The sequence below is a fragment of the Adiantum capillus-veneris genome, chromosome 8 (assembly GCF_014529385.1).
Source record: "Adiantum capillus-veneris isolate H3 chromosome 8, ASM1452938v2, whole genome shotgun sequence".
Classification (NCBI taxonomy): Eukaryota; Viridiplantae; Streptophyta; class Polypodiopsida; order Polypodiales; family Pteridaceae; genus Adiantum; species Adiantum capillus-veneris.
The window spans coordinates 139,289,743-139,433,921 of record NC_140938.1 but is presented as its reverse complement, the minus strand read 5'-3'; the positions used below and the strand labels follow the sequence as shown (position 1 = coordinate 139,433,921).

Here is a 144,179-nt window from a genome sequence, read left to right as displayed (position 1 = left end):
ACCAAAGATGGACTGATGGACTATGTGAAGTCATCAAATTGGGTCGAGTCCATTTCCCTTTGTGGCTTGATTAAACACTTTGAAGGCTTCCAACACGAGAGGCCAAGCTATGGGAAGGTAACCTCTAGCAATCTAGGTTAGTTTTTGACATTGTAGCTTAACCTCTAAACATGGTTTCTATATATGCAGAGTATGAGCATGATTTGGTAGTGCATGAGCAACAAGAACATGGTGAGGTCCGTACTTCATTAGCCTCACCATTATGGTGAGTGCCAAAACCCTCCATTTCAGAGTCATAGAGGACTCCTCCTCTAAACATTCCACTAGAAGAGGTTGGTTGAGCCAATAGGAGCAGCCATAGGGCAACCTCTTTATAGCAAGAGCTTTGAACAAAACACACTTTCGACAAGCAAGGTAAGACATAGAATCAACAAAGAGAAAAGGAGTCTGCTTTTGTAGAGAGTAATATTTTATATGATTTTTCTTGTTTGTAGAGCAAGTTGCATGTCAATGCAAAATTATTTTTGAGGACATAGTTGCACTATTATCTATTGCTAATGTGTAACTGTGTGTCCCTACGTATTTTTTGAGGCTCATTGCATTGCCTTTTCATATGTGATTGATTTTTCTTCTATTGGTGGGGTCAGGTTGGACAATGTTTTTAGCAAGGTCCCTAGCTCCTTATCCTATCTTGGAGAGAGGCATGCAATCATGGTGGCAAGGCTTGTTTGGGTCGACTACCCATCCAACATTGGCATCGATCGAGTTAGTAGAGAGTGTCCTTCATGGAACTAAATTTTGGCAAAGCTTCTTTTGAGTCTTTTGATGCCCCCTTGTGCAACCATCCTCACATGGGGACCATGTTGGAAATGTCACAAGAAATTTCCACCCTACATGAGGCCTCACAGATAGATTGCTACACACTTGGAGCCAAAATAGCAACGTAAGAATGTAGAGCAAGTTTGAACAAAACAAATGCAAAATCCAATGCATCAACTCTCTGCATCAATTACCTTTCCTCCATCAAGTTAACTCAAAGGCCATTTTTAGCAGAGGAAACCTTTGGATATGTATCCAGAATAGGGTCGAGTTATTTAGATCTCTTTTATGCAAAAAGTGTATAAAGAGTGCTAACAACATGCCTATAGAGTAGCATGCACTCAATATTTGTATGTGTTGCAATAGAAAATTTGTGGCATGTGTATAGCATAGGGGACCCAAAAATATTATGCATACTTTTCCTGAATTTAAAAGCTCCCCCCCTTTGTAGTTAAATGTTGTATCTTAAATCATGACAATCATATTCTATGGACCACGACCTCTTGTAGACCTTTTTTATTGTTAAGTAATCAAAGAGGTGCAATATCTATTGCCTCAAAGAACTTGTTATCCTTGTGCTAGATGACCATTACAATGAACAAGGACTTTTTTGACAGCTTGTCTATCCATTGAGTGAATTTTGAAACCAAAGGCAAGGAAAAAGTAAAGAACTGTCTACTATAAGAAATTTTTTGACAACTTGTCTATCCATTGAGTGAAATTGTGAAACCAAAGGCAAGGAAAAAGTAAAGAACTTACTATTTAAAGATTGCTTCAATGCTACTCTTGACCTTATCTACATACTCTATTTGTTGGATGGGTTGAAAAACGATAAGGTCAAGTTATCAAGATGATATGAAGACATGGACCTCTATCGTATATATAAATTTGTGTAGTAGAGGTAGGAAGAGGTAAGATCTAACCTACTATACACACACACTTAGTGTATAGAAGAGCTTTCAAATACAAATACTTTGGATAGAGACATGGACCTCTATCGTATATATAAATTTGTGTGTAGAGGTAGGAAGAGGTAAGATCTAACCTACTATACATACACACTTAGTGTATAGAAGAGCTTTCAAATACAAATACTTTGGATAGAGACCTTGATGCTTCTACTAAAAAACATGGGTTTGGTTTAGGATTACAAGAAAATTAGCTTTGGCCTTGTAGGCCAGCCTAGTAGAAGCATGGTGAAGGCTTTTTGATGTTTCTCTGATATTTGATATCCGCACAAATATTTGGGTGTGCATACATTAGCCATATGATGTAGGTCTTTGTCAAATTAATGGGATAGCTATGTTTGCATACTTTTTATGTAATTAGAGAAATATACTTGTTATGGTTTGCATTGGTCATGTAAATGGTTTGGAACTTACATAAGGTTAGTGAGAGCTTGAAATATTAAAACCAAACAAGCATATTGATTTTGGAAGACCTATAGCAAGGTAGGATATGTACAACATACAGAAGATACATTCATATCGTATAGCTATATGTTGGGATCCCTAAGCATGGATACAACACATGGCTGCATTTAAAAAATTACAATGGAGAAACATACATGTAATTACTCTTGAAAGTTTACGCAAGCTGAAGATTTTACCAACTATGAGTCACTCCATCCTCACAAAATCATAATAATGACTAATTAGGGAAGGTCTTTTAGAATAGATACAAGAGATTTATACACATACTAAGAGACTTCTCTCATTTGAGTCTTGAGTAATAACTTGATAGTTTGCGATCTTGTATGTTTTTGAACATTTTACAAATATCCTAAACTATTTTTTAGTTTTTTACCCCCAAAAATTTGGTACGAATTTTTACTTGCCTTAAAATTCATACAGTTCAATACCATGTACCTTATGTTCCAAAAATGTATTGAACACTACATATCTTTCCACCTTGACCTATTGAGAGGGTTGTTCCTAGCCTCTTATTTCTTGCATCTTATGTCATTTCTACCAGGTCCTTATAATTCTCATGTCTACTTGTGATGCTTGAATCTTTTAAAGCCGTGTAGTTCGATACTCTTGACAAGTCCACAAGTATCCACATACTTTTGAGCATCATAAATGCATTGACTAAATGTAGTTTTCCCCTTTTTCAAGAGGTGTACATGCAATTTCTTGTCTCTTAACTCCATAAATGCATTGACACCCACATCCTTATCATTTTTTTCCTCTTGATCAAAAAATAAAATTTCCATGAGGGTGTGTGTGATACCCATTGTGGAATGAGGTCCTATAAAGGCTTGAACTAAGGCTTAAAAAGCAAATAGAAGTTCTGGTTAGAGGAACCATGATAGATCCATGCAAAGTCAATCCAAATTTTTGGGTTTTGTATGGGTTGTCTTCTCCTTTGGCAAATAATTTTTTCTATATCAGGGTGCATGATCATAGGGGTCACCAATCCCAAAAAACTATCTCCCCCGTTTTTAACAAAAGGGATGAACGCATCTCCTTTGGTCTCAATCTATGTAGATGAGGCTCTACATAAAGGTTGTAAGTGTCTGTAGCTCCACCGTTTTTGCTACCCAATAGAATTTTTTCTCATGAAACCTCTTGGACACTACCTTTCCTAGCATAGAAAGTGGAATAACCATGGGATACTTCAGAGTTCCATTAAATCACTGAGGGGAATTTGGGTTGGATCTTGGGCCATAGCCCAAAACAAAAACTACCAATTCCCAAACTATACATGCAGCACCATCTTTGTAGAATCTTAAAACTAAATTCATTCCAACATTATGGTGTGTGTGTGTGTGTGTGTGTGTGTGTGTGTGTGTGTGTGTGTGTGTGTGTGTGTGTGTGTGTGTGTGTGTGAGAGAGAGAGAGAGAGAGAGAGAACCAAGTGTGTCAATCTTCCAAATAAAGGCCATGTTTTTTTGTGTTTTTCACATCCTTAACAAAAGAAAAGTGTTAACCCTCACGCACATTCCTATCACCTACGATGGATGTTGTATTATTTATTTGGTAGAGTCAACTACCGGGCTTGTCGGTCCAATAGGAAAAGGGTAAGAGTGATTGCTGATGAGAGGCGCACTCTAACAAGAACACTTAAGGGTTAGTTGGCTAAGTATGGGCGCCCAAGCGTGAATGGGACGAGTTCATATAAAAGCCATCTAAACCTAAAAATATCTCATTCTTTCATTTGTGCAATTGAAGAGTGCTCTTGCTCCTCATCTCCATCTTCTTCTTCTTCATCTCCTTGTGTGTGTGTGTGTGTGTGTGTGTGTGTGTGTGTGTGTGTGTGTGTGTGTGTGTATATGCGTGAGAGAGAGAGAGAGTGTGTGATCGAGCAATTCGACGGCGGCACGACGACGGCGAAGCGGTTGAGCGCGGCATAGCGGCATCTCCCTCTTCTTCGTGGCGAGGAATCCTCCAGGACAGCAAGCGTAGAGCGGTGAGTGACACACCATCATAATCTTTGAGCTTTACTAGTTTAGGCTAGTTGCGTGCTTGGAGCCATTTGTGGCTTGCACACAATGTATCGGCAAGTCCCTTGCATTGACACGTGCGACAGACGCGCACATTTTTGGCACCGCTGCCGGGGAAATGCCATACACTAAGCTTGAATGGCACTTTGTGCTTCTTTGTGGTGTAATTTCAATTGTAGGAAAGGTAGAGAAGGAAGGTGTGTGTGTTGAGAAGGAGTTTGTTTTGCTGCTGTGTATTGTTTTGTTAATAAGGAATTGAAAGGTAGTGTGTTTTTTTCGTGATAAGGTGTTAGGATTAAGGTAGTAGATCCATAATACTAATTCTGTGTCAAGTACAGTAAGTAGTAAGTAGATCTGTTAGAGCTAATGAGTTACTGTAGTAGTGTATAATAGTAGATGTATTAGTTGTAAGTAGGTAGGTTAGGTGTGTGTGCACGTGCTCCCATGCACATCACGGCCGCAGTCGCCCTTTAAAATTACGTATTTTAGCCTCACACGTAGGTAAAAATTGACAATTTTGAGGACCAATGGAGCTCCATGTGACCGAACGTTGTGCTGTAAAGCACACCATGACCCTCTGAGCGATACGCTTGTTTCGAGCTATAACACGCTCTAATCCAAAAACTGATCATTAAAAAAATATTAAAAAACATCAAAAATGAGTAAAAACAGGGTGCAAAACGCCTAAAAAAGCAAGCGGTTAACCTTCGAGGTTATTCGCCGACGCTTGTAGGGTGCCAAAGGTACATGCATCTATGCTCTGGTCGTGTGCTCGAGATAGAGCAACTAGAGAGAATTTCGACTTACACGAGTTCTCACTATCCACCTACCTTAGGTTTCGGGCCCTCGGCGAGGACCCAAGGTAGTACAAACCAAGACCCAAACATAGCGGCTAGTGACTCTTCCTCTGACTACGACGTCATGGAGGGTTTCCCAATGCCTACTCTTGATAGCTCAAGCCAAGACATGCATGCCATGGGCCGACGGTCCGGACCGAGCGTGCTTAGCCGCTTGAAGGAAACCTTTAGTAGAGCCACTCACTTCGAACATGGAGATAATGATGTAATGAGGGGGGTGGGGAAGTAAATTCTCCATTCATGACCAACGTAGACCCTATGCCCTTAGAGAATGTGCACGTGAATACTCCATTCACTGCACCCCCTGACTCTTTAGAACTATTCCCTTCTGAGGTTATATTACATGATGGTAGAAGCCTTGAGGAAGTGCAAGAGGTTAAACGATATATCATTGCGGCTAGGGAAAAGGAAATCGAGAGCTTACGCAAGGCGGAGCAACGAAGAGAGTTAAAATCAAAAGCTCCCATGTCAATATCTTTGCTAGGAGAGCAATCAAGTGCTCTTGAATTAGCGACCACTAAGGGTCAACCCATAGAGAGCCACATTACATCTAGTTCAAAGGACACCCCTAGCATCTCAAGCCTAGATGGAGCGTTCTTAAATGAGAACTGGGAGTACAAACTACAATCCGAAACTCTAACCGACCTATACCCAGGTCACACCTATCAGGTGGATTGGTTAGATGTCCTACAATCCACAACGGGTGCTACTAGTGTGGAGGATCAACAAAAAAGAGTTTGTGAGGTCATCCATAGGGTTATTGAGCTAGAGAGACAGAACAAGGGGATCCACATGCCTTCAACGGGTCTCATGAGATTCTTGGATACAGGGAAGGCTAAACCACCAACCTTATCGCAAATGGAGACTCCCTCAGTAACTCCGATGGATCCTCCATATGTTGTTTCACCAGGGGTCTCAGTGTAATCTGAGCCCACAAGTAATAGCTTTACCTTTCCAAGTCTAGCTCATCTTTCCCTTAATGACACCACGGCTACCATGCCTATCCCAATGATGGGCATGCCGAGAGAAACACGCCATGGACCTCATTTGTTAGTAAAGCACCTCTACATGGTAGTTCAATGCCTGCAACAGTACCAACAAGTGTGTACCAATTGTATACACCCATGGATCGTCGTACTCATGTAGTTCCTACCCCTTACATTGTTTCAACTACCTATGCTCCACAACCACAACACCCAAGCTCTTATTTCCATGGGACCATACCGGCTAGCATTAGCATGTCACATCCGACATTTGCTATGCCCAGGGCCACCTATATGAGCTCCGGGCCGCCACATGACACAACAACATACCAAACATGGAACCCAAGGGCTTCCTATGTGCCAAGCCCAATGCCAATACCTACTCCACATGTAGTCTCTGGAACGCCTTCACCCACGGTGCCTGCTCACTTAGGTGACTTGGCAACATTTGCTCAAGCTATCGGTCGATCTATCGCTGACAATATGCATACCACACTTGATAGACATCCTAGAAGTAAGGCAGTACAAATATCCAAGCTCACAAAAAAATTTAGTGGAGACGGGGATGTGAGAAAGCATATTAAAGTGTTTGAACAAATATGCGATTCTCTAGGATAACACAATGACTTGCATAATAGTAATGCTTTAAGCCCAACTTTAAGTGGAAAGGCTGGGGATTGGTATAGAACCCTAAGGGTGGAAGAAGAAACGATTTACCCTACTCTTAGGAGATTATTCTTGAAAGAAAACCTACGAGAGGGAGTGCTTTGGGGTGTAGCCTCTCAGCTCCAGAAACCCAACGAGAGGAAGGGGAGTCGATGAGAGACTTTATTAGTCGCTTAAAGCATTTGAATTCTCGTTGTAATCCAAATGAGTGCATCAATAATAATCAATTTCTTGATAGATTCATTAGGGGATTACGACATGAGGATATCTACAATGGCCTAGTCATTAGAGGTATCACCACTTGGGAAGCTGTTACCACCAATACGATCCAATTGGAGGATAATTTAATGATTCAAGAAGCATCAGCCAATGACCCTAAAGCCTATTGCTATGGAGCCAAAGATATCTAAGATGACTTTAGCAGATCTCACCAAGGCCATTCAAGAGAGTCTTAGAGACAATTGTGCTCCGCAAAACAATCATATGTATCCAAGAAGGGAGCAACAACGGTGCTTAGTATGCTATGGACCGCATAGTACCAGTGAATACCCTACTTTTAGAGTAAAATTCAATGGGAACTGCAATGCCTATGGGAGGTATGGTCATCAAGCTAAGGATTGCATAGTATTTAAGCACGCGATGGCCAATAGACCAACCTTAGCATGGACAGACACACCTCGAGTGCCTGCATTGATGTCGACCCCACCTCTTGAACAAACAACACAACACATGGTCCCTAGGGCCCAAAATGTTTTTCAAACAATACCCTTACCACCTCTAGTGCTAGGACCGCAACCACCACATCCAAGAATCACTTTTGTGAATCAAGTGGGTTGTGAGTCATCCATTGCTTGTTTGGAAGGCTGTGAGGAAGATATAGACCCTAATATTGCCTATGGGATGGATGTGCTTGAAGAAAGTCCACAATACTACATGGAGGACTATTTGGGACAAGTAAAACCTGTCTATCAAGTAGGTGCTCTTGCTGCAACAGGCCAAAATATCAATTACACTGCTAAGAGACCACCTCTTCAATGTTATGAGTGTGGAGGTCCACATCGTGTGGCCGAGAGTCCTATTAGGCTACAAAAAAATGCAACACTAATGCAAACCAATCAAGCGAGCACGTCTAAATGCCGATACTCATGTGTAATCGATGTGGCATAGATCATTTGATTGCCCAATGTCCAAATAATCCAAATGCACCGAAGATCACGCCATTAAATTTGATTGAGGTTACCGAGGAGCCATCACAAAGTACACCCGTGGTACCAGTAAACGTACTCACATGATCGATGCTCAAAAAATATATATATATTCTTGAGGAAAGAGACACGGCATCAATTGCCCAATCTCAAAAAAAGAAGAAAACACGAAGAAAGAGATCGCAAAAAGCAGCGAAGTCAGACCCCAGTTCAAAGACCAACATAGGGACTGGTGACGACCCTGTATATATGAACGATGCTAAAGAGGATTCTGATTCAGGTGAAACCACAGAGACCAAAATGACCACTAAGATAGAAACCAACAAGGAAGCATGAGACACAATGTCCAAGATCCAAGAAGAAGATAGGAACTTATCCAAACCCTACAGAGGAGATCGAGCGAGTCAAGCAATTAAAGAGTTTGGTTGAAGATACCCAAAGGGATCTAGAATCAGCACCTAGGTAGATCCAGATTATAGACACCGTGTTCCCTATGAAACAACAACCTCACCAAGTCCATAGACTCACCCTTAGCCATACCTAGTGTCATCCAAGAAGAAAGTGACTTAAAGTCATGGGAAAGTGGGCGTACTCACTTCTTGATAGAAAGAATGTTTATAGAGAGACTACCTGATCCTATCAAAGAAATGGAGATCCCATCTTCCCCACCTCAATGGATTGAAACCCAAAAGGTGTCGTTAAACATTGCCAAATTGATGGATTTCATGTCTTCAGAAGTTAGAACCGCCATCATGTCCAAACTATATAAAGACCCTGAGCTAGTCTCAGCTCTTCAAGCTTTCCTCAATGGAGAACTAAAGTTTGGGCTACCCCAATTTGCACAGATGGATGGAGCTGGGGAGATGCCAATAGAGGAGGAACACTTAGATCCACAACCCAACCTAGATGAGAGGCGTACTCTAACAGGAACATTCAAGGGTTAGTTGGCTAAATATGGGCGCCCGAGTGTGAATGGGGCGAGTTCATAGAAAAGTCACCTAAACCTAAAAATCTTTCATTCTTTCATTTGTGCAATTGAAGAGTGATCTTGCTTTATCTCCATCTTCTTCTTCTTCATCTCCTTGTGTGTGTGTATGCGTGAGAGAGAGAGAGAGAGTGATCGAGCATTGCGACGGCGGCAAGGCGGTTGAGTGCGGCGTAGCGCGTCTCTCTCTTCTTCGCAGCGAGGAATCCTCCACGACAGTAAGCGTAGAGTGGTGAGTGACACACCATCGTCATCTTTGAGCTTACTAGTTTAGGCTAGTTGCATGCTATGAGCCATTTGTGGCTCGCACACAGTGTATCGGCAAGTCCCTTGCATTGACATGTGCGACAGACATGCACAAAAAGCCTAGGCATTGCCATCTTGTATGATACCCTCATGGGAGACCAAATGCCTTGGCATAAGACTGAATTAAAAAAACATGTTGTTTTTGTAACTAAATCAAGAATCAAAAAACACGTTGTTTTTGTAACTAAATTAAAAACCCTCACATTTCTTTATGACAAGCAATTATTTAAACAGTGCAAATTATTGTATATTCTAGCCAATATAAATTTTTCAATAAGAAGTATTATCGTGCTACATGAGTTACAAAATAATCACTTGATAAACATTAAATTCAAATGAAAAGAACCTTGAAAAAAAAGCAGTGCATAAGTTGAACAATAGATTTAAGAGTCCTTATCACCTTTATGTGTATGTATGTATTTTCCGTGGTCTTTAGTTACACTTTACCCAACTCATGCACTACCAAGAGAGAATGATCTACTAACCACATTCAATATGAGGAGTACATGATAAAGATTCATCACACATATTGACTTCCTACTAGAATGAAGATCCATCTGTAGATTGCATAATGATCTTCAAGGTCTTTAAGCATTCTTATGTGCCTAAACATCAACCATCATTCTTATGTGCCTACATGTACATATTGATGTGTCTACATGTGGGTGCGCTTTGTGAACTTTAAGAAAGCCTTTGATATGATTCCACATAACAATTTGTGGAGAAGGATGGAAGAACTCCAAGTGCCAAGTGATTTTATGCTTGCGATTTCTCGAATATATGAGAAGGTGATGTATCAATTGCGCATGGGAAGAGGAATTTCAAAAAAAAATTGCAAGCACTATTAGGGTTAAACAAGGATGTTTGTCGTCGCCATCTCTCTTTGGTCTATGAATTGATCAATCGAAACAAATGTTACTTGACTTTATGCAGCAAGAAGGCATTGAAGAGCTCACTATTTGCAATGCGGTAATTATGCTTTTGTTATATGCAGATGATGTAGAGCTTCTAGAACACACTTTGGAGGATGCAAAAAAAGCTTATGGTTGTCCTTGAGAACTTTTGCTTGCATAGTGGGCTGATTATGAATGAATTCAAAACAAAGGTAATGCTTCTTGGTCTTCAAGGGTAAGGTTCAAATTTTGAGTAAGGAAAAATGCAAAGGCAAGCTTGACAAGGGCGGAAGCAATAGTACTCAGTTAGTTGTCTCGACATAGTTGGAGTCCTCAAAGGAGATGAAGGTAAAGCTTGTGAAAACCAACCATAAGGAGAAGCCATGCATTCTGTATAACAATGAGACACTTGAAGTTGTTGAGAGCTTTAAGTACCTTGACCTTGAGGTTCCGAATAATCACAAGTGGCATGAATGTGCTATGCATAGTTTAGAAGACAAGAAGAGAGTGTACTCTGCATTTGAGAACATGTATAATGCAAAAAACATTAAATGTTGGGTTCTCAAGCAGTACCTTTTTGACATATTGGTGACACCGGTTCTTCTTTATGGAGTTGAAGTGTGGGGAGAAGCATCTCAAAGTCTACTTAGAAAGCATTTTAGAATGTCCAAAAGCATTTTCTTAAAAAAATTCTCCAAGTTAAAATAGAAACACCAAATATGCTCCTACTTCTTGAGTCGAGGATCTCTTCCGCTTGAGGCTATGGGCATGGAAAGGGTTGTGGAGTACATGATAAAGATTCATCAAAACCCCTCATATTGACTTCCTACAACTGCATGGGAAGCAAGCAAAAAAGCTCCAAAGATGCATAAAAGCAAGATCTTGAGCACGGGATGGATGCAAGACGTAAAGCAGTGGTTTGAGAGATGGGATGCATTGCATTTTCTACATGATGCCTTAATAGACTCCCAATTGAATGAAGCTTTTCTACAACGCTTATGTATTATGGCTTGGGAGGAATCCGGTGGATCACACTTCATACATTACACAACCCATATTGCCCCCAACTACAAAACCATGTTCTTTGTTGAAAGAGGAAACCGTACTCACCCTTATACAATTGAACCTATCCCCTTGTCAACAATACACACTATCACAACCATTTGGCTTAGCTCCCAATCCCTTCGTTGTGAGATAGGGTGGGGGGGGCAATCGAGAAGAGTCAAATCAATTGTGCACATTATGCTCACTACAAGTTTGAGAGTTTGAGCACCACACACTACTAGAGTACTCAGGTTTTGGTCACATCCAAACTTGCTTCCCTCACATTTCTAGCCATGACTTAGACCTACACACTTTCCTCTCACAGTCACACTATGGGCTCTTGATTGCGACTGCAATCACCACAATTTTGGAGCATTGAGAATCATTCATCAGACGTACACATACTACATCACATGTAACTTTGGTCCCATAGGGCGTATTTAACCTCTAAGGACGATAATAAAATCTATCAATCTATCGATCTATCTCACTATGCCCACTAAATAAGAGAGAGAGAGAGAGAGAGAGAGAGAGAGAGAGAGAGAGAGAGAGAGAGAGAGAGAGAGAGAGAGATTGAGATGGAGAAAAAGAAAGAGAGAGGGGGAGTGTGTGTGTGTGTGTGTGTGTGTGTGTGTGTGTGTGTGTGTGTGTGAGAGTGAGCGAGAGAGAGAGAGAGAGAGAGAGAGAGAGAGAGAAGGGGGGATAGAGAGAAAAACTCCACACACACACACACAGCCATACAATATTGATTACTTTGCTAGCATATATCTCCATTCAAAATTTTGGCAGCACCTTACTCCACTTGGCGATGATTTTGAACGGCTCCATTGATATTCTTATTGCATGCAACTTGTGAAATCATCATCTACAACAACAGTACACAACTCCACTTATCCAATGAGAATTGAGTAGACCATGTGCAAACTTAATTTCTATTGGCCAGTTGACTATGAGAGCCAATAAGAATTTAGCTTCATTTAAATCACAATTTTAGCTCTCTCTCAAAGGGGGAAATAAGGACACTTGTCACAATGCTACACCCCTTGCTTAAAATGATATGGGACTCCCATTAGCTAGCTCCAGGCTTGAGCCAATGAGCTTCAAGCTTGTGTATTCAAGCTAGGTCGATTTCTCTCTCTCTCTCTCTCTCTCTCTCTCTCTCTCTCTCTCTCTCTCTCTCTCTCTCTCTCTCTCACTCACTCATTTGTAGCTCACAGATCCACACACACACATACACTCTCATATGGTGTGTTAATAAAAAATTCATCTCCTTCTCGAAGCTTGAGAAGTAGAGAGCCTACACCAACTTCTCTTGGCTATGGAATTCAAATCCAAGCAAGAGTCAAGATTCAAAGCATGCTCATCATCTCCTCGATCTCCATTACTATGCTAACTATGCTCTAAGAGTGATAATATGTGAGGAGATTACTTCTTTCTTGTATATTACATCTTCTTCCTCTTCAATTCCCTCACTCCCTGTCAGCTCTCTTCACCTTTGAAGGTGTTTGAGGTCTTGGGATTGAGGCCGGGGAAAAGTTCTTGTCTTTTGCAAGTAAGTATAATTTTTTTTTTGGGCATAATATGAGTGCATGAAGCTTTCCATATTCATGGCATCAGCAAGGTCTCAAGGAACACAAAGAATGTATTGTACCAAGTCTCTCTTTATGGGAGGACGTATAATACAAAAGCCTTTTGGAGGGGGGACCGGCTCGAAGTAAATCCAGTCCTCAACTATTGTCAATTTTTCTATTTCTCTCTCTTTTACTAATATTGTTCATGCCAAGCTAATTAGGTGTAATGTTTATATTGTTTTCAATCAAGCACTTCCTCTCTATCTTCATTAGGAATTCTCTCAATGAAATGCTCTCTACTTTGATTTTAATTCCGCAACAATCAAAGTTAATAGCCTAATTCTGCTACATTGGTATCAGAGCTATTGGTTTCTCTTTTCTTGATTAAGAGGAGAGGTCATTAAGATTTCTACGAGAGGTTTTTAAGTTACCAAAACTAAGTTAGCATACACCTAAATTTTGTTACCATGGCCGACAATAATAAAGAGAGTAGAATGAGTATTGATGACTTTGATTTTGCACATGAAGGTGCTACTAATGATGTCCCCATGTTTGTGAATCATCTTATACACCCCTTATAAATATGCGTGCTTTAATAAGTCAATGAAAAGCTCAGTTTTGCGTACACAATTTTTGTTGAAGAGTCCATAAATGATCCTAATGTTTTACTGAATAAGAATGGTAGGAATAAAGAGGAATTAGAGTTGTCTAATCTTGTAAATGAATTCCAAGATTTTTTTATAAATGATTTCCCTAGAGAGTTACCCCCAAAATGAGGGAATGATGATCATACCATAGAGTTTCTACCCGAGAGCTCACCACCTAATAAGCCTCCTTATTGAGTTTCACAAGCTCAACAAGAGGAGATGATGAGGCAAGTACATGAACTGGTAGAGAAAGGGATGGTGAGGCCTAAATCTTCTCCATTCTGTTCACTGGCCCTTCTAGTACAAAAAAAGACGACACATATCGCACGTGTTGCGGGTAGAAGATCTATTTGATAAGTTACAAGGGTCTACCTACTTCAATAGGATTGACGTTAAAAGTGGATATCATCAAATAAGGATAGTCAATGAAGATATTGTAAAGACCGCTTAACATTTGGTCTTTATGAATATCTTGTCATGCCTTTTGGCTTGAAAAATGTTCCGGCCATATTCAATCGCTTAATGGAAAAATAAATTAGGTCCCACCACAAAGTTTATTGGGGTATACTTCGATGATATTATTATCTACTCCAATTCTCTTGAGGAGCATAAGCAACATCTCCAGGTAATCTTTCAAGTTTTGAAAGAGAATAAGCTTGTCATTAATTAAAAAAAGAGTGAATTTTTCCTATCAAGAGATTCAATACTTAGGTCATATTATCTCTCGAGATGACATCGTAAGGATCCAGCAATCTTAGAGGTAATAAAAGGATGGCCTAATCCAAGGAATTTACATGAGCTACGAAGCTTTATTGGTATGTGTGCATACTATAGACACTTCATAGAAAAATTCTCGCTAATAGCAGGGCCATTGCATGACTTAACAAAAAAGAACGTTAAGTACATGTGCTTACACTATTGGATCTCTCAAAGCCATTTGAGGTCCAATGTGATGCTTGTGGTGATTGCCTTGGAGCAGTTTTGCTTCACGAAGGGCATGACATTGCATACAAGAGTCGAAGACTCAACTCCAATGAGAGAGTATTGTGCACATATGAAAAAGAGCTACTAGTTGTTCTACACGCTCTAGACTCATGGAAGCACTATCTTTTGGGAACTCCATTCATCCTCTGAACGGATCACCAAAGCCTCGAGTACTTCATGATGAAAACCAAGCTCTCCAACAAACAAATGAGGTGGGCAAATTTTCTTTCGCAATTTAATTTTCACATTGCTCACATTTCCAAAGAGCACAATCAAGTGGCCGATGCACTATCACGATGGCCAAGAGGAAATGCAGTATCTATAGCAACTCACAATTATCTATCTTCTATGATCAATTAGTATGCTATTGGTCCCAATTTCAAGGATATAATTTCAGTCCTTGCCTTAGGAAAGAAAGAAGAACCATTCACCTTGCAGGATGGTTATCTTGTTTATGGAAATAGGCAATATGTTATTAACTCACTTTGTGAGAAAGTAATGTATGAATCCCATGCTCCTCCTTATGCAGGACATGGAGGGATTCAACCTACTCGTAGAGGAGTAGAGACGTACTTCTATTGGCCTACCATGAAAGTAGACATACAAGAGTACGTTTCGAAATGCATCGTATGCCCAAAGACAAAGTATGATAGAGGGAAGCAACTTGGATCCCTCCATCCATTGCCAACTCCTGATTCACCATGGGAGACCATATCCATGGATTTTATCTTTGGATTGTCCAAGTCTATCCATAAGAGTATAGGAATATGGACAATAGTTGATAGGTTTAGAAAACAAGTATACTTTATATCTGTCAAAAAGACTATTAAGGAACATAAAATGGAAACCCTCTTCATACCTTAGATTTTCAAATATCATGGCTTGCCAACATCCATACTATTGGATAGAGATCCTAGAATGACCAATAATTTCTAGAAGGGTCTCTTTGAGAATCTAGGTAGTACAAGGTTAAATTTCTCCTCAACCTATCACCCCCAAACGGATGGCCAAAGTGAGATAGCTAACCTTACGATTCTAGATCTACTAAAAGCCTATGTTACGGACATAGATTAATTCTCACAATGAAAGAAGTACTTACCCCTTGTAGAGTATGCATACAATAACACTCTACATACTTCTATAGGAAATGCACCTTTCAAGGTCATAAAGGGAAGATCTAAAGTCCCTTGCTACTTAAGCTACATGGGAAGATCTTCACTGCTGCTAATGAGTATAGCCGTGATCTACAACAATCTTTTCAAAAGATTAAAGAGGCTATATCCCTCTCACAGCAAAGGCAAAAAGTTGTTGCTAACAAGCACAAAAGAGCCTTAGCCTTTAAGGAAAATGATTGGGTCTTGCTAAAGTTCCCAAGGCACAACTAAGGCAAACTACGGGCAAAAATCCTACGGGCCACCAAAAGTATTATGCTAAACTAGCAAAAAGATACTATGGTCCTTTTCAAATTCTTAATCCAATCAACAAGATGGCTTATCAATTAAATTTTCCCAATCATTGGCTCATACACTATGCTTTCCATGTGAGCCTACTTGCCACCAAGAGAATCAATAATTCAGGACCTCCTAAGATCGAGGATCAAGAAGAGGTGCTCCAACCCAAATCCATCTTTTGACATGAAGACAAGGTCCTAAGACATGGTAAGATTATCCGACGGTATCTTATTAGATTGAAGAATTATTCTTTTGAAGTTGCTAGATGGATGCAAGGAACACAGCTTAAGGATCATAGGAACCTTGTCAATGCTTACAATGCTACAATAGAGCAAACAATGTAAATTCCCTTTTAAATAAACAATGTTTTTATCTTATAAGACTTTCTCTCTTCCTTTTATTGTGCACAAATTTAAGTAGTATGCATGCTTATAATCATGTTTGTGGCGAACGTCCCCAAACACCAAGTAGAATTTGTCACTCTACTTTGCAAGTATGATATGGACTAAAGAGAAGACATGCTTGTGGCAGCTAAGTCTCTCAAGCACCAATGGATTAGTCATCCATTTTGGAATGATGTCGTAGGGTAGAAAGGGATCCTTTACCTTCTAGGAAACCATGAACTAATGACTAGGCTTAACCTTCTCTACCTCATAGTCAATGACAACTATGATTTCAAGAGAGAGGTAATGTCATAAAATCTAATATCTACCTATCCCAAATTTTTCCCATACTAAATTGATCATTTAATATGGGAAGATAAAAGAGAACAAGAGTTAGGATACGGATAGGTGTTGCTATATCTACTCTCAGCAAGGGACCAAAAGGAGAGACAAGCTTATCTCATTAAGGGTCCAAATGGAGAGAGATCTACCAAAGAGAAATGTACACTTAATGAAGATTTAAAAGACCTTAGGTTAAGCTTCATTAAAGCCTCCAAAGGTTCGTGTTAAAAGTACTCAGGGCCAAGACCAATGGGCTAGTCTATTGCCAATGCTAGGTAATTTTCACCTTTGAAATTGTGGTCTGAGGTCTTTTAGTGGGTGCGAGTGGCCAAGTGGATCTCCCACTTGCAAGGGGTGAGCCCTCCTTGTAGGGAGTCCAAATGGAGAGAGGTATACCGAAGAGAAATGTACACTTAATGGAACTTTAAAAGACCTTAGGTTAAGCTTCATCAAAGCCTCAAAAGGTTAGTGCTAAAAGTCCTTAGGGCCAAGACCAATGGGCTAGTCTATTGCCAATGATAGGTAATTTTCACCTTTGAATTTGTGGTCTAAGGTCTCCTAGTGGATGCAAGTGGCCAAGTGGATCTCCCACTTGCAAGGGGTAATCCGTCCTTGTAGGGGGATGAGAGAAAACACATACACACACATTCAACCAAGAGTCATCTTTTCACATAAGGCATATACAACACATGCTCATCTCCTAGCCATGTTTCCCCCAATGAAGCTTAATTCCTACTGGATGATAGACTATGTGAAAGACCAATGATAATTAAGCTTTCTAAAAACAAGATTAAACCTTATTAAATGGGCCATTAAATGAACCAATAAGAATTAGGACCTCCTTTAATCCTATTGGACAATGCACCAAGGGGTCCAGTGAGAATTGAGCCGACCATGTGCAAGCTTAATTTCTATTGGTTATTTGACCATGAGAGCCATATAAGAATTTAGCTTCATTTAATTATATATTTTAGATCTCTCTCAAAGGGGGAAAGAAGGACACTTGTCACAATGCTACACCCCTTGCTTAAAATGATATGGGACTCCCATTGGCTTGAGAAGTTGAGTGCCTACTACCACAAGCTCTTGGCTATGGATGCAAATCCACACAAGAGAATGCTTATGCTTGCTTATCAATCTCTCTAATCTCCATTATCACTATCCTAAGCTATGCTACAAGAGCTATGAGTGATTATGTGCAAGAGGTTATTGCTTTCTCGTAGAGCTACTTCTACTTCTCTCTTCTTCCTCACTCCCTATCAGCTCTCCTCACCTTTCATGGTGTTTGAGGTCTTGGGATTGAGGCTGGGCATTTTCCAAGTTCATGCTAATCGTGTTTATTGTTGTTACCATGCTAATCCTTGGTGAGTGAAGCTTGCCATCTTCATCTCATCAAGAAGGTCTCAAGGAACACAAATAGTTGTATTGTAAACAAGTCTTCCGTCAATGGAAGAATCTATAATACAAAGGCCTATTGGAGGGGGGACCGGGTCCAACTAATCTGGTCCTCTATTGGTGTCAATTTCTCTAAACTCTCACTCTCTTTTACAAGTATTGTTCATGCCATGTTAATGAAGTAATGTGTTAGTATTGCTCTCTCCATCCAAGCACTTTCTTTCTCAAGCCACATCTACACACAAAGGAATGCTCAAGGAAATGCTCAATATGTTATTCACTTTCCGCTCCAACTCAAGTTAAAAGGCTAATTCCATTACATTGGTATCAGACGCTTTGGTTTCTCTTTTCTTACTTAAGAAGAGAGGTCCTTAAGTAGCCTATAAATGGTTGATGTTGTTAATTATATTAGGGTAAGTGGAACTGGGATCTATTATAAGTTTTGTTGAGCCCACTATGTGGGGTATGGTGCACACCTCGGGAGCTTTGGACTTAATAATGAGCCTTTTTAGACTTGCCTACGGCTTTGCCATTATTGAACCATAAGAAGTCCAAAAAGAGCTAGCCCTCGGCAACTTTGCTATGTTAGACCTACTCCTCTAATCTCTATAATTAACCACTTCGAGCCGTGGGTATAGATACTTAAGAGCCGAGTTTCAAAGGCTAAAAGGAGTGGCAACTAAGGTTTTGAATTACCAAAGCATACATTAAGTACATACATAAATTTTGTTAACATGGCTGACAATAATCAAGAGAGTAGAATGAACAATGATAGCTTTGATTTTGCACATGAAGGTGCTAATGATGATGCTCCCATGTTTGTGAATTATCTCGTCACTAGGTTGCAGCAAGTTATGGGCAACCCTGCTTTGCAAGCCGAAGTTACTCAACAACTTCGTGCTTATGGAATTTCCCTTCCTCTTCAAGAGGAGAGAGAGCTTAGGAGGCCTCTTGAAAAGACCCCCAAAAGAAGACTCTCTCCCATACGAGAGGAGGAATCCAAAGAGCAAGAAAGCAATGAAAATTTAAGTTCCTCTGAAGATGTGGCTCCACGAAGGCAGCGGTCTTGACGATCGCCTACTCCTCCCAAGAGGAAAATATCAACACACAGACCTTCTCCTCGTGATTTCAAAAGAGAAGAGAGGAAACAAAGGAAGAAAAGGTCTAGGAAGAGGTCACCCTCTTCTCCTTCATCTTCACCTTCCTCCTCTTTCGATGAAAGCTATGGATATTCTCCTAGAGAATACAAGAGGGGAGGACATCGCAAATCATTCCCTGCATGGAGAAGGTCCCAAAAGTTAAAGAAGTTCAAGGAGGGAGGAAAGAGTACCTTTTTTCTCACTTATGATGGCACCTTTGGTGCTACTGACAAAGTGTTGGCTTTCATCCAGCAATTGGATGCGGCTTTTGAAGACGAGGGCTTTACAGAGTCCTCCAAGCTACACCATGTAGCCATGCACTTTTAAAAATTAGCTCGCCAATGGTGGGCTAGCCTTCGTCCCTCATGAGTCTATCCACAAGTAAGTAGACAAGTTTGGGAATTTACATCTCAAGGCTATTGTCTTTCAAAAGATAGACTTTGCCAAGCAAAGGCAACAATTCTGTGTGGGATTACCTGAAGATATGGCCGTATACATCAACTCTCAACGGCCTGGAACTATCAGCGAAGTAATCCATCACACCATGGTTGCTTCATGTATCAATTTCTATCAAGGGGCTGGACGTAATGTCAAACCCATGGACAACAAAGGCAAAAATGACGCAAAGGGGAAGACCAATGCTCAAAATTCTTCCCAAGGCACTTCCAACAACAACAATCGGTCCAAGGAGAAGGGAGTTTACAAAGGTAAAAACAAACTCTCTCCTGAAGAGCTTGAAGCTTTTTGAAAGGACCATAAGTGTTTCAAGTGTGGGGAGCAAGGGCACGGTTATCGTTCTTGCCCCAAGAAGAATACTCGCAATGAGACTCCTAGAGCTTCCACCATCGAAGCTCCAAAAGAGAATGCTCATTGCAAAGGCTCATCACTCTCCTATGCTTGGGGAAAGGTAAGAGAGCATGATGCATTCATCTTGTTTGACCCTGGCTCTGCTCACAATTTCATATCGACGGAGTTGGCCACCAAGTTGGGCATTCAAGCTTTCGAGATGGGAGATATGGTAACGGCTGACACAACTTTCAAGGGATAAACAAGCCTCTATTACTCCCTTGATTGGGAAGTTGAGGCTTCCTGTCCAAAGCTATGTTGACAAAGAAGACTTCTTCATCTCTCCCCCATCTCTCCTCTCCAACATGAGGATGTTATCTTAGGGGCACCATGGTTTGATCACATGGCTGCCAATATGAAGTTCCCTGAAAGAGAATTTACTTCACTTACAGGGGAAAGATTATGTATATAGATGCTAGTGAGCATGGTCGCACTATTCCACTTGTAAATTCTCCTGCTTTTGATAAATCAATGAAGAGCTCAGTTCCTGCGTATATGATTTTTGTCAAAGAGTCTCCAAAAGATCCTAATGTATCATCAAAAGTAAATGGTAGGAATCAAGAAGAGTTAGACTTGTCTAATTTTCTAAAAGGATTCCAAGATGTATTCATCGATGATATCCCTATGGACTTACCTCCAAAACGAGGGGATGATGATCATCGCATTGAGCTCCTTCCTGGAAGCTCACCACCTAACAAGCCTCCTTATCGAGTCTCACAAGCTCAACAAGAGGAGATCATGAGGCAAGTATAGGAGCTAGTAGACAAAGGGATGGTGAGGCCTAGTTCCTCTCCCTTTTGTTCTCCAATCCTTTTAGTGCAAAAGAAAGATGGTACATACAGCATGTGTGTAGACTATCGAGCATTAAACCATATCACTATCAAAAATGGATTTCTCGTGCCTCGGGTAGAAGATCTGTTTGATAAGCTACAAGGCTCTACCTACTTCATTAGGATTGACCTTAAGAGTGGCTATCATAAATAAGGATAGTAGATGAAGATATCTTAAAGACCGTGTTTCGCACAACGTTTGGTCTTTATGAATTTCTAGTCATGCCTTTTCATTTGACTAATGCACCAACTACACTCAATCGTCTAATGGAGAAATTTTTTAGACCGTACCGCAAATTCATTGGAGTGTTCTTTGATGATATCATCATCTCTCAGAAGCAACATCTCCAAGTGATTTTTCAAGCATTGAGGGAGAATAAACTTTTTCTCGACCAAAAGAAAAGTGAATTTTTCCTTCAAGAGATTCAATACTTAGGTTATCTTATCTCTCAAGATGGTATCCGTATGGATCCATCAAAGTTAGAGGTAATAAAAGCATGGCCTAAACCCAAGGAATCTACATGAGCTAAGAAGTTTTATTGGTATGTGCGCATACTATAGACTCTTCATAGCAAACTTCTCCCAAGTAGCAGGACCATTACATGACTTAACTAAGAAGAATGTTAAGTATGTATTGACTGCTAAGGAGCAAAATGCTTTTGACAAGCTCAAGGAGAAGCTTACCTCTCAACCAGTCCTCATGCTTCCTGATCTCTCAAAGCCATTTGAGGTCCAATGTGATGCTTGTGGTGATTGCCATAGAGCAGTTTTGCTTCAAGAAGGGCATGCCATAGCATATGAGAGCCGACGACTCAATATAGATGAACCAATCTTGGGTATTTATGAGAAAGAGCTTTTAGCTATTCTACATGCCCTAGACACATGGAAGCACTACCTATAGGGGACTCCATTTATTATGCGAACCGACAACCAAAGTCTCAAGTATTTCATGACGCAAATTTTCTTTCACAATTTAATTTTCATATTCCTTACATTGTTGGTAAGCACAATCAAGTGGCTGATGCACTTTCAAGACGACCAAAAGTTAATGCAGTGTCTATAGCTACTCACAATGACCTATCTTCTATGATAGACGAGTATGGTAATGACCCTGACTTTAGAGACATGATGTCAGCCCTTGCTTTGGGGAAGAAAGAGGAACCATTCACCTTGCAGGATGGTTATCTTCTCCACGGAAATAGGCTATGTGTTACCCATTCCCTTCGTGAGAAAGTTATGTATGAATCCCATGCTCCTCCCTATGCGGAGCATAGAGGTATTCAACCTACTCTTCGAGGAGTAGAGACGTATTTCTATTAGCCTACCATGAAAGTGGACATACAAGAGTATGTTTCAAAATGCGTAGTATGCCAAAAGACCAAATATGATAGGGGGAAGCAACCTGGATTACTCCAACCATTGCCTATCCCAAATCCACCATGGGAGAGTATATGCATGGAATTCATCTTTGGATTACCCAAGTCTATCCATGGGAATACGGGAATATGGACAATAGTCAACAGGTTTAGCAAGCAAGCACATTTTATTCTTGTCAAAAGGACTATTAAGACACACCAAATGGAAACTCTCTTCATATCACGGATTTTCAAACACCATGGATTACCCACATCCATTGTGTCAGATAGAGATCCTAAAATGACCAGTAATTTCTGGAAAGGTCTCTTTGAAAATCTAGGAACAAGATTGAACTTCTCTTCGGTCTATCACCCACAAACAGATGGCCAAAGTGAGGTAGCCAATCTTATGATACTCAATCTACTAAAGACTTATGTTACAGAAGTAGATCAACACTCACAATGGGAAAAGTACTTACCACTTGTAGAATATGCTTACAATAATACTATACATACTTCTACGGGAAAGGCACATTTTGAGATCATTGAGGGAAGACCTAAAAGTCCCTTGCTACTCAAAGTACATGGGAAGATCTTCGTCGCCGATGAGTATAGCCGTGACCTACAAGAATCTTTTCAAAAGATTAAGGACGCTATATCCATCTCTCAACAAGGGCAAAAAGTTGATGTTGAGCAACACAGAAGGGCCTTAATGTTCAAAAGAAATGATTGGGTCTTACTCAAGTTTCTTAAGGCTCGATTAAGGCAAACGACGGGCAAAAATCCTACGGGCCATCAAAAGTATTATGCTAAACTAGCAAAAAGATACTATGGTCCTTTCCAAATCTTGAAGCCCATCAATGAGACGGCTTATCAACTCAAGTTGCCCAACCATTGGCTCATACACAATGCCTTTCATGTAAGCCTACTTAAGCCCTACAAAGGAGAGCCACCAAGTGAACCAATTATTGAAGACCCTCCCGAAGTTGGAGACCAAGAAGAGGTACTACAACCTGAAGCTATCCTTTGGCATGAAGACAAGGTACTAAGACATGGTAAGATTATCCGACCGTATCTTATTAAGTTCAAAAATTATCCTTTTGAAGATGCTAGATGGATGCAAGGAAGGATAGTACGAACCTTGTCAATGCTTACAATGCTACATTAGAAATGTACAAATTTCTTTTAAATGATTCATGTTTTTGTCTTATAAGACAAATTCTCTTTTTATTGTGCACAAATTGAAATAGTATGCATGCTTAGAGTCATGTTTGTGAGGACAACGTCTCTCAAACACCAAGTATAATTTGTCACTCTACTTTGGGAGAATGAAATGGACTAAAGAGCATACATGCTTGCAGCAGCTATGTCTTCCAAGCACCAAATGGATTAGTCATCCATCTTGGAAAGATGTCGTAGGGTAAAAAGGGATCCTCTACCCGCTAAGTAAAATTGCCTAATGACTACTACTTTATCTCTTCTACCTCATAGTCGAGGACGACTATGATTTCAAGAGAGAGGTAATGTCATAAAATCTAATATCTGACCAACCCAAATGATTTTCTCATATTAAACTGATCACTTAATGTGGGAGAATTAACGAGAACAAGGGTTAAGATTTAGATGTTCTTATAAATCTATTTCAGCACCCGACCAATGGTAAAGCGGTCCAAATGAGAAAAGGTCTATCAAAGAGCAAGGTTAACCAATGGAGCAAAATACCTTAGGGTTGTCTTCATTAAAGCCTCCAAAGGTAAGTGTTAAAAGCCTTAAAACATAGTCTTTAATTTTTACTCTTTATTCACTAAGGTCCAAGCAGGCAAGAGGGCAGCTTTCTTAAGCTAGGGTTGTGCTTAAGCAGGGGGCCTGCCTGCTTACCAAGATCAAATATCTTGCTACAAAGAGGGGGGCAAGCCCTACAAAGGAGGGATGTGTGTAGTAAGTATGCACCTCACCAAGGACCCATACTCTTATGAAACGTAAGGGGCCACATGTCAAGTGTAGAGGCACATTACTCAAACAGGCAAGGGGGCAGCTTGCTTAAGCAAGGGCTGTGCCACTCTCTTTTACAAGTATTGCTCATGCCATGTTAATGAAGTAATGTGTTAGTGTTGCTCTCTCCATCCAAGCACTTTCTTTCTCAAGCCACATCTACACACAAAGGAATGCTCAAGGAAATGCTCAATATGTTATTCACTTTCCGCTCCAACTCAAGTTAAAAGGCTAATTCCATTACACTACTTGCTCTTCTGAATGTCCTACCCTAAGAGAAACACATATATTACCACTATTTAATAATTTTTAATTGTGGCACAAAGAAACAACTAAGAAAAGAGGCTACTCAACTGGTGGCCCTAGGTTGACTGAGTAAATTACAATACATATATGTTACAGTAGCCATCAACCTCAAACACCAGCAAGTTGCATTTGGAACTTTCTCTTCTCCAATATGTATGATAAACCAATGTTAGTGGTAAGCTAGATAGTGTGAAGAGAAACCAATAAAGCAAGGTCTTTGTTTAGCTCAACATTTAGAAATAGAAGGGTTAAACTGTTGAAAAACAATGAATATAAATAGTGCAACAAAAACATTCTAATTCCAAGATTTTAGCAACAACTCCATCCCATTCTCAACATATGGTCGAGGAATCCCAACACAATTACAATAATTGATAAAGTAATATTTGCAAAAATAGTGATCTCTCCTAGGGAGTCCGACTAAAGGACATGAATTTCTTGCAACCTAGAAGGTGCGATGTGCATTGAACACGCGTGCAAGGTTCTCATTTGTGAGCTTACATCGATAGATGAACATCTTATGGTTTACATCTAACCCAAAGATACACAAAAATATATAGTAGATGTGTTTGCATGCTAGGTACAACCATCCTTGTGTTGTTTGATCTGCAAAGTCTTTACATCTACACAATGGGTTTGTGGCTATGTGCACTTTGTACACTCATCGCGCACAAGCAAGCTAGAAGTCCGCACCATAAATCTATCATGCTGCTTTTCTTTTATCACAACATGTTCCTCAACCTTAGCTTCCAAAGATATTACGGAGTCTATTCATTTGGATGTAGTGGCTGAGATACTTGAATGATAGCGCATGTTTGCCGGCTCATTTACCAATCACTTTTGAACCTTAAATCCTCCTTCCTCTAGCATCTTTATTTTGATTGGGGTCAAAATTTCCCTTTTTCCATAGGCCATGTGTTTGGCACTCGCCCTAGACATTGGGTTATTGTGTTGCAAATTTGCCACGTGTGATCCACATTGTCATTGCAAAACCACATATATTGGGCTTTTGACCCTTTCCCCTACCCTCCCTCATTTCAAGTTCTAATGCCCCAAATGATAGTATTACAGTACCAATTCTAGTATTTCTATTATTTTTTTGCATTTTCCAACTTGACCACCCAACCATCCTTGATATTGTACTCTGCTACCTCTAGGGACTATTCAAATAGCCCACATTGTTTTGAGATTGTTTTGTGAATCTCAAATTATATAGAAACCATCGCTTCATTTTTGTCTTCTTGAAGGATCGATGGTGTTGCTTGAGACGTATTTCTTCCACTCCTTGATTAATTGTGAGTGATATATTTTGGCATGTGGGAAGCATTTTCCTCCTCTTGTGTCAAGAAACCCATTGCTCTTTTTTTTGCGTGATTGTGATATTATCGCCTTCCACATTAGGATGTTGGTAAATTGGGGTTTCTCCAATGGAATCATCTACTTCTCTAGAAAGAGTTGTAACAGCAGGAGCACACCCTTGTGACATTCATCCTGCTAGTTTTTTTGCAGTAGGTCTAGCCCCATGGTATCTACCTTCCACAAATGCAAGCATCTTCCATCTTGAAAGAAGCATTTAAAGCAGCCTTAAATTCAGCAATATGTGCCTCATTGGGACCAGTAACCAGCAAATCATCCACATAAAGAACAACAATGAGAAGTACATCGCCCTCACGCTTGACATACAATGTGATTTTTGTTGGGTTGTACGAAAGCCTCGTTTGACCAAATGAGTGTCAGCCTTCTCGTACTAAGCACGAGGAATTTGCAGCAACTGACATGCATGCATCATGGACAACAGGATTATAGATACACTCTGCACTAAAAGTCCATTCTGCATCAACATCAACATCATAGTCTCCTTTCACAGAAGACTCAACAATCACTGCATTTGTAGTGGAACCATCATTTGCAGTGGAACCACCCTCTTGCTTCTTAGCCTCTTTGGCCTTCAACTTAGGACATTGCTTGATCAAGTGATCATTAGCTTTACAATAATGGCAACACATCTTCTTTTTTCCCTTATCACCAAAATTTCCAAACAATGGCTACCAGAAGAAGCATTAGGAACAGGTGATTTTCCACTCGCAGAAGAACCATAAGAAGTGGTTGCATTGCTGTTACCACCCTTTCTTTGAGTAGCAATAAAAGCTTGTTCAACTGCACACTGTCTAGTCAAGTTTTTTCTGCAAAGTGACTCCCGCAATAACAATGTGCACAATGCATCAAACTTGACAACTTCAGGATTTCCTTGGGTCATGAGTCTCCAAGTACTAGCAAAAGTTTAGTAAGAGTCTGGCAAGGCATCAAGGACAATCTGCACAAGGGAATTGTCAATGACTTCACCTGCAAAAATAAGTTGCTCATTATAATATCCTTGACACCAGTAAGGAAAGTGTCCATATCATCTTCCTCATGCATAATCTTTGATTCCAGCTCTTTACGCAACAATGCAATTTTGCCTCATTAAGGCTTGCATAAAGACCAACCAGAATATCCCAAGCCTGTTTTGCAGATTCCGTTGAACGAATGTGAGGAGTAATGGTGCGCTTCACAGACAACGCAATCAATGCATGAGCCTGCGCATCTTTTACATCCCAACGAGCTTGTTCTGCCATAGGCAAAACATCTCTAACAACATCAATCCTTGCAGCAAGACCTGCCACATCCTCAACCTCGCGTACATCCTCACAACTAGGACGTACATCCATGACCTGCACAATATTCTAGACGCCCTTTGACACAATAACATGTTGCATCATTAAGCCCACATAGGGTAATTGTCCCCATCCAATCTGTCCTCAGCAGCAAACATCTGAACACATCTGTGTTGTTGTTAGCCATGGTAAATGTTACACTTGATGTGAAAATTGCTTGAAAAAAGGAGAAATGAAGTGAGAACAACACGTGCTATATAGCATAAACCGTAGAAGACTGTAAGGGACCTGTTATGCAGAAAATGATACTGACAGAAATTTTGCACAAAATGACGAAATAGCCTGTGTAGTAATGCCTGTATTGGAAACAGAGGCCAAAATGAGCCCAAATCAAAAATCTAAGGAGACAATGCTATATGAGCTTACTTGGAATTTTTGTTGACCTGCGAATGCTCACCAAAGCTCACTGAAATCGGGGAAAAGTGAGCAAGCGTGTGCTGGAGCTGCTAGCAACTAAGCCCGGGAGGATGCAACCTGCTCTGATACCAATTGTTGGAATTAGGGTTGCAGAGAAACACACACAGCTTGGAAGGAAGCTCAAGGCACACAACAGAGAGTGTATTACTTAGTGTGCAATAGAAAGATAGATAACCCTAGAATGATGGGCGTATATATAATGCACGGGGGGAAAAACCTCTTAGTGAGGAAAAAAATGCCCTGGCGGTCCTAAGTGTGTTCGCATACATCACTACCACATGTATATGGTAACATAGACAACGTTAGTGTAGATTGGTTGATTTAGGTAGCACGTCCATTGGTGTAGATCCATAGTTTAGGCAATTGCTTCTTATGTTCAAGCCAAACAAATTGTGAGCTTAACAGTTCAACTCAAGACGAGGTTTGAATAATTAAATCCCACCCTCTTGACTCGAAGCCGTGTGCAAAGGCGCTTACCCACACAATTACCTTGCATCATTCGACTTAGGGTAAATTGTGCAAAGGTTACATTGACAGGGCCCCTTGTGACTTGCTATCAACTTCTTCTTCGTGCTCTCTACATGAAAAGCCTCCTAGTCGTCACCATCTCTTCTACTACCCTTCGGTGCTGTCTTTTCTATTGCACGCTGCTACATTACTTCTATGGCCATGCATTCACACCTTTAAACCAAAGGTGGTTATTGAAGCTTTTTGCCACCCAATAAATTCCTTTTGGTCGCCCAATCTCAAAATCCCTTGGCCACCAATTACCAAATCCTTTTGGCCCCCCCACTTAACCCTCTTTTAGGTTGCCCACCAAGCTTAAAACCCTTCCATTTGACGCCTTTCTTGACAAAACTTGTCCACATCAAACCCTCAACCTTGGGGTTACAGTTATTTTGTGCCAAGTCACTCTACCGAGATGAGTTAGCCCCCAAAACCCTTACAATTGAATGGTAAAACTTTTGTATTTATCACTTGCCTCACTCAGTAGTGGCCATTTGAATGCCATCCGAGGAAAGGAAGAAGAAAATTATATATTTATACATATATAGAGCTTCTACATCAGTTCTTTAAAACCTTGAATCTCCCAAGATTCATCAAAAAAATCTACAAAACTTGATTTCCCGCTTAGATGCTTTCAACGATTCTTCCCTACCATCTTAACTACGCGGCACTGTTACTGGCACAACAATTGGAACACCATAGGTTGAGCTAAACCCAATCCTCTCGTACTAGGGCAAGCTTCTCGCAATTCTCTAAAACCAATGGTAGATAGGAACCGAATTGTCTCACAACGTTCTAAATCCAACTCACGTAGGAAGTGCCTCTTTATTTTGTGGATTCCTTTGTTGATTGCCATTTACTACTAGGGCAAGGGAGTTTGGATGCAAAAAAAGATTCTTGAAAGTTCCTCACATACCTACTTGCTCAACAAATCACTAATCTTCACCTTGTTCTCGTACTATACACGTGGATTGGACATCATTGGTGATCTTATAGCTAAGTAACCTCTCTTTCATTTTTTTTAATATTCTTATTGCTTGCATACCAACCTTATCCATACATAATAGCAATTTATTTATTGATTTTAAGAAAAAAAAGGGAAAAGAAAAAGAGAAAAGTACGCCATCATGGCTCATCTTCCACAACCACCAACAATCATTGAGCAACACAAAAATTTGTAATATTTTTTTTTTATATGAGTGCATGCAACGACAAGAATGAGAAGACGGGTCATTACGTGCAACACATTTTGAAACTACACTTGCTCCAAAGCAAAATAAAATTAGCAGAAAGGCTTTCACTTTCAAAGATTTTGACAGTACTAAAGATACTAGCATTGTTCAACGAGATGATTACTTTCATGATGAAGACTTTCTTGAACGTGAAATGGTTAAATGTGTATCAAATCAACTCACCATTAGCCCTGCATTATGGTGGAATGCCACCAAACAACATGGTAAATGACCACATACTTGGCATGCATGTAAAAAAGTTATTTGTACCCCAATTTTTATCCACACAATACAAACTAAAGCATGTAGTGAGTGGGATTTAATTTATCAAGGTAGAAATGAAGGTGGTAGGCCTATATTGATCGTTTATAGAATTGTCTTAATCACTTACAAGCAATTGAACATTAAAGTGTAAATACATATCGAGTTTAGCACTTTAGATTGGTGTTTATGTAGATATGTTTGAGCTAGATTCATTATCTAAAGCTATTAACTTGGATCTTAATGCAAAAAAGAAGAAAGTTGGATAGTAGTCCCATACTGATTAGACTACTAACATTAACCGTAACAAGAAAGTTCTAAACTTTGACAGGATTCATCAAAGCTGAACCTTCTTTTTTAAATTTTCTACACCTTCTTAACCCTATGGCAATAGTAACAGCAACATGCAACAATGGGTCAACCAAAATCATCCAACAAATCAACATCCTACTCAACTTCCCAACAATAATAAAAAGGTAAAATGCTTTAAACGTTTTCACTTTGGTCACGATGCAGATAAGTGCCCAAACAATACTGCTAAGAACTATGAACAATGACCAACCCAATGGAGTAACATATAATCCCAACTAGAGACCCTCAACAAAAACCGCCCCAATGGTGCAACCATTAATCTTATTGAAGAAGCTTTTCATGACAAGAATGAAGTTGAAGCCAATTACGGTGAGGGCTATGATTCCGAATCTGATGCCAATGGCAACCCTTCTTTAGGTATTCCTATATTTCCACACACCTTGCTTAAAGTAAAGAGCACGGCCAAGAATGAAGATATCACATTTTTTTAGATGGTGGCAATATCATGATTTCATTTCTGCACAATTGGCACAACAGCTCTCTCGTTCTGAATTCTCTTCTCCCCACAAAGTCAAGACTGTTTTTAATAATTAACATTTCAATTGTAAGACTCAAGCAACCATTGAAGTTTGCATTGGTGAATTTTCACAAATGCGTACATTTTTGGTAGCATCATTGCGTGACATTGATCTGATTTTGGGAATTCCTTTTTGTTGACATGTTTTTATCCACCGATTAACTATAAAACACACACATTGACTCTCACACATGGCAATAAAACGTTCTCCATCCAAGCAACACTTGAACATCCACATTTTTCTCACTCACAAGCCAAACAAACCATTAGAAAGCAAGGAAAAACATACCTAGTGCTTGTAAATGAACTCTCTACTATAACTGAAACTCCACATCATTCTTCACATGATGTCTTTCTCTCACAATTTAAAGTCTGTTTTATGTAGATTTGCCTTTTGGAATTCCACCTTCATGCCTTGAAGACCATAAAATTGGCATTACCCCGGGTAGTGAACCTCTTTGTAGAGCACCTTATCGCATAAAACCAACTATACATAGGGATATACAAAACCAAATCACTGATTTACTTGATTGAAGACTTATAATCCCTAGTAGTTAATCATACAGACCTCCAATACTTCTTGTTAAGAAGAAAAATGGAACCTTTTGTATGTGTATCTACTATAGGGCTTTAAAACAAATCACTATTAAGAATAGATTTCCTATTCCCAAAGTCGATGATCTATTGGAAAAAATGAAAGAGGCAAACATTTTTAACAAAAGTGTTATTAAATATGGGTACCATTAAGTCAAAATGTTTGGAGAAGATGTTTCAAAACTGCATTTCTGACAAAATTTGAAAATTATGAGTTTCTTGTCATGCGGTTTGGTCTAACAAATGCCATTTGATATGAAAACTATACCATCTACTTGTACATGTATGATGAACATGCTTTTTATTGACCATCAAGATTTTGTCATTGTCTTTTTTAAAGATATTTTGGTGTTAAGTAAGCATGAACAAGAGCATATAGAACATTCAACATGTGTATTTGATACGCTTACACAAAACCACTTGTATTTGAACCCCGATAAAAGTTCAATTTACCAATTTAAAATTGACTATTCGGGACACATTGTTTCAGAAAAGGGAATTCATGTTGACCCGAAGAAAAATAAAGCTATCCAATCATGGCGTAGACACAAAATTCAGCATGAGCTACATTTTTCATTGTTTATTCATATTTTTGTTTATAAATATTATTATTTGTCTCTCTAGTTGAAGAAAAACACTCCTTATGCATGGATTGATTTCAAGAAAGCTCATTCATTGTACTCAAGAATGCTTTAACTAATGTACTTTTTTACAATTGCTTGATTTTGATAGACCATTCTTATCGTCATCACTCACTTATGCTAGTGGAAAAGGTATTGGTACAATTTTTATGCAAGATAACCATCCACTCGCATTTGAGAGCTGTAAATTTAAACCTTTTGAATCAAAATTCACTATATATGACAAAAAATTAATTGTTGTAGTGCATGCTTTAAAGATTTGAAAACATTATTTAATGGGTGTCGATTTGATAATCAAACCTGATCAACCAAGTATCGAGTATTTATTATCTCATGTGCATATTAAGTGGGCTGCCTTCATCAAAGTTTTTAACCCAATATTCAATACCAACACGGTAAAGAAAATGTTGATGCTTTGAGTTGAAGACCCTCTTTTAAATATCTATCCACCATTATGGGTACCTCATCTGACTCTTTGAATCAAAGTTGATGCTTTGAGTCAAAGCTGAGCTTTAAGTCGAAGACCCTCTCTTAAGAATAATCTATTCACCATTACAGGTACCTCATTTGACTATATGCTTGATACTTATACACAAGATAATGATTTTAAAATCATATGGTTGCATATGCTTGACAATTTTGTGCATACATATTTGAATTACACTATACAAGAAAGATGTGACGTAGGAGTAGGAAGAGATGACCACACACAATTTTATCTAAAATTGTGTGTGTTCATTCTCTTCCTACTCCCGTGCCACGTCTTTCTAATGTTGTGCCTGCTATTAATAGTTTTACTGCAAATTTTCATGACATTTATGCAAGTGTTCATTGTGCTATCAAGCATTCATAAGAGCTTTATACTAAGCATCCTAAACATTGCAAGGCACATGAGTTTAAGGAAGGTGATGATGTTATGCTTCGAATTGAAAAACAAAGAATTGAAAGTGTTAACACCAATGTTTTTATAAAGCTTGCTCCACATTTTTATGGTCCTTTCAAGATTTTTGTCGTTATTAATGATATTTCATTTCGTTTAGAATTACCATCACATTAGCACATTCACAATGCCTTTCACATTAGTCGTTTACGATGGTTTTGAGGACCCCTACCTACACGTTACATATATGAGGATCCACCTTCACTTGTAGATCAAGAAGAAGAACTCATTTTTGCACAGATAATAGATTATGAGACCACCACCACACGCACTTGAATGGTTTACCACCGCTATCTTCTGAAGTTTAAGGGCTATCCTAGAGAAAATGCTGAACCGATGCTTGAAAATTTCTTCTGAAACTTTCCAGATCTTCTCCATACTTTCACTCATGGTCTAGTTGATTCTCTATTGAGTATCTGCAGACAGTTGCTATCTTGGTGGGAGGGATGTTACGATATTGGGCACCCTTCTATTTTTTGTGGTTACCATTATAATTGGGATAGCTATCATGCAACGGTTAATTACTGTGTTGTCTTTATTTTTCACTAATAATGAGTTGATGTTGTGTAGAGTGGAACTCTAGAAATTGAGGAGAAGGCGCCAACAATAGAATCAATAATACTTTTTGGCCAAATTTTTTTTGACATAAGTGTTGCAATTATGTTTTTCCAATAGGCCCGTATGACTCCCTTGTACAAAGTTAGTGAGAACATACTCTATGAAAGGTCATGCAATAAGTGATAAGTACCACCCATGAACTCAAGTGTAAAGAGGGGCACCAACAACTTAGTCGATAAAGAAATTAAATACCCAAATCCACAAGAGGTGCCGTGGAGTTTGGGGCTACAACTTTAGGCCATACTACACAAATCCATCAAAGGTTGAGCAAAGTGGTAGCTAATGTTTCGTCTGTACTCTTCTCCTCCCACGGAGAGAAAAGACATACCTCGAGACATATAGCCAAATGTGTTTGGATGTCATTCCAACATAAAGGTTTTGCAATGTGGTATTTAATTAATTCTCCTTAATCTTCTCTCTACTTGAAGGAAGAAAAGATGTATGCTTGGGTGAAGATCGCACCATATGGTAAGACCCACATACACAATGGTGAGGCACTAGGATTTGGAAGTACAAAGAATAAGTAGACTAGTGATGCGTAGCCAGGCAGATTAGAAAAAGATGTCACAACATTCTCAAGAAGCTCCCTGTCTATGCTACTAAAGGCATGGAAACCATAGCCCAAGCTTGCGGCATTATGTAGGGTAGCAATGAGCGATAAGCAGTGGCAATGATGGTGGTGCATCCTGAATTGTATACATTATATTGGATTCTCCAAGATTTGCTTGGATGACAATGTGTTCATTGAGTCTAACTGAATGCTGCACACAACCCCCCCCCCCCCCCCCCCCCCCCCCCCCTCCCTTTGTCTTCATGAAAAATTCATGCTGGAAATGGTTTGCCATGACTAGTAATTGCCATTGCTTGGCTTTTGTGACTTACAATCACATTGTTCAACGTGTTAAAGCCTACCACAATGGCAACTTTTCTTGCTTGTTTTTTTGTTGTCTCAATAGAAGGTGCTTCACCACTCTTCCATGCACATTTGGAACATCTTGGCAATCAACTCTTGCTATGTCTATATGTCACCATAGGTGGCATCGCCGTCGGAGGCGACAAGAATCTCACTCATCTTAACAAAAGTAATTGGATTGTTGTTTAATCTAACCTCATCATATGCAAGTGCTATATGCTAAGCTCATATTTTGCTTGTAATAAAGTATATCGTTACAACATAACATTATTTACTTAAAGCCACCCCTCCCAAGGTTACCTCACACCCTTGTCCACATCTACTCACAACTTACAATACCCCTAATCTATTGTGTACTTTATTGCCAGTGATGCTACCTTACCCCCTCCGGCTTCACTTACGGTTTGATTATCTCACTAGTTTGATCTCTTACTTGTTCAATGTGTGTGTGTGTGTGTGTGTGAGAGAGAGAGAGAGAGAGAGAGAGAGAGAGAGAGAGAGAGAGAGAGAGAGAACAAGAAGAAGAAGAAGAGGATTTTAACGTCGTAGGAAACTATCCCAAGAGACCTCAAAGATCTATCCGACAAGAGTTGAACTCAAGACCTGTTATTAGGGAAATGGCATAACCTCTACCACACTTGGGTGATAGAAAGGTTATACCGTTTTCCTCTTTTTATAAATATTCTTGAGTTCAACTCTCGTCGGATAGATCTTTGAGGTCTCTTGGGATAGTTTCCTATGACGTTAAAATCCTCTTCTTCTTCTTCTTCTTGTTCTCAATGACGAATTTTTAAAATTCAATAATTCTTTAGTAGAAGAGATGTTGGATTGTTTTTCAAAAGCGACTATTTTTAGTACTGCGGTGTCTAGGGATGCCTTGCTCTCGAGTGTGCCTATAACATGCTCTAGCTTTGGGGGAGAAGCACATGGACACACCAAATGAGGGCCCTTTCAAAATTTTTACCTTTCAAAACACGAAATAAGCCCATTGTGTAAGAGCATGGGGTCCGGTTCTAGTCCAATCATCATACAAATGCTCTATGGTGCGGTGTTTACTTATTTTGTGGGAGCGTTCGATATACATATCTATATACTTTAATGTGTATGTATGTCTGACCGTGCGACTGCTACTGCTGTTGTGACCTCCTGCCAGTGTGGGTGCTCTCTCTCTCTCTCTCTCTCTCTCTCTCTCTCTCGTCAGCTAATTTCCTCCTTGCTTTCCCCTTTGTCTTTCCCCTGTTCCGTGCACTACGACAACGTCGCCCCTTTGCTCGCCGATTCGCAGATCAGAAGCTCCTACCTCAGAGCAGCGATTCCGTCTCCAGGTGTGCCCCTGCAGAAGGGATCTGGGATCTGCAACGCATTTTCGAGTGGGCGATTTTTTTTCCTTTTTTCGCAGAAGAGGAAACTTCACCCGACCCTTTCATTCGGCGCCTGCATCGTAAGCTGGAGGTTCTCAGCGAGCGTTTGGACGGTGCTTGACAGGGATGATAGCTTGAAATTTTGGTGCTTCTCTCGGCCCACAGAGATTGGACACAGCGTTGAGGGTGCTGCTAGCTTGAGTATCGAACAGGAATTGATTGAGCCGCAGGATTACTTGCATGTTTTTGGTGCTGGAAGGATCGCAGAATTGGGTTTAACAGGTTCCCACCTATAGTTTGTGTTGAACCACGATGTGTTGGCTGTTCAGGAATAGCTCTGGTATGCTGCTCGGACATCGTCTTCCTTAATGCATGGCTTTACAGGCACACTGTGCCTGTGACATACTCTCGCATCACGCCTAGAAGGCAGTATGCCGGTAATACTAGGAAGAAATGCACAGGTATCCTGCAGTGAGTGGTGGTAGTGGAGTCGGAAGCAACACATCTGGTGGGCTTCCTAGAGAGATTGTGCACCCAGACTTGGGTTATCCAGCTTCTTCATCGTTTCCCTTAACATCCAGGCAAGTCCTCTTTTCTCATGGTCAAGTAATTTCACTGTGTGTTTTGACAGGGCATCCTATTGTGGTCTCAGCTATTTGTGTCCTTGACGTAATAATAATAGAAGCCGCCTTTTAGAAAAGTCTTGCCCGCTCCTTATGTTAGTACTGATGTCAAGGTGCTTGCATGTCAATGGACAGTTTGAGTTCAAGTGGACCTGGCAGCTGCAATTCATCATTTGTCAGGTCTAGAGTAAGTTAATCTTGTTTTGTATGTCACAAATACTGGCAATTTGTCCTCATTGGGTGCCCTCCACACACAGTTAACTTGCAAAGATCAGCGAGATTAAAGAGAAGCTCCAATATTATTGTTAAAAAGAGCCCATTAGTCATGCCTCTTAGATTTAGGGCTAGGTATGGTCTTTCCTGACTAGTCGATACTTGAGCCATGGCAGATGGTTAAGTACAATTATTTATATGAACAATGAAAGTGGCTAGTCCTCATCTTTGGTGAGGTGGTTAAGTCCTACACAATATAATTCCTTTTAGTTCTTAAGGGTTGCCAACTTGCCATGAGAAATACTTTGGCTTCAAGCGCAATCAGCTCTATACTTTTGAGGCCAATATGCTATGGTGCTTCTAGCTCTATGCTATCCTTATGGCCTTACAATTTATGTGACAAGAGAGTCTTTTACTTCAAGCTTGTTAGATTTTCATTATTCCATGCTACATATTACTGTCCCATTCATCAACTGTAAACAGAGAGACAAGGCTATGATGTTTGCAAGGCGAGCATATTCCTCCCACCCAGCTTGTCGGTGGACATTATTTTTCCTTGTGTATGCTTGTGGGTGTCATGTGTATGTGGACATGCTAATACTACATATTCAGAGCCAAGGTAGATTTTGTGCTGATAATTTTGTGTGTTCACAAGACGTGCATACCTGGACGAGTCTACAAGATTAGGTTTATGTTATTCCTACCCTCTTTGCATAAATGGTTTGTACAAGGTGTTTGGCGAGTGTTATTACACCACAATGGGTACCCGACATGTCTAGCATGTAGGCTAGGAGGATTGAGTTATGGTTGAAATCTTGCGTCAATCAAGCGAGCCATTCCGGAGATAGTGGCCATTCATTAGCGTGTAACTATGTGTGCACATGGCTCATTTTTGACTCATTTTGGGGTTAGTTCGAAATTCAAGGTCGTGGGGTTGATTTACACCAGTATCTACGTTGCCCTATTGGCTGCCCTAGCACCTCACTTGGGGGACTTTCTCTAGCACTTTTGCCTCCTAGCAGCTGGGCTCAGCTAGCCCCATCGATAATATCAACCTCCTCCTTTGGCATTTTGCTTTTAGCCATCGCCCTTCCCAAGCCCGACGTTTTGCAATAGTATCCATAGCCTCAATCTCGAGGCTATTGTGGTGCTACCCTTGCTGCCATTCCTGGCCACAATCTACCCCCTCTCTCTCTCTCTCTCTCTCTCTCTCTCTCTGTCTAATTACCCGTTGTTCGCATGATCCATTGCAATAGAAATATGGAAAGTGAATAAAATAATCACACTTGCACTTCAAGTACGACCTAGTAGAGCTGTAGTCCCCTCCTCTTTTAGTGGAGAAGATTGACCCTCAAGTCAAGCGTCCCCGGCGGCACTTCTTTATTGATTAAATTCCATAGGTTACAACTATTTGTAAGATCATGCACTATTGGGCCTTGGCCTGATTTTACAACTGAGCCCTTCCCTCGTTTTTATAGGTGATTGGCCCTTAAAAGCAACATAAAAGTCTTTACTTTTTTTAAAAGTCATCTGTTTCCAATGACTAGTCATGAATGCCCAAAAGTTCTCTAGTGTAGAAGATTTGTAACCGTAGAGGGCACCACGTGCCAATTGAAAAGAATAGAACTGGAATAGACTTTAGTAGTTCAAAGACAACTAAAGAGAGTGAGAGAGAGATGGACACATCAATCTCGACATGGAAACCTAAATATTTGCAAGTCTGCCCTCTAGGTAGCCAAGTGAAATTATCCTTTGCACCCCAGTGACAATCTTCATCTACTCCTACCAGAAAGCCAAAAGACTCGTGCCAATTTATGAGAGCACCAATGGCCATGCAGAAGGTAGCAAGAGCATCCTATAGACTGTCCAAGGTGGGTGTGTCATATCGAACAAAGAGCATAGTGTCATCAGCATATTCCTGATCAAACAAATTTGACGAGTCAGCCAACGGCATAGAAGGCCTCTCAATTGTGGGGTTCCGTGGCGCAAGAAGTAGACATGACCTCCGCAAAAAAACAGAGAGAAGTAGGCAGCCAGGGGACAGTCTTGGCGAACATAAGTGTGACCTACAGGACCGCTTGAGCTGCATTCGGCGACAACTTGAGGAGTTTCCACCAGAGAGACTTAGTCACATTTCGATTGAGAAATCCGAATTCGCCTATCATGCTTCAGTCTCGACATGGATATCCAAAGCAGATAGGATGAATAAGGATTTCTTTGCCCACTTCCAAGAGCATCCCAAGGGGACTTCCATCAGAGCCTTGTGTGACTCTGCAGACAAATTACCTACAGATCCTGTCGAGGTCCTTGTAAGTTGTCATAGCTTCAGATTATTTTGAGCATTTGTTTACTGCTGATCAACTTACAGATGATATTCTGCATGCTAGAGAAGAGGTTTGGTCTCATGTACAGCCCGTGCTAGAGAAGAGGCTTTATACCATCCGTTACTAGCCCCTTTCTCTATGCAACAGATGCATGATGCAGTTGGCTTGGATAGTGCCTTCTGTTCGGGAGAGGACGGGTTGATTAGACAATTTGTTATACCTATTCCATGTAAAGTGAGTGTATAAAATCTCGTCTTCCCCAAAGACTGTTCCTGCAATGTAGATGAACAAATAGACGGAGTGCCAAACCGTTCACCACACACACGCAAACAATGAGTTCGAATCTTGTCTTTCTGATCTAAATCAATCAACTGTGGCAAGTCACAACGGAAATGCCCATGCTTGGTGCTCATACTTTCTTGTGCTCTTTCTACGAATGTGTCATGCCAAGGAAGAGACATGGAATGTGACATCCTTGAATGCAAGCATTTCATCTTTTCATGAGAAATCCGCATACATCCGTGCTCATCCATGAGTGAATCGTGCGCAACGTACAATATGTCATGCTTAGGAAAAGGGATCATATAAAGACACTGACTAAAATATAGGAAACGATTACGAATGAAACACTTGTACAATGAAACACCTGTGAGGGTTCGTTGGATGTAATAGACGTGGACACTCCAAGTCAAGAATCTACCATGACGACACAAATAACCACTTCAAAACAGTTCATAGTTCACAATTGATTCGACACTGGCCCGACGGAGTTCCGTGCCTAGAGATATTGGCCCCAATGATTGGCGCCCCTTTCAGTATTTCTTTTTGTATTAATCTAAGTTCAAAGTACAAGAGTGCGGGCAGGCGCTCACACTCGGACTCTACATCCTGATGCTCTGAGTTGTGAGAGGCGTGCTCATATATTTAAAGATTACAAGGGATGCCAAAAGCAGAGCCCCAAAAGCTGAAAATCAAAAGCTATGTGGAAAATAAAGCAAAGGCTCTTTCTCTCTCTTTCTCTTTTATGCTTAAATAAAATAAAGCAAAAGCTTCTCTTTTTCTTTCCAATTTGCTTAGAGCAAATAAAGCAAAAGCTTTTTAGCTCTCTCTCTCTCTCTCTCTCTCTCTCTCTCTCTCTCTCTCTCTCTCTCTCTCTGTGCCTAGGAAAGCAGCAAAAAGCAATGCCAAAATCTGCTGCTGAAACAGCCCGCAAAAAGTGCCGCAATCTGTGGACGTCCGTACAGCCTGCCACGTGTCCTGCATTCCGCGATTTCTGGGACTGGCAGTCATGTCAGCATTTTCTTCTGGCTTGTGCAAGGTGTGTGTATACACACGGGCAACCACGTCATTACTTTGTGACATACCCCCCTCTTGAAAGCATTGTAATCGCCCTCGATTATGCCTGCAAAACAGACAGAAGCCATAAACTGTCATTAGACATCACAGGACATCACATGACATTCAACATTCATTCGATCTTCGACCATGATTAATCGGCAATGCAGTTAGCAATCGCATCGAGATCCAGTCGGGACCTCATAGATGCCCGATTGACTAACCCCTATTGCAACCATGTCTATTCAAGATCATTTAGAACAAAATGGTGAAGTCATTTCGTCTATCAGTTCCTGCACTTAACAAGTCAAGAACAAATCAGTTTCATATTCTGGAATTTCATTTCATAAAGTCATTTAGCAGAATACTGTCAGCTCTCAGTATCCCTGAAGCTCAAAGAGACATCAGTGACTCTAGTATTCAAAAATTCGAGGCATCTGTTGACAAAGGAGCGGAGTAACTCCCCTCTTGTGCAAACCCACTGCACCAGATCTCCGGCAAAGCTAATTTCTGGGTTCCATTTGGAGCAGACTATGCTAAACCAAAAGCTTCAAGGTAAAGATTCACATTTTGAGGCATATGTGCTAGGTCTTCCTCCTCCATTCGCGTCGCATCTAATGCGAAGTAGGTCTTGCATTTAACCAAGAACCGTGAGTTCGCTTTACCTTTTTTCTTTCGTTCTGTGCCAATTTCTGTTCTGGAACGAGTATCTGCTCGTTTTCGTCCAATTCAAGTTGTTCATCATCAGGCACATCGCCTTCAAAAGGCTTCAAGGGACTCACATGAAAAATATTGTGAATCCTCCAAGTATTCTGGCAGCTTCAGTCCAAAGGAGATACCATTGATCTTTTCGAAAAATCTAGAAAGGTCCACACTATTTCATGCTAAGCTTTCAAAGAAGCCGCTCCTTTCCTTCTTTTTCTTTGTCGGGCGTGCCTTCCCATAATGTAAGAGCACCCAATCTTTCTCCTTCAATTTCAAATCGCGACAATGGCGATTTGCTGCCTTTTTCTGTCTTTCTTGAAATTTCTGCAAAGGCTTCCGGACCAAGTCCCTCGTGGACTGGTAGGCTTCAAAGAAAAATCTTATCTTTTGTGCTAAGGAAGGGTAGAACCTTCGTAGCAATTTCAAAAATCTCAAATGGCATCTTCCCCATCAAAGAGTCAAACGTATTCCACCAAAGGTAAAAACCTTTCCCAAGTAGTCCACAGATCCAACCAAGAACCATTGAATTAGCAATTTCTGATTGCCCGTCAGTCTGCGGGTGGAACGATGACGAGAATTGCAACCGCGTGCCAATGTTTTCCCAAATAGCCTCTCAAAACAAATTCGTGAACCTGGGGTTCTGTCGGAGACAATCGTCTCAGGCATGCCATGTATTCTGAAGATCTGGGCCATAAACAATCGTGCCCATACTGTGTGTTCGGGAGATCAAAAATGAAATCCATTGCAATACTTTTTCAGGGGCGGGTGGGTATGGGTAAAGGTTGTAACAATCCCTATGCTTTATGCCTGTCAAAACTTGACCTTTGGGCATACCAAGCAATTGCGTACAAAATCATCCACATTCTTCTTGAGTCTTGGTCAAAAGGTATCTCTCCACACCTTTCAAGGTGGTAACAATGCCGCGATGACCTGCAAAAAGGTGGACAATGGCAGTCGGGTATAACCTTTTTCCCCAACGGCTGTGTAATGCACAACTTCGTGTTCTTCATCAAGTAGCCATCCCAAATGGAATATTTCGCTAGTACCTCCCCATTCTGTATTCAACTGAATACATCTACAAAATCTGTATCTGTGGCATGTTGACCGACCATACCCCTGAAGCTTCTATGATGTATCGCGGAAATAGCCAGAACCAACGGCTTCCGGGACAAAGTATCTGCCGCCAATTTCTTCTGTCCCTGCACATGGACAATCCGGAAGTAAAATTGTGACAAGATGTTTGTCCACCGCATCTCCTTTTTGGATTGCTGCTTCTGTGACAAGAAGTAGCGTAAACTCCAAACATTTGTGAAAACCGTAAAATCGGCTCCGAGTAGGTAATGTCGCCACTGAGTAAGAGCATGGATAACCACCAAAAGCTCTCTCTCACATATCTGTACTGTCAATTCCGGCCTTGAAAACAATCCGCTTTCGTAGGCAATAACATGGCCTTCTTGCATTAAGACCTCATCTAGACTATGACCACAAGTATCACAATATACTACAAACGACTTCTGCAAATCCGGCAAAGTCAAAAACTGGTCCAGAAGTCAATTTCTCTTTCAATTCCTGAAAGGCAGTCACTTCTATGGGTCCCCACGAGAAAAGGACTCCTTTCTGTGTCAAGATATGCAAAGGGGAAGCAACCTCTGCAAACTTTCGAATGAACCGCCTATAGTACGAACACAATCCCAAGAAGTTCTAACTTCATGGACATTCTGCAAATCTGGTCGATCGCTGATAGTCTCTATCTTGGCCGGATCCATCTGCACTCCTGTTGTGATCTATGCTCTCGAACAAATCCTGTCCATCATCCGGTTAAATGTCGCAGGAGCATTGGTTAAGCCAAAAGGCATCACCAAAAACTCAAATAACCCAAAAGTCGTCCAAAAGGCTATCTTGTAGACGTCTCCCGGCGCGATTCGGATTTGATGATATCCACTCTTCAAATCAATCCTACTAAAACACGAGGATCCCTGTAATCTGTCGAGTATATCATCGATCCTAGGAATCGGAAATCTGTTCTTGATGGTGATTCCGTTGAGATTTCTATAATCGACGCACATTCTCCAAGATCCGTCTTTCTTCAAAACCATCAACACTGGAGAGCAGTACGGTGAAGTACTAGGCTGGAGAAGACCCTTTTCCAAGAGGTCTTTCACTTGGTTCATAATCTCTTCGTTCTGTGGCCGGCTTGGTGGTGTGCTTTCTGGTATCATATCAATAGTATGATCCTCAGGATGAGCGGGTGGTAACTCGCCTGACAGGCCCTCTGAAAAAGTAATCGGCATGAGTGTGGAGAATAAATCTTGGCATTCTTTTGTTCAGGTCAAAACATATTCGACCTTCATCCATTGTTCAGTTCTCTCCCAAAAAAAAGTGAGTAAAGAACTGAAGTTCATCAAGTACAATCTCTGAGCCCTTCATTTGTCAAAGTCGCTTTCTCGGCCAAGTAGGCAACGATGGCGTTGTTGTTGTGGTACTAAGGGATTTCAAGTAGAACGTCACAACCTTCCAAGGAAAATACGTAAAACTCCTCGTGCCCTAAACACCCCTGTTATTGCAAACAAAGTTTGCCAATGCTCGGTGTAATGGCAACATCCCGTCCGAGTGCCACTCGAACTACCTTCGCCTGTGGCCTAAGCCTATCGGGCGAAATTCCAAATCGAGCCGCCAATTCCAAGCGAAAAGAGTTGGCTTTGGCTCCTTCAAAAGAGCTTCCTGATCTTTCACTTTGCCCCAAAAGCGGCAAAGTTTGTACTTCCATTCATTTGATTCGGTTCAGGCCCCACGCAATGTGGTACCAGTTCTGTTTTTTATTTGCCTTTTCTGCCACGTCTTTCAGCTGCTTTAGAACTTTCTGGCCTTTCTTCATCCTGTTCATTTGGTGCCTTGTTAGGGCACTTCGCGGAGATATGCCCAGTTTCCCCGCATTCAAAGCACTTCCCCTCCTTTATGTAGAGAGCCCTCTCTTGAGGAGTAAGCTTGGGTTGTGCATCCTTATCTTTCTATTCTGGGTTGCTCTTTCTCTTTCTACTTTCATTTTTCGAAGTCTGTTCGACTCTTTCTGTCATGATCTCATCTATGGGTAGGTCAGATTGCCAGAGTGAATGGCACAACCCCGTTTCGCATGACTCATCAACTCCTGAATGGAAGCCGACTTTTGTTCTAAGCAGTGATCTCGGATCTCTGTAAGTAGACCCAAGGTAAACCGCTCAATCTGCTCCTTGAACGAGATCTTCTTAAATGAAGAGGCGGGTAGAAAAGAGCTCCAGATTCTCTCGCAATAAGTGTCCACTGTATCTTTCTTGGTCATCCGTGGATGGTTCCAAGCAGTGCATATGTCGCGTTCATACTCTCGAGTCAGCCAAGAAGAAATAAAAAGCCTCTTGAATTTCAGCCATTTAACTGGCGCAGTCTTGCTTAATAGAAGCGTGGACCAGCAAGTTGGAGCATTCCCCTTAAAGTAAGAGGCAGCTCTCCGAATCTGCAAAAGCGATGTCAAACTGTTGTACAAAAGACAAAGCCTTCGAAGCATCTCTATAACCAGAAAAAGTGTGAAATTTTATTGACTGTCCATCTTTCTTAAACTCTCGGGCTTTCTTGCCTTTGTCTTCCAGAAAGATACTGGTTGGCTTTATAAAAATTCTTCTTCTTTGCATAAAAGAAGTTGTTGTCAGAGTTTGAACTGTGTGTAGACGAGTCCTCTGTAGAACTGTCACTCACGGGGCGAGATTTAGACTTCTTTGCCTTTTTCTTGCCCTTTCCGAAGCGTTGCTTTTTGCTTCGCTTTTTGCCTTTTCGGTCTCCTTCGCTCAAGTGAGATTAGCTAGAAGAATTGTCAAAAGAAGAAGAAGAACTGGGTACTCCTTCAAATTGAACACGCTTCTTCTGTTTCTTTGCCTTTTCAAATGTAGATTGACGACCCAAATAACTTGGAAAGTCAGTGCCTTTCTTCTGCTTTTTGCCGTGCTTTTCAGCTTTGTTCTGCGCATCAAAAGCTGAGCAATTCTTGCATCAACCACCTCTTCTAATTCTTTCTCTGTATACTTCCTGGGAGTAGGGGTTTCTTAAGAGCGGGTTTGGGGGGTGGTTTTCTGGTCTTCTACCACTGCGTATGCACCTCATCGAAAGAGGTCTCGTTCATATATTTTGCAAATTTTGGATCCTTCACAAAATTGAGCATCATCTTTGTTGCGTCGCCGACCAATCGTTGACGCTCCATCTCTCGACGCTCCTTTGAAGTAGGCCGAGGCCGGCTGTACTCCTTGCCTGAATCTTCGTTGTGATCCCTTCCCTCATCTCCAAATGCAAAGGGAGTCAACTGATCTTTGCCTGAAGCCATAGGTGCCGTGGAAAAATTTATGGATTGGATTTCCCTAGAAGAGAAATCGGCCGTGCTCTGATACCACTGTAATAGACTTGGACACTCCAAGTCAAGAATCTACCGCGACAACACAAATAACCACTTCAAAACAGTTCACAGTTCACAGTCCACAATTCACAATTGATTCGACACTGGCTCGGCGGAGTTCCATGCCTAGAGATATTGGCCCCAAAGACTGGCGCCCCTTCCGGTATTTTTTTTTTAATTAATCTGAGTTCAAAGTACAAGAGTGCGGGCAGGCGCTCACACTTGGACTCTACGTCGAGATGTTCTGAGTTGTGGGAGGCGTGCTCACATATTTAAAGATTACAAGGGATGCCAAAAGCAGAGCCCCAAAAACTGAAAATCAAAAGCTCTATGGAAAATAAAGCAAAGGCTCTTTCTCTCTCTTTCTCTTTTATGCTTTAATAAAATAAAGCAAAAGCTTCTCTCTTTCTTTCCAATTTGCTTAGGGCAAATAAAGCAAAAGCTTTATAGCTCTGTGTGTGTGTGTGTGTGTGTGCGCGTAGGAAAGCAGCAAAAAGCAATGCCAAAATCTGTTGCTGAAACAGCCTGCAAAAAGTGTCGCAATCTGCGGACGTCCGTACAACTTGCCACGTGTCCTGCGTTCCGCGATTTCCGGGACTGACAGCCACGGCAGCATTTTCTTTTGGCTTGTGCAATGTTTGTGTGTAAACACGGGCAGCCACGTCATCACTATGTGACATTGGACCTAGGCTCGAGAGCCAAGATTGATTCTTCGTGATCGATCGAATCTGCCTGTGGGGGTGCTATCGACCTGGACTCGAAAGCCAAGATCGATTCTTCGTGATTGATCGAATCTACAACCAGGTTAGCTTCGCTAGTCACATCATCATGCTCGCGAATAATCACATCATCTTCCTGCAAATCATTATGTGTGTGAGAAATCACATCTTGATCATGCAAATGCTTGTCATTACCACCCAAATCATTAGCATGCAATTTATCATGCTTATCATAATCATGCAAAGCATCTGTGTCATGCTCTGGAGAAGAAGAGACTGAGAGAGTCTCCTTTTCCGGATTCTTTGCAATCTTCGCGTGCACATTAGAAATGAGAGATAAAGAATGCACAACTTGCTTTACACAAATGACAAGGGGAGAGTCACTTTTGGCATTGAAAATGAATGTGTTTTCTGCCCAATCAGTGAGAGGGTTATGCTCACGAAAGTGAATGCCCAAAAGCATATCACATCTTCAAAGAGGAGAGACTACAAATTTTCTGCGGAAGGATACTTGTTGAACAGTGAACAAAACATCAAGGCACTCTTGCGTGATGAGAGAGTCCATATCGGCAGAGAAGCCAGACACCTCAAAAGGAGATGTCTTGCGAACCTCTAAGCGGGCTCTTTCGACAAGAGAGTCACTAATCAAATCATGCATGCTGCCTGTGTCACAAAGTGATGAGGTGGCGGACAACAGAAACCCTAATTTCTGCCAGAAACCCTAAAATTCCTGCAAACCCTAATTTCTGTCAAAAACCCTAATTTCCGAAAATCGCGGAGTTTTTTTTTTTTGAAATGATGAGCGACGCGAATTTTGTTTTTTTTTATATAAAAAAAGAAAAGACTCTCTAAAGAGAGAGAGAGGACTATTGCATTTGATTTGAAGCTTTTGGGGCTCTGCTTTTGGGCATCCCTTGTAACCTTTAAATAAGTGGTGAGGGTCTCACTTCTGAGAGCATCTGGACGCAGAGTCTGAGAATGAAACCCTAACCACTCTCTTGTACTTTGATGATTGATTAATACAAAAAGAAATTCCGAAAGGGGCGCCAGTCTTTGGGGCTAATATCTCTAGGCACGGAATTCCGCCGGGCCAGTGCAAATCTATTGTGATGTGTGAATTGTTTTGAAGTGGTTATTTGGTGCTGTCGCGGTTGATTCTTGACTTGGAGTGTCCAAGTCTGTTACAGCCTGGGTCAAACAATATGACAAAATACTGACCATTCACATGACCATAACACTTAATGAGAGACTCATCAATGGGAGGATCATGAGAGACTTGGGTCACACTCGTGCTCTCATTTATTGCATTGACAGAGGAAGTGGGTTCTGTGGGTCTTTTAGATTCATTCGATTCAAGCTTAGGACATGTTCTTTTTATGTGACCCTTAATGTGAGAATGAAAGCAACGACCTTCCTTAGAATAAGTGCTTTGTTTTTCCGACGTGAGATATCTTCCTAAAATTCCTTGTTCTACCTTTTCATATGGAGTGAGCTTAGGGTTAGCAATTGTGTTAACCTTACCCTTAGGTTCATTTTGAGAGTTCTTTTCTGAGAGACTATTGGAAGAATTGGTTAGAAGAGTTACCGTTCTTACCAGTCTTAGCGTTCTTACCGTTCTGAGGTTTCTGAGAGGTACTTGTGGAAGTCTTGTTTTTTTAATGCTTTCCCTTGTTGTGCTTCATCTCCTATGCGAGAGCAATCGCTACCGCCTTGTTGAGATCGATTGAATCAAGCACCTCGACATTATACTTGATATACTCGTCCAATCCATAAAGGAATACCTCCTTGCGCTCATTATCCGATTTGTGTAATTGGGTGCCGAGCTGCAAAAGACGATTAGAGAAAGACATAACTGGCATACCATTTTGCTTGAGAGCGCGCGAATCGTCCTTCAAACGTGTTAGGTATTGTGGTGGCATGAACTGCGCCTTAGCTTGTCTTGGAAGTTGGCCCAATTGAAGGAAAGGGGCGCGTCTTCGTCGGCTTTCTCTAGGTGCGCGGCCAACTGTGCGTCTTGCCATGCGTGGTACCAATTTATGGCATCACCGGCAAGGTACATGGCTGCCGTCAAAACCTTGCTATTCCCTGTCTTCTTAGTTGTCGCAAAGTAAGCATTAAATTGATGCAACCAAGAATGAATAATCGTAGCATCCATCTTACTATCATACTTACTGAACATGATCTTCTCTGTGACGGGGTTGTTGGAGTCCGAATTGCGGCTTGCGCCACTTGAAGAACCACCAACATCTTTGGCCGGCTCGGGTTTCGAGGTGAGGATATGTAGAACCAAGTTGTTCATGCGTTGTTCTCTCTGGGTCTCACGCTCTAACTCCAAGGCCACTTTTCTTTCTTCGCATGCGTCTTCGTGCTCCAAGGCTCCCATTCTGTCTTTGTGTTCACGATCCAAGTCTTCCTTTTTTCTTTTCGGCCGCCAAGCACGCTTGTTCCAGGTTGGCCTTCTTTTTTGCTTTTCTTGTTGCTTTTCTTTCTTCTCGTTCCTCGGTTGCCAAGCGTGCTTCGCGATCCAAGGCACGGGGATCCGCTTCTTGTTGTGCCATCGCATCACGATTCGCTTCTTGTTATTGAGTCATCGCAATGCGATTTGCTTCTTGTTGTTGTGCCATCATGTCCATCATCGTCTTGACCAAAGCCTCCATAGGATTTGGTGCAATCCCTGGCCTAGATGGCGAAGGGGGAGGGTTAGGAAAACCTCCATGGTGAGGAAATTCTTCTTCACTACTTTCATGCCCATCACCTCCATTAGAAGTATCCATTCTGCTTCGCTTACTATACATTGTGATCTTTGGTTCTTAAGTTCACGAGGAACTTGGGTTCTTGTGGGTCCTGGGTTCTTGAGGTTCTTGAGTTCTTGAGGTTCTTCCTTCGCTTGCAATCTGTGTTAGAGAAGGATCTTCTCTTCACCCGAGTTCTGCTCTTTTCCGCGGGCGCACCCCTTGGCGGCCTTGCGCTCACACCAAGGTTGCTTTTTCCCACCTCACGTCGATTGGCCGGCCGCTAAGTGCACGGTCCGCTCTCAATGAGTGAAAAGAGGCACAAGGGGAGGTTGGACAAGCCCTTCTTTCTTGGGTTTCCTGTCACTCTTCAAAACATGATTAGGAATCAACACGCCCAAGTGGACTTGGGTTACGTGCGAGCGCAACAAGCAAAGAAAAATAAAATTTGTGGTTCTTTTGGTTCTGTCCTTGAGTGATACAGAACACTGCCAATGCTCTGATACCAATGTAAGGTGTAGCGGAAGTGAATGTTGAACTTAGCTCAAGATGAGTGCTCCGAACTATGCTCAAGGTTCCTTTTACTTAGGGAAGGGAGTGCCTTCCGTTCCTTTAGTGAGAGAGTGCAATGGACACAAACAAAGTGAATGGACACTGTGAATGAAGGTGCTGAGACTGAGAGATAGAGAGAGAACAATACGACACCACACAAGTTGTCAAACCCTCCTCCAAGGGCCCCACTCTGGATGGTCTACTATTGATTGCACAATCTGGTACAAGATGCTGATGCAAATCTAAGTGGTCCTATGTTGAGGCCGACGGTGGTGCCGACGCTGACGAGACTATGGCTGAAAACTGAATGCTTGCGAATCTGCAACTGTCGACGATGACGGCTGAATCTACCGTCTTTAAAACGCTGAATCTGCTGCATTGAAAACGCTGCCCGCTGGTTATGAGAAACGCTGCTCTTGTTAGGTCCCAATCGCTGGTTTACTGCATGCAAAACGTTGACTTCTGGGAGTACAAAAATTGCTGGTTCTGCTGGGTTCAAAAACGCTGACTTCTGGCCTTGAAAACGCTGAGTTGCAGGCTATGAAAAGCTGCTATTGGGGCTGCGGAGCGCTGTCCAAAGGGCTGAATTCTGCTGCAAGTCTGGCTGAAAACTCTGGGTTGATGGTCATGAAAAACGCCAGGCTGAAGGGGGGTTGGTTCTTGCTTGAGATGGGGAGAGAGATGCCTGTTGCAATTGCATTATTGCCTGGTGCACTTCCTCCTCCTCTGCCAGATTGTGCTAGTGCTAGGTTGCTTATATATTTCATTAGCAAAATTTCCCTACCTAGTTTCCAACAAAAGTCACTGAAAATTAATAAGTGAAAAATATCAAAAATAGGGAAAATAGGTTTTGTGCGTTAGAAAATGCTCTTGATGGATTCTGATGGTAATGCTGATGATCATGCTGTGTGCAACCCGACACGGAGTGGCGGAATTCCACCCCAGAGAGTGCGAAACTTTACCTTGAAGCTTTTGGTTTAGCATAGTCTATTCCAAATGGAACCCCAAATTCAGCTTGGCCGGATATCTAGTGCAGTGGGTATGCACAAGAAAGGAGTTACTCCGCTCCTTTGTCAATAGCTGCCTCGATTTGTGATACTAGAGTTACTGATGTCTCTTTGAGCTTCAAAAAGGATATGCATCTACTGTAAGTGCCTGGGCATGCACAATCTGCGAACAGACTCACAAAAGTGCCAGAACACTTCCTAAGCTAGACTGACTGGACTGAACTGAACTGAATCCTGTTCATGCTGTAGCTTGTCCATGGACACATAGGGTTGGATGTGTCACGTGACATCCCCTCCTTTTCAAAGTGAGGTACTGGTACCGAACTGTATGGCGTCGAGGGAAATCGCCAACAGCATCTGGAATCCTTGAAAGGACTCTTCGCCGGCCTACTCTGAGGTGTGGGTCGTGTGATACTTGAACTTCATAAAGGTTTGCAAAGCTTGCTTCTTTGGGCCGTGCCGAAAGCGACACAAAGTCATCTGTGGCTCCTTCAATGCTTCAACTTTGTCTTCGGTCATGCGTCTACCTTCTTCAAGAATCTCCATGGCTGAAAATTCTCGAAACCACTTCCAAGTTCCAACACAAAAACATGAACATACCCATTCCATGTAAAGTGAATGTAGAAAATCTCGTCTTCCTCAAAGACCGTGCATGCAATGTAGATGAACAAATACACGGAGTGCCAAAGCGTTCGCCACACACACGCAAACAATGAGTTCGAATCTTGTCTTTCTGATCTAAATCAATCAACTGTGGCAATTCACAACGGAAATGCCCATGCTTGGTGCTCCTACTTTCTTGTACTCTTTCTACGAATGTGTCATGCCAAGGAAGAGACATGGAATGTGACGTCCTTGCTGCAGTCGTTCAACTTTGAACACAAATATCCACATCACATATATCACAAAACATGCATAGAACAAGTACCTTGATACATCAATCCAAGGATGGTTTGTATCAGGTGAATTGGTGGTGAGCGCAAACAATGCTCAAGTGTGCCTCGTTGAGAGATCAATTCAGTGGTGAATTGGTGCTCAATGCAAAGAGTGCTCAAGTGTGCCTCGTTGATAGATCAATCGAGTGTTGGTCTCTGAGAACCCAATACATGGCTCCATAGTATGCCCGATGAAGCTTACCCTGCACTGCTCCAGTTGAAAAGCATCAGATACTAAAAGCTTCTCCCGAAAGCATCAAATGAATCGACACCCAAAAGCATTGCCAATTTTTGCGTAGGTATTGCCATGTCAACAACTCGTGAAATGCGCTATAATTTTGGGAATTTTCGTACGACCGGCCATGTCAGTATCATGTAATAATGCTACGTTAGCACTTTTGTGACATACCCCCCTCCCCCCTCGTTAAAGGAAGAGTAATTGCCCACGATTATACTTGCAAAGTTTTCATCCGATTCTTTAGCAGACACTACCTTCATGCATAAATGCCAATGACCATCATCACCAGACAATACATTCTCTAGCATTACACCATACTATTTCACAATCAAGGTTCAAATTTCTATCCAGTCATCTCATCCTCATTAGAACTCTTGATATTCTGGCATAGCAACATTAGCCATCATGCTTAGATGGCGAGGGTGTCTCGATGCACTAAGACCACATATCCAGTCTATCTGATCCAACTGGAACTATTGATGCATCACATTCATATGCTTCATAGATGCTATGCAAATGACATAGATGTATATGCAGCCACCAAACATAAAGACATCTAGATTCAACCAAATGCTCCCTAGACTGCAACCTCGGTTGTTCAGAGGGTTCCATATACAACCAAACCCTTCCCAGTCCGTAGTCTTGTTGTTCAGAGTTTCCAAGTACTATCAAACGATCCTTGGACCGCAGTCTACGCTATTTAGAGAAGGTACCCCCGTCGCACTTAGCAAGTTGATGGATACTAGGAAATGAACTCATAAAGGTACAATGTCAAGGTGGGGTCACCAAAGGAAAGTACTCGACAGCTGGGTTACATTGCATTTTTGGATGCGGTCCCAATGGGGATTGATGGTCAAATAACCAGTGGAAGTCCAACGGAAGCATCCCCTAAAATTTAGGGAACTGCTATTTTGGACCACGAAATCTATTCGCGTCATTAGCTTCAGAATGACAAGGGGAACATTTTATTACTCTGCTGCAAAGTCAACTGATGCACCGGTTGATAGATTTTTAAGCAAGAAGCCCAATGCAGGGAAATTGCATGCATGAGTGCCAAGTGGCACTTTTTGGCCAATTTACCAAGTTTGGGAGAACAGAACTCGTAACTGACTTTTTGGAGCAGAGTTTTGGAGGCTGATAACTTTGATTTTCAGCCATTTCTCTCCATTTTTGAGCTTCCCATGAATTTACCTAGGACTAAGGCATCATATGCGTGTTTACAGGGCTGTTTTGCTGCGTTTTCAGCGATACGCAAGTTTTGGCAGCCATGGAAATCTTCCCCTTTTTGCATCTATTTGTTCATAGATGCATCACAGGTCAAGCTCAGAAGAGGGGGCGCTCGATTTATGCTGGGGGGATGCTTCATTGAGAACCGGTCAACATGTTAAGAGCTATGGAGTGCTTTCTTTCCCTCTCATGTACAGTGTGTGCTAGGAGTGATGCCTTGCACCCTACACAATGCTCTCTCTCTCTACCCTACGTGCAGTTATGTGATGCCTCACAAGAGGGCTTTCCATTTGACTGATGTATAGTTGTGTGGTTTCATGCTTTTGTGCTGAGGCAAGAGCCTCCTTGAGCAGGAACAGGGACAGCTAGCTGCTACTCCAAAGCAAGCACCGGTGAGGGTCATAACCTCACCATACAAGTGTGTTTTCAGCGCTGTGTATGTGCTGTAAATTGACTGTTTTTCAGCCATACGGACGCCAGAACCATTGGGAATCGTGCCCCACTGGCAGAGGACAGCTAGGGGACTGTTTGGGGCTGAAAACAGGGCAAAAACCAGTAAATACAGCGTGCTGAATTTACTGTTTTTGGGCAGGAATCAGAGGGTTTATGCCAGTGGAAGCGAGTTCAAGCAGGGGAATTGTTTTCGCGCAAGTTTTGGGCATGTTATGTTGCCGAAATTTGGCCAAACAGGTGGTATCTAGTTGGATACAGGTAAAGGATTCCCAGGACTCTACTTTGTAATTTACCCTCTCAAAGTATAAAGAAATACCGAAAGGGGCGCCAATTTTGGGGCCTACAGGTTGTCGGCGTCTGCTCGGGGCATTCTAGCTTTCGAGCCGTGTGTGTATTTTAGTGTTAATTCCCGTCGCAGGTTTCCTTTGCACGTTCTCTCTCCGTGTGTGAAGTTTGGATGAAAGCCAAAGTCTACCGCCCCTTGGACCGGTTTCACAGTAGACACGAAGTGGCGGAGTTCCACTCCCAAATGCATTGGCCGCCCCTTTGGTATTTCTTTTATGTTGATCTTTAACAAGGTACAATTGTTTGGAGGCAGAATCTCGTAAAACGAGCTGACATGCTGACGTGGTAGATTGTACGAAATGCTGACGTGGCAAGACTATATGGAATTCTGAGTTTACGTTGTTGTTTTGACGTGGCAGGTCTGTACGGATTTCTGTAAATTGCGTTATTAGATTTACTGCTTTTTATGAGTGGCTTTTGGAGAGCAAAGCTTTTGGGAATAGATGCTTTTGGGGCTCTGCTTTTAGGCAATCCTTGTATTGTTTATAAGCGCGGGGCTCTCTCGCTGTGTAGGACACAGTTTGAGAGCAGAGGACCCTCGGGAGTTGTATTGTTGCAACTCATAATATTAAAGAAATATTGGAAGGGGCGAAAGTTTTTGGGGCCAGGAGAGAGAGAGAGAGAGAGAGAGAGAGAGAGAGAGAGAGAGAGAGAGAGAGAGAGAGAGAGAGAGAGAGAGAGAGAGGGTGAAAAGCTTCCCATGACTACCATGAGCAAAAGACCCAATACACAATAACCAGATGATGGAAGTGGGTACCCCCCTGGCCCCATAAATAGGTGGCCAAGGGGAGGTAGGGCAATGCCAAAGAAAATCCCCATGACCCAACAAGAAAAGAAATATATATGAGGACGCAAGGACAAGGTGGACGGTCGGCCCCAAACTTGGGCGGTCGGACCAAGTACAACCTAGACAATAGGTGGCACGCCCGGAGACATACTAACCGTACAAGTATGCCCTAGACCTATGTGAAGCACCAGAGTGGTGTAAGTCTAATCCACTAAAGGACAACACTCCGCGAGTGTAGCAGCTATCTGGGGTGTCACGAATCGCCAATAGATCTGCATGGTAAAGTGCCGTCACGATTAGTGTAGTAAAGTTTAAACTGCTGTGCTCTGCCGACACAGGGTGAAGATATTGCGTGAAGGTTCTGAACTGAGTGTGAAAACAACTCCTTGTAGTGAAAGAAGTGCCAATAGACCTGCAAGTGTCTTGCCCAATAGGATCTGTGGTGTCTGTAGTCAAACCGTCTGGAGAAAATGGGGAAGCCCACAAACCGTCATGAGTATGACCGGAAGCTTGTCAATGCATGAACCTGTATCCCAGTGTGGCAAGGTGGCTTAGCTGTGTAAAATTCCTAGAAGGCCAGATGTAGCAATCTACGCCGTAATCGTCCTCTGAAACAAGGAAAGCGAGACTAAGCAGTCTGCACTGTAGAAGCTACCGTAAGCTGCATCAGTCACCGGTAGATCGCAGGGACCACCATTGGATGGTGTCTTGTCAGTAGGTAGGGAAATTCAGGATGAGGGGAAAGCCAGACTCAACAGAGTGCGTTGTGAAGGGCCTCTGAGAAGAGGTGTAGTCAGACCAAGCTGTCTGCACCGTGATCATCCTGTAGAAGTAGGGAAGCCAAACTGAGTAGTCTGCGTTGTAAAGATCCATTGAGAAGAGGAAAGGCCAGACCGATCTATTTACACCGTCTTCCATGTATCTCTTGCCTCCAATCCTCTGGTGTCAACCAAAACAGATCCACGCCGACAACACCACCAAACCGCATCTTGGTGTGGCTCTCAATGTGAATGAGCTGAGAGTGTCCAACTATCCAGGTCGGGGGATAAGTCTTTTGTAAGGTTACCGAGGGTGAGTGTAATCAACTCTGAAGGTAGCAATCCAAATGATTAGGAGTGTAGAAGAGCAATTGCACTACCATCCAAGCCAAGCTTCGGTGACTCCGGATGTAGTCGCGTAATGATGCCTGATCTCCCGCATCTTGCAGGTAAACTCTCCAAGAGAGTTTAAAGCACTGAAGTCCCACTCCAGTCTGTAGATCCAAGCAATGAACCTGTCCAGGAAGAGATATAGAGAACCTGTCCAAGAAGATCCTCTCCGTAAGTCAATGTAAATGCTCCTGTGTAAGCAAGTGATCTGACGTGTCGAGGTCAAGAATGTCCGAATCCCATATGCCATGAGCATGGCCATATCTCGTGTGAACCCCTTTGATGAGGGCATAAGTGTGTCCATAGCAAACCACAAGTCACCACCCCCTCTGGAGTGCGCAACCGCCGAATGATGGCTGGAGTGAATGGATCTCCCAAGGATTGTACGCCTGTAGATGATCAAGCTGACGTAAAAACTACCGTGTATTGCAACAGTCACACTGAGACCGCACAGACCACCACCGGATGGTGTTTTGGCAGGAGGTAACTTCATCCTCTATAAAAAACACAAGCCATGTGGCTGCTGTCCACCCAAAAACATGATTGCGAGGTGATGAAAACGCTGCTGTCCAGTGATTTTCAGCTTGCTGGTACGCTCCCAGCAAGGTTCGGAGCGGTGCAAAGGGGGGAATCAATGTCACGACCCGAGGTGGGCTGAAAACAGAGAAAACAGCAGGGGTTAATGACTGAAATTTGTAGCCGATGAAGAGGAATCTTGCCAAAAATGCACCGGATGCAAGGTCGGGTGGGAAGGCTGCTAGACTTACACCACTCTGCTGCTTCACATAGGTCTAGGGCATACTTGTACGGCTAATGTGCCTCCAGATTGTTGGCCACCCTTTGCACATGCATTCAGACTGCATCACTATCCGGCTGCCCACTCCGGGCCGGCCGTCCACTTTTGTCCTATCTCCCACATATATTTCCATATATCATTTTTCTGTTGGGTCGTGGGGATTTTTATCAGGCATTGCCCTACCTCCCCTTGGGCACCTATTTATAGGGCCAGGGGGTACCCACTTCCATCATACTGATTGTACTGAGGGTCTTCTGCTCATGGTAGTCATGGGGGGCTGATCGCCCCCTCTTCACCATATCTTGCATTTGTGGTCTACTGTCTCTCTCTCCCTCCTCTCTCACACTTCCGCACACGCGCACTCTCACATGGTATCAGTTGCTAGGGCACATGGTATCAGCAGCTTAGGCTTTCCATGGCTTGGGACAACGCATCTCCGCATCAAGTTCTCCTCCCAAGATCAGCATAACCAGTGTTTTCATGCAAAATCTGCCAGCATTTTGCAAACAACCAGGCGCACGATGAGATTTGCGTTTTTTGTCACGGAGGATCCCACTCCACCTGTGTTTTTTGCAGACCAGGTCAGCGTTTTTGCATCAGGCTGCTAGCGCTTCACTTCTTGGATCATTTCATTGCAGGAAACCTCCTCTGCTCCATCTGCGTTTTCGGGATCTGCTGCGTTTTTGGATAGTAGTTGCGTTTTTGCAGCAAGAGGGGGCAGCGCCAGCATCAGCATCAGCCCCCTCAGATCTTGCCATTCCCACCGGCCTTGGCATCCGGTGCCTTGCCGGTCTTGTTCCTCTTCAGATCTACAAATTTCAGCCATTGGGGAAGTGACAGTGATTCACCACCCTTTCCTACACCCTCTGCACCGTAGCGTTTTCATCACCTCGCAGATTACGTTTTTGGGTGGACAGTAGCCACATGGATTTTGTTTTTCATAGAGGATGAAGTTACCTCTTGCCAGGACACAATCCGATGGTGGTCCATGCGGTCTCTCAGTGACTGCTGCAGTACACGGTATCTTCGACATTGGCTTGATCATCTACGGGCGTACAATCCTTGGGAGATCCATTCATTCCAGCCATCATTCGGCGGTTGTGCACTCCAAAGGGGGTGGTGTTTATAGGGCGAGGGGGGTACCCACTTCCATCATATTGATTGCATTGAGGGTCTTCTTCTCATGGTAGTCATCGGGTTGATCGTCCCCTCTTCACCATGTCTTGCGTTTGTGGTCTACTGTCTCTCTCCCTCCTCTCTCACGCTTCCGCACACACTCACTCTCACAAAGGCAAGATCTGTAGGGTCCAGAAGCTAAGCGCTGCCCCTCCATGCTGAAAACGTTGATGCTCCCAAAAATGCAGATGGGTTGCAAAAACGCAATTGGAAAAGGCATTTCCGGCGAGGAAAAGGGATCCAAGCCCTAGCGCTAGTTGAGGGAATAACAGATCTGAAGGTTTCCTACAAAAACACACATGGCAAAGCATTCCTTCGCGATGGAAGCTGTCCAAAAGATGGCGCCACCCCCTCTTGCAGGCAAATTAGAAGAAACATTGTTGTTGAAGAAAACGATGGCTGGTCTGATCTTCTTGGGAGAGAAGTTAGAACCTGATGCTGATGTAGCGCTATATCAATGGAGAGCCTGAAGCTTTGATACCATGTGTGCGCGTGTGCGGAAGAGAGAGAGAGAGAGAGAGAGAGAGAGAGAGAGAGAGAGAGAGAGAGAGAGAGAGAGAGAGAGAGAGAGAGAGAGAGAGAGAGAGAGAGAGAGAGAGAGAGAGAGAGAGAGAGAGAGAGAGAGAGAGAGAGAGAGAGAGAGAGAGAGAGAGAGAAAGATTTTTAACGTCTATGTCAGGCCGAAATCGGCCTATGAGACAAATCAAATGTACATTGTGTGTATGTCATCCGTCTATCGGAAAGACAAATGAAACAAAATTGAACTGAATGTAGGTAGTGGAGTATCTGAGGAGGGATGGAGCTCTATCTCTAGGGGTATATGCATGTCTGTATGCTCAAGGTAGTACAATCATGAGAATGCATCAAGCTATCTAGCTCCATCCTGTACTAATGGGGGGATGTAAGATGTGGTACATGGGTGGGTCTGGTGCCAAGGCTACCCGGATGAAAGCTGTCGGGTCAGCCCTCATCTGAGCCACTCGCTCCTCAGTGGCACGGCGCTCCCGGGCTCGGATCTCCTCGATCTGTCGGTGGTGGGAGCTCGCGCCCCTGTAGCCTGTGACTCGTGGTCGTCGTCTAGCTCGGTTCACCTCCGCCTGTAGGAGTGTGACTCCCCTCTGAGTGTCTGGTGAGGGGGGGGCGGAAATCCTCTGAAAGAAGTCTGTGAGCTGCGACTGTCTCCCCTCTGTCTGTGTAGCTGTGTGTGGCTGTAGTAGTGTGTCCCGATGGCTCTGTATCTCTAGTAAGAAACGTCCGAGCTGTCTCTGATCTCGAGATTCCATGATCTCTCGGAGAGTGGGCTGTCCTCTAAATAGGGCCTCATACCTGCCTCTGATCTCAGTGTATGCTCTGCATCTACATACAAAGTGCTCCTCACTCTCCACCTCCTCTGTGCAGGCTCTGCAGATTCGCTCCCCCCTGGGAACACCAGTATGTCTCCCGATCTCAATCTCTAACCTGTGTGAAGCCACTCTCAGCTGACCAATCGCCACGCGTGAGCTATGTGGCATATATGTGTCCATGTAGCGTGGTCTCTGTATGAACCCCCCAGACAATATGGTGAGAAACTGGTCTCTGTAATCTGACATCCTCGTCCCCAAGCTAGGTGCCTCCCAGACTCTCCTAGTGTATAGCTGCCACAGATCCTGTCTCAATACCAAGTTCCTCTCACTGCGAGAGAGGTGAACATATGGTGAGTGGGGGTCGTACTGGAATGGTGGTAGGCTCTCCATGTCAAGACCGTGTCCCTCAAACCATGCTCTGACCTGTGAGTACCATGCTCTCTCATGCCCACTCTCTGATAGCTGTATAGCTGCCTCAAATGCTCTACGGGTAAGTCTGTCAGGAGGTAGCTCTCTCATCCTCTGGATGAAGCAAACTGTTTGGAATAGTGCCTCTACAACCATAGGTGGTGTGGCGAGCTCGGCTCTAATAATGTCGTGTGGCACTGTCTTCTTGCTGCGGAGCAAGCATGAGATCATATATACCTTTGGTCTCTCAAGTTGTGTCCACTGGTCAGCTGTCAATCCTGGTGCCCATACTGCCGCCGAGTACATCAAGGCCGGGGTGACTAAGGTGTCGAAAAGCCACCCCTTCGTGCGGGGCTCCTGAAAGTGTGCCTGGTGGCACCTCCGCTCTAGCATGGCCAGAGCTGCATATCCTTGGGTGAGCCTGTCAACAGCAGCCTGCCTCATAGTGAAGGGTCCTGGTAGGCTGGTGAATGTGATGCCAAGGTAGACATAGGAGGTGACTACATCAACCTGTCCTCCTGCTGCTGTGAAGGTGGCGGCGCTCCTCACTGCACTGGATGTGTGAAAGATCATAACCTTGGTTTTGCCAAGGTTCACAGTCAACCCCCTGTGTGTGCTGAATTCGTCCAAGGCCTCAAGATGGCGTTGCAAGCCCTCGGGTGACTCTGAAATCAACACAATATCATCAGCATATAACATGATGTGGACCGGAGTACCTGCCAAGTCGCTCCCCTCTCCCCCTGCTCGCAGTATGTAGTCGGAGATCTCGTCGATGTATAGCCCAAAGAGTGTCGGGGAGAGTGGGCATCCTTGCTTAACACCAATGGTGATAGCAATGGTCTCTGAAAAACCGCCTGGGCAACGAACCCGACCCGTCACCCTCTCATAGAGAGCATATATGGCCCAAATCATCTCTGTTGGTACCCCAATGCTGTGAAGGCGCTGGAAGAGTCTCTCGCGTGGGACTGTGTCAAAGGCCTTGCGGAAGTCCACAAAGCAGCAGTAAAGCCTCTTCTTCCGCGCCTTTGCCCCATCAATGAGGCAGCGCAGAACGAAGATGTGGTCAATGGTGGAGAAAGCTCGTCTGAAACCTGCCTGGCCTGGAGCTCGTAAACCCTCGATCTCTGCGTAGCAGCTGAGCTGTGCCTCAAGTACTGCTCCATATAGCTTGGCCATCGTGTGGCCAATCATGATAGTCCTGTAGTTCCCTGGGTCCAGGGTGTCGCCAGATTTGTGGATAGGCACTATGGTGTGCTGTGTCCACTCCTCTGGGAAGCCCTCCCCTATAGCCCGGTTGAAGACATGTGCAATCAACGGGGCTATAGTGGAGGCCGCATAAATGATGTGCTCACTCTGTAATCCAGTATGGTCAGCTGATCGTCTGTGCTGCATGCGGCGTATGTCCCTCTCTACCATCTCTGCTGTAAAGGAGGAGGAGCATGTGGGGCGAGGCTCGTGTGGTTGTGGAATAGGAGGCTGCCCTGGCACTTCATAAAGTCGCTTTGCATAATCATGCCATATCTGTGGATCCTCAATAGCTGTAGTCGGACGTGGCTCGCGCAGGGTGCGCCATGCCGTCGCGCTATCCATGCTCATGAATAGGCAGTAAAGCTCAAGCTCCTGTGCCTCTTCGAATGCTCGCCGCTTTTGGCGTGTCAGCGTCTTCATATGCCGTCTGGCCTCTCTCTCTGTGACCTCTCCTAAGGCTCGCCGTGCATGGAGGCGTCGGTATAGCTCTCTGCAGTCATCATCATACCAGCGGTTCTGAGGCATAGCCTCGGGGGGGGGGAGTGCGTCCTGTGTGAGTGGTGTGTGGAAAAGAGCTAATAGGTGAAGTGTGGAGAACGGAAGAGATATGTGATGTGAGAACTGAGAGTGGTGTGGATGGGTGGAGGAGACATAGGCCATGTTCGACCTTGGCCGAGTAAATAGAGGCTAACTCATGTGTGAAATGGATGGTGGTGTGTGGAGTGTGTGTTGTGGAGCTGTGTGTGATGGTATCTCCGGTGATGGAGAAAGAGAGGTATGTGTGATCGGCTCCGATGGGTATTGGTGGAATGGTTAAGGATGTGATAAGGTGTGTAGCCTCCCTGGGTCCCAGAATATAGTCGACTGTACTCCCCCCTCCTTCTGCAACTCCATGTGGCATACAAGTCAAGCCCCCTGAGGTGGGCCACTGGACCATCCCGTTATAAATAACGAGACGGTGCTGGGAGCCAAGTCGAAGTAGATGTCGTCCGTAAGCTTTGACTGGAGCTCTGTCTGCTGTGTCTCTCATAGTAGCCTCCTTATCTAGAGTGTGTAGTGTCTCTGGGTCCTCATGGTCATATGTCTCACACTGCTCACTGCGTGTACGAGCATTGAAGTCTCCCATAAGGAAGACTTCACCCAGTGTGGAGTACTCCATAATCTCCTCCGTGAGGCATGCGTACGGTGACTCCTGCTCAATAGGGGCGAATCTAGAGCCTGTGGGAGCAAAGTAGCAAAGGGCAATGTAGACGATCCTGTCTCGTGAGAGCTTGAGGCGAATCCACATGTAGCGGGCCTGTGGGTCCCGGGCAACAATCTGTAGTCTGCTGTGAAGCCCCTGTCTAAAGAGTATGGCCACTCCTCCTGAGCCGCGAGTGGTGTGCTGGCGCATACATCCTTGATGTAGAGACTCCCACTGGAATCCATGTATCCGTGGTAACCCTCTCTCCGGGCTCTCGTGTGTCTCTGTAAGTAGAATGATGTCTCGACCTCTCATCACCTCCTCAAGTCTCTCTGGGTGTGTCCATAGGTCTCCATTGCAATTCCAAACCGTGACATGAATCTCCTCGTGTGTCCCACAGGCCGCGAGTCCCTATGCGATGGTCTTGCCATCAATGATAACCCTACCATCTCGATATACTGCCTTCTTCCCTTCTTTGCGGGCTTGGTGGACTCGAGGCATGCACGCGCGACGGTGATCTTGTTGCATCTTTGTGAGGTCATCATCAAGATAAATCGGGGGGCCGTCTATCCCTCTCAAGATGACCCTCTTTCGGAGGAAGGAAGTTCGAGACTCCTCGGAGGCGAATTGGAGGATGAGAGCTCTTTTCTTTGGATCTTTGCCAGCTCTCCAAACTTTGGAGAAAGGGATCTCTTCTTCCTTGTATCCCACTTTCTTGCATAAAGCTTTCCCATCGCTTTCGGGTGTAGACCCTTCTTCTTCTTTGATGCCGGTCACTCGCACATTGAGACGGCGAGCTTGTCGCATCTTCTCCTCTTCGATGGTTGTGTGTACGATGAGTACCTCATCTTTTTGGGCTTCCTCTCTTGCTACCTTCTTGATGTTCTTTTTGACCACTTCGACCCATCCTTCTTTGGTGGCCTCTAATTTGTCCTCAATGCTTGCGGTGAGGGCTTTGGTGATCTCCTCCTTGAGGGCTTCCTTAGCCTCCCCTTTAATCTCTCCTTCCTCGGGGGTGAGGGATGTGAGGGAAGCATGAAGGAGATCGATTTGTGCCTTCATCTCTTCTTGCTCTTTCCTCCATCTCTCCCTCTCCTTCTCGTTCTCCCGTTCCCTTCTCTCCTTCTCCTCTTTGAGATTTTGGATTTCCGCTCTCATGTCCTCCTTCTCCTCCTTCCATATTTCTCTCTCCATCCGCCATTCCTTCATGTCCTTCTCCAATTGTGCAAGCCTCTTATTCGTGAGCATGAAGGACGTTGTCTTCGTTGTCGGTGTCGGCGTCTTGATGATGGGGGAAGACATGGTTGGCTTCGTAGCTACCCTCTCTTCATATTGTGAAGAAGAGGGGAGAAGGGGAAGAGAACACTCAGCTTGTGTGTATGCAGGGGGCAGCGGGCAGGGGATGGGGATGGGGTGTGTGTGTTCAGTGGATGGGCTGGTCGTCTTGGCGTGCAGGGAGCAGCGCACAGGGGGGGGGGGCAGCGCGCAGGAGGGAGCAGCACACAAGGGTGGGGCAGCGCGCAGGGGAGGCAGCGCGCAGGAGGGAGCCACGCGCAGGGGGAGCAGCGCGCAGGGGAAGCAGCGCGCAGAAGAGAGAGAGAGAGAGGAGAGAGAGAGAGAGAGAGAGAGAGAGAGAGAGAGAGAGAGAGAGAGAGAGAGAGAGAGAGAGAGAGAGAGAGAGAGAGAGAGAGAGAGAGAGAGAGAGAGAGAGAGAATAGACCACAAATGCAAGATATGGTGAAGAGGGGGCGATCAGTCCCCCATGACTACCATGAGCAGAAGACCCTTTACACAATAACCAGATGATGGAAGTGGGTACCCCCCTAGCCCCATAAATAGGTGCCCAAGGGGAGGTAGGGCAATGCTAGATAAAATCCCCCACGACCCAACAAGAAAATAAATATATATGAGGGTGGCCGGCCCCAATCTCGGGCGGTCGGACCAGGTACAACCTAGGCTATGGGTGGCCATGCCGGAGACATACTAGCCGTACAAGTATGCCCCAGACCTATGTGAAGTAGCAGAGTGGTGTAAGTCTAACAAATACGTCGGGGCGTAGAACTCCGCCGTGCCGTGTCCACTCTCTCTCTCTCTCTCTCTCGCGTCAATGTTCAGTGATATTGCAGTTTCTATTCGTGTGTTGCTATTGATTTCTCGCTTGGAGTGTCCAAGCGTGTAACACCATTGCTTGTTACTGGAACTGAGATTGTTCCTGCTGACTTTGGCTATAGCGTTCTCTACGATCATGTTGTGAAAAGTGAGTGTTATTTGAAGATCGGTCACCTGGAAGAAATCTCCTTGTAGGGTGCCAATTGTCGCTTAGACGTTCCACATAGGCGATTGCAATATCCAAGGTTGTAGGATTATACTTGTGAACAATGTCCTTTAGGGTTGGCTCAAGCCCATCTATGAAACTATGTGGTTTGTCAAAGGGGTTAAGATTCTCTATCTTTAGAGTTTATTTCTGAAATTCTGTGATACGCGGCCAAGGAACCAGGGTGGCTTAGGCGGCGGAGAGAGGACCGGGCATGAAAATCCGCATTGTCAGGTTCAAATGCTTTGCGAATAGCGCTCCGGAATTTGTCCCAAGAAGGTTTGTGTTTGCCATCAGCAACCCATTGTTGCCACCTCAAAAATGCTAACTTTTAACTGAGAACTAGCAAGTGCAACCTTTTTGCTCTCTACTAAATCCGTATTGGATAAGTAGACTTCCATTTTGAACAACCATTGGTCCAACACAAGCTTGTCCTGGTGACATTATATGGCTTGGGCAATCTAACATCCAATTTCTTCTTTTGTGGAGCATTAAAAATTTTATAGAGAAGTTGAAGTTCATGATAGTCTGCCTTTGTCACGAACTGTTGGTGTGTCATAAACTGTTGACGTGTTAAGCTACTGAAGAGCCGACGGGTTAGAACTCCCCGAGCCTAACCGTAGCCGACTTGTAGATCCCGGCCGAGGGGCATAAGCCCTAGAAGAAGTAGAAGAAGAAGACGACTATTCTGAACTTATGAAGGTATATATATATATATAGAAGTTTTCACCAACTTACAAATTCTCGCCGAGTGGGCCAAACATTAAACGAGTTCCCAATTATCAAAAGTCCTTTCAACTCATGGGACCGCGTCTGATGGGGCCTAGTAATAAAACAGGACCCACACACACACACAAGAAGACAACTTGCGTAGTAGTTGATAACGTGGCACGATTGTACGAATTCTCTGCAATTTATGTTGACCTGTTGATGTGGCACTTAGAATTTACGCTGACGTGTTGATATGGCAATTGTACGGACGCCTGCGTTTTGCGCTCTGGGTGTTGACGTGGCATTTGTACGGATTTTTGTTGTCAGCTTTTTGACCAGATGCTTTTGAGTTAGTTGCTTTTCATGTAAACTGCATTTTGGGCCAAGGGCCTCCAATATGACTTGAGGGCTCACTCTCTGGCATTCCACCACGTGGAAGGTCTTGAGGAGTGCCGCCCGAGTTGTAACGCGTTGAAGCAATATAAAGAAATACCGAATAGGGCACTAGGGTTTGGGGCCAATGCTCTCTTGGGGTGGAACTCCGTCTCTTTACGTCTCGTGTGTCATGCATCTCTTTCAATTCAGTCGTTATTGAAGTGCTTAAAAGTTTGTTTTGTTTGTTCTTTTGCATTGGCACATGGTGCCCTCCCATTAGAGTGGTATGAGAGCTCCAGTCGCGTGCTTTCAGATGTTTTGGATTCTGTAGAGTATGTGCAGTTTCGTCTCGACGAACTTCGCGAGTTGCGACATTCTTTTGCGACATCCTCAGCAGATGTCACAAAGTGATGATGTGGCTTGACCAACTGGAAGAGAATTGGTCCAGTGGACAAGAGAAATTGAGCCGACCAACTTGAAGAACTTACGAGCACCGGCTATGGCACCGATAGACCGCATGGACCACCACCGGATGGTGTCCTGTCAGTAGGTAGGGTAATCCAAGTTGAGGGGAAAGCCAGATTTAACAGTCTGCCCTGTGAAGGGCCTCTGAGAAGAGGTGTGATCAGACCAAGCTGTCCGCAACATAATTATCCTGTAGAAGTAGGGAAGCCAGACTGAGCATTCTATGCTGTGAAGATCCTTTGAGAAGAGGAAAGACCAGACTAATGCGTTTGCACTGTCTTGCATGTTTCTCCTGCCTCCAATCCTCCGGTGTCAACCAAAACAAAATCCACGCCAACAACGCCACCAAAATGCATCTCGGTGTGCCTCTCAAGGTAAATGAGGTGGGAGGGTTACCGAGGGTGAGTGTAAGGAACTCTGAAGGTAGCAATCCAAATGATCAGGAGTGTAGAAGAGCAACTGCACTACCATCCAAGCCAAGCTCCAGGTGACTCCGGATGTATTGCGTAATGCTTGATCTCCTGCATCCCGCGGGTAAACTCTCCAAGAGAGTCTAAAGAACTGAAGTCCCACTCCAGTCTGTAGATCCAAGCAATGAACCTGTCCAGGAAGAGATCCAAGATCCTCTCCCTAAGTCCATGTAGATGCTCCTGTGTAAGCAAGAGATCTGACGTGTTGAGGTCAAGTGGTAAGTGTCTGTCCACCCAAGATGGTGGTGTCTTCTCTGGGAATGTCAGAATCCCATATGCCATGAGCATGGCCATATCTCGTGTGAACCCCTTTGATGAGGGCATAGGTGTTTCCATAGCAAACCATAAGTCACCACCCCCTTTGGAGTGCGCAACCGCCGAATGATGGCTGGAATGAATGGATCTCCCAAGGATCGTACGCCTGTAGATGATCAAGCCGATGTAAAAACTACCGTGTACTGCAGCAGTCATTGAGAGACTGCATGGACCACCACCGGATGTTGTCCTTGCAGGAGGTAACTTCATCCTTCGTGGAAAACACAAACCATGTGGCTGCTGTCCACCCAAAAACGCAACTGCGAGGTGATGAAAACGCTGCTGTCCAGTGATTTTCAGCGTGCTCGTACGCTCCCGGCACGGTCCAGAGCGATGCAGGTGGAGAGGGTTAGAGAGGGTAGAGATAGAGTCCTGCTGTCTTGCTGTCCTGAAAATGCTGGCAGTCCATCCCCAAAAATGCAGGTGCTTCTGTCCAAAGAAAACGCAGATGTGCTGGCTGAAAACGCGGGTAGCGGGAGGGGTGTTCCAACGAGGAAACAACCTGAGAAGGCTAGCGCTTGTAGCCAGAAGGTGATCGCCATGTGAATATGCAGAAAACTTAGGTGGAGAGGGGTCCTCCGCTACAGAAAACTCAACATCCTGTCACTTGCTTGGCTGATGCAAAAGATGCTGGTAGATCTTATATGGGAGAGAAACCTGATGCAGAGATGCGCCTTGGACATGAAAAGCGTGAAGCTCTGATACCATGTGAGTGCGCATGTGCGGAAGCGTGAGAGAGGAGCAAGAGAACCTCAATACAACAGATGTGTGTCTGTGGGTACCCCACTGGCATCGTATATAGGTGCCCATGGGGAGGTAGGGCAATGCAGAGAAAAATGCCTCACGACCCAACAAGAAAAAGAAATATAGGGCACCCAACATAAGTGGGTGGCCGGACAGTGCAGTCTAAATGCATATGCAAAGGATGGCCAGCCCGGAGGCACACTAGTCGTGCATGTATGCCCTAGACCTGTGAAGCAGTAGAGTGGTGTAAATCTAACACTGAACCCTAAGAAGAAGACAACAAAAGAAGTCTTCACCAACTTATGGGACCTCGTCCAATGGGGGCCCAAGTCACTAGAAGTGAGGCTGACACACACACACACACACACACACACACACACACACACACACACACACACACACAAACTCCCCCGAGTAAAAGGATGATGATGTGGCAGTTGTACGAACGTCTCGCAATTTGCACCGACATGCGGACGTGGCAGCTGTACGGATTTTCGCAAAACGCGCTGACAGCTTTTGGCGCTAGTGATTTTGGGACCAGATGCTTTTGAGTTTGTAGCTTTTCATGTAACTGCTTTTAGAGGGCTCATTCTCTGGCAGAGGATGGAGTATTGGCGATGTATTGAGTTCAAGCAATATAAAGAAATATCGAAAGGAGCGCCAAGGTTTGGGGCCAGTACTCTCTTGAGGTGGAACTGCCGCACTCCCTGTCTTGTGTGTCGTGCACTCTCTATCTCTTTCACTTTAGTTGTTATTTGAAGTGCTTAAAGTTGTTCAGTCTGTTCTTTTCCGTTGGGACGTGGTGCTCGTCCCCGTGACAGTGGTATTAGAGCTTCAGGCGTGTGCTTTTGTGAAAGCATACCGGTTCTACCAAAGAGCAGACAGAGCAATCCAATGCTTCGAAATTTCTAGAAAGAATCTTTGTGTCCCGATCTCGGACTTATTAGCCACTGCCACCCTTACTCCATTGCGCATTGGGCGTGCTCTCGTCTTCCTCGCTCTGTCTTATACGACATAAGTCATAAAGATCACTTGCAAGATCAAAGATTTTCGAGCTACTCTTTTTTTCTCAGAGGCAGCGCCATGCAGTGGAGGAAGTGTATAGCTACCAAGCCGCACGCTCCAGGGACTTGGCAAGCTTTCAAGAAAATTTTTACTCGAAGCTACATGCTTCAGACATCTCCCTTTGGAGTGCAACTTCTAGCAGAGTGAGGTATCATGTAATGCTTGCCACAGAAACCCTAGCAGATTACGACTTGAAATTTTGGACATCTCGCAATAGGTGTCTCTCCTCAAGCTGATCACCTTGGAGGTCCAGTGATATCGCTATGTCTTGGGACTACCATCATCGCTACATGAACACTGGCTGTCGAGATGTTTCAACTATACGAGAGCTTATGGACTGTGGTCAGCTATAACCTTATGGAAGAAATCTAATCCTAATTTTGGTGCAGGTTTCAGGACGGAAGCCCTGTCAACTTTCTAGCTCGACTGATGTCGAGAATGTCTTTTCAGTTTGAATTAGTAGTTTTCTGAATTTTGTTTGAGAACTTGTTTGGTGATTTTGTTTGGAATTTGTTTGAAATGGATGGTATCTATTTTGAACCTTTCTTGGTGCCGATTCGAATTGTTCGACTCGTGTTTCAATACTGGTCTCATTGCTTGGTGATTTACTCCTGGTTTGAGTAGTGGGAAATGCTGTTTTGGTATTGTCTGAACCGTGGAACGACGTAGACCAGATGTCTGGGGAGCGTTTTGTTATATGCTTGAAAACCTCGGAACGACGTAGACGAGATATCTGGGGAGCGTTCTGTTGTATGCTGGAAAACCTCCGAACGACGCAGACGGGATGTTTGGGGAGCGTTTGGTCGTATGCTTGAACTTGCAAGCGACGTAGGTTGCGGTATGGGAGCGTTTGGTTATATTAGTCCTTTAAACTCATGGCCTGGACTCACGAGCACATCGTCTAAGAATCTCGTCCTTCCCTAGCTTGTAGAGAGTACCTTCAATCAGAGAATAAGGTTCACATTCCTTTAGTAGCTTTTGAGCTATATCCTTACGAAGCTCCTTGGATAGAAAACCATTAACTAAAAATTTTACAATCTTCTCACTCTATTCAGGCATGGTCTCGACTAGGAATAGGGAAGTATCGGGCAATTTATCATTGATTCCAGTGGGGGCTTCACCATTGGGTATGCATGTAAGGTTCCCACCTTTCTAGCTGCAAGGAAATGAACTCAAAGCTTTAGGAGAAAGCATTGGACGTACAAACAGGTAAAATATTCTCTTGAAAGCAATTAAAATTGGTATTTTGAAAACCTTAAGCACAACACTCTCAGAATTTTTAGCGGGGGGAGTGACGAGGTAGTTGTTGAGTAGCTTCATACCGCAGACCGTCTATCTTGGGGAGTGTTTAGCGGCGCTGTTGCTTGTGTCTTGTAACATGCATATGTGAGCATTTGTGTTGCATTGTGATGTGCCAACCACTGAATACTCCTTATTGGATGAGATTTTTCTAGGAAACCAACGACCCAGGATATCAAGAGCTCGAATCTGGAATGAGACTCCTTATTGGATGAGATTTTTCTGGAAAGCCAACGACCCAAGATATCAAGAGCTCCAATTTGGAATGAGATAGGTTATTGTTCCTCGGAATGTCCCTCGAAACGATCGTCGGAAATTTTTGAGTTAACTTGAGTTGTTTCGTCTGAGTTACGACCAATCGATATTGTACTATTGGACACTGACGAGGTTAGTGGGGATGTCGTGGTATTTAGTCAATACTATGCATGATGGAGCTGATGGTTATATTGTCTTGTGGGTGACTACCATGGGTCTATACCTTGCACTTTCCTTTAAGGGTGAATCTAGGACTCATCTAGGTATATATGTTTTGCAGATATGCTGTAATCGCGGACGATTACTTTCTACCAAGAAGGGAGGTTGTCACAAAACTGCTGAGCTTGAACCCTAAGAAGAAGCAACATAAGAAGTCTTTACCAACTTACGGGACCTCGTCCGATGGGGGCCGAAGTCACTAGAAGTAATTCTGACACACATACACACTCAAACTCTCGTGCATAAAAAGATGATGACCCTGTAGCTGTACGGACGCCCGCAATTTGCGCTGGCATGCTCACGTGGCAGCTGTACAGATTTCTGCAAAATGTGCTAGTAACTTTTGGCGCTAGTGATTTTGGGACGAGATGCTTTTGAGTTTGAAGCTTTTCATGTAATTGCTTTTCATAGGCCAAGGACTCATTCTCTAGCACGCTTCAGTGTGAAGGTGTAGAGGATGGAGTACCGGTGATGTATTGAGTTCAAGCAATATAAAGAAATACCGAAAGGGGCGCCAAGGTTTGGGGCCAATGTTTTCTCGGGGTGGAACTCCGCCACTCCCCGTCTCGTGTGTCGTGCACTCTCTATCTCTTTCAGTTCAGTTGTTATTTGAAGTGCTTAAAGTTGTCCAGTCTGTTCTTTTCCGTTGGCACGTGGTGCCCGTCCCCATGACAATGGACCACCTTTCTAGGGAGAGTGAATCTGAGGTAGGCCAAACGAACGCATCGGATCAATGCGCCTATGACCTTGACACGGAAACCCTAACCTTAAAACCCGTCGTGGGGGAAAAGGGGGGGGGGGGGGGGTCTACCCGTTTTTGGGCAGCCTCCCAGCCTTCCACACCCCCTGTAGTCTTTGCTAGATCCCATGATCCTCAGGGCATTCCTACCTTTGCTGGGAGGAGATCTATACTTGCCGTTTTCGTGCTTGCTCAATGGTTTCCCAGTTGTTGCCAGAGGTCTCATGTGCACGAGCAGTTGGCAGTGTCAGTAGTAGTCGGAGATGTGTGTACCTCGGGTCTATCCATTGGGCATGTCAGTTCTATGTCAGACCACCCTTGGTCACTTGTATGAGTAGCTTGTTATCAGCATGGAGAGCTTTTCACAGATCTCTCTCTCTCTCTCTCTCTCATTCTCTGATGTCCTGTCTCTTTATCCTCAATGATCTCTCTTCTCCACAGGTGCCTTGTTCTTGTATGTGGCATTGCAGGTGTTCTAGATCGGAGTCGAGGTGTCCACCGGATTCTTGTCTTCATTGCATCTTCCGCTGCCACCTTTGACATCATGATGTGTCAGCTGTTTGATAAGACTTTTTGGATGCCAGCTTTTTGGGCATCTTTATTAGCAGTTGCTTTAGAGAAGAGCACTAGCTTTTTGTATTTGCTGCTTTTGGGCGAAGTGCCTATAAGATCGTGCCTAGTGTGCCCCACTTAATAAATTAGTGGTCGGTTGCACATTCCAGAGTGACTCCTCCGCAGTTATACTTTGTAACTTATCAATATGAAAGAAGTTATACTTTGTGACTTATTAATATGAAAGAAGTATTGAAAGGGCCGCTAGATTTTGGCACCAATGCTTTTGATAGTGGAACTCGCCACTTCGTGTCTGTATTCATTGAATTTATGGAATTTGTATATTTATTGGCTTTACTAAAAGAAGACAAAGCACAACTTTGAAAGGCTCCTAAAACAAAAAAGATGCCTTTTTACTATTTAAAAGTTTCTTTTGTGAAAGTTTGGCTTGAGCCTTGAATTAAATGTGGCTTGTTTGCTGTTAACTTTATTGTAAAGCTCCATCATTTGTATTTACTGTAATGATACACCTATTAACTTTTTTGATGCAGTTGTTGAAGTTTAGATGAGTTTGACTTTTTTCTTTTTCCACTTTAAGTGTGAATGGATTTCATTTCATAGATTTTTACATTCATTCAACTCTTTTTCCCCTCCTCGAAATTTGAAACATGTTAAAACAATCAGGACCATAAAAACATGTGTTATTGTTGTTGAGCTTCATTTGTAATGCTAGGAATAATCTTGCTTTTAGTAAATGTCATGGTAGGTTTCTAAGTAATGAAGGTTTTAATGATCTTATTTTTGTTATGTAGGCGGCCTTTGCCACTGGCACCATATATACTTAAATGTGAACAGGAACCATTAAGTGCTCGGTATGTAATACTTGACGCTATTTGGGTGAAGCAACATTGAATTTAAGTGTGTGATCAAGCACATGGTTGACATGGGCTGCACATGATAGCGTGATAAGTTTGTTAATTGAACATTGATATTTGTTGCGTGCCAATGATAAAATCTTTTCACCATTTTCCAAGGTTTCTGTACGTTATTGATGGATAAAATATCTTATTCTATCCTAAAGTATCTTGTTTTTTTCTTTTTGAATTGTTTGTGCTTTGACTTTTCCATTACTACTTGTTGGGACTATTGCACTCTATGCAAGGATTATAAGGTATCTTTTGCAACTACAGACTTTGCCTACCGCGTAAATAAAAGATAAGTTAGTATATGTATCAAGGGTGAATAGATGAAGTTTGTCCGGCTTAGAAATACTACTATAGTTCTAGCTGTTTGTATAGATAGCATTGCGCATATGAACAAGTTTTCCATCAAGAGGTGGTTGCCCAGATTTTTTGCTTGCCTGGCTTGTTCAAGATTTGAGAAGATCTTTTGCAGATTTTGGGAGTGCTTTTGGTGGAGGCTTCTTCACACTCATCCTCGTCTTTAAATGCTAGGGTCGTTCTACTCGTTGGATGTTCCAAATCTTTCTTTTAGTTGGATTTCTCATTCTCCCACTGGCATGTTTATTTGGCTCAAGGTGCCGATTTAGAAGTCGCCATGACTCCTCTCTCTCTCTCTCTCACAAAATCAGAAAGGCCGATTCTACTACTACAAGTGCTAGAACAGGAGCAGACCCAGGGCTGTTTTGGTTGTGTGGGACAGCTTGGACAGGTTCGGGTTTGTGGTGTATGCAGGACAACGTTAGACAGGACATTGGGCGCAAGGCCCCTCCATTATTTTGGCTTTTGGCTTTAAGGGTGACGCCCGCAGTGGGCTGTGGTTGTATCTTTACCCGCCGCGGAATGCTTGATGTAGGAGACAATGTATGCATAGTGTGGATGCATATGTGCGCTTAGTGGCTCTTTTTCGGACAGTGATTAAGCATGAGGAAGTTGAGCGATAAAGCCGACCTCCTAGAGGATGCCATTCAAAAGTGCAAAGAGGAAATGACGGAGACTATTACCAAGATGAACCGCAATCTATTGGGCACAAAAAATATGCTCGAAGGACGCGTCCTGATCCAAGAAAGCAAGATAAGCGCACTGGAAGACTGAGTGACGGCTCAGGACGAAGAGATTGCGTCACTCAAAAAAGATCTCGCCGAAGCACGATCAAGCAACACACTGGAAGAGGGCGAATTGCAACCCTCAGTAATCGAAGAAATCAATACTATCAAGGAGCAAGTTCGGGCCATCAAAGAGGGAGAAGAGCAACACAAAGAGATGACGACTTCTTGGGTGGATGTTCTTACAAAAACGCAGCAGAAGGTGGATGAAGCCGAGAAATGGATCGAGGTGGCCAAGAAAGGAAAAGGCAAGGAGATAACGTCCACATCCACACCCACTATCATTAATTAGACACTAGAGGAGGAGCAAAGAAGATGTGTGCGCGCTTTACATGTGAGAATTTGCGGACTTAAAGACAAAGGCAATGTGGACGAAGAGGTAAAAGAACTCATGGCCTTGATGGGGGTTCATGAGCCGACGCACACAAGAGCTGGAGAGTGGGCAACATAAAGAACAATGGAAGCAGTGGGGAAACCTCAAAAGAAAGGGCACTCATCCTCCGTTTTCCCTCCATGGAAGCGAAGAAGTCCTTCTTGAAGAAAAGGCCAACTCTTAAAGAGACGGGCATTTTTCTCGGGGATGATCTTACTCTCTTGCAGATCGCTCATATGTAGGAAGTAATGCCGGAGATTAGAGCGGCAAGGGGGAAAGGCAAGATTGCCTTTTACTGAGATGGAAGAGTAGTAATACTGGAGCGACGCTCCACATGACTGTGCGAGACTTATGGGACCACACTCAAAGTGGCGGCGTGGAACTGTAATGGATCCATGCGTCTTGATGTGGGTGCTTTTGAGGATAGCTTTACTGGAAGAGACATCATCTTTTACTCTGAGACACACCAGGCCCTTGGGCAATCCATGCCTCACATCAGTGGATACAGATGGGAGACAACCCACAGACAGGAGACATGCTCAGAGCACAGAGGAAGGGGCTCGGGGGGAGTGGCAATGTTATTTAGAGAGGATTTGCAGCCATTGATACATATAGCCCGCAGGGATGAGCAGGCTAGGTACATGTGGGTGAGATTGAAAGCAGAGACAGGTAGATATCTCTACATTGCTATTTGCTACCCCCGAGTACGTCGGTCTATGCATCACACAGAGGATAGTCCCCCTTTTCTATATTGGATGATGACATATGGGAGTTCTCTAGAGATGGTGACATTATCATTCTAGGGGACTTCAATGCTAGGGCTGTCCATCACCAGACAGTGTTTTATGATACTTCAGAGGAGATGCTGAGAGAGCTAGATGTTGTAGAGACGGGCCTGTCCAGACTATCATACGATGCGGAAATATACTGAATATGGACGACACCTGATAGACATGGGCACTGCACATGGATTGGCCATCTTGAATGGCATACAGAGGTTTCTTGCTTCGGGAGGCTTCACATGCTTCCCACATAGACATGGAGCCAGCACAATGGACTATGTCATGGCACAACCGAGCCTCATCTCTAGTATCCAGGACCTCACGGTTGGACCCAGACCTGTTGGTGTGGCAGTGGATCATGCTCTTGTATCGTTGACCATTTCTTTTCAGTTTAGTGTAGCACACAGGCTACGGGCAACAACCCCTACTCGCTACACCTTCACGCGGGAGACAGACTCTGTATACATAGATGGGATCTACAGACGCCTGTGCACAGAGGAGCTAGGGCGACCTCTGGAGGAGCTTACTACTATACTGACACAGACACTACATGATGCAGCAGCAGAGGCATACCCACACACCTAGCCTGAGCAGAGACGCCGTTCAGGGAGCATGTCCCAGAACTGTTGGTATGATGAGGAATGCCGGGACACTAGAGCTAGACTTCAGAGGGAGGTGCTTTTGGGGAACATCACTCATAGGCAGTCACAGATTGACTTCTGACGCCTAGTGCGGCGGAAGAAAAGGGCATTTTTGGCTCGCCTAGAGCAGGATCTATACGAGCTATTCTTGAGTCAGGACTCACGTGAGGCGTGGAGGCTCTTTCATGAGCACTCCCCCCCCCCCCCCCCCCCCCCCCCCCGCCATCACTTCTACAGAGGCCTGGGGCCAGTATGCATCATCTTTGTACACAGTTCTTGAGCAGCCCCCCCTTCCCGACCCCCCCCCCCCCCCCCGATCCATGCCCGCACACATGTGGTTTTTTCACCGCTGAGATGGTGAGGAAGGCCATTGACAGGATGAAGATTGGGAAAGCATATGATCATGATGGCCTAGTGGCTGAGCATTTCATGCATGCCAGAGATTTACTAGCAGAGCTTCTAGCAGTTATGTTTAACCGTGCCATGTGTGAGGGCTTGCTTGATACCTAGAGCCTATCTACTATTGTACCTATCTTCAAGTCGGGAGAGCCTATCGAGCCTGGGAACTATCGCACTATCATGATTGGACACACATTGGCACGGTTGAACGCATCTATTCTTGAGTAGCAGTTGAGTAGATGGGCAGAGAGAGAGGGGATGCGCGCAGCCGGGCAGGTAGGTTTTAGGAGGGGTTTTTCTACTCTTGACCATATCTTGACACTCAGAGCCATCATTGAGGAGGGCAGATCGCTTGGGAGACGGATCTATTGTAGCTTTGTGGATTTCGTAAAGCATTTGACACAGTGCCCAGAGTGAGATTGATGCGCAGATTACAATAGATGGGAGTACCCACAGAGCTCATTTGGGGGGTCATGGCATTATATAGGTCAGTAGTGGGGCATGTACGCACCCCGGAGGGTCTATCCACACAGGTTTACTCCACTATTGGGTTGAAGCATGGCTGCGCGCTCTCTCCTACTCTATTTGGTATGTATGTAGATGAGGTTTCTGACTACATTGAGAGAGATGGTGATAGAGGTGCATAGCTAGCGGCGACATGGATTCCACTATTGTTATATGCTGATGATATTGTTTTGATTTCTGACTCTCCGGAGGGGATGCAACGTCAACTGGATGCTTTGCATAGGTTTGCCCAAGAAAGTGGTTTGTTCGTCGACCTTGGTAACACCAAGGTCATGGTTTTTAATACCACCCCACAGTGTGGATCAGGAGGTCAGCGCCCGCCTTCACATACGGACAGGAGAAGGTGGAGTATACAGATGCTTACACTTACCTTGGAGTGGTTTTCAGTGGACCAGCATTTTCATTGAGGAGGGCAGTAGAGACTAGATTGACCAGAGCCCATGCAGCATTGGGTAAATTGGAAAGGATATGTTCACAGGTTCAGTTTCAGGAGCCTTGGACGAAGCTCTGGCTCTTTGACACTTTGGTGGCCTCTGTATTGCTCTATGGAGCTGAGATTTGGGGACCTTCACTGGACCGTCACGGGAGGACAGGCCGCAGTGATGGATGGGGGGACATGGAGAAGCCTCTGGTCTCTATGATCTCGCGGCTCATTAAGGCCAAGACTTCAGTACCACGTGCTATTATACAAGCAGAGCTAGCTGCCTCCCCACTGGTGGTTGAGGCGCTCATTAGATCTGTCTCCTTCATACACCGCATGTGGGAACTTCCCAGAGACAGATATGCACGCCTTGCACTTGAGTCCTCTCGACAGTTAGCCGTGCAGGGAGATACAACATGCTGGTATGGGGAGATGACGTCATGGTTTCAGGCGCATGGGTTTAGCATAGACAAATTGCCTCCTTTCCAGTACTCACTGGATGCGCCCTCTGTGACTCTTACACAATCCGAGATCACCAGGCTCGTTCGCCAGGACTTGACTCAGCTAGACACCAAGAGGACATGGATACAGCTAGTACAGGAGCTAGGCATGAAGTTGGCTTTCTACAAAGAGCATCTCCTCCAGCTTACGGAGGATGGTTTTGTGACGAGGCCCAGATACATGGACACTCACCTGTCTCATGGGATACGATGTGCTATTGGCCAGATACGCACATCTTCACACCAGCTGCGGATCGAGACTTGGAGATATAGCGGAATACCAGCAGAGGCCAGGACATGCCCCCTGTGTGACATCGAGCCTGAGACAGAGTTGCATTACACATGCCACTGCCCCGTCTACTACGAGATACGAGGCCGCTTCCATTGCTTGTTCAGAGAGGGCTTTGGACCAATCTCTAGAGTCATGCGATATGAGGATCAGAGATGCCTGGGTTTGCTTTTGTCGAGCTACGCAGACACAGAGAGAGCTTGATGAGAGGAAAGACTAGCCAGTCTCCGAGACAGATCACAGACTTCTTTAGAGCTGCCACTGGACACCCGGAGAAGTTACTACCACAGCAGAGCTCGTCGCTTTACACCAGAGGCATACTGATCGACCGAGCGACTAAGCTGGGGAGATCCAAACGCCCACGACTGCGGAGGACTACACAACATCGACAGAGGCTGCAGCAGAGGATCCGTGTCACTTTGGCTCGACATGCACGATGCCCGGTCAGACTACTGACCATGGAGGAGATTGATGAGATCCGCCAGCGACCGATGCTGGATCTCCCATGATCTAGTTATCCCAGCTAGCTGTTTTAGCGGCTTAGTCCACACTCAACAGTCTAGGATTCCATAGGATTCCATAGTATTTTATTTTGTCATCTTGTTACTCTGACTTTGTATCAGATCCACCACATTGTAACTTTTTGGTCTCATAGGTCACTTTGGCCTTTTGAAGACGTTAATATAACATTTCATTTCATTTCATTTTCTCTCTCTCTCTCTCTCTTGAATTACGGAGCATTATTTACTCTCCCTCGTCTTTATTGTCAAATTTTTCAGTTTTATCATGGCCCACTGCCTGGTTTGTATCAGTTTTTCAGCTGTACCAGCTTTGCAGCTCTGACATTGCTAATGGCTATTGTATTAATACATGCACTAGACATAGGCTCGACTTGGAGCATCTCCAAGGGGTTTTTGGTAATTGAAATTAGCTGAGAGAGAGAGAGAGAGAGAGAGAGAGAGAGAGAGAGAGAGAGAGAGAGAGAGAGAGAGAGAGAGAGAGAGAGAGAGAGAACTCTGGCACGTGCTCTCTGGCGCGAACCCTAACTATGGCTGCTGTTGTGCGATTCTGCCTGCTGCATGCGCGCGAAAGTTAACTGTGCGCGAACCCTAACTATGGCTGCTGCTGCGCGATTTTGCTTGCTGCCTGCGAAAGTTAACTGCGCACGAATCTGCAGCCTGCACGCGTCTCTGCCTGCCTTCGCGAACCTGCTGCTTGCACGAACCTGCTGCCGCCTGCCCGAAACCCTTATTGTGCGAACTGCCGCCTGCCTGAAACCCTAACTGTACGAAACCCTCACTGCCCAAAACCCTAACTGTGCGAAACCCTAACTGTGGGCTGCGCGCACCTGCCTACTGCCTGCGAGAGAGAGAGAGAGAGACAGAGAGAGAAAGAGAGTCCAAGCTTCACTTTGGGTCCTGCTTTTATCATTTGCCAATCTCGCCCATTCTTCATGGCTGCTCCTCACGGCGCTCCATCACCACTTGCCTGTCGCGTGGATTGCACTTGCGACCTATTGACACGCATTGACTCCAAAGTACAACACTTGGCTCAGCATGCCTTAGTTGGCCGGATGATTGGACAGTCTCCACCCCGATCTTCTATACGTGATTGGTGTTAGACTTCATTGGGTACTACTCAGCGACGGATCTCGTAGCTTACACTCCTTGGCAGAGGCATATTCATGGTACGTCTTTCAGATCCCGCCACCACCTCAACTCCTGGCTCGCTCTCCGATACACTCTGATCGCAGGATGATTTACTTGACGAGGTGGTATCCCGAGTTTTCCACTGAGGAGTTTGACAGTCAACAGCTTATTCCTAGATTCCCTCTGATGCTCTCCTTCCCGGATATGCCTCTCCATTTTATCGATGAACATCTCCTCCAAATGATTGCTGCTCATTTTGGCACGGTAGTTCCAAGATCCTGCATCTTCTCATCTGGCCCACCTCGCATTCAGGTCTTGGTGTTTGGGGATACTTCACTACCAGATAGAGTTACTGTGGCTGTGCGCGATGGAGACTACTCTCTCCGTATGGTAGTCACTGGCCGCCCAGGACAGTGCTTGGTGCTATGGAGTGGAGTGATGTTTATGCTTGCTATTCATTGCCTATGGTCATTCATGTATCCTCAGATGTGGTGCTTCCTATGTCTATGCGCATTTGGGGTGTCAAAGCTGTAGCATCGGTAATGCAATGTAAACAAGCTGAGGTACGCAGTTGGTGCAATGAGACACCCTATCTTAGAGAGGGCTTGCGGGTAGCTTTCACCTGAAGTTCACCCCTTGGATGGCCCAGCTGCCTCCAAGAAGATGCGCAGTTAGTCAGATGCTATTCAAACTCTTTCATGCAGTCTATGGATTACATGTAGTTTCTTGGAATGCTAATGGTTTACAGTCTTCTCGGGTAAAAGGTTCCCGTAAGCTTTTACTTTGCAAAGATTTACACGCTCATGTAGTGGGCACTGTGGATATATTGCTAGTACAGGAGCATAAGATTGCCACTCCCTTTGGCAATCTCATGCCCTCGGGCGCCCGTACTTTTTGGGAGCCTGCTCTGGGCCTTCATGGACAGAGTTGCGGTGTATGCATCTCAGTGGGACCACGTTACATGGCCTCAGTTCAGCAGCATGGCGCCCTTGTCGCTGGCAGAGCAGTTTATGTTTCTATTCGGATTCGGGAATCTATCATTGGTTTTATGTCAATCTATGCACCCACTACTCCTCGGGAGAGGGCTACATTTTGGTCCTCTTTGGCTGTTGTTCTACCTGTTGTAGACTCTTGGGTTGTTGTAGGTGACTTCAACAATGTTGAGAGCGACTCTGATTGGCGATCCATCACACCTCCAGTTCTATCATCCATCTCTCCCGATGAGCAGCCAGCTTGGGATCGATTTCTTCTAGCTATTCAAGGTGTTGACGCCTGGCAGATACCCTCTTTTGGTCACCACCCTGCTACACTTCATTACTCTTGGGGGTTTCAGAGACAGCAGGGGAGATTATTAGAGCGACTTGATCGTTTTTACATTGGCCCTTGGGCAACAGCTGTAGGCGGATTCACTACTATATGGAGAGGGACCAGCCTCTCAGATCATTTACCCATCTCATTGTTTATCTCCTTCACTAGATCCTCTGCACAGAGACGAGGCTGCCGCATCCCTGACAGTATTCTCACCACCCGAGTATTGCAGCAGCAGATTCGTGACTTATGGTCCACGGATGCTTCTTATTGCGGACCCCATGGAGAGTTTCTTGCTCATTGCATTACTCAGTCTAGTATTTACTGCCGTGATCAGACCGCTATTATTCATCGTCAGTTGAGAGTACGGGAGTCTGATCTTCACATCCGTCTTGGTTCCACTCAGCGCTTGCTTGAGGAGTGGCCTCAGGATACATACCTCGCTGCTAGACAGACAGAACTCACAGAGGAGATTCATCGCGTACAGGATGCTAGGTCTGAGTTCACTCATCATGCTTCAGTATCTCATTGGATAGCTAAAGCCGATCGAATGAATAAAGACTTCTTCGCTGCGCATAAAGAGCGCCCTCCTGGCACCACCCTTCGGACTTTGTGCGATGCTCAGGGGACACTACATATGCATCGTGATGTTATACTTGATATGTCTGCAGATTATTTTGAGACATTGTTCACTGTTGATGTATGCACTACTGAGGTTTTACTTGCCCGTGAGCAGATCTGGCATCACACGCGACACCGTTGTACAGACACTATGGCAGAGATCTTGTTGGCACCCTTCACACTTACAGAGCTCCATGCTGCTATAGAGAGTCTTGATCCATCCTCCTGTCCAGGAGAGGATGGCCTCACTAGAGCTTTCTTTTTGACATATTGGGATGTATTGCATATACCGCTGCTTCGCGGTTGTCAGGAAATCTTTGCATCAGGATATATGCATCCGGATCTTTGTTCAGGTCTCATATCTCTTATTCCGAAGGGGGGTGACACCACTCAACTCCGACAGTGGAGACCTATTACCCTACTCCCTTCGGTCTATAAGATATTAGCGTTAATGATCAGCCATCGCTTGCGGCCGTTCTTACCAGATATTATTCATACTTCTCAGACAGGCTTTGTCATGGATCGATGCATCCTGGATAATATCTTCACTTTTTATGAGGCAGTAGAATGGGCTAGATCATCTTTTGAGCCTCTCGCTTTTTTCAGCCTTGACTTCGAGAAAGCATACGATCGTGTTGAGTGGGACTTTCTTGAAGGAACTTTAGCCCGGATGGGTTTCCCTTCGAGATGGATCTCAGGCATTTCCGCTCTCTTCAGGACTGCCAGCAGTGCTATTACTATTGGTGGCCGTGTCAGTTGCAGTTTTGAGCTTTCTCGATTTGTCCGTCAGGGATGTCCTCTAGGAGCATATCTGTATCTGTTTGTAGGAGAGACTATGTCTGACTTTCTTCGTGCTTAGAGTCATGCATTTTGTGGCTTGACCATGCCAGTACCTACAGCTCTAGACCTTATCGATCAGGAGTTCACTGATGACACTATGCTCATGTTACGCTATTTGCTAGCTGCTCTTGATGCCATACGGGAGGCCCGAGAGGTTTTTTGCATTGCCAGTGGCGCTCGCATTAACTAGCATAAATCCTATGGGTTACTGGTTGGCAGTGATGACATACCTACTTGGGGGGTAGCTGATGGTTTCACATGGCTGCGTGACCGGGTCAGACATGTAGATATCTGGGCTTTCAGGTTGGATTCGATGTTACCTCATAGCAGCAGTTTGCACCCGTACTATAGTCTATTCGCAGGAAGCTATGCCATTTGTCTTCACGTCATCTGTCGTTGGCTCGCCGTGCATTGGTGCCAACCAAGTCATTCTGGCTACAGTATGGTATACGGCTTCTTGTTGGATGTTACATTTTGGTGTGATAGCTCCGCTCCGCCGCTTAGTGCGGAACTTTTTATGGAGTGGCACAAATGGGACTACTGATACCCGTGCTCGAGTTCGCTGGTCCACAATTATTCGTCCTAGGTCAGAGGGAGGCCTTGGCATTATTGATCCAGAGTTACAGAGCCGCGCCCTTCTTACCAATCTTATTGTTCGGGGTCTTTTTCCCGGACAAGAACCTTGGAAGATGCTTCTTCAGGCTGCTCTTTGCGCAGTGACTCCACGACTCGGCACTAGAGATGGTCATACTTGGCATACAGGGTATCATTTTCTCTTTACCTTCTTACCAATCTTATTGTTCGGGGTCTTTTTCCCGGACAAGAACCTTGGAAGATGCTTCTTCAGGCTGCTCTTTGCGCAGTGACTCCACGACTCGGCACTAGAGATGGTATGCCAAGTTATCATTTTCTCTTTACTGATGCCCTGTATGCCTCCCTCTCACCCTTCATCCGATCGCTCCTTCAGATTTGGGTTTCCATGCGACGGGCTATCATACGCTCACCTCCCTCATGTCGTGAGGAGATTGAGCGCAAGCCTCTCATTTGGAATGCTGCAGTTCTTGATTCTTCGATTGATCCACCCCGTCAGCTTGGAGAGAGGACTCGCATTGATTGGGCTGCCTGGGACACTGGCCCTGCTGCCTCTATGCGGTTGTTTCATGGGACACTTATGTTGGATGCTGATTTTGTGGCAGAACATTATGACATTGGTCGCGGGGTGACAGACAGACTGCTTGAGGTTGATTCCGCCGTTCCTTCACAGTGGGATGCAGTCATGAGAGGCACGGTTCAGATGCCTCCCCATTGTGGCTGGGAAGGCTTCTTTGCTCAAAGCACTCTCTTATTAGCTCGTTTAGACATCATGCTATTCACAGTTGATACTGACCAGTCTCAAGGGATTCATGCTAGATTGACATATGATGCCACCTCTCCGCACCTTGCCCTTCCCGGAGCTCGATGGAAGGCCATCAGAGTAGTTGGCTCCCGCGAGAAGCGTCGTTGTGTTGACCCCCGTTTCGCTTCCGCTGATGCTGCACTTTAGAGGCTTTGGGTGTGGGAGGGTCGTGCCCTATCTCAGCTTTATTAGGACCCAGGTGAGTGGCATTGGCCTCACTCTGAACCCACCGGTGCACCTGTATCCTTCTTTGAGTACACTGTCAAGATTGGACGGTTAGCATTGATGAGACAGCAGCTAGAGCAGCCCACTCGTATGCGTTTCTGGTTACATTCAGGCCTCTCCCATGCCTATCTGCAGCAGTTTTGGTCCGCCATCTGGGATTTACATGCGGCTCGTTGTATTTCTTTTTTCATGTGGATGATTGCACATGCGGGACTTCCAGTTGGGACTTGGCTAGTTACTATGGGTCATGATCCGTTATGTACTCGCTGTCCTTTGCGACTACTTGAGTCACCTGCACACTCACCTGCACACTGTCTTTGGTCATGCTCAGCTTCCCAGGTAGTGTGTAACCGGCCTGTTCAATCCAAAAAGGGCGGTAGACTTTACTTTAAACCTTGATTTAGCTTTCACCCATTATTAGTCGTCTATTATACCTGCGCTATAGTGACACAAGAGAGGGGAATGGGATACAGATGCTAGAATGCACCTGTATGAGAAGACCGACAACAGATTGGCCCCTAACTTAGGCGCCCCTTTCGGTATTTCTTTATTCTTTAAAAGAGGGAATAAATGCTGTGGATCCCTACAAGCTGCCCCGCACAATTTTGGCTGAATTTCAACTGTTCCGGCCTGATTTCGGCAGCATAACTGTACTAGGACCCTTCACAAACAGTATTCCCATGCATTGACTGACCTTCCCGACGCATACGGGCACTTTGCAAAACCTGGCGAGAATCTGCAGCACGCTGAATTCTCTGTTTTCAGCCCTGAAAATGCGCCAGATCACCTGTACAGCGGTCCCCTTGCGTCCCCGAACCTCCTCCGAACCTCCTGGGGGTATTAGGGTCCGTTTAGGGCCAAAACCCTAAACCTGCAAAAATACACAGCAGGCTGTAATTTACTGTTTCGGGCTCCGTTTCGCGTGCCGGTCGCATCCTTAGCAAGTCCTCGAGCTCGCGCACCTGTAGGGCTACTTGCCCTTTGAATCGGACAAGATTTCTGGCGTGAAACCTCTCCGAATTCACCTGTACCTGCGGGGGAATTAGCCGTTGGCTAATCCAGTACCTGTGCAAGAGGCTCTTGCCTCGGCAATCGCGCATGAACCCACACAACTGTACATTGGTCAAATGAAGAACCCACTAGAGGGGCATAACATACTGCCAAAATGGAGAGAGAGGGCAGTGCGTAGCGTGCAGGGCATCACTCCTGGCACCGCACTGTGCATAAGAGGGAAAGCAAGCACTCCATAGCTCTTAACCTATGACCAATCTGAAAATGAGGCTCTCCCCCTCCTAAATTCAGCGCCACTTCTTGTTGCATGAGGCAAGTGCACCAGAAGGTGCCACTTGGCACATTTATAAGCATTTTCCCGTTTCGGGGTTGCCGTCTAAAAATATCCCAACCGGTTGCCCAATTGACTTCACGGCAGAGTAAGAAAATGTTCCCCTTGTCATTCCGGAGGTAATGACGTCAACACATTTTCAGGTCCCAAAATAGCAGTTCCCTAAATTTTAGGAGATGCTGCCATTGTATCTTTCTAGGTCATCCGACCCTCTTTGTACACTGCGGCCACATCCAGAACTGAAATGTAGCCTCTGTAGCAAAGGATTCCACTTTGGCTAGTCAATGACCCCACTTGGCTAACCATAGTCCTTGTCCAACCTTAGTGCTCTCTTGTCCTCAGGCCTGGACTCCCTCTGGACAGTTCCACACTAGCTATGCAATGCAGGGCAGTTAGATTTCCCGAGGAGTGTTTCCAAAAAGTGAAAGTAAATAGATAATAAGAAAGAAATCAACAAAAAGGATAGATAGTAGTCACACGCTGGTGACATACCTCCCTCTTGAAATCTCAAAAGTCCTCGTTTGCATCTATGTCGTACATGCTTACTGTCAACACTGATGTATTCAACACCTGTCGACACGTATACGACACATACATGCTCATTGTCAACCCTGGTGTATTCAACACCTCGTCGACTCATGTATTGCCTGCGTGTGAACCCTGTCCCAATGACATAGTGGTAGCTTCGCACTCTGCCATTGCTTTGAGTCACTAACTTTCCAATGACAAAATGGTAGCTGCACATTTTGCCACTGTCTTATAGTACACGTTGGATCCCGTAACACTTTCGAGCATACCCAAACCGACAGTTTAAGAATGCAATTACACATGTACTCTTCAATAGAAGCAATCACTGTATCCTTGACAAACTGACAAGAAATACTCACTTCTATAGCACTAACCAAACTTTTGGACATTCCATAAGAGCAATTGCCAAACTGACAATCTGTACAGCTCTAACATTCATGTAACAGGTATTTGATTTGAGCTCACTTTAAATACCATGTACATCATTTGTTTCAGAAGCCATTGTTACACTGACAATCCATTTAGCTTTGAAACTCAAGGGGTCAAGGTAGGTTGCAAATCGAAGGCTTCCAGGTAAAGTGATAACACAGTTGGTGACTCTGCAAGTTCACCTTCTTCCATCCACTTAGCATCCATGGGTAGATAGTTTCTGAACTTTACCAAGTAACGCCTAACAACCTTGCCTTTCACATTCCTTTCTTTGTGTGCCAAAATCTATTCCGGGACCAAGATCTCGTCAAGTTCCTCGACTTCCGGCTGATCTTTAGTGGCATATCTTCTGGCAAATCACCCACATAGGGTCTGAGAAGACTCACATGAAATGCATTGTGAATCTTCCAACTGTCAGGCAATTGCAGCCTATATGCAACATCACTGATTATGTCGCATACTTGAAAAGGCCCATAGTAACGCATGCTGAGCTTTGGAAACAGTCTTTCCTTGTCCTTCATCTTCTTTAACCTTGCCTTTTCAAAGCGTAAAAGCACCCAATCACCAAGTGAATATACCACTTCACGACGGTGACGATCAGCTGCTTTCTTTTGCTTTGCCTGAGTCCTTTCTAAGGCCACTTTGACCTTCTTGTACATTTCATCCATGTCCTGAACATACTTATCTGCTTCAAATATCTTGTCGTTTGTATGCAGTATGGGAGGAACTTTCTTGCCACCTTCAACTATCTCAAAAGGTACCTTGCGAGTTGATGAATGCACTGTATTATTGTATGTATACTCCACCAATGGCAAATACTGGTCCCACTTTCCTTTATGCTCTGACACATAGCACTTCAGCAGATCTAGGACAGTAGAATTTGCCTCTTCTGACTGCCCATCTGTTTTGAGGATGAAATGACGAAGAGAATTTGGGCGTTGTGCCCATATTCTCAAACAAGCCTCTCCAGAACAAACTTGTGATGCGTGGATCACGGTCGCTAATAATCGACTGTGGCATGCCATGATACTTGAAAATATTGCTCATAAACAAGCGTGCCATCTGATCTGGCTTTATCTTCTTCCTGACAGGAATAAAATGAGCCTGTTTGCTGAATCTGCAAATAATGGTCCAAATACCATCGTTTCCTGTCTGTGCTCTCGGAAGATCAAAGATAAAATCCATAGCAATACTTTCCCATGGTTTATCTGGAATAGGTAGTGGTTGCAATAACCCTGGTGCCTTTTGCCCGTCAAACTTGACCTTTTGGCATATTAGGCATTCTCGCACAAAGGCATCCACATCACTTCTCAATGTAGGCCAATAGAAGAATGTCTCAACCGCTTTAACTGTAGCATCGATACCACGATGCCCTGCATACGGCGGGACATGACTCTCCTCCATAACTTTGCGTCGCAATGGCTTTGTGACACACAGTCTGCCATGCATCATCATGAACCCGTCTTTGAGAAGATAGTGTTCATGACGTTGTCCATCCATTAGTTGCTCGAAGACCCTTGCAAAATCTTCATCATTTGCATACTGTTCTCTCATATCATCAAGTTCATGATGATAAGGAATCGACACAGCTGAAATTTGTGGCTTCCTTGACAAGGCATCAGCCACAACGTTCTTCTTGCCTTCCACATGCACAATCTGAAAATGGAACATGGACAAGATATTCGCCCATCGCATATGCTTCTCAGATAACTTTGTTTGTGTCAAGAAGTATCGCAAGGTCTGATGATCCGTTTGGACAACGAAATCTGCACCTAGCAGGTAGTGTTTCCAACTTAAGAGCGCATGAATCACAGCCAGTAACTCTTTCTCATAGACCTGCATGGTCATCTCTGGCCCTTGCAAAATTCTGCTCTCATAGGCTACTACCCTGCCATCTTGCATTAGCACTGCACCAATGCTACTACCGCAGGCATCACACTGGACCACAAATGACTTCCTAAGATCTGGCAACACAATGACTGGATCTGAAGTCATCTTTTCCTTTAAGAGATTAAAAGCTGAAATCTCTTTTTGTGTCCATCTAAAGGTGACTGCCTTCTTTTGTAAAGGTGAAGCAATCTCAGCGAAATTTCGGATAAACCTTTTGTAATAGGAGCATAGTCCCAAAAAGCTTCGGACATCATGCACCGTCTTCAAATTTGGCCATGACTTGATCGCTTCAACTTTTGCAGGATCCATTCTGACACCATCCTTTGAGACAATGTGTCCCAGAAAGTGAATCTCTTCCAGAAAAAACTCACTTTTCTTTGCATTGATGAGCAACCTATGACTGCGTAGCTCTTTGAACACAATGGGCAAGTGATGCCTATGCTCCTCTTCGTTCTTTGAGTAGACTATCATGTCATCAAAGAATGTACCAACAAACTGTTGGTGTGGACGGAAAATTCCGTCCATCATCCTATTGAACGTAGCAGGAGCATTTGTGAGACCAAAGGGCATCACTAAAAATTTGTAAAGGCCAAACGTCGTTCTAAAAGCAGTCTTGTGCACATCCTCTGATCTAATGCGGATCTGATGGTACCCACTCTTTAGATCTATCCTGCTAAACATAGCTGCTCCTTCTAATTTGTCCATAATATCATCAATTCTAGGTATAGGGAACCTATTCTTGATGGTATTCTTGTTCAGTGCACGGTAGTCGATGCACATACGCCATGAGCCATCCTTTTTCTGCACCAACAACACTGGAGAACAGAATGGAGATGAACTGGGCTGAATCAGCCCCTTTTCCAACAGCTCCTGTACTTGTCCCATTATCTCTTTCTGCTGAGCCGCACTAACCCTGTACGGAGGCTTATTTGGTGGGCTACTGCCTGGCACCAAATCTATCGCATGGTCCTCGGGTCTCTCTGGCGGTAATTGAGACGGTAATGAATCGGAAAAACAGTCACTGTATTGTTGTAAAAACATTGACCTTTCTTTATCTAGCACAGATAAATTTGATTCATCACAATCTGACACCTCACGTGCAAAAACCAAGTACGCAGAAAGATGCTTTTTCATTACAGAAGTAATAGCAGAAGCTGATACAGTAGGAATAGACTCCCCTTTAAGCTTTACATCCAGAATGTGAGTCTTTCCCCTGCTCTGTACAGTGATCTTTTTGTTGTAGGCATCCATGATTCCGTGAACACGAAATAACCAAGGAATACCTAACAACACATCACATCCGTCCAGTGGCATGATGTAAAATTCTTCAGCATCTACATAGGACTGGATATGTAGACGCAACTTTCCAATGATGGGCGTCACAGCCTCTGTATGGCCAGGACATGCCAAACCTGCCTCTGCTGTATACCCCATCTCTTCAGGTTTGATTCCCAACTTTGAAGCCAATTCTGGGGAAATGAACTTGGCACCTGGATCAAAGAAGATAAGCACTGTTTGATCCCTGACCTTTCCCCATGCTCTGCAAAGCTCACTTGCATCTGAATTTGGCTTGGTCGCCCACCATATCTGGCACTAGACCAGCCATGGGCTTCTTTCCTTTCTTGTCTTCCTTGTCATCAGAATCAGCTTGCCTTTTCTTTGTAGGACAATTGTAAGCAATGTGGCCAGGCTGCTCACATATAAAGCATTTATTCTGTGTCCTCAGGACCTTCTTTTGCTCTTCTGACTTGCGAGGAAAACATCTTTTCCATTTCTTTGCTGGTCCTTTTTCTGATTCAGCCGTAGCTTTATCTTTCCGTGCGTTGGCTGACTTCTGAGTCCCTGTAGGAGCCTCATTGGGAACGTGCTTCTTGGTTGAATTTTTCTTGCCTGATCCTGCCTTGACGCCAGTGTTAAATTCACAATCTTCTCCCTTGAGCAAACCATTCCCAGTGTTTGCTACCTCGATGAGCTGCGTCAAAGTAGTGACTTTTGTCTTCGTGCAGTATTTTCTCAATCCTTTGGGTAGGCCACAACAGTATTTTTCAATCTGTTCTGTCAATGGCACAAACCTATAGGAAGTTACTTGAAGTAGAGCTTTCCAAAACTTTCGATTGTAATCATCCAGATTTCTGCAAGTGGCAGCATTTAGCTGGTGCCATTCTGTCATGACAACTGCTTCAAAGTCATCAGATAACCATGCTGCTGTAAAAATCTGCTTGAAGTAAATCCATGTGGACGGAGCTTGCCCTTGAAGCAATAAAGTTGTCCACCATTGTCCCGCATTCCCTGTCAAGAAAGTGGCTGCCTTGCGGACCTTTGAAGCCTCTGTAAAGTTTCCCCCTGCATAGGCCTTGTCAAACTGCTGGAGGAATGAGAGAGCCTTCTTCCTGTCATCAAACCTTGTAAAGGTCGTGAAAGACACACCTTTGCCACCTTCTTTGTACGGAGTTGGCCTCTCCAGCGGCGTTAAATTGTCATATGGAAGTGACTGAAACATGGGAACACTATAAGGGTTCATCTGTGTTCCTTGGCCGCTATTAACTTGACCTGGAAATGCCATATTTGGCTGCTGATTTGTAATTCCAGCCATACCAAAATTTGCTTGTGGCATCCCAAATTGGCCCTGAGTGCTCTGAAACCCTGGTTGGATACCCATGACACTGTACATGGGGTTAGGCATCATCGTTTGAGCACTCCCAAACACTGTTTCTGGCGTGTAAAACTGATTTCCAGGTGCATGACCAGCCATGCTCTGGAATACCGATCCACCTCCAAAATAGCCAGGGTGTACTGAAGGTGGTGGGAAGACCTGTTGCATAGCCTGTAGGTTGCTTCCCTGCCCATTAGAACCAGCTATAGGCTGCTGAAAGGTGGCGGGCTGAACTGGTACAGCTTGAAAGACTGGCATCACCCACTTCATGTGTCTGTTGACCCTGTGAAGAGGAAACCTCTTCAGTCACATCATCTGGTCTGTCAGCCATAATTGCAAATCCCTGTGTCTGGTCTATGATCCCCTGTGTCTTCAAGCCCAAAACTGACCAAGGCTCACTTCTATGGGGAAAAGTGATTTAATCCCGTCGATGGAACCATGTAACCGGCCTGTTCAATCCAAAAAGGGCGGTAGACTTTACTTTAAACCTTCATTTAGCTTTCACCCATTATTAGTCGTCTATTATACCTGCGCTATAGTGACACAAGAGAGGGGAATGGGATACAGATGCTAGAATGCACCTGTATGAGAAGACCGACACCAGATTGGCCCCTAACTTAGGCGCCCCTTTCGGTATTTCTTTATTCTTTAAAAGAGGGAATAAATGCTGTGGATCCCTACAAGCTGCCCCGCACAATTTTGGCTGAATTTCAACTGTTCCGTCCTGATTTCGGCAGCATAACTATACTAGGACCCTTCACAAACAGTATTCCCACGCATTGACTGACTTTCCCGACGCATACGGGCACTTTGCAAAACCTGGCGAGAATCTGCAGCACGCTGAATTCTCTGTTTTCAGCCCTGAAAATGCGCCAGATCACCTGTACAGCGGTCCCCTTGCGTCCCCGAACCTCCTCCGAACCTCCTGGGGGTATTAGGGTCCGTTTAGGGCCAAAACCCTAAACCTGCAAACATACACAGCAGGCTGTAATTTACTGTTTCGGGCTCCGTTTCGCGTGCTGGTCGCATCCTTAGCAAGTCCTCGAGCTCCCGCACCTGTAGGGCTACTTGCCCTTTGAATCGGACAAGATTTCTGGCGTGAAACCTCTCCGAATTCACCTGTACCTGCTGGGGAATTAGCCGCTAGCTAATCCAGTACCTGTGCAAGAGGCTCTTGCCTCGGCAATCGCGCATGAACCCACACAAGTGTACATTGGTCAAATGAAGAACCCACTAGAGGGGCATAACATACTGCCAAAATGGAGAGAGAGGGCAGTGCGTAGCGTGCAGGGCATCACTCCTGGCACCGCACTGTGCATAAGAGGGAAAGCAAGCACTCCATAGCTCTTAACCTATGACCAATCTGAAAATGAGGCTCTCCCCCTCCTAAATTCAGCGCCACTTCTTGTTGCATGAGGCAAGTGCACCAGAAGGTGCCACTTGGCACATTTATAAGCATTTTCCCGTTTCGGGGTTGCCGTCTAAAAATATCCCAACCGGTTGCCCAGTTGACTTCACGGCAGAGTAAGAAAATGTTCCCCTTGTCATTCCGGAGGTAATGACGTCAACACATTTTCAGGTCCCAAAATAGCAGTTCCCTAAATTTTAGGAGATGCTGCCATTGTATCTTTCTAGGTCATCCGATCCTGTTTGTACACTGCGGCCACATCCAGAACTGAAATGTAGCCTCTGTAGCAAAGGATTCCACTTTGGCTAGTCAATGACCCCACTTGGCTAACCATAGTCCTTGTCCAACCTTAGTGCTCTCTTGTCCTCAGGCCTGGACTCCCTCTGGACAGTTCCACACTAGCTATGCAATGCAGGGCAGTTAGATTTCCCGAGGGGTGTTTCCAAAAAGTGACAGTAAATAGATAATAAGAAAGAAATCAACAAAAAGGATAGATAGTAGTCACACGCTGGTGACATACCCCCCTCTTGAAATCTCAAAAGTCCTCGTTTGCATCTATGTCGTACATGCTTACTGTCAACACTGATGTATTCAACACCTGTCGACACGTATACGACACATACATGCTCATTGTCAACCCTGGTGTATTCAACACCTCGTCGACTCATGTATTGCCTGCGTGTGAACCCTGTCCCAATGACATAGTGGTAGCTTCGCACTCTGCCATTGCTTTGAGTCACTAACTTTCCAATGACAAAATGGTAGCTGCACATTTTGCCACTGTCTTATAGTACACGTTGGATCCCGTAACACTTTCGAGCATACCCAAACCGACAGTTTAAGAATGCAATTACACATGTACTCTTCAATAGAAGCAATCACTGTATCCTTGACAAACTGACAAGAAATACTCACTTCTATAGCACTAACCAAACTTTTGGACATTCCATAAGAGCAATTGCCAAACTGACAATCTGTACAGCTCTAACATTCATGTAACAGGTATTTGATTTGAGCTCACTTTAAATACCATGTACATCATTTGTTTCAGAAGCCATTGTTACACTGACAATCCATTTAGCTTTGAAACTCAAGGGGTCAAGGTAGGTTGCAAATCGAAGGCTTCCAGGTAAAGTGATAACACAGTTGGTGACTCTGCAAGTTCACCTTCTTCCATCCACTTAGCATCCATGGGTAGATAGTTTCTGAACTTTACCAAGTAACGCCTAGCAACCTTGCCTTTCACTTTCCTTTCTTTGTGTGCCAAAATCTGTTCCGGGACCAAGATCTCGTCAAGTTCCTCGACTTCCGGCTGATCTTTAGTGGCATATCTTCTGGCAAATCACCCACATAGGGTCTGAGAAGACTCACATGAAATGCATTGTGATTCTTCCAATTGTCAGGCAATTTCAGCCTATATGCAACATCACTGATTATGTCGCATACTTGAAAAGGCCCATAGTAACGCATGCTGAGCTTTGGAAACAGTCTTTCCTTGCCCTTCATCTTCTTTAACCTTGCCTTTTCAAAGCGTAAAAGCACCCAATCACCAAGTGAATATACCACTTCACGACGGTGACGATCAACTGCTTTCTTTTGCTTTGCCTGAGTCCTTTCTAAGGCCACTTTGACCTTCTTGTACATTTCATCCATGTCCTGAACATACTTATTTGCTTCAAATATCTTGTCCTTTGTATGCAGTATGGGAGGAACTTTCTTGCCACCTTCAACTATCTCAAAAGGTACCTTGCGAGTTGATGAATGCATTGTATTATTGTATGCATACTCCACCAATTGCAAATATTGCTCCCACTTTCCTAGGCACGAGTCACCAAGGTAGAGAGAGAGAGAGAGAGAGAGAGAGAGAGAGAGAGAGAGAGAGAGAGAGAGAGAGAGATCATGTCGCGAGGAGATTGAGCGCCAGCCTCTCATTTGGAATGGTGGAGTTTTTGATTCTTCGGTTAATCCACCTCGTCAGCTTGGAGAGAAGACTCACATTGATTGGGCTGCCTGGGACAGTGGCCGTGTTGCCTCTTTGCGGTTGTTTCATGAGACACGTATGCTGGATGCAGATTTTGTGGCAGAACATTATGACATTGGTCGCGGGGGGACAGACAGACTGCTTGAGATTGACTCCGCCGTTCCTTCACAGTGGGATGCAGTCATGTGAGGCACGGTTCAGATGCCTCCACATTGTGGTTGGGAAGGCCTCTTTGCTCAGAGCACTCTCTTACTAGTTCGTGTAGACACCATGCTGTTCATAGTTGATATTGACTACTCTCAAGGGATTCATGCTAGATTGACATATGATACCACCTCTCTGCACCTTGTCTCCCCCGACGCTCGATGGGAGGCCATACGAGTAGTTGGCTCCCGCGGGAAGCATCGTTGTGTTGACCCCCGTTTCGCTTTTGCTGATGCTGCACTTTGGAGGCTTTGTGTGTGGGAGGGTCGTGCCCTATCTCAGCTTTATTGGGACCCAGGAGAGTGGCATTGGCCTCACTCTGACCCCATCGGTGCACCTGTATTATTCTTTGAGTACACTGTCAGGATTGGAAGGTTAGCATTGATGAGACAGCAAACAGAGAAGCCCACTCGTATGCGTTTCTGGTTACATTCAGGTCTCTCCCATGCCTATCTACAGCAGTTTTGGTCAGCCATCTGGGATTTACATGCGGCTCGTCGTATTTCTTTTTTCAGGTGGATGATTGCACATGCAGGACTTCCAGTTGGGACTTGGCTAGCTACTATGGGTCATGATCCGTTATGTACTCGCTGTCCTCTGCGACTACTTGAGTCACCTGCACACTGTCTTTGGTCATGCTCAACTTCTCATGTAGTGTGGTTTGCAGTTTGCTTTTTACTTAGCAGAGCGGGTGTTCAACATGGATTTCTCACTTGGGGATTTGTCTCATGGTTGATGCCGATGCCCGGACCGCATCTTTTCTACGAGGGCTCAGACACAGATCCAGCCCTTATGCTTACCTCGACTGATTATCGGCGAGGGACTTTAGCTATGGTACCACAGATTGCTTGGCAGGGGGATCCTCAGACACGTGATGAAGTTTTTTTAGTCATCACTAGCATTACACTATGGAATGTTTGGAGAGCTCGTTGTCTTCACATTCTCAGTGCAGCTCCACAGCTCCTCCAGGATACCCTCACTGCCATTTGGCTGGACATCATTCACACCCTGATTTGGCAGTGGGATTCTTCCTCAGGTACATCTCGAGCAGCCAAGGCTCGTCGATTTGCCTTCCTTCGGCGTTGGGCCCGATCCCCACTCTTCTTCACACTTACAGGTGACTAGATTACATGGCATTATGCCCCTCCTCGGTGGTTTCTCCTCCACTCATCACACCGACCACCATGAGATTGTTCTAGTCGAGTTGTCACTATAGTGGCTCTCATCCTTACATTCAGCTTGTACACCCCACGTGATAGGCTATTTTGGCATCCGTTGGGGATTATATTGTACTCAGTAATATACAGCCTTGACTTTTCCAAAAGAGAGAGAGAGAGAGAGAGAGAGAGAGAGAGAGAGAGAGAGTTTATTTTAAGGTCGTAGGAAAGAAACTATCCCAAAAGACCTTAAAGATCTATCCGACGAGGAGAGTTGAACTCAAGACTTGTTATTCAAGAGAGAAATGGCATAACCAATCTACCACATTTGGGTGATAGAAAGATTATACCATTTTCCTCTTTTTTATTAGCGTGCGCGGCCCCCCCCCCCCCGAGAAGAAGAGTATTTTAAGGTCGTAGGAAACTATCCCAAGAGACCTTAAAGATCTATCCGAGGACGAGAGTTGAACTCAAGACCTGTATTCAAGAGGGAAATGGCATAACCAATCTACCACACTTGGGTGAGAAAGATTATACCATTTTCCTCTTTTTTAATAGCGCCCCCCCCCCCCCCCCCCCCCCCCCCCCCCCCCCCCCCTTGAGAAGAAGAGTATTTTAACGTCGTAGGATACTAGGAAAGGCTTAAAGCACTCTCGGAAGAAGAAGGATTTCTCCGGTTATTTGGGCCGAAAGTCGACTTCCGAGGTGGTAAGCGGATCCAAGAAGCGTGTTTGTTTCAAGGATGACCGATAATTTTCTTCGTGTTCAGAGAGTTTCGTATGGTCTTTGTCTTCTAGCTCCAGAGAGGACGAGAAAAGGTGGAAGAAGCGGGGAAAAAGCCAGAAAAGCAGATTTTTGAAAAAGTCTAGAAGGCGTGGGAGGCCGTCTAGCAGTTCACAGGAGGAGAGCTCCTCCTCTACTGACAGTGAACAAATGGATGCGAAGACCAAGGAGTCCAAGGATGGGGTCAAGCTGTCGGGTTTGACACGTTTTCAGCCTACCAATACACCCATCCCACGAGTTCATTGAGCGGTTTGACGTTGCCTTCTTGCGAGCGAAACGCTCCAAGGTGCGAAGGGCGGCATCTTACTTGAAAGGAAATGCAGAGTCACGGTGGTCTACTCTGTTACACAAAGAAGCACCTAAGAGTGGGTAAAATTCAAGAGAATTTTCACTTCTGCATGAATAATGGAAGAATATGAAGAAGATGTCATCACAGCTTGGCATCATTTGAGAATGACTAAGAACGATACTTTGGATGACGACTATCAGGTACCTCTTTGCCAGTGTCCTCGTTTCGGAGGGTCACTTTGAGGCACCAGATTGAGTGGTTTTGTTGCGGTTTGCCAGTAGAGATTCGATGGCATTGTGTGTTGTTGGGCTAGGGTGGATCGACGAGACTAGCATTTATGACTTTAGCATAGATAATTACACTAGTAATTAGAGAGAGAGAGTATAGACTCAAAACACAACTTGATTAATCATAAACTGACGACATACATGCAATGCTTGATTAGGTTGAGGTTAAGGTTGGAAAGTACATACAAGAGTTTGCTAGTTATATTGTAGCTCATATGGCTAGATGCATGTAAGGAAGGCCAACACCACGTGCCAATGGAAAAGAACAGACTGAACAACTTTGAGCACTTCAAATAACACTTAACTGAAAGAGATGTACGACACACGATACACGGAGTGGCGGAGTTTCACCCCAAGAGAGCACTGGCCCCAAACCCTGGCGTCCCTTTTGGTATTTCTTTATATCGCTAACTCAATACAAGCCGGTATTCTGTCCTCTGTACTCCCACGCGGAAACGTGCTAGGGATTGAGCCCATGGCATATATTTAGAGGCCCTTGGCCCTTGAAAAGCAACTTACATGAAAAGCTTACAAGCTTAAAAGCATCTAGCCCAAAAGCTTGCGCTGAAATCAGCCAATGCAAATTGTTAAAATCCGGAAAGGTGCCACGTTAGCACTGTTAGTGCGAAATCTGGGATTGCCGTACAATCCTGCCACGTGGCCACACAAATCTTGTGTGTGTGTGTGTGTGTGTGTGTGTGTGTGTAAGTGGATCTTGGTTTATTTTATCTTTAGGTCCCCTAGGCCCCATTGGACGGAGTCCCATAAGTTGGTGGAAACTTGTTCAAAAATTGCCCCATTTGGCGAGACTTTGCAAGTTGGTAAAAGTTCTTCTATTGCTTTTGCTTCTTTTGTTGCTTCTTCTTCTTAGGGTTTAGGCCCCTCGATCGGGATCTACAAGTTGGCTCCGTTCTTCAGTGGCTTGAAACGTCAGTAGTTTGTGACAATGCACCTCTCAAGGGTCATATGTACCTTTTTCCAAGGGTCAAGGGGCAACTCTTCAAAGGTCAAGAGTGGCTCCATAAAATGTGGAAAAGCCACGTTGACTGGGATGGTATTTGGACTCTTGTGCAACTCTTCTGATGTAAGAGACTTGGACACCCCAAGTCGGGAATCTGGCATGACACACGAGAGAATCACGTAAAAACACTTCACAAAAATTAGTCACAATTCACTTGAGTCGACACGGCCCGGCGTAGTTCCGTGCCTAGAGGTATTGGCCCCAAAGTCTGCCTTTCAATATTTCTTTATCATTAATCACTGCAAGATACAACTCCCGAGGGACCTCTACTCTCAGACTCTGCATCCAGATGCTCTCAGAGTGAGGCCCCAAGGGCTCTTATAAACAGTACAAGGGATGCCCAAAAGCAGAGCCCTAGAGCCCCAAAAGCAGTTAGTTCAAAAGCTTTAAGTCCCAAAAGCATCTAGCCCAAAAACAATTTGGGCGTTTTGGGAAAAATCTGTACAGCTGCCACGTCAACATGTGAGCGCAAATTGCGGGCCTGTCGTACAGCGAGTCAGGTCAGCATGTCAATGCCTTTTTCGGTCGTCCATATAGCTGTCCACGTCAGCGTGAATTCCGGGTGGACTGCCACGTCATCATTTTGTGACATACCCCCTTCTTGAAAGAATTGTAATCGCCCTCGATTACGCCTGCAAAATCAGACCGAAGCCATAATCCAGTTTAGTAGACAATGACACGAAGTACCGACGCACTAGACGACACAAAACCAGTACTTGCACAAAGACGTAAGTCACTGAACATTCACATCACATTTAAATTAGATCACATAAAAATCCATCTAGGACCATGATTCATGGCAATGTGTTTAGTAATCGCATCTAGATCCACACCGAACCTCACTGATGTCACATTGACTAATACTTATTGCGATCATGTCCATAGATTCTTAAGATCGAAATGCTATAGTCATTTCGTCTTTCAATCGTGCACTCAAACACAATGACATGAGTGAGTACTCAAAATCAGATTCATTTCCAGGAATTACAGTTCACAAATTACACACTTAGTTCATATTGAACATAGTGTTTCAATTATTCAGTCTAAGTCATTTCATCGGTTCAAAAATCTTGATGCACTTGGATCCTTGTGTGGTCATCTCATCCCTCGGGAACTCTTGATGGGCTCACCACAGTATCTAGTCATCTCATTCAATCATTCATCATCATCATTCAAAATTCATGATTCTTGTCTTGAATCGTGATCAAGTTCATTCTTGAGCTGTCATTGCTCCGCATTGCATTCACACGCAAATTTCTCACCATCTCATCCTCGATTTCACTTGCAAAACAAGCAAAATTTCAAGGAGATGGCTTACCTCGTTGCAAAAGAGTGGATGTCGAGCTCCATGCTTCCCAATGCGTACAAATGCGAGTTCCTCGCTCCTATTACCTGTTATCTGTACACAAATAACAAGATCTTCCAAAAACATTAATTCCAGACATGCTCAATTTTTTTGGAGAAACCGTAATTATTCAAAGTTGCTAGATATAAAATCCGTTCGCGTCAATGCGGAGAGCTTGTTGAGAGGATCAACTTTGCCTTTTGTCGCATATCCAAATTGTCAATTGTCAAAGAGATTTTTAAAAGTCTCTATAACATAGAAAAGCGTCCAAAAGCATTTTTAGGGCAAAAACGAACTTCTTTTTCTCTTGCAGGTGATCTTGAATTTCTTATGGCTTATGTCCTGTAAGACAGAGCGATGAAGACGAAAGCGTGTGCGATGCGCGATGAAGTAATGGTGGGAGTGGCTAATAAGTCCGGAGTCGGGAGACGAAGATTCTTTGATCAAATTCCTGTAAACTTCGGAAGCGCCAAAGTGCTCCGTCTCCTCTTTGGTAGGACCGGTATGCTTTGAGAAAAGCACACGCCTGAAGCTCTGATACCATTGTAACAGACTTGGACACTCCAAGTCGGGAATCTGGCACGATGCATGAGAAAATCACTTAAAAACATTTCACAGAAATTAGTCACAATTCTCTTGAGTCGACATGGCCCGACATAGTTCCGTGCCCAGAGGTATTGGTCCCAAAGTTTGGGGCCCCTTTCGGCATTTCTTTATCATTAATCATTGCAAGGTACAACTCCCGAGGGACCTTTGCTCTTAGACTTTGTGTCCAAATGCTCTCAGAGCGAGGCCCCATGTGCTCTTATAAACAGTACAAGGGATGCCCAAAGAGTCCCAAAAGGAGTTAGTTCAAAAGCTTCAAGTCCCAAAAGCATTTGACCCAAAAACAGCCAACGGTTGCATTTTGCGAAAATCCGTACAGCTGCCACGTCATCATGTTAGTGCAAATTGCGGTCATGCCGTATAGTCTGCTACGTTAGCATGCCAGCGCGTCTTCTGGTCGTCCGTACAGTTGTCCACGTCAGTGTGAATTCCGAGTGGACTGCCACGTCATCATTTTGTGACATCTGCCACATGTGCTAAAAGCCATGTGCCCTCACATGCTTACATGCTTACTGGAGTTAGGCCAAAGGCCACAAACCCAACAAACCTCCCCTTGCACTTTGGACTAGACTAGTGATCAACTACAAAGAGCTCAACTGTCACGAAGACCAGACCACGTAGGTTATAATGACTGTTTGGACTATGGTGCCATGAAGGCTAAAGACATCTCCCTCGAACATGAGTCTCCTAGGACCAAGCTGTCCACCACAAACCGAGTTGTCTCAAAAATGGGGGCTCACCCATATTTTGCTTGCAAGTCCCCACTGTCTCTGCCAAGTCACTGGCCATTGGCTTCATATCCATCTCTTCTACGGTGCTACTGTCCGGATGCTGGTGCTACTGCTACATGCTTTAATCTTCCAGCAATCCTTTAAATGTCTGGGCTCATAGCATTTCTTGACACTTTTGTTTGATGTAGAACTAGATGCAATGCTAAAACATCTAATGAGCGGATGCAAATGTCAATGCTTCTCCCTTTGAAGTGAATCTTCCCTTTCGCTCCCACATTGTGCCTTTGAGTGGTCTTAGAATTTGGATATTTAACCTAAAGCAAGTGTCTGAACTTCGTATACACACACATGATAATGATAATATCCTCAAAGATGAATGTTTAAACATACACGACGTTGTGCTATGGATGCAAAAGATTTAAGCTTTGAATTACAACAATTTTAGTGAGAATGTGAGAGAGAAGAATTCTTTGAAGGTCGAGAAGTTGTTTGAAGCTTTGAGGACTCTTTGAATGCTCGAAAAGTGAATGCTCGATGTGAAGCTTCCTTTGAATGCCCTCGATGAATGGTTGCCTTGGAAGGAACCCTTGAAAGTTCTTTCTGCCTTTGAAAACCCCCCTTCGAGGCTGTTCTTTGAAATGTTGTGCTATTTCTTGTAGTTTTGTTGCTCGTGGGAGTCTCCTCTTAGTTGCCGAGTCCTTGGCTGAAGCTCTAATTGCAGGTGTGACAGGCTACCTGAGAAAAGGTGGGCGAGGGCTCGCGGGACTCGACCCTTTCGGGGGTGTTATGAGCTCCTGGAGCTAAAGCCAGAGCATGGGACTCATGCAGGAACTGCTGCTCCAGGGCTTGTGGGAAGGGCCCCCTTAAAAAAGGGTTGGAGGTTGGCGAGAGACTTGGCGCGCGGGATCACCCCTTGTAAAAGATATTATGCTATGTTCTGCAGGGTGTACACACGAGCTCACACGCACATCTAAATATGGCAGAAATTTGGGATGGCGGTTGGAGGGATTCCGAGCTCAAAATTTAGAGCTTGTGTCGAGCACTACTTCCACACATAGAAATTGCGAGCAAAAGGTTTATGGAGATAAAGTAATTGAAGTGCTAAGAATGCAAGAAATCAACAGAGAATGCAAACTAATGCAAGTGCAAACACACACTAAAATCCAACTGCATGCAATCCTCATGCGATCATACTAATCGTGCCAAATCCATCAAGACGGGTAGTGACTCTATGGATTGGCCATGGCCCAAACTCGATTAGGGTACTAATTAGAGATGCGCAATTAGGGGAAAATGATTAAAGAATGCGAAGCGAAGTGAATGTGAGCTGAATGAGATTCTAATGCATCAAGATGTCTATCTGGATACTGTTGTGAGTGCATCAAGAGTTCCTGAAGGATGAGATGGTTGCACAATGATCTAGGTGCATCAAAAGTTTCAGAAGGATGAGATGGCTTCACAATGATCTAGATTGAATTATTGATACATGGTGTTTAGGGTGAACTAAGTGTGCACATGTACAATGAGGGTGTCCAGGCTCCAATGTGCAAGGAGAATGTAGTTGTGTAAGTGCTAGACTGTAACACAAGACTCTAGACTCAAATGACTCGTATGGCGCATAGATATCCTGAACAACCAACTGAGCATATAAATAAAACTCTAAGGGCAACCAACAGCTAACACAAATATCTCTAATAACACAGCTACACCTATCTCCAAGTTGTGGTGGCCAGTGAACTGGCCACGGTGTCCTCTTGACCACCACTCCCTCTGTTTGCCACGTGTCACTGCCTAGGCGAGAGTCCACCCAGTTTGAACCCAAGGCTAACTGTAAGTGCTGTCCAAAACCAACTACTCTCCATGTCTTGTGACACTATAGCCTGCCACAGGAAGGGAACTCCTGGCTGCTTGCCAATGGGCTTTGCCTGCCCAATGAGGGTGCCCCACAAAGGGCTTTGTAAACCTGTAGTCGAAGAGAATATGAGGAAATAGGCCCATAGGGCTCATGGGAAATATAGGCCAAGGCTGGGAAAAAATACTCCCAGCCTACAGGTGCATATATGGCCATGGAATGTGCCAAAACGTTGAGCTAAACATGGCTGGAAAATCCCAACATGAGAAAACTGGCTCATCCTGGCCGGCACAGCCACACAACAGTCCTCACTCTCTACGACACGTCCTTGGGAGATACCGGGACCGATTGGAGGAATCCAGAGAGATACCATAACTTTAATAGCATGTCCACGTGGCACATTGAGCCGATGTGCACGTGACATTGAACATCTCTTAGGATGCAACATTGGGCAGATATGTGGCTCAGTTTGGGCATCAGGTAGGGTGCAGCAGGCCTAGATTGGGTAGCACTTATGCTGCAACATTTGGCAGATATGTGGCTAGTTTGGGCAACACATAGGGTATACATTTAGGTAGAAATGTGGCTTGAATAGGGTAGCACATAGGCCCTAAGGACAGCAGCAACCAACAGCTATGGGCATCAGGTTGTGGCAACCGATAGACATTAGGGAGGTGTAGCAATAGGCAGCTAGCCCCCTCTCTGATTTTGTCAACTATCTTTCATGGGCACTTGTATTGATCAATTTACTCCAACATCAGGGCATTACATAGTGCTCTTCTGCACGAAAGTGACATTGCTAGCAGACATCAAGCCCTGGCAGGGAGGACATTTCTTCATAGTCACAAGGGACGCATTCCGGGACGGGAACGGGGGACGGGGCTCAAATGGATTTTTAGTGCAAAAAAGAGGGCGGGATGGAAAAATGGGGACGGGAAGCCCGAAAAAGGGCGTCCCCTGATACTATGCATTTCTTTGCTAGGTTCCACACATGCATGGCCTACGTCAGTAAGTTCTTCACCCTTACCTTTATGATAGGCTTTAACTTGTAGCTGTGCTTCAGGTATAGCTGCAGGAGAGGCCGACACACAATTTACACTTGCCTCTCCTATGCACACGTACTATGCTAGGATTTAATTCACTTATGTGATGAGTTACATTCCATACCTGGCTCTTGGACATTGTTCGTGCGACCTTTTGGGTACACTCCCAGCTGCTCGACAGGAGGCTCGCGAGTTGCTTTAGGAACTTATTCAAGAGAGACACAAGCATGAAGAACCTAGACAGGGAGACACTTACTTGCTATCATTTAGGGTCCTCACCCAAGATGCACACCCTTGGAATGTTTTGTTTTTGATTACTGCCAAAGGATATATTTCACATACTTCGGCATCCTCGGAAGATATCTTATGGTTGCATCTCTAATAGGAGTAGCCGGACAGTTGGGGCACTCCTTGTTATGGCAATCTAACGTCAATCCAGATATAGCCCTTAATTTTTGCAGCTAGAAGCTAGCGGTTCTGAACAACTACGAAACATAACAAAGACCAGCAGTTTTTCATTGCTTCAATTTGCCTCTGGTTTCGTGTCTTTAAGAGTCAATATCACGAGTTGACAGTGAAGCTCAAAGGACCTCGACTGTACCTCCCGGTTGCACAACATATAATCACCATGTATGCGATTCTTCCTTCACAGATACATGTTATGTATAGGCATGCAAATGTCCAGGCTGTCAAGGATACAAGATTGTGTTTGGTTCCCATGGTTCCAAGGAGTAACAATTTTGATTGACAACAGCTCTATTCATCTTTTTGGTTTTGTCATGGACCTTGAACCCCTTACGGTTCCTGCAGGGAAAGCTTTCTTTACCCAATACACACAAAATTGGCTGTATGCTATTTTAAGTAACCAAGAAATGCGATTCCGGGCTGAGAAACGTAAAATGCATGAAACATTCTGAAATGTGTCAGAAATGAGTTTTTTTTTTCCTGTTTTTTCTAACGTTTTTGGCCAAACCTTTTTTTTAAAGTAGACCTTTGTTTGCCCTCTACCAAGCAGCCTCCAAGTAGGCCGAAAAACACTTCAAAAACTAAGGTTTAAGTGATTTTTCATGTATTTATCTACAAAAACCTAAGAAATCTTGGCGGTTTCTTAGGCATTTCTGAGAGAAATGTTTCATCCTGAACCCTACAAACCCCGAACATTCCTGGTGACTGTGACACTATTGGTCTTGTCCCATATAGGGATGGCAGGCCCATAACCTTTGAGAGTTGTAAGCTTCTTGCTTTGAGACCATGTTTTTAGAACTATTTTATCAATCACTCTTCAAGACAGAACCTATAAAGTCGTCTCTCTGAGGAAATGGCCTTCTAACACTCTGCTTGATCAATAGAAATAAAGAAATACCGCAAAGGGTGTGTATTTGGGGGCCAATATTCTCCCCCGGGGGGGGATTCTACCTCTCTAGTGTCCTGTGCAGATTCTGTTTGTCTTGCACCACCTGGTACGTTGGTGCCGGCCGGTTTCATGGTGCTCCAAAAACATGCCAACATTTCTTAGCATACTACATTGAACATTCAATATGCTAATTGATTGATTGTTAACCATATTCTGCACCTTTTTCTGTGTATGTATTGAGGAGATGAGATTTTTTGCAGCCTTGGACCACCTGATTACTTTCCACCAACTCCAAGTTGTGCAGAGGAATCCTTAAGCCGGGATGCTTGTCAGAATGGATACAAAGAGACTGTTGATGGCATAGAGGTGTGATATTAGTTTTCTTGTCCATATAACTTTCATATGCATTTTGCTCCTTACATTTTATTGATTCACTATGACGTTAATGTTTTCTTTGCAGCTGAGAGAGCATTTTCTTTTTGTTTTTTCCAAGAAGTATTTTCACAGTCAATGAATAAGATCTTTTTCCTTCTCATTTACAGGAGTCCCGTGAAACCTTGTATTCCTTGGTCAATCAGCAAGTCTGGACAAAGCCACTGATTAACAAGTATAAAGAGGTGCAACTCTTATCTTCGTCGCTCTTTGTTATGGTTTCTCAAATTTTCAAATGATTGTGGATTTTGACGTACGGGCCTTTGTATGTTTCTAACTAGACAATCCGCAAGCGGCTGAACTTACTGAATAATTCTCAGCTACGGAAACGGAAGGTATTTCACGATCTGGATTTCTTATTTTTAATGTGGATCTCAAATCATGTTGTGACATTGTATGTGATATTTGTCTTGTGAAGGCTGGTCAAGTGTATGGAGTGTCATTATCTGGGTCTCTTTTGGCAAAATCTGGGCATTTTCCAGAGCAAAGGCACTCTGGAGAGGACAATCGGAAGAAATGGGTTGAGGTTTGTACTGCATGTCCCTGTCCTCAAAAGAAACTCCGCAGGAAGGATTTATGCATTTCCACAGAAAGTCTCGCTTTAACACCTCTTATTCATCCATCTTAAATGATCCACACTGACTGGGGAGCATATTTTTGTGTTGGATATGATCGAAATGGCTCTCAAGCCAGAGATGTTTTTACCAAATGTTTTACTCATCTGTCTTAAGTGATCCATAGTGACTGGGGACTTTAGAGCATACTTTTGTGTTGAATAAAATCGAAGGGCTTCTCAATGCCAGATGTTTTCACCTTAAAGCATGTTCTAACAGTGCTGCATAGTGGATAATGCATTGGATTCTAAGTAGGGTTGTTTCGGCTCCGGATTCATTATGCTTAATCTTAGACATGTTAATTCATAGTCAGAACACAAAAGGCAGTTAATTGTAACTGCTACATGCTAATTAAACTTGTATTACTTTCGACATGAAGTCCAATATGTTTAGCTATGCCCATGAAACAGACTTTAGAAAACAAGTGATAGACTTTGTCGTCTTTTATGTCAGCATACAAAATTCTTCTTTGCATGCATTTGATAGAGATGGAAATTCCAACGTACTTTAAAGAAATCATTTGAATGTTTTGAAGGTTGCTAGGTATGCTGAATCTCAAGGTAGGTCTTCACTTTGCTATTGAACGGTTGGCAGGATCTTGCACAGCACAAGAGGTTGAGGGTGTTGGCAGATCATGTTCCACATGGGTTGCGACGACGACCTCTTTTTGAAGCTCTCATTAAAAACAATGTTCCATTTCTTCGTGCCACATGGTGTATCAAAATTCTGTACCTCAATCAGGTAGAACCAGGCTTCTTGGTTTGCCAAAATTGAATTGCAACTCTAGCCTGTTGATAGATGTTAAGCAACACCCCCCCCCCCCCCCCCCCCCCCCCCCCCCCCCCCCAACACACACACACACACACACACACGGACCCCAAAAAAAAAAAAGCACACACACACTGTTGCTCCCTACCCTGTTCGAAAAGTATACATCTGGATCTGAGAAGAACCTTTTTTTTGGCGGGTTACAGGTCCGACCTTTATCTATTGGCATGTCTTCTGGAGGTGGAGACAAGTCACAACATAGAAGGGTGGAGTTGTGGACCAAAGATGTTTTAGAGTACATGCAATCTCTTTTGGACGAGAAAGTTCAGCATGGAGACACAGGACTTGTTGCCTTGGGGAGAGAGAACTGTGCTCTTTTGCCTCTTTCTGGTCCTTCTCAGCAGGCAAATGATTTCACACAAGGCACTCCTGAGATGGAAGATCCACCACTACATAAGAAATGGCATTACATGCTCCAGATTTTATTAATGCATTTTTCAGAGGGGTTGCTCAATCGACCACAAGTCATTGATTGGGTACTTAAACAGCTTCAGGTACTTTGTCGACTTGTCTTGATTTTAACATATGGTGGAGATTGGCTTATTCTTTATTATCCTGAAGTCTAAAGTTTCTTTCTCTGGTTGCAGGAGAGGGAGTCATTGGATGCAACAGAATTGCTTTTGCCAATTGTCTTGGCGCTTATAGATGAAATTTCTACATGTCAAACCTTAGTTCGAATGGTCGTAGAAATATCTCTGCACAAGCTGGGGGAAGTTTGCCCTACTGGAAGGCTACCGAGTGCTTCTGAGCAGCCTAGGCTGCACTATGTTGCCACTTTCCTTGCAGAAACGCTTAGCTACCTCCTTACAGTGACTCCAGACAGTTTTGTGGCCTTGGACTGTTTTCCCCTTCCCCCGTATGTTATTGAAAGCAATAACAATGCGGCGATGCATTTTTCAGAGTGCCATCCTGAGGTCAAAGGGGGAGGAGCTGAGTTCAAAGCAGGAAGATTAGTGGGATCTTCAGGTTTTACGAAACTTCAGAAGCATCGCATTACTCGAAGTCCTTGTGAGATGAGCATAAGCTCGTTGGCTGCTGTTGTACAGAAACGAGCCGCATCACTTGCAAAAGCAGTCAATCCAGCTAGCCTAAGGAAAAATGAGGGTACTGTGGTCCAGGCACTAGATAAAGCGCTTCTAAATGGTGATATACATGCTGCATATCACTGCATGTTTGATGATGACTTCTGTGGGCATGAGCAACCACCTGATGAGTGGCTCTGCAAGCTAAGTCCGTGGTTGAAACTGAGCCCTTATTTCTCAGGAATGAAAAACCTTTCAGAAGTCTTTGCTGTGAGTTTCCTGTGTGAATGGGCTATTTGTGATTTTAGGGATTGCCGAAAGATTGTGAACACATCAGATCAACAGACTGCAAGTGCTAGGGCTGTATGTCGAGTGCACATGGCAGTATCTGTTCTTTGTCTGAGGTCGGATGAGAGGGATAATCATAATGGCAGAAGTAGCAGCATGGATGTTGAAGGTAATAATGTGAAAGGGCATGAAGACAGAAAATCCAAAGGAGAAAATCACTTTGGAAGCTCCTTAATTGCTTTTTTCAAAAGTCCGGGACTTATCCATGACATCATAGCTGCATGGATTGATCAGCGCGAACTTAGAAAAGGTGAGGGTTTTGAGAGGTTGCAGTTGCTTTTGTTGGAGCTTGCAAGAAAAAGACTCTTTTGGCCCCCTGCCTATGTGAGGAAACTTCTTGTGAGTGGTGTGCTTGAAAAGAAGGAAACTTCTGCTGATTTGGAACGTGCCTGTCGGCATAGATGCTTACTACAGCGTTTGCCATCGCTGTCTGGCCTTGACATGGAGGAGGATGGCAAGAAACCTTCTGATCCAATCTTGATAGAGGCTCTTCGTGTATTCCGAAATGAGAGACACTTTTGTCTTCACGGATTGGATCAACATCAATCCAGAACACTGAGAAAGCAGGTAACCTGTTCAAAACTCCAACAGCAACCTCAAGTAGTTGGCAACAGTATTGAGGGCTCAAGTGAACCTTCTGAGTCCAGGTTCTGTAGGGAATCAAGGAGCTGCATATCTGGAAAAGCAAAAAGACTGCAAAGAAAAAAGATGAAGGTGGTGGAGTTAAAGCAAGCAGCTGCAAAATGCTTGCATTTTCCTGACTGGTGTGTTAAAAATGAAGCAGAGCCTATGTATGAAAAGCTCACACCGGGGCAGGGAAGCACTAAGAGACAGCTAATGGCACAGGGGAACTCTGCAGAGAAACAAGATGCGACACCTGGCTGTGAAGATTGTGGTAGAATTAAAAAGCTGAAAAGCAACGAGGGGGTTTCTATTTTCCTCTCTGGACTTGGACTCGGTCAAGGAGAGGAAGAGGGATCGTGGTGGGTTAAAAAAATTGTCAAAACAACAGCAGATACATTGAAGACTGAGCCCGCTGCCTCTATCAAACCACCCAAGCAGCCAGCAAGAGGTAGGCCAAAAGCTGTGAGGAAACTAAGTCTTTCACAGCTGGATGCTGCACGCATTGAAGGTAGCCAAGGAGCTTCATCTAGCCATACGTGCGACAGCAAGGTGAACTGTCCGCATCATAAATCTTCTCTCGAAGCTAGTGCAAGTAAAGACAAAAAGAAAGCTTTGCCAATGCATGATCTCAAGACAATCTGCAGCTCATTAAATCGCCTGAGATTGATGGACAGACGGGCCTTTGCTATCTGGCTTGATGAGACAGTCCGCCTACTTATTGAAGGAGGGGATAATGTTGCATCAGTCTCTACATCCTTGCAGCAACAACCAGCGAGACCTCAAATGAATGTAGGTAGCTCAGCTCCTAATTGTGAAAAGAGCTCGACACGCTGGCAATGTGGAGAAGAAGAACTTGCAACTATTGTTTTCCTGCTAGATAAGGCAAATGACTACGTTACATTGATTAGACTGCTTTTGTGGTTGCTCCCTAAGGTTAATGCACCTATAGTATCGTCTCCTGGTCAAAGTTTCAAGCTTGCAACATCTTCTTGGAATAAGGATTCTGCGTGCAAGATAGGTGAATCCATGGTTTTAGCTTGTCTTCGCAGGTACTTTACAGCCCTTCCTTTCCTTGTTCTGAAATATTTTGTTTGCAACCAGCGCATCTAGAGTCAGGAACAGTCACAAATAAGCAAGTTGCTGACATTTTTGGTTTCAGATATGAAAGTGTTTTGCTGGCTGCAAATCTTCTTCCGGAGGCCTTGTCAGCAGGGATGCAACGTGCAGCATTGCTTACACCGTCAGGATCAGCAAGCAGGGTTACTTGTGCTTCTTTGTTTGCTTACCTCCACGACCTTCACAAAAAGTACGGTTCTTTCCAGAGTTTCCAAGATTGGGAGACGGTCTGGAAATCAGCCAACAGTCAACGGTTGGTTGTGGACTTTGAATCATTGAAAACTACAGAAAGTGATTCAAAGCTGTCTTTATTGGGTGTCAACTCTCCAAATCTTGGGGATGATCGGGATGATTGTTTGCCCTCAAGGTCGATAGGCCGCTTTGTTAAAGTCGCGCCTTACATGAGGGACATTGTTCGTAGAGGATTTCAGGAAGTTACCAATCAGATGGTTAGCAAGGAAAGAGAAGTAGCAACATCTATGAAGTCAAAGGAGGCAGCAATTGCACGGTGGAGTGAGGGCTTACAAGCAGCCCAAAATGTTGTTAATGGGCTTCTAGATTTTATTAAGCAGCAAGCTGGTACTGCACCAAATGGTGATGTTCAGCTTGCTACTACGGCAGCTTCAGCTGTGGTGAGCAATGTTGGAAGCTCCATTGCTGTTGTGTTTGAAAGCTTTTCTTCCACAAACAATTCCTATTCAGGTGGGAGTTCAAGTGGCGTGACTATGCCCAGCTCAAGGTGTGCTCGCCGAGTTTTACAAGCGCATGTGCAATGTCTTCGTCTTCTCAAGGAATCACTAGGGGAAAAGCTGCATAGGGTGCTGGAATCTGCCCTTGCAGCTGAAGCTTCTTCAGTTGTTGTGAATGTTATTGGCCACCCGTCTGGCAGGCCTCCCCGGCCTCAGTACCAGTTGTCTCCAGAGACACCGGATCCTAGTTCAGCGTTGGGTGACCTAGGAGCTGGCTCAAATGGTTCAACCTTGGGGAGATCAAGCACAATAGCAGCAGCTATAGCTGCCTTTCTTGTCGGTTTGGTGCTGGATGATGTTGTAGCTTTGGAAAGAGTCGTCACCTTGTTAAGAATCAAAGAGGGTCTTGAAAGCATGCAATTTTCAAAAGGTGGAGGTTCGAATCCTAACGGGCTGTCTCGTGTCTTGATCACTGGCAGTGCTATGAAGAATGACAGCATGGCTGAAGTATTTGTGTTCTGGCTCCGTGTTTTGATTGGCGACTGCAGACCTGTGGCAGGTGGCTTAGTTGCAGAGATTCTAGGTGAGTCAAGCATGCTAGCTTTTCTGCATAGGCAACGCCTGCTACCTCTCTCAACTGTTTTTCAACCAGCCTACGCACTTTTTCTCATTGCAATTAGAGGTCAGCATCACCCCGTCAGTTTTTCAAATAGGGAAGAGACATCCTATCAGCAACTGGCCTGCAGTGCCATTGGAGAGCTCCTGGTACATGAACCATTTCGTGAGGTCTGTTTGAAGGATACTCGAACGTTGTATTTACTCCTTAAAGAATATGAACATACATGTTTGCTAGATAGCAAGGGTGCAGATTTTCTTACAAAAGTGTCCTCCATGGTGCCATCTCGTCCAAGGTTATTTCTACATTCTGTTCTTGATTGCACGCTGCGTACAGGTCCTCTTGAAGAGTTTCCACAAGGTCGTTGTAGCATGAAAAATCAAGCTAGCCTTGTGGAGGAGTTGGTGCAAGTTCTAGATGATATGCATCCTGCTACCTTTCATTGGCAATGGTTGGAGCTGAGATTATTGCTTAATGAGCAAGTTTTTATGGAAAAACTTGAGGGTCATAATATGTCAGTGGCTGCGGAAGCTGTTCAAGCTGCAAGATCAGCTGTTGAGGAAGGGCAAAAACTTTCCGAGTCAGAGAAAAACTTCACAGAAATTCTGTTAACAAGGTTGCTTGTTCGCCCTGATGCAGCTGCTCTTTACTCTGAAGCTTTGCGCATTTTGGGAAGGGCATTTGAGGAATACTTGATATTGCAGGTTCAGTGGATACTTGAGAATAATGACATGCTTCTCGGGAGAAAGTTTCTTCGGCAGCAGCTTGTGGAGATGGCCCAGCGGAAAAAGTTCAAGCTTAGTTTTGGGAAGATCAAGGTGTGGGAATGGCTGCCTCGCCAAGTTGATGAAGGTAATCTGGCTGTTGACAATATCAGGAAGGCGGAGGTTACCTCTTTAGAAGAGGGTGAAGTGGCTGAAGAGGACATGGATTGTAGCAAGCTGGTCAGTGAAGGGGTTTCAGTTTTGACAAACTGCAGTCATCCTCCTAAAAAGCAATTTGCAATAGAGAAAGCACTAGCTGACTTGGTTCTTCCCTGCCTAGCACGCAGCTCCTCAGAGATATACGGAAGATTCGCATTCCAACTGGTGAAGCAGATTAGTGATTTAGAACAGCAGGTTACCCTCCTATCTCGAGCATCTGGAAGGACGGTAATGGCAGTCCCAGACGGTGGCCCAAACAAGCGTTTTGGGCCCCGAAAGGGACCAAGAGCTGGCTCTGAAATGGGTAGTCCTGGCATTGGAAGATGGACAACATCCGGTACAGAGTCGTCCCCTCCATCCGCGGCAGCATTGCAAACTTCACTTTGGCTACGGTTTCGGTTTCTTCTTCTTCTTCTTCCGCCCATTTATTCAGACAGGTAGAGGAATTTTTAAGGTTTACATTCTGATGTCAATCACGTGCTAGTTGTGTTTGACAAATGTAACTGTATTTGGGTGACCTGCAGAGAGCGCAGCATGCGTGCGGTTCTGGCTCCCGCTCTGCTTCGTCTTCTTGGAACCGGCTTTGTGCAAGAGAGGGTGGAGGCTTTTTGTTCTATACAGGGAGATGGAGGACGTGATATGGATTGGAATCCTGAAGCTGCAGCTGCAGCTGCAGCTGTGGCTGCCGGAGAGGATTTGTTTGACCGTATTCTAAGTGTTTTACATGCACTTCTGAGTAGTACCTGGGCTGTTTGGTTGAAGCAAAAGCCCTCTAACAAACCTTTCAAGCCTGTCCGAGAGGTTCCACCCTTGGATAGGGAAGTGGTCAAATGTATGCAGGTTAGTTTCAGCCTCCTATGATAAGTTGAAGTTTTTGGCACAGGATGGGTGAAAGAAAAATTGTAATTCGTGCAAGATTCTGGCTATTGCAGGGTGATTTGGATCATATGCAGCTTCCTTCGATGGTGCGCGCTCGATTGCAAGCTGCTATGCCCATTTTAGCACCATCACCCACTCCTAGCATCTCTGCAGGTCCAGCTTCCGCACCTGTAGTGCAAACATGTGCCACAAGCATGAGCAACCCTGTAATGTTGGGGCCTTTGAATGGCTCTTACAGGCCTCCTGTTCGGCTGGAGAACAATTTCGGCAAAATAAAGCCAGCAGTAAGTCAGGAAACTGATACAGAAATTGATCCTTGGACGTTGCTGGAGGATACTAACAGTTCCAGCGGCTCCGGGGTTGCTGGTACCTGTGTCCTTAGCAGTGAAAATGGCAGTAATAAGGCTTGTGCCTGGCTTAAAGGAGCTGTAAGAGTCCGGAGAACAGATTTGACTTACGTGGGCTCCATAGATGATGACACTTGATTTAGTACCTGGTACAGCGATGCTTTACCATTTCAAAGGCATGCTACACAAGCATCATTGCTTGATTCTTCGGCTGGCAAAGGTTTCTTGTCACATTGCCTGATTCTTGAGCTGGGAAAGGTTTCTCATCAAGATGCCTATACAAGTACGTCTGTGCTTGGTAATGACACCCATTCTTCGCATGCAGCCCAGTTAAGAGGATTGGGCATTGTGTTGAAGAGGTGAAGACCAAGAGGAAGATGATGTTGTCAACAAGTTCACTAACCAGGCTCAAAGGGTACAGTAAGCGGTCTTGTTTTCCTATTGGTCTTTGCTGGAGTACAAAGGGGATAGTGGGTGAAGTCCATGCATTTTGGCTGGTTTTGGTGAAGCTAATCTTATGACTATCGGCTGAAAGTGCTGTTTCTGAGTGTAAACATGAAGGCACTGTAAGATCATGCAAGGAGCTGCATGAACTTTTGGGCTTTTGCTTGTAAACTGGTTCCGTAGCAGATGGAAAGGTGCCAACAGGAAACCAGGAGTTGTTCTCAACACAGGATCATCCGCTGCTGGTGCCTCTTGTACTGAGATTTTATCACTGTACCATATATGTGTCAAAGTTGGTGTATATCAAATTTCTTACCTTTGTAGGGCTGCAGTCTAAAGAAATATTTCATTTGCACTCGAAGAAGGTGCTTACAGTAAGAGTTCTGATACAAGCGATGTTTTGCGAGGAATCAAAACATTGCCTACAAGCCTTTCATGTGCTCATCAATATACTGCATGTTTTTTGGGTACATGGCTCAAGCCATTTGTTAGCCCCTCTGGAAAATGCGTCATGGTCGATTGTCAGTATTTTTTGATGATAATAATTCCATGTATTACTATCAGCACCGGCGTATTGTTTCATAAGCATATTGTGAATCACCTTGCAGGGGCAGAACAATATTGAAAAGCCATCATCAAAAATCACCCCACAATTTTTTGGCAATGGACCACAGGGTTTCTGCAATCAAGGTAAATTCTAATGTTCTGGCTTCAATTTGAATCAACTTCGAAATTCTCTCTATTGCTTCATAATTTCTGTTGAATGCTGGAGCAAGTTGAAGATTTATTCTTGCAGCCTGCTCTGGATGGAAAGCCTCAAAATCGTTCAGAGGTTTGTAAAATAATGGGAGGTTGGGGCAGGTGATTAATTTGTTGAAGATTACATACATAAGTGGGTGCCTCCTTTTTTTGTGCTTTTGATATGCCTATGAAGCAAAGTTTAGGCATGTGCTGAGCCGGCCTAGATGGCATGAGTTTAAATAGCATATCTTGGTTCTGAAGGGCGTACTGTGGATGGCAACATGCGCATTGCTCGAAAGAACATGGTCTAATCTTGAAGTTCAGCAATACAGACTTTGCCCACCGTGTAAACAGAAGATTAAGTTAGTATATGTTTAAAGGGTGAATAGACTAAGTTTGTCCGGGTTAGAAATGCTGTTATAGTTTTAACTGTTCGTATAGATAAGCATTGCTGGCGCATATGAACAAGTCCTCCATCAAGAGGTGGTTTGGCCAGATTTTCTGCTTGCTTGGCTTGTTCAAGATTTGGGAAATCTTCTGCAGATGTTGGGAGTGCTTCTGGTGGAGGCTTCTTCACACTCTTCCTCGTCTTCAAATGCTAGTGTGGTTCTCCTTGTTGGATGGTCCGAATCTTTCTTTTAGTTGGATTTCTCATTCTCCCACTGGCATGTTTATTTGGCTCAAGGTGCCAATTTTTTAGAAGTCAGAGAGCTCCATTGTATCGGCTTACCCTTTGTCTTCCCTTTGTATCAGCTTTCACCCCACCCCTACCCACTATTTTCTTTTCAGTTCTTTGTACTTTCCGTACCCAGACCTGGTATTAGATTCACCACATGTAACCTTTTGGTCTTGTAGGTCATTTTGGCCTTTTGAAGACGTTAATATTACATTTCATTTCTCTCTCTCTCTCTCTCTCTCTCTCTCTCTCTCTTTGTTTCAGCTTTGTATCAGCTAACCCGTTATTTCAGCCCTCACCCCGTCTCCGCTCCCAACCTATTTCGCCTGAGTTTCAATTTAGAATTGTACTTTTTGTACTCGGACACTTATCAGATTCACTAATTGTACTTTTGGTCTCATAGGTCACTTTGGCCTCTTGAAGACGTTGATATAACATTTCATTTCTCTCAAGAATTACGGAGCAGTATTTACTCTCCCTTGTCTTTATTGTCAAATTTGTCAGTTGTATCATGGCCCTCTGCCTAGTTTCTATCAGCTTCTCAGCTGTACCAGCTCTCCAGCTGTGACATTGCTCATGGCCTTTGTATTAATACATGCTCTAGACATAGGCTCGACAAGGGCACCAATAGCTTATGATCTCCTCAAGAATTTCGTATGTGGTTTTGTATCAAATGCTTTGTGAAGATCTACAAATGCTTTGGGTGGATAAAAGCGTATCAGCTTAGCCATGGCAAGTATCAGGGGAGGTAATTTGCATCGGCGGTTGGTGCTCATGAAACTCCAAAGTCCTCTTACTATCCTTTCCTACGAAATTTCATACAATTTTGCTTGTTATTTAGCCATATATTCTCCTTGTACAAGTTGGCGAAAAAATGTTCAAGCATGCTTGTGCATGAATAGCAAGTCATGCGGTACATTATCACGGTTGTGTAGTAGATGACACTTTACGAGAAAGCATAAGAAGTTGAGCAATACGATATAATTGAAAGAAGAAGAAAGAGGGAGAGGAAAAGAGAACAACTTTTTGTAATTTAATCAAATGATGTATATGATTGGGTACGTCCATTTTGAATTGTTCACTAGATGCATGTGAAATAGCCTCTGCAAACCATATTGAAGGGATTGAGATAAATGCGATTGTGAATGTCAAAATAGCATGATTTGTAGCTATACCAATCGGCTTGCTTGAAATTTCAAACCTTTGAATGTCTCAGATCAAACTCTTTTCAATGTTCCTCTTTTTCTTTATATTCTGTATTTTTACCAAAAGCGCTCGCTCGAGAGGTGATTAGAGCGAGCTTTTGGGAGGGAATTTTTTTCGATCTTATCCATCTCTCTCTTTAAGAGAGAGGCTAAGACAACCCAGTAGATGGCTAATCTGGTCAAACTAAATGCAGAAAGTTGTATCAAATGTGCCTCATGGAGATGGGATAGGGAACAAAGTGTGTAAAAAAGGCTTCTTTTACTCTGTAGCTCCAGTATCCCTCCCTCTCACTCTCTCTACCACTCTATCTCTATCAGAGCTTTAAGTCAATTATGCACATATACAATTGTATGTACCTATATAAATGGCACACTATCTTCCAAGCTGTGCATATGCATAAACATCTGTCTTGCTCTTTCTCTCTACAAGTCTATTCGAGTTTATTCTTTAGAGAAATTTTAAGCAATTTCATCGAGCATTTTCACCTCTCTCTCTCTCTCTCTCTCTCTCTCTCTCTCTCTCTCTCTCTTTCATACATAGTCTCAGCTTTAAGTCACTTATGCACAGACAGAGGTAGTCTCCCTGTTTCTCTTCCGTGTGTGTGTGTGTGTGTGTGTGTGTGTGTGTGGCCGACAAACTCTCTCCCTCTTTCTTAATACATGTCTCAACCTATTTATTGTTAACCATCTCTCCCTCTCTTGCTCTCTATCTCTCAGCCACCTCTCTCTCTCTCTCTCTCTCTCTCTCTCTCTCTCTCTCCTACAAACTCTCCAGCGAAACCAAATTTGACTTTGTTTAGACGATGTTGGTCACTTTACAATTATGTACATACAAGTAATCAATAACGTAATTATAATGAATTATTGCAAAATATGTCTAGAAATTACAAGGTAAAATTAGACCACATGGATTGGGTGTTCTTTGGATACAGTACTTATAGGGACCTCATGAGTTTTGATTACGTAGTATGACGACAATTGAACACTCGAAGTAGATCTTCGTTGGTGAGTTTGCTTTGATAGATAAACATGTTATGGTTCATATCCAAGCCAAAGAAGTGAAGGAAAAGAAAGTAAATATACTTGCAAGCCATGTTAGTTCACTCTGTGCTGCTCGATCTACAAAGTCTCCACATATACAAATTGGACTACTTGCGATGTGAACTTTATACATCTCGTCTCGGAACTGTGGATTGGTTGTTTCATCCATAAATTTGTCATGAATGTTTGCCTTAAAAACAATATTCCGTACAATTTGAGCTTCCATTGTAGTTGTTGAGTCAATTCGCTTGGAGGCTTGAATTGAGATATCTGGTCAATAACGTACATTGCATGTTTCTGTAACTGCACTCTTGTTCATTCACTAGAATTGTTCCCAGCTCCATAGCATTGTTGGGTCCACCATTAAAAACCGTGTGGATTTCTCTCCAGTTTGGTCCTACCTCATCCGCCATGAATCCTCTAAAACCAGTTGGATGGTATCCGTTGTCAAGTAGCGGTACACTCATCATTTCCCAAATTTTGATCTGTGCCGACGTGTCTTCTTTCATCTTATATAGTTTGCATTTCTTGATCTTTGCATAAGTACAGAGTTGGTCAATAGTTTAGATGAACAAGAAATGATTCATAGCTAGCTTAGAAAAGACTTACGTAGAATCGTACACATGTATAGCCATTGTTGTCTAACCCACAAGCCTACGTACATGGTCAAAGCAACCCTAACTTCTTCGCAAGTTTGCATTGCCATCTTGTCGTATTCTATTGACTAGCTCAACACCTGACTTGAAATTGCAGGTCGACATTTAGAATACGTGACTTTTTTTCTTTGGATTTGTGCACTGCCTTGGAAACAACATGCCATGGAAATATCTGTACCTACACGTGTTCTTCAATCTAAGAAAGTGAGACTCTGCTCTAACTCCAATCCTCGTATTAGTGGCTTCTTTCATCATGTGCTTAAATCTGAAAATGCAGTTAGTATGTTATTGTCAAATTGTATACACATTCACTCTCGTCTTACAAAATTTGAAAGAGTACCTTTGTGTATGTATCAATGGTCTTATCCCTTCCAAGAGGGAGAGAAGTTCATTGCTATAACATTGTTCTCCTTTTTCACAAACAACTGCTTCTATTACCATGTGTTTTACAAGGTTTAGTTACAAATGCCTATGGCTAGTCGTAGGTATTTTGGAGACCACACAGGAAATAAGCCCTCTCATTTATTGGATTGCAGATTGCAACACACGTTTGGCATTCAAGTGGTTGTGGCTTTCAAGATGGATGAACAAATGGGTCCAGTTGTTCTCAGGAAGTAAGTAATAAACAATGCAAGGGCATTCCTGAAGTAGGACTGGACTTTGCCCCCACTGAGATCACTTTAGAGTTCCATTTGTTGAGCCATGGACGAAATTGACGTTATCAACATTCCCATCCATGATGTTTTCATTTGGATGTCCGTTTATTGCTCTGATTGGCCAAGTACTATTGTTGCAGATGAAGTGTCCACCACATTTAATTCCTATGATGATAGTCAGATACTTCACTCTTCATTGTAGAGGTTTCACCTAGTAATGTCCATCATACATTTTGTCCATTCCAACCATTTGGAAACATCATGTGGAATAGAATTCATCTTGTAGATGCAATTATCGTTATATTCTTGTGGCACTTTAACCACCTTTTTCCTAATTGAGCACCATGACATCATTCTGCACAACTTGGGGTATTGGTGGCTATTGAGCACTTTGTGCTCTAGAGTACTTTTTTGACTCTCGTGTTAACTTGCATGAATGCTATGATCTTTGTTTTCTTCTTTGATCCAAACTTCTTTCATAGAAGTTTCGCAAACAGAGGTAGAATCTTGTGTTTTTTTTTTTTTGTTAAGAAGACTATCAAAAGCATTTTTTCTTTAGACGAGTTGTCAGATAGCTCTACATTTCTATGTTTGAAGTGGTGGAGATAGAATTTCCCACATTGCTAATTGAGCTTTTATATAACACCAAGAGGAATCTCATAGATAGGGACAAGTCCAATATGAATCGAAACTGATCCCCAAATGGCACACCATCTTTCACTTGGGTTTGTATGTCTCCCTCCTCGATAGACACGACTGACATTTCACTATTATTGCACCCCCAAAATCTCTAGGGTTAACCATTGCAAACCTTTTTGAACAATCAAGGAATAGTGGCTCAACACAAACCGTATCCAAAAACAAACTACCCTTGTAGGTTGAGAAAGAGGACATGTCTGCGAGAATGGTGGCTAGTTGAAATTTGTTAACTATGAAGGTGTATTTATAAACAATTTGTACAACTTATATCTTTTTTCTCATATGTATCCATCTCCCCCTTGAGGCATAATATCTCTTGCTCTCTCTCCCTCTGTAGTAATCTTATTCTCCCTCTTTCTCTCCCTCTCTTTAATTGTTTCTTTCTCTCTCCTTTTCAAAAAGATCCATCCTTCACATTCACACATTTAACAGGGGTTCAGACGGTGCACTCTTTGTTGGCGCACTTTCGGTGATTTCAATCACCACCTTGGGCAACATGACGAGCAAAGAAAGACTACAACCCCCAAGAACCTTGTGAGGATAGGTCGAGCTTTGCGGCTGTCTTGGTAGCTCCAATCAAGCTTGACCGCATCGAACACCTCCAAGCGGCCCTCGATCGGATCATGGAAAAGAAGTGCGACCTGAAAGCTTGCATTAATGATCTTGAGGCACGATTCGACTCTATGATTGGACTTGCCACGGACAAGGTAAAGGAAGTTGAGGCTGAAGTTACCAAGGTTCTCACGGTCACACTTGCCAAAGTGGAGACCTGCGTAAAAATGGAGCTCGAAGAGAATGCCCTCAAGGTCCACTTTGGAGGACTAGCCCAAGCCTGGACAAGTACGAAGAAGACTTCTCCTAACGCATCAAATTTGTCAACAAAACCCTTAAGCCGGTTCACATCGACTTCGAAGTAGTAGAAGGAACTACCAACAAGCTCAACATCAAGCACACACCGAGTGGACATGCTATACTCGAGTTTATGACCAAGGAGGGAGGAATTTGGCTACTCCAACAATCATGCCTCCTAAAAGACACCAGATTTTGGATTGTCGAGGAACTTACTCCGGCTCAAATCAAATGCAGAGGTGAGGAGCTCAAGAAAGTGTGATCAACATGAGCCCAAGGCAAGTAGGCAGTATACGGCGGAGGGAAGGCCGTCATACAGGAGTTTCTCTCTCCTCAGCCCTCCATCATGCTGCCAAAAACCACCTTCTAGCCTCCTAGTGTTCTCCCATCTTTTTAAAATTTTGTATCACATCCTGAGGTTGTGCTTTTCAAACAACTAGATCCTATTCCAGCCCTATCGACCCTTGGGCCTCTCAATGCCAACGTAACCATTACCCTCTCCGTCATGAGAGGAGACACCCTCTATATGCAGGTTTCTGGTCCCATGGATGATAAATTCATCTCTCTCTCTCTCTCTGTCTCTTTGTCTCTCTCTCTCTCTCTCTCTCTCTCTCTCTCTCTCTCTCTCCCCCCTAATATCTCTATCTCTAGCTCTCTTTCATTATCTTTCTCTCTCTCTTTCACTTGGTATGGAAGAGCCAAGAGGGATCTTCTACAGTGGTAGAGGACCATTTTGAGCATGGTAGGTGCATTCTCGAGGCGGGGTGGCCAAGGCAAAGGCTGAAGTTGCGTCACCAAAGCTCTCATAGGGAAGAGGCGAGAGGCTCTTTTGCACTGGTAGGGAACACATATGAGCGCGGTAGGCACATCTAATATCCTAAAACTAGATATGTTTTCCTTACATGTACTTGATAGCTTCATTAACAAATCTTTCAGCCCTTCTAGTTGTATCAGTCCAACAGTTATGCCCTAGCTGCTTTTGCAAGCACCATTCTTAATCCTCATGCATTCAAATTTTTGTGTCGTCTCTAACATGTTAGCAACTGCATAAGCGTCACTCATTAACACATGTTGTAGCAACTTTTTGTGCTTTCGTAAAAAAGCACCACATTTGGCATACATATGAAAACAATTGGAAAGCACAACATGTTTCCAAGAGCCTTTGAGTAGAAATCCATCCAAGGAGCACACTGAGAAAGAAGGTTGCAATAGGGGAGTTGCCCTCCTGTTGCATCCCAACAAAAACAGTTCAAAGCTTCCTCGGCTTGCCGTTGTTGGTATACCCTCTTATAAGAGCATTCCAAGAGACTTTGTTTAATGGGAAATCTCAATTTGCACTAATTCCTTGCATTAGTGATGTTGGGCATCTCCTGCACTTACCCGCTGCAAGAGTCGACATCCCAGGGAGGATGCCCTTCAAGAAGTTTTAGTGATATTGTGAGGAGATCACATTTGGCATATATATTGATAAAGACACCACCAAGCATGACATTGTACTCTTGACTAGCAATCACATTGTGAATTCTGATAGCCATGTGAAAGTCTTCCATAAGACCACATGCCTTTAAGGTGCAAGGATAGGTGAATGCATTTGGAGAAAGAGGTTTCATTAAAACAATCAAGAGATTTCTTTTGACAGGCGTATTGGCAATATCTTGCAACCAACACGTTGCAGATGATGGAATTCTGAAGATAATGCCCATAAAGAACTTTTTATGATTTGGTGACATTACCACATTTGGCATACTTATCAACCAAGCATTGCCAAGCATGACATTCTTCAGCAAGAGCGTCGAACCAGGTATCTTCTCATTAATTCTCTCACCCATGTCAACGGCTTGCATAAGGCCACTGGGCAAGGTACAAGCATATGTACTCAGACTGAATTTGGAGAGACACATCCTTTAACACTAGAATGGTAACCTAACAGGACATAAAAGTGTCCTTTCAGGGTTTTGGGAAAAAATTCCAAAACCATATTAGATCCACTCATTTTGAAAAATCCTTTCATGAGCTTATAGTTCAATAACTACTACATATGGAAAAAATGAGAAACTTGTAATTTTTCTCATCCCTTGGTCACTACAAGCCTCCAAAGTTGATGGACTGGTGCATTTTGCCCAAAACAACAATTTCTTACGGTTGATTGCATATAAATAAGAGTGGGGATTTTTGTAGGACATGAGATAAAATGCCCCGTTCACTTCAATGGGTTGGAGACCAAAATATATGGTTTCTTTTATCTCACTATTTTTTTTTTGGGCAAAAAAAAAGGTACAAAAAAGTTGCATTTTTGCCATTCTACGGACCTATCGTCAAAGTTTCTATAGTCACGCTCAATACAGATACTATATACATGTTTTCTTAGTTCCCTTTGGGCCTTTGGATTCAAAAGGAGCCATGGAGCATGTCAAAAGGATAATGGATCTCTTACAATTGGAACCTTGGGGGCAATGATAAAGTGCTAAATACAACAAACATGAAAAAACTGGGTTTAGCATTATGACCTCTAGAAACCCATAGAAACTACTCAATATCTAGCCAAGTTTGTAGTCTATGATTAGATATGGTTTCTACGTACAAAATACACACAATTGGCCTAAGAAACTAGCAATATTGAGAAAGTTATACTTGCTACTCTAAAATGTATCGTATTCTTCAGCAATCAAAAAACTCAACCATCATCATATACTATGCTATATAGCATATTAGTCCCCCAAAACTCAAGGAAGATTAGCTTTATGTTATATATTACACTTACACAATCAAAATTGAATTTGGATATCAAGAAAGCCCCCAAAAAAATCATAAAAGTGCTAATTTTGGCCAAAAAACAGGATTATGCAATTCTTGTAAATTGGTCATAACTTTCAATTTTAACACTTAGCTCTCCCTACAAGCCTCAAAACATGTTGAGAACTATGAAGGCCTAACCTCTAGCCATCTAAACCTCACAAACATGAAGTTTAGAGTGGTATAGTTGCCAAAAATAGAAAAAAAGCCAAAAACAGGACCCGTTTTTTCACACAGTTTAGGTTCAAAAATGTTGTGCAAGAGTAAGGTTAATGGTGAGATCGACACTCCAAAAAAAATGCTAAGTTTTTTTCAGCTCATAAGGCAACTTTGTGGATATATAGCACCTAGAAATCCATTCTCATACTCTTCAAATAATTCAAGCAAAATGGTCACTTAACAGGACACAAAAGTGTCCAAGGACATAAAAGTGTCCTGTTACCATTCTAGTGTTAAAAACTACCTAGAGATTTCTGGCCGTGCTCCTGTCGTGTACATCCCACAATCAGTGCATTCCAAGTGGCAATATTCCGTACAAGAAGCTCCTCAAGCACTTTTTGTGCTTTCTCAAGTGCACCACATTTGGCATACATATCGATCAAGACACTGCCAAACACGACATCCTTTCTCAACACCCTTTGACTAACAATATAGTTGTGAATTTTTGTGCCCATATTAGCATCTTGCGTAGAGACACATGCCGTGAAGATGCATGCATAGGTGGTTGCATTTGCTAAAAACAGACGAGCTTTCTCTTGTGGCAAATCCTACAATCACTGCATTCAAGGAGTCCACACTCTAGATAGGTAGTTGAAAACAGCCTAGAGCTTTTTGGCCCTGCTTCTGTTTTGTGTATCCTACGACCAATGCATTCCAAGAGTCCACACTCCAGACAGGAAGCTCCTTGAGCACTTGCGTATAGCCACATGACTTCAAGATGTAAGCATAGCCTTTAAGACAAAAATAAATATGGAGGGATACACTTGCTTTGCATCCGTTGAAAATAGCCTAGAGCTTTTTGGCCTTGCTCTTGTTGTGCACATCCCACAATCAATGCATTCCAAGAGGCAACATTCTCGACAAGAATCTCCTCAAGCACTTTTTGTGCTTTCTCAAGCGCACACATATGGCATACATATCAAGCATTTCCATAGCTTGAACAAAAACAAAGTGAGCAAAGGAGAATTTGAGCAAAAATGACCAAAACTCTGATATTCTACCATCATAAAAGAAATCAAAACAATCATACAAAGTATGGCTAAAACATCCGGAGAGATAAGAGACTGTGTTATTGCTATAAAAATGTTAACAAGTAGTCACAAAATTTCTATTGACCACAAGATTCCTACAATGAGCCCACACAAAAGATGGAAGATGAATTACTTTCAGAAGCTATATATTCTTGATTTCTACAACCAATAGGATATTACAAGCACCAGTAAACAAACAACTGTTTCTTTTAGTGCTACATGAAATTATTAAAAAAACATGTATAGAAAACATAAGTTTGAGCTCAAAACAAAGAATTTTACTTAAAATAAGGGATCCATGCGCCTCATATATCACCCAAGTAGGAGATGTTTGACTTAAAAAGGATCTAATCCCCTCCTAAAATATTTATATTTACACAAAGTAGTTCATTGTTATTTCTGTACATAACAATATGAGAGATAAAATATAATCATTTTGATTTTATCATTGTATTTAAAATGTCTCAAAATATTAAATGTAAATATCCATATGTTTCATTATGAGTTTAGAGACAAAATTTGATTTCAAAATGAAGTAAAAAGCTAATTTAAATTTTTATATATATTTTTAATAGAATTTGATAATTTTGAGCACATTGTTGCATCCGAAACATCCCAAAACCTTAGAAACGACTGCCCATATGCCTCTTTCTTACACTCAGAGACGGGGTTTCGGGACCTTTTTTTTTGGTGTTAGAATGAGGCATATGGGAATTTGTCTCTAGGATTTGGGGCATTTTTCTATGAAACGTCTGTAGTATGCACACATACCAATAAAGCTTCGTAGCTCGTGTAGATTCCTTGGATTAGGCCATCCTTTTATTACCTCTAACTTTGTTGGATTGTTACGGATGTTATCTCGAGAGATAATATGACCTAAGTATTGAATCTCTTGTAGGAAAAATTCACTCTTTTTTTAATTAATGAAAAGATTATTCTCTTTCAGAACTTGAAAGATTACTTGGAGACGTTGCTTATGCTCCTCAAGAGAATTGGAGTAGATAATAATATCATCGAAGAATACCCGAGTAAACTTGTGGTGGGGCCTAAGTTTTTTTTTCCATTAAGCGGTTGAATGTGGCTGGAGCATTTTTCAAGCCAAAAGGCATGACAAGATATTCATAAAGACCAAATGTCGTGCAAAAAACGGTCTTTACAATATCTTCATTGACTATCCTTATTTGATGATAGCCACTTTTAAGGTCAATCCTATTGAAGTAGGTAGACCCTTGTAACCAATTAGATCTTCTACCTGTGGCATGAGAAATCTATTTTTGATAGTGATCCTATTTAGTGCTCTATAGTTAACACACATGCGATATGTGCCGTCTTTTTTTTGTACTAAAAGGACTAGTGAACAGAATGGAGAAGAGTTAGGTCTCACCATCCCTTTCTCTACCAGATCATGTACTTACCTCATGATCTCCTCTTGTTGAGCTTGTGAAACTCAATAAGGAGGCTTATTAGGTGGTGAACTCCCGGGAAGAAACTCAATGGTATGATCATCATTCCCTCATTTTGGGGGTAACTCTCTAGGGAAATCATCGATTAAAAAATCTTGGAATTTATTTAGGAAATTAGACAACTCTTGTCATAAAAACTAATATCTAATTCTCCCAAATGATTTTCTCATGTTAAACTGATCATTTAATATGGGGAAGTACCAGGGGAGTAAAAGCTAGAATACTGGTAAGGCTGCAAGACTGGTCTTTGTCAGGGATCCAAAGGAGGGAAAATAGGGATCCAAAGGGGGACAATGTGCAAGTGATCAATGTGCTTCAATGGGACTAAAAATACCTAAGGTTCAACCCCATTACGACTTCCATAGGCTAAGGTTCCTAATTTTAATTGTCCAAAGGCCAAATAGGGGAAATATTGGATGGTCATGGGAAGACTAAAAAGTGTTCCCACATCCCTAGGAAGGAGAGGGCGAGCCCTTATTGTATGGGATGAGAGAGAAACACACACACACACACACACACACACACACACACACACACACACACACACACACACACTAATGCTCCCCCTTTACACAAAGGGAATACTGGACACATGTCAGGCTCCTAGGCCAGTTGCCCCTAAGATCCCCTCAATTCCTATTGGATGGCCATAGAGGTGGACCAATGAGAATTAGGCTAGAGTAAAATTATTCTAATCAATTTAAAAATGCTTGATAAAAGAACCAATAGAAATTAAACTCCCTAAAGACTATTGGACAGTCTACCAAGGGGTCCAATGAGCACCCAACAACCCAATGGCTTGCCTGATTTCTATTGGCCAGAAGACTAAGAGGTCCAATGAGAGTTTAGTTGAATTATTTAATTACCTAAAGCTCTCACAAAAGGGGAAAGGGGGACACATGTCACAAGGCTATCCATTATGCTTCTAATTTGTGATTGGCTAAGCTTTACAGGAGCCAATGGGAGGCCAGCATGAGCAAATAGCAAGAGGGGTCGATCAAGATGAGAGAGAGGGCTGCATTTTACTCTAACACAATGCTAAACACACATACACACACACACACACACACACACACACACACACACACACACACACACACACACACACACACACACAAATCATGTGTGCAAGAAGAACTCCATCTCCTTCTCCAAGCATTGAGAAGTAGAGGCCTACACCAACAACTCTTGGCTATGGAATGCAAATCCAACCAAGAGCCAAGCTTCAATGGCATGCTCATCTCCTCTACCATGCTAATTACTAAGCTAAGCTATGCTATTAGAGTGATTATGTGAGGAGAATACTTCTTTCTCGTAAGATACACATTCTTCCTCTCAATCTTTCCTCATTCCCTGCTAGCTCTCACCATTTTTGAAGGTGTGTGAGGTCTTGGGTTTGAGGCTAGGGACACTAGGTGTGTTTTTCAAGCATAATTTGGTGCATGAAGCTTCCATCTTCATTGCACCAACGAGTTTTATCAAGGAAAACAAGAATTGTATTGTACAAAAGTCTCCTTTGATGGGAGAAGCTATAATACAAAGCCTTTATGGAGGGGGGACCGGATCCATGTAAATCCGGTCCTCAATTGTTGTCAATTGTTCTATCTCTCTCTCTTTTCGAGTATTGTCAATGCCAAATTAGCTAGGTGTAAATTACTATGTTGATTTCTCAAATTAAGTACTCTTTCAAATTAGGAACTTGTTTTTAATGAAATGCTCACTATGTTATCAATTTCTGCTACACACAAGTTACTAGTGCATTAAATGTTACATTGGTATTAGAGCTATTGGTTTCTCTTTTCTTGCTCAAGAAGAGAGGTCCTCAAGCTTGCTACAAATGGTTGGTGTTATTAATTGAGTAAGTAGAATAGGGGATTTTCATCCTTGAAGCACACTTGCTTTATGCAGTTAACGGGGATATCGTCGAGAGCTATGGTCTTAATAATGGAGTCCTACGGGGCTTGCCTATAGCTTAACCATTATTGAACTATTAGAAGCTTGACAAGAATCGGTGCTGTCTTGGCTCTGTTGAACCCTCTCTTCTATTCCTTGCAATTAATAATATTCGAGCCATGGGATAGATGCTTGTGTGCTTACCTTTGAAGGTAAAGAGGAGTAGCAACTAGGGCTTGAAGTGCGAAAGTACAAGTAAAGATTTACAGCTAAAATTTGCTAGTATGGTTGACAAGGGAAAAGAGATTGAAATGAATGTTGATAGCTTTGATTTTGCTAATGAAAGAGCAACTAATGATGCCCCTATGTTTGTAAACTATTTTGTTTCTAGGCTTCAACAAGCCCTGGGCAATCCATCCCTCCAATGTGAAGTGCTACAACAATTGCGCACCCATGGTATTCTCCAAACTCCCCATCAAGAAGAGAGAGTACCTAGGAAGCCTCCTAGTGAGACTTCCAAAAGAGGACTCTCTCCGATAAGGGAAGAAGAGGAGGATCCGTACGAAGGGCTAAAAAATTTACTACTTGATGATGCATCTCCTTCTCAAAGGAGAACCCAAGTTCAATGGTAGAGTCCTCACTGAAAGAACGTGTTGCTGGCACAAATCTTTAGTTTCAAGCAAAAACAAGGAGAAACTGTAAGAGATAGTGTGAGTCAAATGAGGCAATACATAGACAAATGCCCGGAGTTGGAGATTCCAACCAAGGAAAGACTTGTTTCACTATTTCTAGAGGGGCTATTAAACAAAGATTTGCATGCTATTTTGTATTAAAAAAAACACATGACTTGGGAAGCGTGCAGTCTAGATGTGATCAATTTGAGTGAAAATTGTGAGATCGTCAATGAGGAAAGCAAAGCTAAAGATACACAGAGCAGTCAAACCACACCCACTATGCCAGAACAAATAGGATCAGTTGTTGCAGCTCTTGCCAGTACTATAGAGGACATGATTAAATGCCTGAACGATATGATGATCAATAGGCAAAGGATGCTGATGAGAGGCCCAATGAAGGTACCAAATCAGGGACAACCTAGGGGACAACAAAGGAAATTAAAATGGTGCATCATTGAAGGAAAATCGACAAATCATCAAACAAACAAGTGCTACCACAAGCCTAAATATAATGGAAATGTCCAATATGTGCCAATGATGCCACAAGGGGAACCCATGTATAGATACCCACCATATGTGGCACCCATGCAAAGATTTCCCATGAATATGGAGAGACCACAACCAGTATTAGGTCAACAACCGCCACTCCAAGGGAATTGATCTATATCGATTAAGTATATGTTGTCTAACGAACAAGCAGATGAAGAACCGCTAGTACACGTTATTCCATACCCTGAAATGAGTTCAATAACAATGGGGATAGAAGAAGAGTGGTATAATCAACCTACTCCAGTCCCTATGGAGCCGATGTGTCAAGCACCTACTAATACAACACCTGTTTACTTTATTGCAAACTAGGGAGCAAGACCACCTATGGTCAAGCCAATGCTCAAACCAAAAAATGAAAATTATCATAACTGTGGAGCAGATGACCATTGGAAAAATGACTGTCATGAACCAGATAAGAATGCGAGACCTAGAGAAACATATTGTGGAGCGTGTGGATGCAAGGGTGGACACTTTCTTGAAGACTTCCCTAGGAATCTAACAAACAAAGGAAAAATTTCCATAAATATAGTTCAAGTTGTGCCAAGTAGTTCATCAGAAGGGGAACTGATAATTCCTGTTCAAGGGATGACTAGAGCACAAACCAAGGGGAACAAATAGAAGAATGCAAATGGATTTGATAAATCCATCAATTCCTCCAAAAACTCCAAGAAGCAAAGATACAAAAGATACAAACTCAAGAGGCAAAAACAACAAAAGGAGACGAAAGGGAAGATACGGAAGGAAATAGAAGAAAAAATGCAGACTCTTTCAACATATTTCAAGGAACCCGAACCAAAATTAGCGCAGCTTTGCAACCTTTCCAAGATGGGTTAAAAGGCAGTCAAACATTGGAAAACCAATGGAAAAACTATCTAATGCCTGAAATGGAAGTAGCTAAACTAGAAGCTTATAGAAACGTGGAGAAAATCATGCAAATCCTCATGGAAAATCAGAATCCTGAGCGGGAAGTCATAGGAAAACGAGCAGAAGTTGAGTAAAAAACCATGAGAGAAAAAGCTTATGAAAAGGGTGGGTCAAAAACCTGGGGAAACGATGATACACAACCACCTAAACTAGAAGCCCTTGATAGTGAAAAAGCATGGGACGGGGTGCCAATAGTTGAAGAGGATCGGTCAAACTATCTATGGAAACAAGTTAGGGAAGCGAAATATGGGATCTTGACTCTGAAATTAGCACCAATTGAAGAAGTTGGGTTTGATAGATCACCCATGAAACTAGATGAACAATCATTGTCTGGAGATTGGGGATCAAAGCAGTCAGACTCTACAAAAGCTGGAACCTTGCAGACACTACCATCTTACCTAGGAGAGAATGAAGAGAAATCGATGGTCTACAAAACAACAAAACTAGAAAGGCCAAAAAAAACTTTGGATGTGGCTAATCTAAAATCCATTATGTCAACACCAATTTAGTGCACAATCACTTTGGGTGAGCTACTGAAGTTGAGACCACATATATGGGGAGATATACAAACCACCATGGAAAAGATGGGATTAAAAGGAGCATCTCAAATGAACCTGGAAAAAATACAAAATGAGGAGATATAGACTAGACTTGTCAAGTCTGTACCTATGAACAAGGTCGGGGACTATTGTGAAGGGAATGAGGGAAACACAACCCGTCTAGTACAATACAATGATGTAACGACCATGGCTATATTAGATAGTGGAGCAGGCATCGCCATAGCAACCAAAGTTGTCTGGGAAGGTTGGGGAAATCTAGCAATTAGGAAAACAAGAATGAAACTGCAATTGACAGATGGACACATGGAGAAACCAATGGGCATACTAGAGAATGTGATAGTCAACTCTTGTGGGGTTGACTATCAGCACACTTTTGACATTGTAGACTTTGGGAAGAAACTCCATTATGAAATCATCTTGGGAAGACCGTTCATGAGACAGATACAATTAATCCAAGATTGGGGCAATGATTATTTCTATCTGAAACAAGTAGAGGCAATTACTCAAGTGAACTTGAAGGACCATTCTTACAAGGATGTCTTGAGGACACCAACATAGGAATTGGACTCAGAGACATGTGAACAGACTAACTGCCGTCATGGATACATAAAAACACTCCAATTTGGATGTGTGGGGCTTCTCAATCGGGTAGTTTACGAAGGGAAGAGTGCGGTTTAGACAAAGAAGCGAATGATGCAGATTACATACCAAAACCATTCCCTGAACATTTGTTTGAACCCTTTGAATGGACTCAGATCCTGGCCACAATGCATGTATGTATTAATGAATCTACACCTACACACATTTGTGACAAAGGGGGCTATGATATAGTCCCAATTCAAACGGTATTTATTGAGATGATTGAGGAGCAACAATTCTTCTCTGATCACTATTATGATGCTATGGATGAGTTGGAAGAAGAACCAAATACAACAAAGGAATCAAAATTTGGAAAAGAGCAGGTAAGAGCCAAACTTCTACTCAGAGGAGGGGAAGAAATATTTTTTGAGTTCCCAAACCAACACCAAAGACGCCAACAAAGATACCAAAGGAAACAAAATGATAACTTAATAAAGAGAACTACAAAACGGTTAGTGGACACCAAAAATCAATTCTAAATAAAAGTGAACGCAATAGATTGCATAAAAGACATGATAATTGGAAGGTATGCAAACATAGAGCATTCAAAGAGACAAAACCAAATATTTTTTGAGTTCCCAAACCAACACCAAAGACGCCAACAAAGATACCAAAGGAAACAAGATGATAACTTAAGAAAGAGAACTACAAAACGGCCACTGGACACCAAAAATCAATTCTGAATAAAAGTGAACGCAATAGATTGCATAAAAGACATGATAACTTGAAGGTATGCAAACATAGAGCATTCAAAGAGACAAAACCAAATGAAACCAAAGTCGATCAAGCTTGATAAAACAAAAGGGAAAGAATCTCCGATTATAAAAACAGAGCATAAAACAAAATACAAAGAACTAAAATGGACTTTGAAAGAAGTGTGGACCATGAAAATGGATTCGAATTGTGACAAACCAGGGAAAATCAATGTTCCAGCTCATTATAAAAAATACACTTTGCAAGATCGTAGGATCATTGTAGAGAAACCCTTAGGACAATCAATAGAATCAGGGAAATCCTTTGAAGGGCTGGAGAATGCCAAGTGAATTGACCTTGCAAAGCATAGATAAGAGCCAAAACTTGCATACATAGCTATGGATCTGTCACAAGAAGAAGAAGAGATTCTTATAAGAACGTTAAAAGAATATAGGGATGTTTTTGCATAGTCATATAGAGATCTCAAAGGGGTGCTCCTGCCATATTCTAGCACACTATCCCTATGAGAGATGATGCTAAGCCAAGCAGACAAAGAGCATACACATATAATGAGACCTTTGCCAAAAAAATCAAGGAAGAGATAGAGAAACTCAACGAGGCTGAGTTTATCTCTCGTTTATCTATGAAATAGAACACACTGATTGGGTATGACCAATTGTCATGGTGCCTAAAAAGAATGGAAAACTTAGAGAGTGTGTAAATCTCAAAAAGATAAACTCCGCCACTATACGAGATAACTATCCTCTTCCCATCACAAATCATGTGCTAGAATGAGTAGCGGGCAAGGAAGCTTATAGCTTTTTGTATAGCTTCTTTGGGTACAACCAATTGACTATAAATTCCAAAGACCAACATAAAACGGTCTTCGCCACGGAAGGGGAAATTTTTGCTTATTGAGTAATGCTGTTTAGTTTGACCAATGCATTGGAAACATTCCAAAGGCTAATGAGCCATGCCTTCAAGGAATATCTACGAAACTTGTTAGAAGTATACATGGATGATCTTTGTGTGCACTCCACAAAATGAGAAAGTCACTGTGAACATTTACGGTGTGTCTTTGAGAAATGCCGTTTATATAGGATTTGCTTAAATCCTGAAAAATGCATTTTTATTGTTAGACAAGGAAAAATTCTTGGACATATTGTGTCAAAAAATGATATAGCCACAAACATGGAGAAGGTGGCAATGATTGTGCTGAAATGGCTAAGCCAACATTAGTCAAAGAAGTGCATGCATTTATGGGACATTGTGTTACTATCGTAGATTTATCTACATGTATGCAGTAATTGCTAAGCCCATATATAGCCTTATCACTCACTTTGAATGAACTGATGAATGTGAGGAATCCTTCCGAAAGCTTAAGCAAACCTTGACTTCATTGCACCAACACTGAAAGCTCTAGACTGGAACAAAGTGTTCCATGTACGTGTCAATGCTTCAAGTTATGCCATTGGCTCCATCTTAGCCCAGCCAGGAGAGGGAGCCATATATTTTCCTATCTCCTATGCTAGTCGACAATTAAACCTGGCAGAAAAGAACTATACAACCATAGAAAGACAAGGTCTTGGTATGGTGTATTTAGTCAAGAAATTTTGACACTACTTGTTAGCTAGCAAGTTCATCTTTTTCGTAGACCATCAAGCCTTACTATATTTGGTGAATAGACCATGCAATACAGGTGGGATAGTAAGATGGTTTATCCTCCTACTTGAATTTGCCTTCACAGTTGTAGTTAAAAAAGGAACTACTCACCAGCGGGCAGATCATCTGTCAATATTCGCCACTGGGGAAGCACCTAAAGGGGTAGACGATGACTTATTTGATGCAAATACTGGATTGCTTTATGGTTCTCATCCAAGGAACACCTAATATTAGGTCCTCATTTATATGTTCATTCGCTATACATATGAAAGTATGCGGGCAAGAGAATCCATGAACCATAATATTCAAGTTGATTTTCCCTAGAGTTGGAGCGACTCTCTTGTTGCAGCCCTTGACAGTGGCTTGACAATACTCAAGTGGTTGAGTATTTTCTTGCGATAAGTACAATAGATGTCCGCATTGACTCGGGCTCATGTATCTACTAAATCCTTGACTTTGTAATCCTCATTCAGATTCATTGTGATTCGCATATCAAGACCATCCATCCACTTGTCATCAGTCTCGACCTCATCCTCTATGAAGGGTTCAATTTGGAGAGTACTGAGTGGTTGGAGAACACGTTGTCTTGTAGATTTTTGTTTCAAAACTCTAATGTGTGCCTCCTCTTGAACCTCCTCAATAACCTGTTGTCGTTTAAGCTTCCTTTCCTTGGATGCATGCATTCTTTGCAGAAGTTCATTAGTCAAGGGAAGGTTGTATTTGCAGAGTCGACATCCACTAATCCAATTTTCCATGATTTTTTTATCTAAGGTGGCTAACTTGATGGACCCACTTGATGAAACATCTTGAATGACAAAAGGACCATGTCCTTTTTCCTTGAACTTGGGTATGTGTTGTTTCAACAAGTATACTAAGACTAAATCCCTTGGTTTAAAAACTTTAGTCAGCAAATGTGAGTCAAATAACTATTTTTGTTTTTGTTTTTGTGCATAAATGTGGGCAATGGCCTCTAAACGTTGTTCATCTAGGCATTATAAGTCTCAAGCTGTTTTGACAACTCGTGCCCTTTCTATTCCAACTCAGTTTTGCAACTCTGAGAGTGGGTAGCAAGAATTTCATTGGCAATATTGCATCCATGCCTTTGACCAAATTAAAAGTAGTTGTGTTCAAGGCTATTTTAAAGAAAACTTGATAAGCCCACAAGGTAGAATGAATATGCATTTCCCAGCCCGTTTTGCCTAAACTAACAATTTTGGTTAGTGCAGAGCTCAAAATTTTGCTTGTATGTTCTACTTGATCATTTTCTTGAGGATGATAGGGTGCAGATTTGTTATGGATTACCATGAACTCATTTAGTAGATATTCTATCACCTCATTGAGGAAATGTGATCTACAATCACTCACAAGCTCAATAAGAAGTCCGTACCTAGTAAATATGTATTCGTACAAGAATGCAACAGTGGTTCTAGTATCGTTCTTCCTAGTGGTTTGTGCCTCATCCCACTTGGTTAAGTAATATGTGGCCACAATAATGTATTGTGTGTGAGTTTTGTAAGCTGGTGGTTGTATTGGACCCACAAAGTCTATACCCCATTTAACAAATGTGCGTTCTCCCATCATAGGTCGCAATGGCATATGATTCATTCTCATTTGTATTTTTGCTTGTTGACATGCATCGCATCGTCGAACAAATTCTTTCGCATTGGCAAAAAAATTTGGCCACCAAATGCTTGTCATCAATATAGCTTTGGTTGTGGTTTCATGAGAGAAGTGACCCCCCTACTAGACCTACTTGTGCTTGTTCCAAAATAGAAAGATACTCCTCTTCATTGGCACACAGTCTGAGCTGTTGGTCTTTCCCTCATTGATAGAGCTGGTTACCAATCATTGTATAGTTGGCTGCCTCAGTTTATATTGCTCTTTTCTGTCTTTTACTCATGTCTTCTGGGAATATTCTGTTATTCAGATATTCTACCAGGTATCTACTCCACTGTGGCATCACTAAAATATGGAATAACGTGGCATGGGGTATGGCAGCTTTTTCTTTACATTGAGAGAAATCATTCGTGTAATGATGAATGTCTCTCTTCATGGTAGACCAGTAAACACCCAACCAAAGTTAATCTTTGTAAGGTTTGATCTCGTGCAAAATGTAGACCTACGATTGTGATACGAGCTTGACTCAAATAGGCTTCTTGTTCCTCAGGATTAATGCACAAGAGCAAGATCCCATCCTTGTTTTTGTGATACAATCTTCCAACCAACAATTGATATTGGGCAGATTTCTCAATCAATCATGGTGTAATAGGAATTGGTATTTGAAAATCCACTTGTGCTATAGTCATTAAGGAAACAATATCTTCTAACCATCTTGGAATCATTTCCACTGAGAATGACATCCACAAGATCTCTAGCATCATGAAGACTCAATTTAAAACCTGTTTCCATTAGAGTAGCAATAGGTTTGTAGTCCTCAAGTCCAAAACTTACATAGTAATGCCTTTATGTATCTTGCTTGACACAAAGCAATACCTCCATCACATTGCTTAAACTATATGCCCAAGTAATGATGCAACAACACTAAGTCTTTCATCTTGAAAGTAGTATTCAATTCAGTCTTGAATTTAGTAATGTGTATCTCATTCGGACCGGTAATCAACAAATTATCTACATACAAAACAACAATGAGATATACATCACCCTCACGTTTGACGTACAAAGTGATTTCTATTGGATTGTTACAAAAGACTTGTTTAACCAAATGTGTGTCAGCTTTCTCACACCAAGCACAAGGAGATTTCTTCAACCCATATAAATATTTCTTGCATTTGCACACTTTCTTTTCTTGTCCTTTCTTGACAAAACCATGAGGCTGAGTTACATATACTTCCTCAAATATATCAACACTCAAGAAAGTAGTGACAATGTCTGATTGATGTACATTCCATCCAAAGTGAGCTACCAATGCACATAGAAAAAAAATATTAGTCATACAACAAGTGGAACCAAAAGCCTCTTCATTGTCACTACCTTTTTGCTATGCATAACCTTTTGCAACAAGTCTAGCCTTGTAGCAATCAATCTCACCGTTCGCCTTACATTTCAAACTTGTAAACCCACTTCATACCAATGTTCTTTTTTCTAGGAGGCCAATCACATAAATTCCATGTTTTTATTTTATATAAGTGCATCATATTCTGCATTGCAACCATCCATTTTTTTGAATTTTATGCTTCATCAAAAGGAAGAGGTACCTCTTCATCATATAAACTAGAAACAGTCAAAACATAACAATCTGATGCACATGATGCATGGCAAGAACTTGAATGAGTATGACTAGACATAGGTGCATTCAATTTACCATCATGCACAATATGCACCAGCCATTTTGGCATACCCATAGCCTCTTCAGTTTCCACCCTTTCCACATTAAGTACATCATGTACATCTGCATTAGCAATATTTAAAAAGGGAGGCGAGAGTGGAAGGCCAAATATTTTGAAACACCCACAGGATGTACATTTTCCTCATTGGAACTTACATTCAAGTTTTCACCATTGAAAAGAGGCAACAAAGTGTCATAAATGTCATGTGAGCTTACATTACTATCTCTCGTACATGATAACAAAGGCGAAACACAATCATCCACAAATACAACATCTCATGAAACCAAGATACATGTTGATTGCAGATGGTATAACTTGTAAGCTTTGCTTTTAGGACTATAACCAACAAAAGTGCATTTGATAGCCTTATCATCCAACTTTCTATGCTAATTTTGTGGCACCAAAGTATAAACTAAACAACCAAAAACATGCATGTGATCAATAGATGGCTTCTTATCATGCCATGATTCATAATGAGTCTTAGACTACACAACTTTAGTAGGACACATGTTAAGTACATAGGTAGCACACATGACAGCCTCAAGCCAAAACAAATGTGTTAAAGGTTGACTCTTGAACATACATCGTGCCATCTTTGTAAGAAATATTTTCTTTCTTTCAGTAACACCATTTTGATGAGGAGTATATGGCATTGTACATCTGTGTTTTATCCTACAACTAACCATTAATGCATTAAACTCATGAGACATGTGCTTCCCCCCTTGATATGAATGGAGGGTGCCCATAGTACATTTTGAGACATTTTCAGCCATAACTAGAAATTGCTTAAAGCACATGAACACTTCAAACTTAGCTTTAAGAGAATACACCCACACATACCCGAAGTAAGGTTCCATCAATGAGCATCACAAAGTAGATTTATACAAAAGCAACAAACTTGAAAAATTCAGATGTCCAAAACATGCATGCCAAAGTTTTGCAACTAAAAGAGCATTTGAATACACAACTGTATTTGCAAAAAAAAAAATCCACACTTATCATACAAAGTGAGGTTATACATCCCACGACACAAAATCGTAGATGCAACAATTGAATCACTAGAGCTGAGATCACGAACTATAAATCTGTCATCTACAAATTTGATAACAAGACCAATGCAAATATAAACAAATTATTTCTTTTTTATCCGTGGTACACAAATTGCATCAACAAATGTGAAAGAACTGCCATTCGTTAGCACACGTGACCGTATTCTTGTGAGGGATAGCCTTGAGAGGTAAACCAGTGATGATGCAAAGTAATGAGCTTTGTAACACCACTTACATATATGCATCATGGATAGAAGGATCATAAGTACACTGCACTAAATGCCCACTTTGCATCTACATCAACATCAAAATATCCATTCATAGAAGATTCTACAATAGATACACTGGTAGAATACCCTCGCTCTTTCTTCCTGGATTCTTTGGCCTTCAACTTAGGACATTGCTTGATCAAGTGATCATTAGCCTGACATCTTTGGAATATACCAAAATATTGTCAATATACAAAAGTAGGAATTCTCTGCAATCTGCAAAAATGATTTCAATCCTCTCTTGGCAAAGAGAAGGAGCAGGTTTAATGCCCATGGGCAGAACATTCCAGTCAAACATTCCTTGTGGCACTATAAAACTTGTTTTGTGCCTGTCAGCTGGATGTATTTTAAATTGCCAAAAACCACTTTTAAGATCAAATTTAGAAAATACTTTACAGCTCTTGATTCTTCGAAGCAGATCGTCCTTGAGAGGTAGAGGAAACCTACGTGGCTCAAGCCAATCGTTAATCGGCTTGTAATTGATTACAAGTCGCCTCTTTCATCTTTTCTGTTCAGAGTGATTGTTGACATAAAATGCCTGGCAAGCAAAAGCATTGTTACTTGCAGAAATTTATCCATTCTTTAGCAACCGTCCAATCTCTTCATTGCAGAGTTTGGTGTCTTCTAAAGACATGCCTGGATGGGTAGCTTTCAGTCCTGCACTGGAGGGTTCCCAGGGAGAGACACCCAAGACTTTTCCCAAGTCTGCTAGGTATGATTCTTCTTCTACAGAAGAAGTTACAACCAGTACAAGTGAAGAATCAGATACATGGCAAAAGGGTTCTAGGCCTATGAAAATGAATCTGTCAAAGAAGGAACAAAAAAAGTATCATCCATTGCCTTTATTTAGAAGTATGGTCGAAAAAACTGCTGACATAGTCAATCAACCCGAATGGAAGCAACAAATGAATCAACAATCTGATTTTGGAAGCCAACCATCTTCTACTAGGCAACCAACCAGGGCTACTGCATACGCATCCGCCTCAAGTTCTGCTCCTCAACAACCACCTATGGAGCCTTCTGCTACTACTGTCGCTTGCCAATCGCCTATGAAGAATGCATCATAATTCTTACGTGCACCGAATCCCGACTTTTGGAAGGGACGCATTTATTAGATAAAAGGCCGATGCGGGCTTGCCCGGTACTGCGGTGAATCATGATAACTTAACGAATCGCACCGCCTTGGCGCCGGCGATGCTTCATTCAAATTTCTGCCCTATCAATTTTCGATGGTAGGATAGAGGCCTACCATGGTGGTGACGGGTGACGGAGAATTAGGGTTCGATTCCGGAGAGGGAGCCTGAGAAACGGCTACCACATCCAAGGACGGTAGCAGACGCGCAAATTACCCAATCCCGACACGGGGAGGTAGTGACAATAAATAACAATACTGGGCTTCTTCAAGTCTGGTAATTGGAATGAGTACAATCTAAATCCCTTAACGAGGATCCATTGGAGGGAAAGTCTGGTGCCAGCAACTGCGGTAATTCCAGCTCCAATAGTGTATATTTAAGTTGTTGCAGTTAAAAAGCTCGTTGTTGGATCTCGGGGCGGGGCGAGAGGAATCTACTCCTCAAGCCAGATGGAGTTTACCAGCTGTGACTGCTAAATAGGTATATAGTGAAGTGGTCCGGGGCGGGCAACAAGAAGAGCAACCTCTAGACACCCTTCAAGGCTCCCGTGCTGCTCAATGGGGCTAGGGCACAACACAACACAAACCAAAACAACAAACCCCCAGCCAAATCCCAACTACACAAGGGGCACCACCTAGTTTAAGAGCGAACTAGGACCCAAAAGAGGAGAATCGTTAGAGCAACCCACAAACAAGCAAGGAATTTACACTAACCCTAACACCAATGGAACACTCTCACACACTAAAACACGAGAGAGAGAGAGAGAGAGAGAGAGAGAGAGAGAGAGAGAGAGAGAGAGAGAGAGAGAGAGAGAGAGAGAGAGAGAGAGAGAGAGAGAGAGAGAGAGAGAGAGATGGTGTTCGGGCTGCTTTGAAGTGTATCGTTAATGATCAAGAAAACATAAATATATATATGTAAGAAAGAGAGAGAAGGGGGAAGGGGGTGCTTGTTGCACTAATGCCTTCTTACAAATCTGTCATGACCAATCAAAGTGAGATTAGTATTTGTTCAACATAGCCTGAGTAAATTACACCACAACACATCACAAGAAAAAAGACACCCCAATCACTGTCTTAAGGCCAGGGGAGTCCTCTCCACCCTGTCGCCCTCTTACAGCATGTGGGATTTATGGCTAAATTGATAACAATACCCGGAGACAAGCTATCAAGAACTTAAATAGAACACCAAGACACTTACACATCATTATTGTCCATGACTTCACGTTGGAAGGGAGACAAGGTATCCATGCTTAGTCCAAATTCACCCTCCTTGATTCAGCAAATGTTGGGCTTACTCTAGTAGGAGAAATGATAGATTTCCTACTCTCAATTTAATGATCACTCTCTCTTACAATGGCATAGAGTTTCCTTGCTAATCACCCCTAATACAACACATACATATGCCTAATGCCAATGAAATTCCACTCAAGAGCTCCTTCTCAAGAGGTTGAGTTTGGCTTCTCAAGCTATAGCATAGTGCTCTTTCTTCTCCCCCCTTTTTGTGCTAGCTATACCCTCCTTTTATAGCAATTTTGAAGGCTAGGGTTACTCCTCTAACTATGGTTGGGTTAGATTTTCAGAAATTTATCTAATTTCTTTTGCTTGGAATTATCAAGAAGTTGGTGGGGAAAGAGAGAGGAGAGAAATGGAGGTGATAGGACTTTTCATAGTGGGTTAGTGTTAGTAGAGTTAGTATTAATTTACAAATGGAATTGGATATTTACAATGGGAGTATCCATGTAGGATACAAATAAGGAAGAAAAACTCTTAAGAGGTAAGAAAAGGTGGATTTCTTACAAGGTTGATGCTCCAAGTGTCTTGAGTAGGGCCAATTTTGACGCTTGTTGACGGTCCACTAGCTTTGACGGTACATTTTTTCTCCACTCTTGACCTTCCTTGAGAGACAAGGTAATTGAAGCTGAGTAATCAACCACCATGATGCTGTCTTTTAAGAGAAGAGGCTGAATTTTGTGGTTTTTTTGGATAGATATGGGTAATTTGGAGGAGGAAAAATGAGACTAGGTGGTCAATTTTGGAATGGAATTGTGTGTGAGAGCTATGAGTTCACCATGGTTTCTCTTATTCTTCAAGGTTCAGGAGAAGGTGAGTAGGGTGCAGAGAGGAGTGGTGAGAGAGGTGGGGATGATGAGTGGAGAAGTGTGTGTGAAAGAGGAAAATGATAAAGTGGAAGAGAGAGTGTGGCTGCATAGCATGGGAAAATTGGGGTCCACTAATAAAATCATAGCTCACAGCTCATAGCTCAAAAAAATATGAAAAAAGTTGAGGCAAAAGTTCAGCCCACGAGCTACAACTTTTGTTTGTATTCCCTTTTCAAATTCGGAGAGCAAGTGAATTTTAAAAATTCAGCAAAACCGACCGTGTTTTTCCACTGCACAAGGTCCTTGTGGGGTCCTTCTTTGGATGATTCTTTTGAATACCTCCAAGAGTGAGCCCTCCATAGTGCATGTATGCATGCCACCTACCCTTGACCTTATTTGGTAGGTCTATAATTGAAGATATTGTTGAGATCATGATATAAGTGAATAGTACAACTAAGAAAATCAAATATTGAGGGGTCTAAAAAATATGTACATGTCAAATATAAATAATATAAGTGGAAAAATATAAAGGGGTCAAAAGAAATCTCTCTCATTATGAGGCTACCATAAAAGGATAAATATTTTTGGTGTTCTAATTTTTTTTTAAAAAACAAAATAGATGTAGGAAGGGAAAAATCACAATAGTGAAAAAATATACACATAAATAGAACTTGTTTTTTTGGATTTTTGTTGGGGTGGAGTTACACCAAATATAAGAGAAGCTTACATGAAAATATTTCTATATGGAATAAAGAGTATGAAAAATGGTAAGAAAAACTGTGGTAACGGTGAGGCAATGTACAGAGCATAAATAACACACACCTAGGTAGAAATATTTAAATAAATACCAAAATAATTATGAAAAAATCTTTTATTTAGGCCCTATATACAAAGAAATATTTACATACGCATGGGCCATAATATACTTATATTTTTTATATTTTTTATTTTTTTGGCTCAACTAGCCCAATGACTAGCTAATTGAGGGTTTTTTATTTCAGTAAGGAGATATGGGAAAAGTCCCCTAACTCACACGCACCTATATACAGTGAAAGGGTGAGGGTAACCACAGTGTTTGAGTGATTTGATAGGGTGAGATAACTCACTATGGCAATTATAGAGAGCCGAAAAAACGGCTATCATTAGCCCTCCCCCAGGATGATGGTATATTCATGTACCATCATAAAGAATCTTTTCCAAAGAGAGTGCTTCAGAGTCCTTGACAAGATCTTCATTGTTTGGCCCCTTGGAATTTTGGTTTGTGTTACACTCATGCTTCATGGAACAATACTTACATGGGATAGTTGCCTTTTGCTCTGGTAGATCCTTTGGTAGAAGGCGACTCAAGTAAGGCTTCAAGCGATAGCCGTTTACCTTCCTGGAGTGCTCTTTCCCATTCAAGTCCATAAGTTGATAGTAACTTGATTTGAAAGCCTTCTTGACTATGTATGGCCCCTGCCATCTTGTTTCAAATTTGGCATCAAAACGATTATCGAGTCGATTGTCATACCTTAGCACAAGATCTCTTTCATTGATGCCTTTGTCCTTCAGTTTCTTGTCAAGCTTCTCCTTTGTCTGTGTGGCTTTCCTCTTATAGCACTCGTATGCTGCTTCTCTTTTCCACTCAAGCTTAGCTAAGGTAAGAAGTCGATCCATCCATGCTTCTTGATCATCTTGTGCTGATTTGCCATGAAGTCGCATTGTTGGAATGTTTAGTTCAATTGGCTGTAAAGCCTCTTGACCATAGACCAGGTGAAATGGTGTGAACTCCGTGGCTTCCCTATATGTGGTTCGATACGCCCACAAGGCACCATCCAAGAAGTCATCCCACAACTTTGTCTTGTTTTTCACCATCTTTCTAATGATGCCTGCAATGACACCATTAGCTTTTTCTACCAAACCATTTGATTGGGGATAGTAGGGTGTACTGTGATGATGTAGAATGCGAAGTTCTTCACGGACTTCTGTGAGAAATCCCTTTCTAAACCCTGGACCATTATCAGAAACAATCTCCAAAGGTGTGCCAAATCTACAACAAATGTGAGTGTAGACGAATTTGATCACTGTCCTCTCATTTACCTTTGCCACACTTTGTGCTTCCACCCACCTAGTCATATAGTTTACAGCCACTAGAATGTAGAGTTTACCATTTTTTGTCCTAGGCAGAGGACCCATAGCATCAATGCCCCACTTTTCAAAGGGTCCATTTGCAAGCACAATTTGCCTTGGACCATAAATCAATCTTCTATTCCCATTTACCTGACAATTGTGTCAAATTTTACACCAATGTTGGACATCCACATGCAGACTTGGCCAAACATACCCCGCAAGCAAAATCTTCTTCACAGTTAATTCTTGGGAAAAATGACCACCACATGCCTCTTCATGCAAACCTTTTAGAATGGCTGGAATTTCCGCGATAGTTGGTACTCTTCTGCACACTTTATCCTTCCCTCTTTGATAGAGGGAGCCTTCTAGGAAGAGATACATGCTTGCCTTCTTCATGAGTCTCCTCTTCTGAGCTTTTGTGAAGTCTGGTGGAAACTCACCCTCCAAAATGTAGCCAATGATGGGAGCCAATGACTCCAATCCCTGGTACCTCGGTTGCTTCACAGCAGTCGCCACCATGATGACCTGCACTTCTTTCTTTACACATGCAACGGCTTGTTGCGCAAGTAAATCAACATCTTCATTTTGTTTCCTAGGAATATGAGATAATTGCACCTCCTCAAATTGATTAAATAGCCTACGGATGGTATGAACTTTGGCCCTTAGTTTTTCATTTTTGCATGCCCAAATGCCTAAAATCTGCTTCACAATGAGAAGTGCATCCCCTTTTACCATGAGACGTTGTATACCATGGCCAATGCATATTTTTAAACCATGAAGTAGTGTGTCATATTCTACTTCATTGTTGCTAGCTGAACTTGGTAGATTGAACTTCTCTTTCATGACCACCTCTCCACTTGGGTTGAGCAACACTAGCCCTCCCCCTGCTTTTCCTATGGCTCGACGAAAAGCTCCATCAAAGAACAAGGTAAAAGCATTAGGAATACCTTTTGGTGGTGGCAATGGTAGGGTCTTTACTTCAGGCACCTTAATCTCCTTTTCATGCACCCTATAAGTGAGAATCCCTGCCAATTGTGCATGCACACTATCTTCTACCTTGAAAGAGTATTGAAACTCTTGCAACTCCATAATCCACTTTGAGATCCTAGTACTAAGATTCATTTGAGATGACACCCAAGGGAACAAATTCTCTGCGGTGAGGATTACAAAAGGTTTTGGGAGCAAGTAGGATCTAAACTTCCTTATCGCAAACATGAGAGAAACCATCATGAGTTCTGCCTCCGTGTAGCCTCTCTCTAAAGCATTCATGACCCTACTAGCAAATTAGATGGGCCGCATCCTGGTACTATAGGGATCTTGTTGTAGCAAAACTGCACCAATTGTTTCTTTCCCAGCACTAGAGCTAACAAAGAATGTGTACTCCCAACAAGGAGGCATGAGTGTTGGTAGCTCTGACAAAATGACTTTAATGTTACAAAAATACTCTTCAAGCTCATCAGACCATGCAAATTCTACTTGTTGTGTCAACTTTTGCAAAGGATGAAGCAACTCCGAGGCTAAGTGAATGAAGCGTGACATATACTTCACCTTCTGAATGAAAGAGATGACCTCCTTAAGACTCTTCGGTGATGGGAGCTCAATAAGAGCGTTTGCCTTTGAAGGATCCACCTCAATGCCTTTATAGGAAACCTTGTGACCGAGCAAGATCACTTCATCCTCACCTATGTGGCACTTGTCGGGGTTGAGTTGACCTCCCATGTCGTAGAGCTTCTTTAAACCTTCTTCTACCCTTTGTAGATGCAATGA

General features: G+C 43.2%; 2 protein-coding genes across 2 annotated transcripts; both read left to right on the top strand.

Moving 5' to 3' along the window:
- Window positions 1-35,305: 35,305 nt before the first annotated feature.
- Window positions 35,306-113,085, top strand: CCT (RNA polymerase II transcription mediator). Its single transcript, XM_086518564.1, has 12 exons — window positions 35,306-36,112; window positions 71,778-71,837; window positions 104,163-104,268; window positions 104,445-104,519; window positions 104,616-104,669; window positions 104,753-104,860; window positions 105,543-105,689; window positions 105,923-106,270; window positions 106,364-108,819; window positions 108,930-111,551; window positions 111,639-111,954; window positions 112,047-113,085. The coding sequence occupies exons 1-12, from the start codon at window positions 35,985-35,987 to the stop codon at window positions 112,476-112,478; spliced, it is 6,852 nt and encodes a 2,283-aa protein (XP_086374690.1). The 5' UTR covers window positions 35,306-35,984; the 3' UTR covers window positions 112,479-113,085.
- On the top strand, window positions 112,955-113,699 carry LOC147453055 (uncharacterized; the record flags this gene model as incomplete). The annotated part of the gene is made up of 3 exons (XM_086518565.1): window positions 112,955-113,305; window positions 113,393-113,474; window positions 113,581-113,699. Coding segments are annotated over 3 exons (477 nt in total), but the record flags the coding sequence as incomplete, so codon positions are not given.
- Between the last annotated feature and the right edge of the window lie 30,480 nt (window positions 113,700-144,179).

Excerpts from the sequence above, each read along its gene's own strand:
- CCT (XM_086518564.1), top strand. The coding sequence starts at position 35,985 with ATGCACAGGTATCCTGCAGTGAGTGGTGGTAGTGGAGTCGGAAGCAAC. Across the intron at positions 104,670-104,752 it reads CTCAGCTACGGAAACGGAAG|GCTGGTCAAGTGTATGGAGT; the intron begins GTATTTCACGAT and ends TGTCTTGTGAAG. Across the intron at positions 108,820-108,929 it reads GTTTTAGCTTGTCTTCGCAG|ATATGAAAGTGTTTTGCTGG; the intron begins GTACTTTACAGC and ends TTTTGGTTTCAG.